This window comes from Rana temporaria, chromosome 1, assembly GCF_905171775.1.
Source record: "Rana temporaria chromosome 1, aRanTem1.1, whole genome shotgun sequence".
NCBI classification, from domain to species: domain Eukaryota; kingdom Metazoa; phylum Chordata; class Amphibia; order Anura; family Ranidae; genus Rana; species Rana temporaria.
Window position 1 is genome coordinate 304,277,189 of NC_053489.1, and position 144,179 is coordinate 304,421,367.

A 144,179-nucleotide genomic window follows, 5' to 3' on the forward strand; every position below is an offset into this window, starting at 1 on the left:
AATCAGGCGGTATTACTAGTAGTAAACTGCCTAGAGTCCCTGGGTTGGATCCTAAACCGGGACAAATCAGCCTTGCAGCCCACAAGAAGGTTGGAATATCTAGGTTTAATTTTGGATACGAGCCAACAAAGGATCTTCCTGCCCCAGTCCAGGGTAGATTCGATAAGGGAGTTGATCCAGATAATTCTAAGCAGCACAAGGCCGTCTATTCGCCTCTGCATGCGCCTATTGGGAAAACTAGTGGCCACCTTCGAAGCAGTGCCCTATGCCCAGATCCATTCTCGGGGGTTACAGAGAGCGATTCTCACGGCCTGGGACAAAAGGCTCCAGGCCTTGGATCTTCCCATTTCTCTTTCCTATGCGGTAAGGCAGAGTCTGTGCTGGTGGTTGGTCCCAAAAAATCTTCTGAAAGGAAGGTCGTTCTGTCCCCCCTCATGGAGGGTAGTAACCACAGATGCCAGCCTATCGGGCTGGGGTGCAGTCCTAGACGGGTTAACCCAACAGGGGAAGTGGTCAAGGGCAGAATCAGCCCTATCCATAAATGTCTTGGAGATCCGGGCGGCTCGGTTGGCTCTTTTGGGCTGGACGGAGATTTTGCAGGGCTCCCCAGTAAGGGTACAATCCGACAATGCCACTGCCGTGGCTTATATAAACCATCAGAGCGGCACCAGGAGTCGGGCAGCCCAAAGGGAGGTAGATCGGATTTTTTTCTTGGGCAGAGACCCATGTCCCCTGCATCTCAGCGATCTTTATCCCCGGGGTGGACAATTGGCAAGCGGATTTCCTCAGCCGCCAACAGATGTCCCCAGGGGAATGGTCCCTCCATCCCAAAGTGTTCCAGGACATCTGCCAGAGGTGGGGAACTCCGGAGGTAGATTTGATGGCGTCCAGGTTCAATGCAAAGGTACCAAAGTTTCTCTCGAACGAGGGATCCATTGGCCTACGGGACGGATGCCTTGGTATGCCCTTGGCATCAGTTTGCGCTAATCTATGCCTTCCCTCCGCTACGGATGCTACCCCGTCTTCTTCACAGAATTCAACAATTCTAGTGGCCCCTGCGTGGCCCTGGTACTCCTTGATAAAAAGGATGGCGGTAGAGGAGCCCTGGGTTCTTCCTCTACAACCGGACCTCCTCTCACAAGGACCGTTCTCCCATCCTGCCTTACAGGCCTTAAATTTAACGGCTTGGCGGCTGAATCCGATTCTCAGAAACAGAGGCCTTTCGGGTCAGGTCATTTCCACTCTTATAAACGCAAGAAAGCCAGTTTCCAGGTTAATATACTATAGGGTGTGGAAGGCCTATATTGCCTGGTGTGAGACCAATGGCATCCCCGCAAATATGCCATTGGTAGAATCCTGGAGTTTTTACAGTTGGGCGTGGAAAAAGGTTTGGCAGTTAGCACAATCAAGGGGCAAGTGTCTGCCTTGTCTGTTTTTTTCCAGAGACCTTTGGCTACCCATTCTCTAATGAAGTCTTTTTTACAGGGGGTTATTCGGGTTAATCCCCCGATTAAAGCTCCCCTGTATCCTTGGGACTTAAATTTGGTTCTGTCTGCCTTGCAAAGGCAGCCCTTTGAGCCCTTGTCTGAGATCCCTTTGGTCCTATTGACTAGGAAACTAGTGTTTCTGGTGGCCATGACATCGGCCAGAAGAGTGTCGGAGTTGGCAGCCTTGTCATGTAAGGCACCTTATTTGTTACTGCATAAGGACAGGGTCGTTTTACGGCCGCTTCCGTCCTTTCTGCCCAAGGTGGTGTCTAATTTTCACCTCAATCAAGATTTGATTCTTCCATCATTTTTTCCAAAACCTTCCTCTAAGGAAGAGAGATTACTACATTCCTTGGATGTGGTTAGAGCTGTAAAGATTTACTTGAAAGCTACAGCTCAGATTCGTAAGACTGACGTCTTATTCATTCTGCCAGAAGGGCCTAAGAGGGGCCAGGCAGCGTCTAAAGCCACTATTTCTAAGTGGATCAGGCAAATAATTATACAGGCCTATGGCCTGAAGGGGAAGACTCCACCCTTGTCAGTTAAGGCTCATTCCACTAGAGCTATGAGTGCCTCTTGGGCAGCGTATCACCAGGTCTCTATGGCTCAGGTCTGCAGGGCAGCGACCTGGTCATCTGTCCACACATTTGCAAAATTTTATCAAATGGACGTTAGGAGGAACGCTGATTCAGCTTTTGGGCAGGCGGTACTCCAGGCCGCAGTTTAATCTCCTCTTGTCTGGTGGCACCTCCTGTTTGTTTTTTTCTGGTTGTCTCCCTCCCCTCATGGAGCATTGCTTGAGGACATCCCATATGTAATGGCTATGCTGCTCTGTGTCCCGTGATGTACGATAAAGAAAAAGGGATTTTTATTAACAGCTTACCTGTAAAATCATTTTCTTGTAGTACATCACGGGACACAGAGCTCCCACCCCTCTTATGGGGAAATTTGGGATGCATATTGCTTGCTACAAAACTGAGGTACTCCCACTATGGGTGGGGGTTATATAGGGAGGGAACTTCCTGTCGGAGAGTGCCAGTGTCCATCACCTGAAGGTACACTATATAACCCATATGTAATGGCTATGCTGCTCTGTGTCCCGTGATGTACTACAAGAAAAGGATTTTACAGGCAAGCGGTTAATAAAAATCACTTTTTTTTATAGCACTTATCGCTGTATAAATGTGAATGGTCCCAAAATTGTGTCAAAAGTGTCCGATATGTCCACCGCAATATCGCAGGCCTGAAAAAACAAAACGCAGATTGCCGCCATTACTAGTAAAAAATTAAAAATAAATCATAAATCTATCCCCTATTTTGTAGGCGCTATAACTTTTGCGCAAACCAATTTTTTTTAAATGGGATATTATAACAAAAAGTAAAAAATTGTTTTTTTTCAAAAATTTGTCTTTCTGTTTATAGCGCAAAAAAAAATAAAATAAAAAAAATCGCAGAGATGATCAAATACCACCAAAAGAAAGCTCTATTTGTAGGGAAAAAATTATAAAAATATAATTTGGGTACAGTGTTGTATGACTGCGCAATTGTCAATCAAAATGAGTCAGCGCTGAAAGCTGGTCTGGACACGAAGGGGGTTTAAGTGCCCAGTAATGAAGTGGTTAACCAAGGGACTTTAGGATAGGAGGAGGTGGTATCCAGGCAGGTCCGATCATCCCTGGAGGGTACCCACGTCCATCCCAAACCGCGGAAAGTGGGGACTGTACTTACCGATCCATGGTGCAGGTGACCCTCCAAACAAAACTCCTTGCCACCAAAGTGGGGGCTGTTGGCCAAGGGACCGCTGCGACTTGGACCAAAGCCCATTTGTATGCGACTCTGCGAGACGTTTATCTCACGGGCCAGCCTCTGTCCATTGAGGCTATGTCGCGGCCGACCCAGCACGTAGCTGCGGTCTGCACTCACTGGCTGGACTGGGGAGACCACTGGATCTAGATATTCAGCCCGGCAGTCGATTGCAGATCTTCCAGGAGAAAATGCATGGAAGAAAGAAACAAAAAAGGTACAAATTTGCTAGGACCAAAAGATCCCAGCAAGGAGCTAGGTCCTGACTAAGGATGAGCTCTGGCGTGTTTGCATAGAACACCTGCAAAGCACGCCAGGAAATGTGCACGCCGCTGTGCTAATCACAGCCAGGGAGACATTGTCCCGATGCTCGGCTGCAGGGATCGTGAAATGTCTCCCTGGCTGTTATTAGCGCAGCTCCATGCACACTTCCTGGCGGGCTCTGCACGTGTTCTATGCGAACACGCCGGAGCTCATCCTTAGTCCTGACTAGACAAACAAAACTGAATACCTAGAGCAGGGAGGATGTTGTATACTGACTGAGGACAGCCCATGGGCATAGCCAGGTGTTTTGTTCTACATAGTCCTACTCTTGCAGAGGCGATATAACCCAATGGTCAAGATTAAAGAGGCGCTGTGTCTGAAAGAGAAAATGTTATGTATTCAGGAAATTAGATGGTCAATTTATGCTCTTCGAAAGCCCAAACGTGCTCCTTGGTTTTTGGGCCCCTAATGCATCTAGGCTAAAAAAAAAAAAAAAAAAAAAAGGCACCACGTGGCATCTCCATACACAGGAAACTCAAAGTCTCCATCATAATAATGTTCTAGCAGTGTGTAATAATCCTTAGGCACCACACTTATGCTCCAAGCCTCATGAGAATAAAAGATATTTTAAGATGTATAAAATGTAAGTCCACATTTAAATATAAACAGTCTTGTTTTATCCACGTTGCTGGCCCATTAGGGGTCCACGATTTGTTTGTCACAGTGGACATACTCAAAAGTTTTCAGGATCTGTAAACAAGAGGTAGACCATGGCCCTGGACAGCATCCTTTAGCCAACTACATCAAGATGAGCATCTAATGCAGGATCTAAAGCCCAAAGGCAAACATTCCAGGCCAGCGCCGCACAGTGGGGTCTGGGGGGGTACTGTCCCAGTAGATCATCAAGGAGTACATATCCATAATCTGCTAGATAGCCCATGGTAAAAAGCAGTCAGATCTTGATAGAAGTGTCAGAGGAAAAGATTTTATTAAACAGGAGACTCGCCGAGTGGTTATAAGAGTGTGCATTAGGGGTGAACTACCACCGTATTCAATCACTTGAAGGTAACCTGCATAAAAAACATATAAATATATGAATATGTGTCCTGTAGGATTACGTTATTTTGTTACTGCACTTTGTGCTGTGCATTGACAAGTTTTATGTGAAATTAAAATGAAAGGCTTCAAAAGCCACTGCAAGCAGGACTGGCAGTGTAGACCTTCAGTCTACACTCCACACGATCTTTAAAAAAAAAAAAAAAAAAAAAAATACACAGAAAGTAAACAAGTAATTTTTCCCCAAGTTTTATTGGAGCCTTCGATACAAAAGCACAACAAATGTCTGGCACGGCATTATATTTACAGAGCAAACTTACTTTGCACAGTATATAACCATAAAAATGTAATAAAAACCAAACTGAAGAAAACACCTTTAACATTGGTTGAAAAAAATAACCTATTCTTGTTTGCACAAACACATGGAATTGAGAACAAGAACAGCATTAGGCAAAGCTTGTCACACAGATTTTGATTTGGATAAGAACAAACGCTTTACCAACTGTGTAGTGTGGAGTCTACCTCAATCTATTAAAATTAGATCCAAATAAGTACATAGACACACACACTATACACAGATGGTAAACTTTGTTGATCTACATCAGGGATCCCCAAACTATGGCCCTCCAGCTGTTGTAGAACTACACATCCCATGAGGCATTGTAACACACTGACATTCACAGACATGACCAGGCATGATGGGAATTGTAGTTCCTGAAAAACTGGAGGGCCGTAGTTTGAAGACCCCTGATCTACATCAAAGTAAACAAAATCTGCCGTTATGTACGGTAGTCAATGTAGGAGTGAATTGTGATCATTCTAAAGGGGGAGTAGTCCTTTTCAAGCAAATTTTCAGCAAAAAGCCACAGTGAATTTAGAAAACCGATTTAAACCTAGACACATTTTGTCCCTGCTCCCATGATCTTCTATGGTGGGCTGCACCTCCATGTGTCCCATAACATGAATGGTTATTATGATACGCAGGTACAGGAGGCTGTGTGGTACTGAGCAGGTCGCACACCAAGATCTCAGTTTAGTGGGACAGGTAGAGAATTCAGCTTGTCAGAGATGCTGGTAAGGACATTGGAGTTAACTTACCCTTTAAAAGACATGCCGTTCTTAACATAGGTTTAAAAATTAAATGGCCAACGTATTGTTCTAGCGTAGCAAAACTAAAATGTTGTGAGAAAATGTGGCTGCTGCATCAGTCCCCCTCAGCCCACCCACCCCTAGCATGTACCTGCAATACAAGAAGAGTGGGGTAGTCTGTAATATGCTGTACATTCTCCTCTAGGAGGCAGCACTTACTGAACACACTATAGCGTATACCAACTGCGTTTCATGGGCAGAAAGGCTGAGCACATTGATGCCTCACTTCTAAGAACACTGCAAGCCAAGTGCAAAGCACCATTTCTTCTAGTGTATGTACTGTACTTCAAACTAGAATATCAAAGCATTAAACTGCCTTACCCCGACAGAAAACCTGTAATGTGACAAATATGGTGGCTGCCATAGTTGACTTTTTAAAATTGTGCACCTTTCAATGAAATCAATACTTTTCTAGGCACTGACTTGGAACAAGTATTCGGATCACGAAAGTAAATCTGGCCACGTACATGATGAATTTCGATGCGTGTGGGCTCCCCTGTCTGACATGAAAATTGTGTGGATGATCAATCTGTGAATGAGCAGCTTTAAAGTGGTTGTTATCCACCCGACCTTTTTTTACATATAGGTAAGCCTATAATAAGGCTCATCTATATGTACTGAAAAGATCTTCTAAACATGTGCCGTTTAGGAGATATTTTATGTACACTGCCCCAATGATGTCATCTGCACATGCGCAGTGAAGAAACGGTCCTCTGATGTTACTTCCCCATCGTGTGCCGTGACTAGGGACGCCGACATGCAAGTGCGGGAGTGACGCCACAGGCTTCCTTTGCAGGTTAGTGCCACATAATGGGCTATATTAGTATGCGATGCATACTGCTAGCCCATTATGCTTTTACTTTGCAGGGGAATAAAGAGCAAGTAAAACCTGTCAAGGTTTACTTTCTCTTTAAGAGGGGCATCACTCCTTAGGTACTGCATACTTGTGCCCGGTCAGCAACTAAAAACGTACAAAAAGTTGTACTTTCAGAAGTCATCAATGGCAGACTCCCATTTTTCCCCTCACAAGCAGTTTACTTTATCAGGTCCACAAATATATAGCAAAATCATATGAAGAAATACTGGCTGTATTGGTTAACAATGACACTGTGTGCTACTTTAAAAGCTAGAAATGATTTTAGAGTACAGCCTTATTTTTTGCATCGATAAATAGTATGGAAAAACTGGTTTATGATATACTAAACAGAGCTATATTGAAAAACTGAATGCACAAAGTGGCACTGCAAAGTAAAAACTTATATTCGAGACTGGCCATTTTTCCCATCGCCTTTTGGTCACTTGTACCCGAATAAAACAAAGCATTACTTTGTTTATGCCCCAAAATGCTTCCACTTTCTTTTCTTATCTGAGTAATGGAGGGGAAAACTGTTTATCGTGGGTTTTTATGAGGATTCAACCTGTCCAGTCCTGTGTGTAAGCCACCTTCCCCCAAATCAACATGATAAACGTATCATCTAGATTTCAGCATAGGGTAATGGTTTCCTGCTTCTGTGCTATCATTTAACTCTGAGAATCCAGCAGGTAATGTTGATGCAAAACGGCCACAAGTATCTCCATCTATCAAGAAGACCAACAGTGCTAAAGTCTAACACTACCTGGACTGTTATATTGCCCATAAAGAATACTGACATTTTTGCTGTCATTTGTTTGTATACCTTTTGCTCATAACATACCTTACCAGAAGCCACGTCCTTTTACTTTTAGAAATGTGAACTTTATTACCAGTTTTCAGTAGCATCTCTGATGAGAGGTTCAGCATTTCCTAACTCTGCTTTGCAAGTACCCCCAAAAAAGGATAATTTTTCCGTTTGTTTTCACGTTTTCAGTACACATTTTGCTTAAGGGTTAGAACCTGTATTTTTGTTTTATTGCTTTCTGTGACCCCATTGGGGAGATTTCCCCACGCTTGCAGACTCTGATAACAGGCCCATAAAGTGACTACTGTCACCAGAGGTAAATACTGAAAATGATACGCACTGCTTGTATTTAGGAAACATTGTTTGACATCAGCTGCTCTGAGATGGGGGTATGAAAGGCCATAAATATATTGACACATAAGCAAAACGCTGAGTTAGTGTATTGAACCATATAAATACACCTTAACTGTCTGCACATAATTACAGGAAGGAAGTTTAACCACAGAGGATATTAACGGACTAAATTGAACAGATGAGGAACTAGGACAGAAATCTAGCTAACACTGAATAACTCCTCGCCAAATAACATGTCTTGCCTCCATAACACAACTGTCACATTCCAAAATGCCAATATATAAAAGTATTTAAAACTCAGCAGTCAAATGGGTTTGTTGCAAGACTAGCAAACTGTTCCTTCAAAAAACCAAGTATTCTTCCCATATTAGTTGTCAGAGGCTGAATCGTCACTTATTTGCTTGTTGGGCTCTGCCGCTTTCGATCCAACCGTCGACCTGTAAAAAAAAAAAAAAAGTTAAAAGCTGAATATGAATTTGTGCATATTTGCTAGAATTTTGTAATTTCTACAAGTTTCAAAGTTAAAAATGTATAATTTTAAGAGACTAAGAAGCATGGTAAATTGGTACAATTGCCATTTATGTAAGTAATGTTAGGGGTGGATAGGATTAGGGGTAGCTAAGCCAAATTGGCTCCCTAGATCAGCCTCTCTCAACTCCAGCCCTCAAGGTGCCCCAACAGGCCATGTTTTCAGGCTTTTCATTATATTGCACAGGTGATTTCATCAGTTTCAATTACCACAGCCGTTACATTAGAGGGAAATCTTGAAAACGACCTGTTGGGGCACTTTGAGGGCTGGAGTTGAGAAACACTGCTCTAGATCATCCTTTCCACACAGATCATCAACACCACAGAAAAAGACCAGTCCCTCTGTTTAACTTGGGGCAACTGGTCATCTCACAACGTCTATATCTGCTGTGGATAGAATCCCAAGCACCCAAAATTTTCACTTGGTGAGATGGATGAGAGTTCTGCTGTGGCCAGGAGGTTTAATTCTGGATTTACCAAGTTAATATGAAAATCTAACCACTTAAGACCCGGACCTTTAGGCAGCTAAAGGACCCGGCCAGTTTTTGCGATTCGGCACTGCGTCGCTTTAACTGACTATTGCGCGGTCGTGTGATGTGGCTCCCAAACAAAATTGGCGTCATTTTTTCCCACAAATAGAGCTTTCGTTTGGTGGTATTTGATCACCTCTGCCATTTTAATTATTTGTGTTACAAACAAAAATAGAGCGACAATTTTGAAAAAAAACACAATATTTTTTACTTTTTGCTATAATAAATATCCCCCAAAAATATATATAAAATGTATTTTTTCCTCAGTTTAGGCCGATACGTATTCTTCTACCCGTTTTTGGTATAAAAAAAAAACGCAATAAGCGTTTATCGGTTGGTTTGCACAAAATTTATAGCGTTTACAAAATAGGGGATAGTTTTTTTGCATTTTTATTTTTTTTACTACTAATGGCGGCGATCAGCGTTTTTTTCGTGACTGCGACATTATGTGGACACTTCGGACAATTTTTGGGACCATTGTCATTTTCACAGCAAAAAATGCATTTAAAATGCATTGTTTACTGTGAAAATGACAATTGCAGTTTGGGAGTTAACCACAAGGGGGCGCTGATGGGGTTATGTGTGACCTCATGTCTGTTTCTAACTGTAGGGGGATGTGGCTGTAGGTGTGACGTCATCGATTGCGATTCCCTATATAAGGGAACACACGATCGATCACGACGCCACAGTGAACGGGGAAGCTGTGTTTACACACAGCTCTCCCCGTTCTTCAGCTCCGGGGACCGATCACGGGACTCCAGCGGCGATCGGGTCCGCGAGTCCTGCGGTCACGGAGCTTCCTAACCGGTCGCGCGCACGGCTTAAAGGGCAACGTACATATACGTTAATGTGCCCAGCTGTGCCATTCTGCCGACGTAAATCAGTGTGAAGGGGTCCTTAAGTGGTTAAATGGAAAAGGTGTCATACTTCTCAAGCAAAAAAAAAAAAAAGAAGCGAGACTAAGGAGATGAAGTGGAACTACATTTATAGTTATTGCCAATGGAGTCCCTAAAATATGTAAGTGGTTGGTGAGAAATTTGACTATCATAGGTGTACTGTCCTTGGGGTGAAGCCAAGCTAAGAAAGTATTACAGGGGATTCACTTTTTAAATAAATAGTTACCCACAATTTTGTTAGTGACCAAAGGGTCAGGTTACATGTAAATAAAGGTGCAATCCTACAAACGCTGCAATTTTTTTGTGTTTCTTGGGTAACTGAAGCCTGACCAATAAAAAAGCAATAGTTCTGACATCACAGCTCAATCACAATCATCAACTAAAAACCTATTCCGCTTTGAACAAATGTGTGACTAATCTAATATTGACAGAACATGCTGTGTGTTAATGCTTTGAATGTGTCAAAGTCTCAAGACACTACAATGCATATACATTCACATACATGCGTTGCAGTGTGCTTAGCACATATATAGCACAGCAACACAAAAGTATAGGTATGAATTCAGCCTAAACCTATTTAGCTGGTATATACCGTTTTGTTGTCTTGTCTTCTTTGCCATCATTTTCCTCACCACTGTCTCTATTCTGTTGTGCTTGGTCCTGTGCTTCCCGGCCACCATTAACCGCTTTAGTATCTGCAAACATATCGAAAACAATACAAATAGGATGATCACCATGTTTCTGCACCAAAATGCATACAATGCCTTGAAAAAGTATTCATACCCCTTGAAATTTTGCACATTTGTCATGTTACAACCAAAAACGTAAATTTTATTGGGATTTTAGGTGATAGATCAACACAAAATTGTTAAAAATTTTGAAAACTATTTACCATTTAGCCATTTTTAGGCTACATTCATATCCTGCATAAATAGATACATTTTTAATGTGTAAAAATTGTCACTTTCTTTTTCTCCATGGTAAACATTTATACGCATGTCAGATGCAGATTTTGTTACAGATCTGAATGCCAAGCAAGTTTACGCACCTGCATAAATGGCTCCATTGAAAACAATGCAGCTGTGTTCACATACAGTGGGTACGTAAAGTATTCAGACCCCCTTAAATTTTTCACTCCGTTATATTGCAGCCATTTGCTAAAATAATTTTCAAGTTCATTTTTTTTCCTCATTAATGTACACACAGCACCCTATTAGGGCTGCACATCTTCACCGGTCTCACGATTTAATTAGGATTATCAAGTCCACGATGCATCACGATTGCAGCGCAAGTGCACATGGCTCTCCCCCCAAAATACTAAAGGAGATGATCAGAGACTGCAGGCATAGTACAGGAGATGATCAGAGACTGCGGACATGCTACAGGAGATGATCAGAGACTGCGGACATGCTACAGGAGATGGTCTATATTTCTCCTCCAGTCCCAGCCCAGTCCCTGCCTGCAGTGACAATGACTTATCACAGGTGACACATCAGATTCCACTAAATGCCCGTACCCCCCCTGTGTCCACGGATCACAGCACCCCCTCCTCCTCTGTACTTACATGCTGTTCTGCGCACAGAGGATGATTGGAGGGAACAATGAGGAAAATACATTTGCCCAATTTTCTTATAGTGTGCACCCTTTTAATAATAAATGTGCCACAAGAAGTTACTGAGCCTGGGCTATCATATAATAGTGATATAATAGGAATAAATGTGTAAAGTATTGTGATAGGTGATCTCAGTGAATGGATCCTGTGCAGGCCAGAAAAAAGCTGGATGTAATGCCCCCCCCGTGGGTGTACACTAGGGTAACAGCAAATGGAGTGAAGTATAGTGATACCTAATGATATATAACAATAAGGCTTATACAAACAAGTGAAAAAAATAATAGGAGTGAAAAAAAAAATCCTCATTCCATAGGGAAAGAAAAATACATAGCAGATCTGGAGACAATTAAGCTGATATGTCCCACAACTCCAAAGTGATCTGATGTATAGACCAGGTGGGTAAAACAAGTGGTCAAAAGTTTGCTGGTGCAATCACAGATACATCTGCATACAAACGATGATGAAGTGATGTGACTCAGTGCCTATCCTACACAATCCAGGAAATAGGGTGACTGTGGTGCACATTACTTGTGTCATTGCAGGCGGTAAGGAGATGGGCGATCTGCCTACTCACCATCCCCCACTCCAGCTCGTCAGCATCAGCCGGGTGTTTGTATTAGCCGCGCTCATGTGACTGACTGCCCGGCCCGCCTCTCTCCATCATGCTCTCACGTCTCTCCTGACGTCAGCCCCTCCCGCCTTTCTACTGATCGTTACAGTCAGTGGGCGGGGCTGACGCCAGGAGAGACGTGAGAGAGGCGGGCCGGACAGTCAGTCACATGAGCGCAGCAAACACAAGGCACAAAGTAAAGTCTGAACGGAGCGCTCTCCCGGGAGGCGCGGGGCCAGACATCGATTGATACGGTCACATGCATCGGTGCCGCATCAGGGACACACGAATCGCGATGCAGCGATTAATTTTGACACCCCTACACCCTATATTGACAGAAAAACACAGAATTTACATTTTTGCAAATTTATTAAAAAAGAAAAAAAAATGAAATATCACATGGTCCTAAGTATTCAGACCCTTTGCTCAGTATTTAGTAGAAGCACCCTTTTGATCTAATACAGCCATCAGTCTTTTTGGGAAAGATGCAAGTTTTTCACACCTGGATTTGGGGATCGATCCTCTGCAATTTCTCCTTGCAGATCCTCTCCAGTTCTATCAGGTTGGATGATAAACATTGGTGGACAGACATTTTTAGGTCTCTCCAGAGATGCTCAATTGGGTTTAAGTCAGGGCTCTGGCTGGGCCATTCAAGAACAGTCACAGAGTTGTCGTGAAGCCACTCCTTCGTTATATTAGCTGTGTGCTTAGGGTCATTGTCTTGTCGGCCCAGTCTGAGGTCTTGAGCACTCTGGAGGTTTTCATCCAGGATATCCCTGTACTTGGCCACATTCATCTTTCCCTCGATTGCAACCAGTCGTCCTGTCCCTGCAGCTGAAAATGCCACCACCATGCTTCACTGTTGGGACTGTATTGGACAGGTGATGAGCAGTGCCTTCTTTTCTCCACACATACTGCTTAGAATTAATGCCAACAATTTCTACCTTGGTCTCATCCGACCAGAGAATCTTATTTATCACCATCTTGGAGTCCTTCATGCGGGCTTTCATGTGTCTTCCACTGAGGAGAGGCTTCTGTCGGGCCACTCTGCCATGAAGCCCCGACTGGTGGAGGGCTGCAGTGATGGTTGACTTTTCTACAACTTTCTCCCATCTCCCGACTGCATCTCTGGAGCTCAGCCACAGTGATCTTTGGGTTATTCCTATCTCTTTCACCAAGGCTCTTCTCCCCTGATAGCTCAGTTTGGCCGGACAGCCAGCTCTAAGAAGGGTTCTGGTCGTCCCAAACGTCTTCCATTTAAGGATTATGGAGGCCACTGTGCTCTTAGGAACCTTAAGTGCAGCATAATTTTTTCTGTAACCTTGGCCAGATCTGTGCCACAATTCTGTCTCTGAGCTCTTCAGGCAGTTCCTTTGACCTCATGATTGTCATTTGCTCTGACATGCACTGTGAGCTGTAAGGTCTTATATGGACAGGTGTGTGGCTTTCCTAATCAAGTCCAATCAGTATAACAAACACAGCTGGACTCAAATGAAGGCGTAGAACCATCTCAAGGATGATCAGAAGAAATGGACAGCACCTGAGATAAATATATGAGTGTCACAGAAAAGGGTCTGAATACTTAGGACCATGTGATATTTCAGTTTTTCTTTTTCAATAAATCTGCCAAAATTTCAACAATTCTGTTTTTTTCTGTCAATATAGGGTGCTGTGTGTACATTGAGAAAAAAAATGATTTTAGCAAATGGCTGCAATATAACAAAGTGAAAAATTTAAGGGGTCTGAAAACTTTCCGTACCCACTGTACATTAATAAAAATGGTTGTATATGATTTTGTTAAATACATGGCTGTTAAAACACTAATCTACACACTGCAGAGCCTGGGTTTGACAATTTAAATATATTGCCTGCTTCAGACTGCTGCATATGGAAACCATTATTGCCAAACTCACCTGAGCTTGGTTCTTTCTCTGGCTTCTTGTGAGGCGCTCTCTTTCCTACATCCTTTGATTTATTGGCTTCCTCCTGCTGTCTCTGTTCTGCTAAAGACTTATTAAGAACCTGAGTTATTACAGAGTCTCCTTCTCCAACAAGGAACATGTTCTTGAACTTGTTGTAAAGCATAGAGGCCTTCTCCATTACAACTTGACTGGCTTTGAACCGACGAATCTATCAAGAAATAAGAAATGTAAAAATAATAAATTTAATATGTTCTGGATTATTTCCTTACTCAACCACTTCTAAAAGAAAAATGTATGAGGGGCATTTATCAAAACTGGAACAGAATCTGGAGCACATGGCAATCAGCTTCTATTTTCAGTTTGTGAAAAATAAGCTAGAAGTCAATTGGTTGTCATGCACAGCTGCTCCAGATTATGGGCTATCCCAGTTTTGATAACGTCCCCTTATACCAAATTACTGCAGTGTAGTAAGGTAGAACTTTAGTCAAAAATTAAGTCCCACTGGATCACTTCAGGCTGGCCCATTTTGCAGATATAGCCATGTAAAACAATAAAAATAACTGCCTATATGGTTTAAAATCCAGTAATACTCTGCACATACTCCAAAAACCCGAGCCATTAGAGCAGGGGTCGGGAACCTTATTCCACTTAAGGGCGGATTCAATGTATGTGAATGCATGGAAGGCCACATTTCACCTACCAATAAATGAAGATAATAATGATCGCATTCATTCCTCCATTCAGTAATAACACTACAGTTTTACCTCACTTTAAAGTGCTTTACTGATACAAAGCCAGTTCACCCTGAAGGAGCATGTGGTTGGGGATTCAGATTTTATTGCCCTCTCCCCCATCCTGGCACCCAAGGGTGGCGGATGCCAGAGCCAGCGTGGTCTTGAGATGGGGGCCCCCGCCCCTAGGGGAGATGGGGGTCCCCAATAGTGTCTCCCCTCCCTCATTGCAGTGGAAAGTACGTTCCTTGGTAAAGAACCTTCATTTTCATCAAGTTATGGGTACAATTCCAATGTAATGTGATTAAATAAGGCTTCTTACATTTTTACATGCTTCCACCTTCATATTCTTATGTTAAATATATATTTATAAAAAAAATTAGATTAGCACTGAACAGATTAGTAACCACCATCTCTCTGTTTAACATAAAACAAAATATCAACCTCCCGCATAGTTCTCAATATTCATCTCCTAGACTTGTAATGTGAAAAGAAGCAGAACAGAGGAGTTTTGAATTACCTGCAAATTACATATCTTAATGTACAGTACTGGACACAGGCAACTTATGCCCACACTATAGGTTTGTACCTTCAGGCGATTGGACACTGGCAAGCTTTTAAGGACACCTCTTCCCTTTAACCATATCCTACCCTGCGAGTCCTCAGTTTTGTAGCCAGCAATGCAGAGTAACAAGAAAAAATTAAGGAGGGTGGTTTGTGTCCTGTACTTCAAGATATAGAATTTAAAGTTAAGACTCCTCTGATCTTAAAACAGAACTAAAAAAGGCAAGGGAGGGTCATAACCCCCTCATTTTTTCCACGTGTCCTATTGTGGATATTTTCCTTCACTTGCAGTCCCAAGGGGATTTTTTTTCCCCTGCTGTAGCAAACTGGAGCATGCTCTGCTGTGTTTTGTTTTTTGTTGCCTTCCTCTGGATCAACTGTGGATATAGAATTGGGTATATGGGATTGTACGATTTTTTTTTTTTATGGTTGAACTAGATGGTCTTATTTTAACCCAACTATGCAACTATGTAAAGCAAAAAATCCCTCCAAAGTCATGGAATATCTGTCCCTACTGAAATATTTCACCTCTATTCCTGTGCTGGGAACAACCCAAAATTTGGGATGATCTTTTACTTTAGAATTTATTGATAAAAAGGTATAGAAGATAAAACAAAAAGAGGGTTAAACTTTATAACAGGGACACAGACAGCAATAAAAGCCTGATACGTGTTCCAATCCCTCTCTGCAAAAAAAAAAGTTTTGCCTTTCATACTTTTATAGTACAGCACAGCACAGAACACAGCCAACTATCCACACCATGAAACGTACCCAAGAGCAGAGCAGGAAAGTATGAAATGTTTTAATATCACTTTAAAGTGGTTGTAAACCCAACCACACAACTTGCACCTACAGGTAAGACTAGATTAAGGCTTATCTGTAGGTGCTAGAAATATCTCCTTAACATACACGGTTAAGGAGATATTTGCTGAAAACATGCTCGCCGTAGACAACGGCGCAGGCGCACTGAGCGTTCCGCCATCAATGATAATGCCAGAAACTTGCGCATGCGCGGGGATCATGTCGCCATCGCTGCTCTGGCCAGTCAGTGGCGATACAAGGAAGACGCTCCAAAGAGACAACATAAGTGCAACATAATGAGCTAGTATGCTATGCATACTAGCTCCATATGCCTTTTTCTTGCAGAGTTTTTTTTTTCCTGGGTTTACTTCCTCTTTAATCCACTGTGCACAGGTGGATTTTGAGGTAGGGTGCCGCAGAAAGAAGCAGAGAATCTGTTTAACAGAAGCAGTAGCTTCTAAGTATACTCTAATGGCTCCAACTACATCCAGGCCATGTAGAGCCTTCCTTTGGATGCTTGGGAGCAGGGTACAAAGATGGCAAAACATCCTCAATGAAATGGAACGCAAACAGAAAACACCAGGCAAACATGCCAACCACTCAAAACAAAATGCTCAGGGGGAAACAAGGAAAAGTAAAGCTGTGTCCAGCAAGAGAAATCGGTCTTGCTCAGATAGGTCACTTGCCTGAAATAGCGATAGAATCAGACCAGCGTTAAAGTGCTTTGCAGGTCATCAGCAGAGCAAATGTTTGCCCAAGTATAGTTAAGCGTGAACTCCTGCGCTGTCTAAAAAGTGAGGGAGGGGGGCGGGTGGGGGAGGGGAAGAAACGAACTAAAAACTAAAAATACTGCTGCAAATATAAAGGTCTACCTCGATAGACTAAAGTGAAGTAAATGTGTCAAATAAAATACTTGCGCTGTAAAATATGAGAGACAGATAATGAAATAGGGTGCTATACTACAAAGTAACTAGTGAAGATAATATTATCTAACATATAAAATAACAATAAATCACAAAACGACGGTCCTCAATAAAGTCCGGCACTCTGAAAAAAGTCCAGATCTGGCACAATTCTGCCGTGTATGGGTGTGTTTCATCAAAAATCAATCCAATCTCCAACAGTGCAAGTGTTGTATAAATAATAATACACAAAATACACACACTTTTAAGGAAAAACGCACGGAAGGTAGTTCTAGAGAAAGTACATATAAGACCCTTGAATCCGGAGTGTGAGTGGGATAGAGTAGTTGAGCCAACACCAAGATTACATGTATACACCTCTGGTGGACCCAGCTGCTCACCTCAAGTTGATCGCAATATGTCCAGATCAACCTGGTCTGGATGTTTATGGTCCACAAATAGAGAGATCTCCGTCCAATGTGTCATATGAGAAAACAAAGTAAAAAGACAACAAAAAGCTGATGGTGAAATAACGTCACAAAGGGGGCTGTTAATTGGGGTCTTGACGAGTGGGAGTGCACTCACATATAGGTGAGAGATCTCAGGCTCGTATCCACGAGCACCGAACTCGTAGGTCCCTCTATATTTCCTCTATTTTTTCCCCGCTAGGTCTTGGAAATCGTGGGCTAACTGTTTGGTCTCCCCGAGGGTTCAGCGTGTGTGGAGATGTCTCAGCTGGTATGGGCTAATGGTGACTCCTATTCCTCTTTCAGTGCCTTAGATGGAGCGCTCACATGGCATGATGGTGGGGAAGAGGTGAAAAGAAATATCCATAGTGTAACCCAGTCAGCGGTACAAACAGTTTTATTAAAAACAGATTAAAAACTCACATAAAAAGCTCAGGAACTCAGCAACAATCCTACGAGTGGCGAACTCGTATGCCTGTTCGTCGGATGCTGGGGTGTGTCCTGCCTGCCAATCCCGACGCGTATCGTCACGGTCACGTGACTTCATCAGGGGATGATGTAGGGGACACATAGACAGACATTTATAGTCTGTATTAATGAGCGCCCGGCGGCCATTTTGTTGAAGCTCATGAGTAATGACAACGCTGCTGGTAATCTACTTGCGCCGTGCTAGATATTGCAAGTGGCGCGTGTAAAATAAAACAAAGAACGGAGGTTCAGAGTATAAAACACATATGGATGGCGTCTTATCTGAGCAGACCAACCGTAAATATCAGGATGGGAGATCCAATTTGAGAGACCTAATGCCAAGAGGGGAGAAGCATATTGGAACGTGGAAAAGACAGAGGGAGGAGGGGAGAGGGGAGAGCCATAAGACCATGTTTTAATGTAGGAATATGCGGTGTGGAACCATAGTGATAGATGTCCGATAGATACATATCTGGACAATAAAAGATCAGAGTATCTATATGACCCAAAAAGCTCCTAGTAGCATAAAAGGGTGTTAGAACTGATCGGGAAGGAGATGATGGGGTAGGACGGGAAGGATGAGGAGGGGAAGGGGCGGGGAGGGGCTGTCATGGAGATATAAATATCTCCAGAAAAGAACTAAATTAATAAAAGTCTATAGGTGCCAGATGCCTAACTAAGGTAGGGAGTGACCATAGGAATAATGACTATAAAAGACCAGGGCAGGGAAGTGTCACACATGTGGGGACTGACGGCCTGATCCCTAGGATCCTAGCCTCATTTATGATAATGGGTGTTTGACCATGCAACACAGATATTCATATAGGTTGATACGCAAGAATGGGTAATGCACATATACTAAGACCCAGTCAGGCGTATACTACACCTCTCTTCCTCAAATTAGGAGAGTGGTGAATTAACATATGGTGCGTGGTATCAATATGGGTGATTGGTACTCACAAAGGAGAGGGGCGTGATACCAGGGGGAGGGAAGTGGGAGAGGCTGTAGAGCAGGGAAGAGAAAACAGAAGAAGAGATTAATAGGGGAAGGGATCTTCAACCTCACTGACACACCACTCACAACTGAAGAAACAGCAGTACTGGACAAAGGCTTGAAGTATGCACCAGTGAGGAATTTGGATAAATTCCAAACTTACATCGGCATACAAAAATATGCTCGTAAACTAAATATAAAGAAGTACATGTTCGAGAAACCCTTTGTGACCCAGACGTGTGATAACCAACAGGTGGTGCATAGTCATTTGAGGAATAGGTCTACCTTTAACCCCAAACTAAAAGATGGGAAACATATTGAGGTCTTCAAACAAATGGTAACTGAAGAAATTAAGAATTTGAGTTTTAAAAAAGTGGAAGAACCTATCTCCATAAAAACTGGCATTAGTAGACTTACGAAAAGAAAGGATCTCGTAATAAGACCTTCGGATAAGGGAGGAGGGATCGTCATCCAAACAACTGAACAATATCACACTGGGATGATGAAACTACTAGAAGACTCCGATACATACAGTGTACTATCCAAAAATCCCATTTTCAAATGGAAAAAGGAGTTAGAACAGGTAGTCCAACTAGGCACTAGGAAGAATATTCTAGACAAAAGGGAGGCTAAATATCTTGTCCCAGAAGCCTGTAGGACCCCTATTATTTACGCACTGCCCAAAATACATAAGGACCTAGTAACTCCACCTTTTCGTCCGATAGTGAACGGGATCGAATCTATTACTGCCAGACTTGGCCAATACATTGATCGATATTTGCAACCAGCCGTGCAGAAAACTTGTGCGTACTTGAAAGATACGAAAGAAATGCTGAGACTCCTGGATGGTATAGATGCCGACGGATCACTCCTGATGGCGACGGCGGACGTATCCTCCTTATACACGATCATCCCCCACCATCTGGCTTGTGATGCTACAAAGTGGGGTCTTCGTAAATACACCAAGCTCCCATGCCTCCAAAGGAAATATTTGATTAAGTGTCTGGACTTCTGTCTGAAACACAGCCACTTTTGGTACGGGAATCAATATTATTCACAACGAACTGGGGTTGCTATGGGGGCTAAGTTTGCACCCAGCGTAGCAGGACTCTTTATGTCCAAATGGGAGGAAGAGGCCGTCTTTTCCGACTCTCCATCAGATCTTCTATTGTACAAGAGGTACATAGACGATATTTTTGTTTTATGGAAAGGTGACCGTCAGTCGCTCATATCGTTTTTTGAGAAACTAAACGATAACTATGTCAATATTGTTTTGACTTGGCAAATTGAAGAAAAGATGATACCATTCTTAGATTTGGAAATCAGCCGGTCGAACAATGTGTTCAGCACGAAAACGTTTTTTAAAAACGTTGACCGCAATAGCTACCTCCCCATCACCAGCTGCCACCACAAGAACTGGCTCTTTAACATACCCAAAGGGCAGCTGGTACGGCTACGGCGGAATTGCACGATCACTGAAGAATTTCAGATTCAAGCCAACAAAATAGGCGATAGGTTTATAGAGAAGGGATATGAAGGAACCTTTATCCAAGACAAAATAAGAGAAGTATCTGAGCTACAAAGAAGCCAACTTCTTGAAACCCGCAGACCTGTCAGCAAGAAAGATCAGGTCCCTATCATTTTAGAATTCAACGTACAACACAGAAAAATAGAGAAGATTATTCTACGCCACTGGCACATTCTAAAGTCAGACCCAGGTCTAAAGGAGATACTACCTGATAAACCAAGGTTTATGTACACACGAGCGCCTACTTTGCGCGACCAATTGGTCAAGAATGTGATTAACCCCCCCAAAAAAGCTTTCTCCTTTACGGGAAAAGGGTTCTACCCCTGTAAGAGATGCTATTCATGCACCCACACTCATAAACCTAATCTGAAAGTAACCAAGTTTCAGTCCAATAGCAATGGGACTCAATATGAGGTCAAAGAATTTATTGGGTGCAATACTGAAGGTGCAGTCTACTGTCTGGAGTGCAGTTGCGGCCTCCAGTACATTGGGCGCACCAAAAGGCTCTTGAGAATTCGCATTAAGGAGCACGTCAAAAACATTGAAAGCGGGTTCCCAAAACACAGTGTATCCCGCCACTTTGCTGAAGTACATCAAAACGACCCCACACATTTAAGGTTCTGGGGGATAGTGCCTTACTCTAGGCCTTGGCGTGGCGGCCACAAAGTTAGAACACTGAGCCAAATTGAGTCTAAGTACATATTCTCCATGGACACTTTTGCACCTAAGGGTTTAAACATAGATTTTGACCTCAATTGTTTTATTAGTGATTTTTGATTTTATTGTGCAAATGCTCCCTCTTACTGTACATATTTATAATCCAGATGGCATCTGGCTGTACGTTGAATGCTGTGGGACATCATGCCTCCTGTGGTTCGGGCTAGCCTACTCCCACTTTTTGAATATAGGTTTTGTCTGTTACCCGACTTCGTCCCTCCATAGTTTCCATTTTAAATTATTCTAAAAGTTTCTCTTTTTTATATATACAGTGTCTTAACTTAGCCACTATTACTACAAGATTAGTGAGCGTTGCCTCATTCCTGATATGTATGGCAATTTGCAACTTACCCACTGGCACATAAGCCCTCTTCCTCACATGCCCTTCATCCCTGCCCCTCCCACTTCCCTCCCCCTGGTATCACGCCCCTCTCCTTTGTGAGTACCAATCACCCATATTGATACCACGCACCATATGTTAATTCACCACTCTCCTAATATAGATATATATATAGATACTCTGATACTCTGATCTTTTATTGTCCAGATATGTATCTATCGGACATCTATCACTATGGTTCCACACCGCATATTCCTACATTAAAACATGGTCTTATGGCCCCCCCCCTCTCCCCTCCTCCCTCTGTCTTTTCCACGTTCCAATATGCTTCTCCCCTCTTGGCATTAGGTCTCTCAAATTGGATCTCCCATCCTGATATTTACGGTTGGTCTGCTCAGATAAGACGCCATCCATATGTGTTTTATACTCTGAACCTCCGTTCTTTGTTTTATTTTACACGCGCCACTTGCAATATCTAGCACGGCGCAAGTAGATTACCAGCAGCGTTGTCATTACTCATGAGCTTCAACAAAATGGCCGCCGGGCGCTCATTAATACAGACTATAAATGTCTGTCTATGTGTCCCCTACATCATCCCCTGATGAAGTCACGTGACCGTGACGATACGCGTCGGGATTGGCAGGCAGGACACACCCCAGCATCCGACGAACAGGCATACGAGTTCGCCACTCGTAGGATTGTTGCTGAGTTCCTGAGCTTTTTATGTGAGTTTTTAATCTGTTTTTAATAAAACTGTTTGTACCGCTGACTGGGTTACACTATGGATATTTCTTTTCACCTCTTCCCCACCATCATGCCATGTGAGCGCTCCATCTAAGGCACTGAAAGAGGAATAGGAGTCACCATTAGCCCATACCAGCTGAGACATCTCCACACACGCTGAACCCTCGGGGAGACCAAACAGTTAGCCCACGATTTCCAAGACCTAGCGGGGAAAAAATAGAGGAAATATAGAGGGACCTACGAGTTCGGTGCTCGTGGATACGAGCCTGAGATCTCTCACCTATATGTGAGTGCACTCCCACTCGTCAAGACCCCAATTAACAGCCCCCTTTGTGACGTTATTTCACCATCAGCTTTTTGTTGTCTTTTTACTTTGTTTTCTCATATGACACATTGGACGGAGATCTCTCTATTTGTGGACCATAAACATCCAGACCAGGTTGATCTGGACATATTGCGATCAACTTGAGGTGAGCAGCTGGGTCCACCAGAGGTGTATACATGTAATCTTGGTGTTGGCTCAACTACTCTATCCCACTCACACTCCGGATTCAAGGGTCTTATATGTACTTTCTCTAGAACTACCTTCCGTGCGTTTTTCCTTAAAAGTGTGTGTATTTTGTGTATTATTATTTATACAACACTTGCACTGTTGGAGATTGGATTGATTTTTGATGAAACACACCCATACACGGCAGAATTGTGCCAGATCTGGACTTTTTTCAGAGTGCCGGACTTTATTGAGGACCGTCGTTTTGTGATTTATTGTTATTTTATATGTTAGATAATATTATCTTCACTAGTTACTTTGTAGTATACCACCCTATTTCATTATCTGTCTCTCATATTTTACAGCGCAAGTATTTTATTTGACACATTTAAATGTTTGCCCAAGTTTTTCCTGTAATTCTTCAGTGCCTGGTCTGGTGTTCAGAGAAGGATACATAAAAGGTGCTCACTGCCCTGTGGTGAAAAAAAGCAGTAGGAATTGCCAGAGTAACTTATTAGGGCTCTGGGTGGAAATTGGTGATGCAATTCTTAGGTGGATGACTAGTTATGTCACACCACAGGTTGCGCCAAGCTCTTATTGGTGGAATTTTACTGCAAAGTTCAACTTTATTCACATATTAAAAGTCATTCAAGACTGCTTGCGGCTTTAATGTAATGTCTGGTCTCTGCAATATGGATGAAAATCATTGAGAAAAATAGCACAGACACAGACAGTACACACACCACGTAGCTTTAGGTGCACACTGCAGAGGACACAGGCAGTACACACACCACGTAGCTTTAGGTGCAAACTGCAGAGGACACAGGCAGTACACACCACGTAGCTTTAGGTGCAAACTGCAGAGGACACAGGCAGTACACCACGTGAGAATACTGCAGCTAGCACAATCACCTGCCTGCCAGTAAATTAGGAAGTGCAGATCTAGCTAAACTATACAGTCTATAAATATATATACACACACAACACCTGGGATGCATATATATCCTCTACACACTGTAGCTTTGACTAGCCTGCCTGCCTGCTCTATCTACTAAAAATGACACTCTCTCTGTCTTCTCTCTTTTAACCACTGCAACACACTACACAAGGTGGACCTGCAGGCGGCTTTTTACAGTGTGGGGCGTGTACTAAACCCCCTGAGCCATAATTGGCCAAAGCCACCCTGGCTTTGGCCAATTAAGGCTCTCTGTTTTTTGCAAGCTGTGATTGGCCAAGCATGCGGGTCATAGTGCATGCTTGGCCAATCATCAGCCAGCAATGCACTGCGATGCCGCAGTGAATTATGGGCCTTGAAACGCAACTTGAATTTGCCGCGAATGGCCCAAAACGTTCGTAATTCGACGATTGAACATGAGTTTGACTCGAATAGAAGCTCATCTCTACTCACGACTACTAGTGTGCTAATCAGCACACTGTTCGTCCATTCACAAGGCCTCCAGCATTCTAACTGAAAGCCTGTATAGAGAGAGGTACAGGCAAGACAGGTGGGAACGTGTATGCAGAAGCCAGACACTACACCTACAATCGCGGGTGAAATGCTGTGCGGGCTCTTGTAGGGAAAATAAATGCACTTTTTTTTCCTGGGAAATAATCACATGAACCTGATAGAAGGCTGACAGGTGGAAGCAATACTCCAGCTCTCCTCCCCTTCTTGCTGACCCGGACAAAATGTGTAAAACATCACTACTGGATTCCATGCCATAATGGCTAGGTAAGAACCGAATGCAGTGTGATCTGATCATTTTTCGGATCAGCAATCTCCCTCCCCCACTGTAATATCCACATCTCCCTTCCCCCCCACTGCAGTGGCATCACTAGGGTTGGTGTCACCCGTCACTTCAGTTGGAACACACCTAGGAAACATAATTAACCTCTTCCTCGCAGCCTAGTGTTAACCCCTTCCCTGCCAGTGGCATTTTTACAGTAATCAATGCATTTTTATAGCACTGATCGCTCTAAAAATGCCAATAGTCCCAAAAAATGTGTCAAAAAGTGTCCGCCATAAGGTCGCAGTACCGATAAAAATCGCTGATCGCCGCCATTACTAGTAAAAAAAAATATATATATTAATAAAAATGCCAAAAACTATCCCCTATTTTGTAGACGCTATAATTTTTGCGCAAACCAAACGCTTACTGGGATTTTTTTTTACGAAAAATGTGTAGAAGAATACGGATCGGTCTTAACTGAGGAAAAAAATAGTTTAATATATTTTTAGGGGATATTCATTACAGCAAAAAATATTCATTTTTTTCAAAATTGTCAGTTAAAGCGACGCACTGCTGAATCGTAAAAAGTGGCCCGGTCATTGACCAACAAAATTGTCCGGGGCTGAAGTAGTTAACCACTTTAATACCAGCATATTTTAATAGGACGTCCACAAGGTGGCTCTTCCATCCTGGGTGGACGTCATATGACGTCCTTGGGCCTCCCGGCCGTTAGGGGTCGCGCCGCTTCCCGCGGGTGCCGATGCGCGTGCCTGGCGGCAGTTACAGAGCCAGGTCCTGACAAAAATTGCAGATAACCGCCAGTACTAGTAAAAAATGAAATAAAAAAATGTCATAAATCTATTGCCCATTCGCTTATTGCACATTTTTTTAACCAAAAATATGTATATTTTTTTTCTAAATCATCAGTCTTTGTTTATAGCGCAAAAAATAAAAACCATAGAGATGATCAAATACCACCAAAAGAAAGCTCTATTTGTGGGGGGGGAAAAAAAGACACCAATTTTGTTTGGGAGCCACGTCGCACAACTGCGCAATGGTCATTCAAAGCATGACAGTGCTGAAAGCTGAAAATTGGCCTGGGCAGGAAGGGTGTGAAAAAGCCCAGTATTGAAGTGGTTAAAGAGGACCTGTCAACAAAAAGTCTATGTAACAAAATAATTATAGTTGGTTACACTCAATCACATAAAATCCCCCCAAAAGGCACATGTCGGGGGCACCTATGCAAGAAAATATTTTTTCGCAATACACGTTACATGTGGCTCTACACACCGGAGCGAGAGCAATAATTCTACCACCAGAGCTCCTGGGTAGCTCTAAACTGATAACTTGTAGGGGCTTTTAAAGTGTTGTCTATGGAATAAATAGGGTACTGAAGTTTTGTCGCCATTTCACAGGCGCATGCAGTTTTAAAGGGTCTAGTCACTCGGCACAACCTCATATTTTATCAAAAAATATGCTAATGTTTTGCATTTGTGTGCCCTAAATTTACCTTTGAACTAACAGTCTAAAATTTGAAACTATTTTTTTTTTTAATATTATAAATGATTAAAAAACACGTTATATATTTTCTAAAAGCAATCTTCAGGTCTAAAATCATTAAAACCCGTGCAAAAACTCTGGCAGCGAAAGGGTTAAAGATCAACTCAGCCTTTAAGTCTCATACTTACAATAGGGCTATAGTAAAAGTCTGATAACAAAGGAACCTGTGTTGCCTTTCAATGCCGCTGGACTCTGTATGGGCCTGGGCGGTGGGCATAGCCCTGGAGTGACTTCAGGGTATAGGAACCACAGGAATGATTTACTGGTCACAGACCCATATAGAATCGAGCAGCTAACTACACATGCTATACCAAGTATTAAGGTGAGCAAACAGGATCCATGTTTATAGGCCATCCCCACAGCAAAGAGTTAACAGAGGTTGTACAGATTCAGATGCACTGCTTCTATTGTTCAATTCAAAGTAAATAAGTACTAGTTGGGAGAGGAGGTCCATCTACAGAACACTAGCAAAAAAACTGGAGACTTAGGTCAGGTACACACAATAAAAAATTCTCGTACGACAGAATAAAAATTCTGAAGTGATGTAATGTATTGTATTTTAGGACAAACTACGGACCAAAATCGTATGACCTGGTATCATAGAAAATTTTTCATGCTTGTACCATTAGATGAACGAACGGTTGTGATCGGCTCTTGAAAGCGGTGTACCAATGATCAGATTACTGTACGATCACTTCAACATTGGTATTTTCCGTCCAATTTTCTGATCGTGTGTACAGGTCAATATGGAGTGGGGTATATGCATTCTTGCTGCACCTTAGTGTGTAAATGCTGTTCAAGGTCTAAAACCAAGCCTGGCCTAACAATGTATTCGGATTACTCTCCAGATAATTATTTAAATACCATTAATGAAGGAAACTTTTCAAACCGAAAACATGAATAAGGCACATACCCTTTTTAGAGTAGTGATCATATCTGTGTGTTTCTGAGCATGTTGCATGGTGATCTGGAGAGAAGCCAGCTCATCCAAAGCGATAATACATCTGTTTACATCCTGGAAAAAGACCAAAAAGAATCAAGCAAAATGAGACACACACATGGCTTAATCAAATAACAGTAGCAATAGTGATAAAACCCTGGACAGACATTTTTTTGTACTGGGGCTCCCGGCATTAAAGTGGATGTAAACCCAAATGCCGCGTACACACCATCACTTTATGTGATGAAAAAAAACGACACTTTCTGTGAAGTAAAAAATGACGTTTTTGAAACTTCAATTTTCTAAGACGAAGTTGCCTACACACCATCGTTTTCTCACAATGATCTTGCAAAGTGAGGTTACGTTCCACCACGTTTTACCATTGAAGCTTGCTTCTGGGCATGCGTGGATGAAAAAACGTCTTAGAAAACGACGTTTTTTGCTACACACGGTCAATTTCTGTGAAGTAAAAAGTGCACTTTTGAAAAACGACACATAAAATTGAAGCATGCTTCAATTTTTTTCTGTCAGTTTTTTACAAGACATAAAACGACGTTTTCCCCCACACACGGTCAATTAAAGTGACGTTTTTAAAAACGTCATTTTTTTTCATCACATAAAGTGATGGTGTGTACGCGGCAAAAGAGTGAAATGTGCGATACACCAAATGGCCTTTTGTAGTTAAAGTGGATGTAAACCCAACATTTTTTTTTTTAATGTCACAATGTAGAGAATAAGATTTCCTATCATCTGTGCCCAGTCTTGCCACACAGAGTTAAACCAGCTCTGAGCAATCCTATTTTATTGTTCAGTGAAAATTAACAGACTTCCAGATAAAAACCTGTCTAAATAAAAAGTCCTTTCTGTCCCCTTGCTTCGAGTGACATACATTACCTCTCACAATGAACTGTGGATCACCCCCCATATTATGATAAACATCCAGGAATGTGCATGTGTCCAAGCTAGTGCACGAGATATGTAAAAACCCTGTCACTCTAAGCAAGGGGACAGAAAGGACTTTTTATTCAGACAGGTTTTTATCTGGAAGTCTTAATTTTCAGTGAACAATAAAAGAGGATTGCTCAGAGCTGGATTAACTATGTGTGGCACAGATGATCGGAAATCGTATTCTCTACATTGGGACATAAAAATAAAAAAATGGGGTTTACATTCACTTTAACTACACCAGGCCATTTGGTGTATCACACATTTCACTCTCTAACTAGCCATTCCAAATACATTCTGACAACATATGATAAAGAAAGTGGTAATCACATTTGCTTACTGTCCTTAGGAGTCCAATAGATATAGCAAAGTCCACAAATGGGAAGAACATTTCTGGTCTATAGCTGACTGATCTTTAGGAACATGTTGCACATTGCAACCATATTTAAGGTGCAACAAGTTCCAGCTCCTTGCCCCCCTCTCTTCCTCTTCCCCAGCTGCTGAAACATTTAAAATCAGCGCAGCAGCCACTTCATTCTTAGCCATTTGTGAATAAATGGCTAAGAATGCTGACCCATTCACCCCTTCCTTCAGCTTACAAACTGCAATGCTTTTCAGGCTTCTTGTGGAAAAATCAATGCACATTTTTTCTTCAAAAATACATGCATGTATTTTTCCTAAAAAAGGAACTTCCTGTTATGTAGAGAATTCAACCTAGTGCTACATTGTGCCCTCCCCTGTACGGCATGTGATGGCTCTGTACGGAATATTGTATATTCCCTCTCCCCTGCAAAACTTGTTTCTTTATGTGCGAGGTGGATTGTTGCAGCAGTTTATTGTTCTCCGAGACTTAACTTCTGATAAATGTGGACTATTGGGCTATAATGTGACCCAAACACATTCCTTCTCCTCTTTAGGGCAACTTCACACAGCGGATTACGGGTATGCACAGAGCTAGGCAAAATCTGACTGTCACATTCTGCCTCCACACTTTAGATATTCGAATAATGCAGCCGAGGATCTGTGCAGTATACAACGTAACTGCAGCTGGTCTCCCGATGAGCTGGAGCGACGTCATCACTGCGCACGTGTGGTTCGTCGGATGCATTATTCGACAGGACACCATTTTACTTCAATAATTATACAATTGGAGCCATCCGGCACGCCACCACAGTGACAGTTTTACATTCCACCAACCCCTCGCTATGTAGTTGCGGTCACTGCAAATGCACAGTGTGTTATACAGACCTCAATGTGTACTGTGTTATGTATAGTACAATGTATAACACACTGTGCTATACATAACATTAAGAGGCATACTGATGGGTATATTTTATGTTAAGGGGCACAAAATGTGCCCATCACAGTGTCCCCTTACATCAGGTATTTGCATGCACAGAGCGAGGAAGAAGATTCCGACACCTTGGCACTCTCCCCGATATGCCTTTCGTCTGATAATGCATCAGATGAACTGCACATGCCCAGCGTAAACGTCTCACCAGCTGATCGCGATATCAGCTCGAGATGTTACGTACTGCGCATGTGCAATTCGTCGGATGCATTATCCGATTGGAGGCATTTTGACAGGGATGCCGTGAGTGTGCTCTGCTTCTGCCTGGAACGCACTCTGCTTCTCCTGTGAGTGCACTTTTCACTCCCCCAGATGCAAGGTTTGTCCTAGAGGCGCTGCCTAGCCAAGGGGAGTGTAGAGGTGGGCGGGGAGTCTTGTGACGTCACAACTCTGCCCACCAAGTGCCGGAAAAATAGGATTTTTGTACTCACCGTGAAATCCATTTCTCTGAGTTCATGGATGGACACAGCAGCATTGACCTTAGGGTTATATATCCTTCCTTTCAGGAGAGACTTAGGCAGAAAAAACAGCACTTCAAGTGTTAAAACACTTTCAGTACAGCACCTCCCAGGGGGCGGTCCCCCAGGTACAACCCACTCTCTGCATCATGCAACCCCAGTTCGTAAACAAGAAGTACAAACAAAGGAGGGGTGGGTGCTGTGTCAATCCATGAACTCAGAAATAGATATTACGGTGAGTACAAAAATCCTATTTTCTCTTCCGTTCATGGACACAGCAGCATTGACCTTAGGGATGTCCCCAAGCAGTGTCAATCTTTTTTTCGAGGAGTGGGAGGAAAAAAAAACAAAAAAAAAAACACAGCAAACCAAGCTTCACCCCAAACAAACCAGAGTTCCTCAATGGAGGAACTTCAACCTTAAACTGCCGCCTGTAAAACATTGCAGCCAATGGAGGCATCCGAAGATGCACTCACATCCACCTTGTAAAATTTTAAAAAGGTGTGGATTGACGACCAGGTCGCTGCCTTACACACCTGTAACACAGACGCTTGATGGCGGAAAGCCCAAGAGGAACCAATCGCCCTGGTCGAATGCGCCGTAACCTGAAAGGGAGGCACCCGCCCCTTTAGGGCATAAGCCTGGAGCACGACCTGTCTGCTCCACCTAGAAATGGTGTCCGACGAGACCGCCAGACATTTTTTAGGACCAGTTACCGACACGAACAGCGAGTCCGACTTCCGAAACGGAGCCGTAGCAGACAAGTACACCCGTAAAGCCCGAACCACGTCCAAGGAATGCAAAGTGGCCTCCTTCGGGTTTTTCCCGAAGGATGGCAAAACAATGTCATTAATGCGAAGGGCCGAAACAACCTTTGGAAGGAATGACGGCTGCGGCCGCAGCACTACCTTATGGATGACCAAGTAAGGAGCCTTGCAAGACGAGGCCGCCAGTTCAGATACCCGTCTGACCGAGGTAATTGCCACCAGAAAAAACACCTTCTGGGACAAAGTCAACAAGGGAATCTTCCGAATGTCCTCAAATGGAGCCTCTCGAAGCACCGAAAGGACTAAATTCAAGTCCCATAGAGGCAGTGGAGGGCGCACAAGAGGGGCCACATGCCGAACCCCCTGCACAAATGTACGCACCAGGTAGTGGGTCGCTGAAAGTAGACAGCTAGAGCCGAAATCTGACTCTTAACCGTACTTAATGCGAGAGCCTGATCCACCCCACGCTGTAAGAACAGCAGAATCCGGGACATCACGTATGTACGGGGGTGCCATTTCATCTCTTCACACAGAGATGTAAGCCTTCCACGTACGATGGTAAATCTTACGTGAAGTAGACTTCCGCGCTCGTAGCATGGTAGAGACCACGGAGCCCGACAGGCCTCGATCCTTCAGCACATGGCTCTCAACAGCCACGCCGTTAAAGCCACCGACTGTAAAGCAGGGTGAACGATCGGACCCCAGCGACAGAAGATCTTCTCTCAGGGGTAGACGCCAAGGGACGTCTGCCACCAAACGCACCAGGTCCGCGTACCAGGAATGGCGCGGCCAATCCGGAGCGATCAGGATTGTTGGTATCCCCTCGGCTTCTATTCTGCGCAGCAGGCGAGGAATAAGCTTCAGAGGAGGGAAGGCGTAAATTAGGCGATAGTGACCCCATGGTGCTACCAACACGTCTGACGCGTCCGCCCACGGATCCCTTGACCTGGCCACGAACCGTGGCACCTTCCGATTGAGACGGGACGCCAGAAGGTCCACGTCTGGAGTGCCCCATCTTTGGCAGACTCTGAAACACCTCCGGGTGTAGCGACCATTCTCCTTGGTCTAGCGTCTTAGGTAGTCGACTTGCCAGTTCAGCACCCCCGGAATGTACACGGCCGACAGAGCCGGAACGTACCTTTCGGCCCACCGGAGGATGTGCACGACTTCCGTCGATGCAGCCGAGCTCCGTGTGTCCACCCTGATGATTGACGTACGGCACGGCCGTGGCGTTGTCGGACTGGATCCTGACCGGTCGGTCCTGTAGACCCAGAGACCACTTGGAGAGACACAACTTGATCGCTCTGACCTCCAGTACCATTGATTGGTAGGCAGGACTCCTCCTGAGTCCAGCGCCCCTGGGCTGACCGGACACACCAGACACCCCCCCCAGCCGGAGAGGCTGGCATCAGTCATGACCACTGTCCAATGACACGGCAGAAATTATTTTCCGGCCCGAAGTACTGGAGATGTCAGCCACCACACTAGGGAGGACTTGACAAGTTGACTCACCCGAATCTGGTAATCCAGAGACGAAGGAAGCTTGTCCCAACGGGACAGAATCTGTTTTTGCAACACTCGAGTGTGAAATTGGGCATACGGCACTGCCTCGAAAGAGGCCACCATCAGACCCAGCACTCTCATGCAAAAGCGAAGCGACGCCCATTTCTGGGTCGTCAACCGCTGCCCCACAGACTGCAGTGTCTGTAGTTTTTCCATTGGGAGGAAAACCCTTGCCTCTGAGGAGTCCAGGACTAACCCCAGGTATTCCAGCCGCTGAGACGGTACCAGTACTGACTTCTGGGTATTCAATAGCCAACCGAATTCTCGGTGGGTCTGACAGGTGATAGACACGTCCTCTTCTAATTCTGAGCTTGAAGAAGCTCTCAGAAGAAGGTCGCCCAGGTATCCTACAATAGCGATCCCGCCCTGCCTCAGCAGGGCCAGAATCGGAGCGAGCACCTTGGTGAAAACCTGTGGTGGCGAAAGCCAGGCCGAACGAGAGGGCCAGAAATCTCTGGTGTTTTGCGCATATGGGGATATGCAGGTACGCATCCTTGATATCCAAGGATGCTAGGAAATCGCCCTGATGGAGCGCTGCTACTACCGAGCGAATCGACTCCATCCTGAATTTTTGCACTTTGACAAAGCAATTGAGGGCCTTGAGGTCCAGAATTGGACGAACCCCTTCTTTCTTGGGAACTACAGACTGGAGTAAAACCCCCGAAACCGTTCCGCTAAGGGAACCGGCACAATCACTCCCCTGACCAGCAGATCCTGGACAGCCCCTGACAGATCCTCCTGGCGAGCCGGAGGTTGGAGGGAAAAAAAAGATTTTTGTACTCACCGTAAAATCCATTTCTCTGAGTTCATAGACGGACACAGCCTTCATTGACCTCAGGGTTATGCTTCTTCCTACCAGGAGATTTAGGCAGAATTCTACAGCACTTAAGGTGTTAAAAACTTTCCTTCATGCCGCTCCTCCCAGGGACTTAGACTTAGAAAAAGTGTGGAACGACGACCAGGTCGCTGCCATACACCCCTGTAACACAGAGGCATGATGCCAGAAAGCCCAAGAGGCCCCGATCGCCCTGGTCGAATGCGCCGTAACCCAAAAGGGAGGCGCCCGCCCCATCAGGGCATAGGCCTGAAGCACAATCCATCGGATCCACCCCGGAAAAAGGTGGCCGACGAGACTACCAGGCCCCCTGGTAGAACCAGCCACCGTGAGTCCGACTTCCGGAACGGAATCGTAGCAGAGAAGTACACTCGTAGGGCCCGAACCACATCCAGAGGATGTAAAGTGGCCTCCTGGCATTTCGGCCGAGGACATAAGGATGGAAGAAAACATCAATGTGAAAAGCCGAAACGACCTTGGGGAGAAAAGACGGCTGCGGCCGCAGCACCACCTCATCCTTATGGATGACCAAGTAGGGAGCCAGTTCAGACAGACACTTGTCTGATCGACGTAATTGCTAGCAGAAAAAAAAAATCACCTTTTGTGACAGTCAATAAAAAAACTCCCGAATGTCCTCAAAGGGAGCATCCTGAAGCACGAAAGGACTAAATTCAAGTCCCTTGGGGGTAGTGGAGGGCGCACCAGAGGGGCCACATGCCAGACCCCCTGACCAAACGTACGCACCAAGGAGTGCGACGCCAAGCGCTGAAAGTAAACAGCCAGAGCAGAAATCGGTCCTTCAGCCCCTGGCTCTCAACAGCCACGCCGCTAAAGCCAGTGGCTGTAAAACAGGGTGGAAGATCGGACCCTGTAACAGAAGATCATCTCCCAGGGGAAGACGCTAGGGGGCGTCTGTCACCAGACGCACCAGGTCTGCGTACCAGGAGCGACGCGGCCAATCTGGGGCAATCAGGATTGATAGAATTCCCTCGGCTTCCACTCTGCGCAGCAGGCAAGGAAGAAGCTTCCGAGGAGGGAAGGTGTAGAATAGGCGATAGTGACCCCAAGGAGCCACCAACAAGCCTGACGCGTCCGCCCACGGGTCTCTTGACCTGGCCACGATCGTGGCACCTTCCGGTTGAGGCGGGACACTAGAAGGTCCACGTCTGGAGTGCCCCACTTTTGGTACAGACCCTGAAACCCCTGCGGGTGGAGAGACCACTCTCCTTGGTCTAGTGCAGTTCGATCTAGGAAGTCGGCTTGCCAATTCCGTACTCCCGGAATGTACAAGGCCGATAGAGCCGGAACGGACCTTTCGGCCCACCGAATGATGTGCGTGACCTCCGTCGCAGCAGAAACTCCGTCTGTCTTCCCGATGATTGACGTACGCCACGGCCGTGGCGTTGTCGGACTGGATCCTAATCGGTCGGCCCTGCAGATCCAGGGACCACCTAGCAAGGCACAGCTTGATTGCTCGGAGCTCCAGAATATTGAGTCCAGCGCCCCTGGGCTGACTGGGTGCCCCAAACGCCCCCCCCCCAACCGGAGAGGCTGGCATCTGTCGTGACCACTGTCCAGTGGCACGGTAGAAAACAACTTCCCGGCCCGAAGCACCGGAGACGCCAGCCACCACACCAGGGGAAACATGACCAGTTGACTCAATGAACCTGGTAATCCAGAGATGACGGAAGCTTGTCCCAACCTGACAGCAGTTCCCTCTGTAGCACCCTGGTGTGGAATTGGGCATACGGAACCGCCTCGAAAGAGGCCACCGTCAGACCCAGAACCCTCATGCAGAAACGCAGAGATGACCACGTCTAGGTCGACAACTGCTGCCCAGAAGATTGCAGAGTCTGAATTTTTTCCGTTCGGAGAAAAAAACTCCCGCCCCGGCGGAATCCAGGACTAGTCCCAGGAATTCCAGTCCCTGAGACGGAATCAACACCGACTTCTGGACAATACAGAAGCCAGCCGAACTCTTGGAGAGTCTGACACGTGATAGACACGGCTCCACTAATTCAGAGCTCGAAGAAGCTCGTAGGAGAATGTCGTCCAGACATCCCACGATAACAAACCCCCGCTGTCACAGCCGGGCCAGTATCGGGACGAGCACCTCGGTGAAAACCTGTGGTGTCGACACCAAGCCGAGCGTGAGGTCCACAAAATGAAAATGGTCCTCCCTGACCACAGAGCCAAGAATCTCTGGTGCTTTGAGCATATGGGGACATGCAGGTACGCGTTCATGACATCCCAGGACGCCAGAAAATCCCCATCCTGAAATTTTGCACTTTGACAAAAACAAACGAGGGCCTTGAGCCCCAGGATTGGACGGACCCCGTCCTCCTTGGGGACTACAAACAGATTGGAGTAATACCCCCGAGACCATTCCATCGAGGGAACTGGCACAATCACTCCCCCGACCAGAAGATCCTGGACAGCCCCTGACAGAGCGAACCGGAGGAAGTGATTTTGCAAAGCCGGTCCCCCACCTGAGACACGGGCGGGGGCAGACCTTCAGGCAGAAGCAGGTATGTCCGCAGGCTTGTTGGGCTTGCGGAACCAGGTGCGCTGCTGCCCCTCAGCACCTTGCAAACCTTCCCCCCACCGCACAGGGTGGGCGAAAAAAAACCGCTTGGGGGTAGTAAAGGAGGGTCCTTGCTTATGATGAGGTCCCTAGCCCTTCCCAGACTTTGCGAACAGCATGCTCTTACCACCCGTGGCATCCATAATGATGCCATTCAGGGAAGTCCCAAAAGGACCGTTCACCCCTAAAAGGCAATCCACCAAGGCATTCTTCGAGGACTGGTCCGCAGACCAGCACTTCAGCCACACAAGGTGGTGCAGTACCACCACATAGGCGAAGCCCTGGAAGCAAGAGCGTAACCAGGACCGACCCACAGAAAAAATATAAGACCCAGAAAAAATTGTTCAGCCAGGTCCTTGCAGGTCTCGGAAGCATCCTGCTCCTGCAGCAAAAAAACGTTGCCCGTACAGTCAGAGTCCGTGGCACCAGAGCTCCGGCCAAAACCGGTCTCACAGCCGACCCCCCTACCGCGAAGATGGAGTGGGCCACAGCCTCCATTCTCTCATCCGCGGGGTCCTCAAAGGCAGGAGCCCCATCCACATGGTGGAACTCAACCCGGACACTGGAGGGTCCACGGACAGAGGAGAGACCCGCTTTACTAAAAGGGTCCTCCACAAAAGGATAACAGGTCGCAAGCAAAAACTGTCTGTGGCGTATCCCATTCCTTGTAAAACAGACTGTCCCAAAAAAGGAACACAAGGAAAAAATTGTCACTGCATGGCGGTTTGCGGGACCCAAAAAGGACCGGCACAGCAGGTGCCCCAGCCCCATCCTCAAGTACTGAGTATCACGCCTGCAGAAAAAAATAGCTCCAACATTTCCCAAACAGTAACCGACCCTGACCAGAGTCGCTCTCACTGTGTGCGTGGGTTAAGCCCGCATCATCGGACAATACAGTGTCAGAGATATCCCCAGAAGCAGGCCAGGGAGGGGGGCCTAATACACCCCCAGGCGGCCACCAGTCGCTTCAAACTGGCCAGAAAAAATGCCACGACATTGCATAGCAGATGTGGCAGGGGGAGGGGCAGCAAGGGTTAACACAGGCATACAGGGGAGAAGTACCTGTCCAGGCCTCCCAATGCCCCCCCCCCCCCGCTGTGTCCCCTAACAGCAAAGCAGAGTCACCCACGGTCACCTCCCGGCCTTACAGAGTATGGGGGCCCCCAGGGAAACTCACCACCTTACCCAGGTGCCGCGCGGTCTGAGAGAAGCCTAAGTGTGCAGAGAAGTCGGCTGTGCTGCGTCTGTCTACCTCTAGGCAGATTCGTTGCATTTCTGCAGTGCTAAAATCGGCCACACGAGGCCAAACGATTTCTAAGATGGCCGCTGAATGTGTAAAAAACAGTCCTGGACCACAAGAAAATGGCCGCCGAGCTATGTAAAACGGGACTCCGACAAAATGGCGGCTGCTGCGCATTTAAAAAGACAGTGACACAGCAAAAAAAAAATACAGCACAAAGTCACCATAGCACACAAAAAGGCCCCTGCAGTGAACACACTCAGCCACCACTATGCACACAAGCCCTAGGTGTATAAGAGACCCCAGAAAGCCCCCCCTCACAGTCGCTACCCAAATGGGAAAGGAGGGAGAGGAAAATAAGGGAGAGAGGAAAGCAGGGCGGACCATCAGTCGACCTCCCCAGGGAAACATTCCAGCCAGACCACTTACCTGAGTAAGGGGCCACTACTTACACGTCCGGAGGTATCCCAGACAGAACCAATGTCCGTAAACGGCATGGCTGTCGGCCAGACACACGGTGACAAAGCCATAGAGACCGGTCATATGTGTGCCCTAGAACCGAAGTTCCCGGGCCGCCCCTGGAGCAACGGGGCCTGTCGTGGACGACCCAAAGCTGAGCTAAGGGCCGGCACACGCTCGATGGCCGAACATGGGGGGACTACAAGAGTCAAGACCCAGCCTGTCACCCAGTCGGTTGTTGATAGAAGAATCACAGGATTCAAAAATGCAGGAACAAAAATAATAAAACACGAGAAAAATCGCAAGAAAAAAACTCCAGAGTACAGGGACTCCAGAAGCGCCTGACTCCTCTCCTGTCGTTAGGCAGAAAAAGACTAATGTCAATGAAGGCTGTGTCCGTCTATGAACGGAAGAGAAATATATATATTTATTTAGACACCTTAGGGAATAAAATGGCGGTCGCTGCAATACTTTATGTCACACACTATTTGCGCAGCAGTCTTAGAAACGCATTTTTTTTTTGGTGATTTTATGGCCTCTGACCGAGACCAATTGCAGGAGGGGGAAATATCCTCCGCGTCCATTTCCAAGATATTAAATTTGCCACTTTGAATACAGGCCCTCCATTCCAAAATGAACTGAAGGCATGAGCGCTTCATATAAGTTAGATGTCGGTTTGGCCAACTGGTCATCCCGCAACAAGGATTCCAGACTCGATTGAAAGAAGCACAGGGTGGGAACCTTACAAAGTAGCAAATGCATGGCAAAGCTAAAGATATCTGAAGAGATGGCGGTTGGCAAGCCCAAACGTCTGCTTGAGAATGTCAAGACAGTAAGGAGCCATCTGTACAGATCTGGTCCAATATTTTGATGCCACAGGATGCCCAAATCACAGGATTAGGTATAGATTGGAGCTCAGAGTAGTGGATAAAGCCACAGAGGGGTATCCGGGGACCCTGTATGGGTATCTTCTTGATGTTTACATACTTGCGTTTGTCAAGTTCCAATTACAGCTTTCATAGAGGACGTAAGAGAAAAGGGAGCCTTGACTTCTCTAAACAAGACATTACTCAATAATTCATATGAGCCAAGATATGCTGCCTCGAGGACCACCAAGGTGTTTGAACGATTAGTTGTCACCCAGTTATGAGCACAAGTGTAAGGCTGCTTAAAAATATTTTTGGAGGTCTGGGCAGGCCAACTCTCCCTGTGTTCAGGCCCTCCGAAGAATAGCCCTGTTGAACCTGGGTGGAGCTACCTCTTTTAAGGAAAGAAGCAATTGCCAAGTCAATTTGTTGAAAAAAGGTTTTGGAGTAACCAGATCGGGAAGTGTATATAAATATAAAAAATTTATATATATAACCCCCAGGGAGAGAGCTTCTCCTAGGGGGTTTACCGATGCAGGGAGGATCCGTTCGGGGGCACTTCGTGCAAAACGAACATCACAGTAGAGGCAAGTAAGATATATTTGTTATTTAAAAAAAAAAAAAAAAAAACACAAGGGTTTTAACTGTGGACAAAGAAATAACCTATAACATGTTTAAAACCTTCCAATACAAACCTGGTGGTCAAGCTTTAAAGACGACTTTATTTCTGCATGTATCCTTTGAAGCCTAGCATCAATGGAGGTTTCTATAAAATTGAAAAACAAAAGAATTTTTTTTTTGAAAAATGTAATAAGTAAATTAATACAAATAAAATTCAAAGCAAAGATACAGCACAAAATTCAGTTATAAAATGTGTTTATAAACTAAAAACAAACCTTTTTTCTTGTCAAATTTCCTAACGTCTGCTTTTTTAGTTTCCTCCTTACAGTGGCTGCAAAATAAATGCAAGCAATGGGTTAGAAATGTTCTTTTTGATTAATGCAAAACCTGATATCTATATACTGATGCAGTTCCTAAAGGGTACCCAGAAGGGTTCTAAGAAGTCTGCACTATGATACTCAGATTTTGGGCATCCCTGCAACAAAAAAAATATTTTTTGGGAGAGGTCAGAAAAAAATCCCAGGGGAAAAAAAAGGAAAAGGGCTATGGAACCATAGGTCCCAACGCCTGACCACTAGGCAAAAGGAGGATTGGATTGCCTAAAGAAAAGAGGATTTAAAGTGGTTCTAAAAGCCTATTTTTATTTATTTTTATATATTTAGGCACCAGCAGCCCCCCCCCCCCCCCCTTACCTGAGCCCTCATTCGACCCAGCACTGTGCACGCCTGGAGCTATTGTCTTCCCTCACTTCAAGGTCTTGCTGGCTTTTCTGGGGCACAAGGAGCCATTGGCCCCATCAGTGCTCATTGGCCCCATCAGTGCTGTTCAAAGCCAGCAACGAGGGAGCGGGGCCAAGTCATGCCGTTTGAGTCAATGGACGCAGCAGAGGGGCTCAGGAGCGAGCACGCATGAGTGCCCCCATGGGAAACAGATGCATGTTTGTATAGACAAGACAATTATTTGCCTGTCATCGTAAAAAAATAATGGAGTGAGGCCTTCAGCTAAATGACCTTGGGCAAGAAAGTAAAACCCAAAGACTTGACTAAATAACAGCAACATGCAAAAAAATTTTTTTAAAAACACAGTCATCATCGTTTCACCTTTCTGCCTCCACAGTATCTTCTAGTTTCTTTTTCTTATCAGCAACTTCCTTTTCTTGCACAGGCTTTGCTGCACGCTTTAGAGCAGCCTGGGGAGGTCTGCCAACCTTGCCTTTCTGCTTGAGTAAAATTCAAAACAAAATAGGAGGAAGAAAATAAAGGACATAAATTGAATGGATTGTTTTAGTCAACCCAAGCATTGCACAGTAACTGGCAAACCTAAAGACCCATTCACACCGGGGCAGTTTGTTGTGATGCATTTAATGTTGAGATAAAGCAGACACTTATTTGATCGTAGGAGTGCATTACGGTCTTGTGGTGACCTGCAAATGGCACCAACGTACTACAGCAATGCAGTGGTGTGGATGGGCCCTAAATGGAATTGTACTTTGAGAACATAGAATGTGTGGCAAGCTTAAGGACTGCCAAAAGTAAATCCAAACTTACCCTTAAGGCCTCATTGCACACTGCCCAGCTCCTTTTGAATGTCTTTTCCGACAGCAGAAAAGCAGCCTGATAAACTTGCATAAAGCTGCATTTTGCTAATGTGTTTAGGCACATCCTGTGTGCATGAGGCCTAAAAAGGATATCCCGAAAGCTGTATAACAGGTTTCCAATAATGGTACTTGCTGGCTTACCGCGCACAATATGCTTTCTCGATCACAACTAAAATGCTATATACAGTGCATACAAAATGTTTTACATACCCCTGTAAAAATACCAGATTTTTGAAATGTAAAAACCACTTAGAATTTTTTCCACCTTAAGGCACACTATAAGCGAAAGAAAAGCCAGAAAAACGCCAATAGCATTTTTGTTCCAGCTTTTAGGGGCAATAGCATTTTATTGCATTTTTTTGCAGTATATGAAGGGGAAAAAAAAAAAGAAAAGAAAAGAAAGCTCAAAAAAGCAGCTAGTAGCATTCTAGGAGCATTCCGCATATTTTTCTGCTGGGAAAAACGCTCCAAACATGACCCCAGACGATGTCTTAGATGAAACGCATGTCGGGTCATATCTACAGCTACTACTGCATGGAATCTGCTCATATACAAGCGCTTGTTTTATCCTCTCAAATGTGAGAGTAAATTTTAAATGCTATCAAATAAATGTTTTTCCTGTTAAACAGATTTACACTATGTGCACACCTTTCCCTTATTTTGGTGAACCTGAATATCTCTGCCACGGAACCCATCGTTAATATTGTGGTTATGCCACTTATTGCCGAGATTAGTGTGACTCTTACTCCGATGTTCACCAGTTCCAGTGCTGAGGTCTTCGTGTTTTTGGTGTAGTGTCACCATACAGCCCTTTTAGACTAATTTTTAACGTATGCCTTGCAAAGTCCATTCAATCCGGTAAGCCTCAGTCCTATCAGTGGTGGTGGCTTTTTTTCCCATCATCACGTTTGTGTTAACTGAAGATCAAAATTTCACTTGTTTGGATTACCACTTCACTTATGCTATTACAGTCATCACAAATGGACTTGAGCAAAAGTAATAATTTTTATACATTTTTTGCATTCAATTTATATGTATATTTACTTACTTATAGGGCGAATGTCATTACTGCTATAAATTGTATGTGTTTAAGACCCTAAACAAATGTTATACTTTTTCCTTCATTGTCCTTGTTTAGGACCCGTTTTTAGCGCTGCGCTTTTTGTATTACTATTTTGTCTAGGCTGTTTGTCATAGGTTGTGCTAGCGGCCGTTTCATGCTCACGGATATCGCCGTATTCATATTTTTTTCAACAAATGCCTAAAGCAGTGTGCATGGACACTATTTGGCTTCTATTTGGCTTCTATTAGCAGCCTCTAGGAGCTTAAAAAAAAGTTTTTTTCTGCTCCTAGAAGCTAAATAGTGTTTTTCCATGTGTCCATACATACTACTTTAGGCTATTGGCATTTACCAAAAAAAATAAAAAATAAAAAAAAATAAAAAGGGTAGAGTTGGAGCGTTTTTCCAGCAGAAAAATAAAAAATGCCGAAAGCTCCTAACTGCTATTAAAATGCTACTAACCACTTGTTTTTGTTCCTCTTTATGCACTGCAAAAGGGCTAATGAAATGCAAATGCTCCTAAAAGCTACTACAAGCTGACGTAAAAATGTCATCAGCATTTTGATGCCAACTTTATTTGAGTTTTTGAAAAACGCTAGTGTGCATGTAGCCCGGTGCCCTTTCTCTTCTCATTGGCTGACAGCAGCGGGAGCCAATGGCGCTGCTGTCTCAGCCAATGAAGGGGGAGTCCCAGGCAGCCGAGCTATTCCTACATCACTGGATCTAGAGAGACCTCAGGTAAGTATTAGGGGGGGGCTGATGCACACAGAGACCTTTTCTTATTAAAGCGGAGGTTCACCCGCACATGACCCTTTTCCCCCTTAGATGGATGCTCGTTTTGTCTAGGGGAATTGGCTAGTTGTTTTAAAATATGATCCGTACTTACCGTTTACGAGATGCATCTTCTCCGTCGCTTCCGGGTATGGGCTGCGGGACTGGGCGTTCCTATTTTGATTGACAGTCTTCCGAGAGGCTTCCGACGGTCGCATCCATCGCGTCACGATTTTCCGAAAGAAGCCGAACGTCGGTGCGCAGGCGCAGTATAGAGCCGCACCGACGTTCGGCTTCTTTCGGCTACTAGTGACGCGATGGATGCGACCGTCGGAAGCCTCTCGGAAGACTGTCAATCAAGAAGGAACACCCGCTCCCGAAGACCCATACCCGGAATCAACGGAGAAGATGCTTCCGGGTAGAGTGATGGCAGCATTATTCTTTTGGTCTTTTTGGTCAAGGTGGAGGGACTTCTGAACAGTTCCAAAAATCTATTTTGCACAAAAAACCTTCAAGCTTCTGCTTAAAATGAAGAAAAAGGAATTTAGCACAACAATCTAAAAAAGAACTCCAAATCAAGAGAATGGAATCATCCAAAGATTAAAGTTTTGGAAAGTCCCAGCCTGAACCCAATTGAAAATCTGTGGGGTGACCTGAAGAACGTCCTCATCTGAAAGATTTGGAGCACTTTTGCAACAAGTGGACAAAAGATTCCCAAGGCAAGATGTGCCACGCCGACTCCCACCCCCAAAATACTGAATGTCATCATAAAATAAAAAGTGCAAAAGAAAAAGTATTAGTAAGTAAAAGCTAGCATTTTTATAGGGTGTGTAGACCTTTAATATCCACTGTATGTGCTAAAACATGAAAGAGACCATTGTTTACACATATGCATGGGAGGAAACGACACTGGACACATAGGAAGCCTGCCCCTTTTAGGTTATTCCCCTCCAACCAGCTCAGTTTCTTCAGGAGAGTTGGACATTCTTACTTTCAGCCCTGCTGTTTTTCTGCACGTTTGCAAGATTTTCTGCCATTAACAGATGCTGGTAGATTTAAAAAAAAAAAAAAAACAAGCGCAGTTTTTTCCCCAGTAGCTTAAACACACTGGTGTTCTCTGCCACAGCCCTAAATTATTTACTCTCTACTCAGCCAAGAAGTACAGATTTTCCAGTTCATTAAAGTGATTGTAAAGCTTTCATTTGTTTTAATTAAAACAATAAACAAGTCATACTTACCTGCTCCGTGGAATGGTTTTGCAAAAAGCAGCCACAATTCTCTTCTGGGGTCTCTCACTGGTGCTCCTGGCTCCACCTGGGCGAGTGCCCCCATAGAAAGCCACTGGGGGCATGCATGTGTTCTTGATCCCAAGCCACCCTGTCTATAGGCAGACAGTGTGGCTCAAGCTCATCCTGTTCTTATTAACAGTGGGAGCCAATGGATCCTGCGGCTATCAATCTGCCCTATGAGAAGGGAAGAGAGCGGTGGGAGCCACATCGCTCGTAAACAGCACTAGATCAAAAATCAGGCCCAGGCAAGTATAAGGGGGGCAGCGGGGATCCTGTATGACAGATTTTTTTTATTTTTTACTTTAATGCATAAAAGCAGCCCCTCAAAGCTATTCTAGTAAAAAAAAAAGGTCACACTGGCTCCTCTAAGTGCAGTTGCAAGCACACGGCTAACCCAAAGCAGGTGGTTTTTAGGAGGCAGTATAGCCACAGTGCCCCATTGATTTCAATAGGCAGGAGCGGTATACACACTGCTCCTTCACCGCTCCAAAGATGCGGCTAGCAGGACTTTTTTTTTTTTACCGTCCTGCTAGCCGCTCTGGCTTTTACACGGAAGACAAAGCAGCGGCTGTTTCAGGTGCGCCTGCAGAACAACTGTGTGAAAGGGGTCTAACTCAGACAAACAATCCTCACAACTGTGGTGAGCATAAAAGAATCTTAGAATGCACATAATGTTAACCACTTGACCTCCAGAAAATTTACACCCCTTTATGACCAGGCCATTTTCTTGCGATATGGCACTGCGTTACTTTAACAATTGCGCGGTCATGCAACGCTGTACCCAAATAAAATTTCATTCAACAATTTTGAAAAACAAATGTTTCTTTCTGCTATAAAACATATCCAATAATTAATAATTTAAGCCAATATGCATTCTGCTACAGGATTTTTTGTAAAAAAAAAAAAACCCCAGTAAGTTTATATTGATTAGTTTACGCAAACATTATAGCATCTACAAACTATGGGATATTTATGGAATTTTTATGTATACTAGTAATGGTGGCGATCAGCGACATAGTTGGACTGCAATATTGTGGTGGACAATTGGACATTGACACTTTGCAGGAACCAATGACCCTAATACAGCGATCCGTGCCAAAAATATGCACTGTAATAATGACTCTGGCTGGGAAGAGGTTAAACACTTAGGGCGGTCCCTTAACTGTGTCTAGCCAGTGTTTTTGTGTGTACAAGGTGGTGCTTTTACTTGGGGAAGAGATGGATTCTAGTCCCTGCTTTGCAGGAACACAGAAACCATTCCTTCTCCCATCTGCCTTGTTTACAGGTGTGTGGTTTACAGACAATCAGCGGGTGCAGGGAAGAATAATCACAGCAGAAGCGGCCTGCCGGAGATGAACACACACTCCCCGCAAGTGCAGGTATAATATATAGCTCCCGCCCTGTAGCAGAAAAACTGCTTGAGTGTAGCCTGGTCTAAAGAAGAGACTCTGGATAACTCTTCTTATAAAAAGTTTTTTTTTTTACCTTTCCCTCTTCCACTTCATCTTCAGATTCTGAATGGGAAGCTGAATCAACTTTTCCAGTAACCTTTTTTTTCGTTTCAACTTCTTTTTTGCTGGTCTCTTTTTGCGGTTTGTCATCATTTTCCTTTGTTGCTTCATCATCCTTTCTAGAAAGTAGCTGTTTTGGTGATTTTTCTAGAGCTTTCTTCTTTACTTGATCTTCTTGATCAGTTCTGCAACCAAAAAAACAACACAACAACTTAAAACGGAGGCGTTACACCCAAAAGTGAAACTTGCACTTGTTTGTGCAAAATTCATATAGGTAGATTCAGGTACATTGGCGTAACTTTGCGGCGGCGCAGCTTAAGGAATTTAAGCTACTCCGCCGTAAGTTAGCGAGGCAAGTACATGATTCACAATGTACTTGCCTGCTAAGTTACGTCGGCGTAGCCTGAATCGGCAGGCGCAAGGGCACCTAATTCAAATGTGTTTGAGTGGGGCGTGTTTTATGTAAATGGCACTTGACCTCACGTTTTTTACGTTTCTATTTTACTGCGCATGCGCCGGGCGCCTACATTTCCCAGTGTGCATTGCGGCAAAGTACGCCGCACGGGCCTATTGATTTTGAGCGGTAGTCAATCACAGGTTGCAATAGTAATCAAGCTGCCATTTATGAATGCCAATAATGACAGCTGTACGGTTGCTTGTAACAGTAAAAAATGTTATATATATATATATATATATATATATATATATATATATATATATATATATATATATATATACACACACACACACACACACACACACACACACACACACCACACTTTTTTCAGATCTCACTATGCCATTACATTGCTGGCCTCGACGATCTCCCTACCTTATTTTGTTTGCAGAGTTTGTCAGGCTGTGGGCGTCCATTATTCAAAAGCCGCGCCTCATGCTGTTCCGTGATAGGCGGACAACTAATTTTCCCAGCAGAACCTCTGTTCAGTGTTCCGCCTATCACAGATGTCCTCGTCTGAGGCCAAAGATGAGAAGGCATCCATGATAGGCAGAACACTGAACAGAGGCTCTGCTGGGAAAATGAGTGTTCTGCCAATCACGGAACAGCCTGAGGAGGCGCGGCTTTTGAATAATTTGATCACCGATTCACGAAATCCCTCGTTGGGATCACATAGCAGGGTCTGTGACACCTATCACCGACTTTCACTGGAGAGTCCCTAGGCTCTCCCTATTGGCGCTACACTTTTTTTTCAGATTTCTGTTCACAAATATCCATTTTGTTGTGTTGGCAGCCTGACTTCTATTCATTCTTTTTTTGTTAGCGCAATATATTATTACACATATTTTTTTGAAAGAGAGAGAGAGAAAGAGAGAAAGAGAGTATACACACACCCTGTGTTTATGTCACTACCATTTCCAATCTGTCAGCGAGTATGTTGTGCTCGCCAACATGCAAAACGATATGTTTTTTGAAATTTGACACTCTTCCACTGATACCACCAACTGGGGAAGGGAGTTCCACATTCAAGTGTAAACAAACCTTTCCCCATTCTTAGTGAGAGTGTCACTGACCGTCTCTTCCCTGTCATAGGGAACAACGATCAGTGACGTCAGGTGCCAAGCCACACCCCCACAGTAAAAATCACTTCCTAGGGAACACTTAACCCCTGCAGCGCCCCCTACAGGTTAACAACTTCACTGCCATTTTCACAGTAAAAAGTGCATTTTTATAGCACTGTTCGCTGTAAAAATGACAATGGTCCAAAATGTGTCCAATGTGTCCGCCATAATGTCGCAGTCACGATAAAAAAAGTTGCGATTTTTTTATAAAAATAGGTAGAAGAATATGTATTGGGTGCAAAAATAAAATAAAAAGTGATTCAGCGCTGGAAGATAAATACAAATTAAACTAAATTGCAAGCCAGCACTGCAGATATAACTCAAAAAATATCTCAAAGTGAATAAATAGAAAATTAGTGCAGCGCAAATAACACATTAAATGAAATAATACATCAATAGATCAATTTTGGTAAAGTCCATAAAGTGCAAAGTGATAAGGTGCTCCAAAAAATCAATGGTGATAAAAAGTGCAATAATCTTCAACAGATCCGTGACCCACAGGAAAGGGTTATCCTCCACCAAGAGTAAAGGGTGGCCTCTCACCTCAATAATTCGACCTGTGGCTAGGTCAAAAGGCAAGAAGCAAAACCTCCAAAGATAGGCAATCAGCTTTACATGGGTTCAATTCCAAAGAATCCACCAAATGGCACCAGCGGGCAATAAGCAAGGCAACACTCTCCCATACAGCATTTAAATGGACCGAGAAAGGAGTAAGAAGGACAATTCTAAGTGCTCACTGCTTAAAACGTTTAATAGAAATAAAAGCATAAAGTATAAAAACTCACATGGTCCTGCACTCATAAACCGAGTGCAGGTATAACAGCAATTACCGGAGCGGAGCGTCCGGATCAATGTACACAGCTTGTTTAGGTCTCTGTGAGGCAAACGCGGGTGACGTCGAAGTAGCTCCTCCCCCTCGTACGCGTTACGTCCCAAAGTGGGCGGGACTTCATCAGCGTGGGGGGGGCCACGCTGATGAAGTCCCGCCCACTTTGGGACGTAACGGGGAGGAGCTACGTCGACGTCACCCGCGTTTGCCTCACAGAGACCTAAACAAGCTGTGTACATTGATCCGGACGCTCCGCTCCGGTAATTGCTGTTATACCTGCACTCGGTTTATGAGTGCAGGACCATGTGAGTTTTTATACTTTATGCTTTTATTTCTATTAAACGTTTTAAGCAGTGAGCACTTAGAATTGTCCTTCTTACTCCTTTCTCGGTCCATTTAAATGCTGTATGGGAGAGTGTTGCCTTGCTTATTGCCCGCTGGTGCCATCTGGTGGATTCTTTGGAATTGAACCCATGTAAAGCTGATTGCCTATCTTTGGAGGTTTTGCTTCTTGCCTTTTGACCTAGCCACAGGTCGAATTATTGAGGTGAGAGGCCACCCTTTACTCTTGGTGGAGGATAACCCTTTCCTGTGGGTCACGGATCTGTTGAAGATTATTGCACTTTTTATCACCATTGATTTTTTGGAGCACCTTATCACTTTGCACTTTATGGACTTTACCAAAATTGATCTATTGATGTATTATTTCATTTAATGTGTTATTTGCGCTGCACTAATTTTCTATTTAGAAGAATACGTATTGGCGTAAATTGAGGAAAACTTTTTTATATATTTTTGGGGATATTTATTAAAACAAAAAAGTAAAAAATGTTGCATTTTCTTCAAAATTGTCACTATTTTGTTTACAGCGCAAAAAATAAAAAACACAGAAGTGATCAAATATCACCAAAAGAAAGCTCTATTTGTGTGTGTGTGTGTGTGGGGGGGGGGGGGGGGGGCTGGAGTACATCAATTCTGTTTGGGAGCCACGGGGGCAAAGTGCAGAAAACATCCGAAAAGGCCCAAGGACACTTCGGCTCAGCTTATGCGCCCCCGTACCTCAGGCCAAATGAGGTACTGCAGGCCTATTTAGCTTGAATTCTTCTCGTCTTGTGAGTCACTCTGCGAGTCACTCGTTGCTCCCAAATCAAAACGCTCTCAAACCTAATTACTCTTAAACCAAGGTACCACTGTATATCAAATGTTTACACATACTAACCCCACCTTGTAAACAATGAAGAAAAACACTCACATTTCACGATCTGGTGAAGTAGGTAGTGGCTTCAGCCTTGGTCTTCCTCTTGGTTTAGGCACTTTGGGTTCTGTGGAAGCTAAAAGTTTTAAAATAAAAGATACATTTTCAAAATTCAGAAAATTAACAAATACCACAAATTAGTCAGTTTTGGAGAGAAGGGACTGGACCTGTATCGGGTGTTTTTTTTCCCTGCGGTTTGTCTATATTCAGTACTATAGCCAGGCAGCACTGATCATTGAATTCTGACAGCAGGGAAGGCTCCCCTCCATCAGAACACAACAGGGAAGTGGGAGTATTCCCCCATTCACATTACATACAACTGTTACTCAGGTGATTCACCAGTTAGACCCCTTTCACACTGGGGCGTTTTTCAGGCGCTTTAGCGATTAAAAAAAAATAGTATTTTTGTACTCACCGTAAAATCCATATCTCCAAGTTCATGGACGGACACAGCAGCAATTGACCTTAGGGTATTATCCTACCTGTTATGAGATTGACTAGGCAGAAAAACCAGCATGTTAAGTGTTAAAACACCCCACACAGTACAGTATCTCCCAGGGGTCGGATCCCCCGGGTACATCCCTCTCTCTGCATCATGCAGCCTCAGTTCGTCAACAAGCAGTACAAATCATGAAGAGAAATGGATTTTACGGCGAGTACAAAAATCCTATTTTCTCTTCCGTTAATGGACGGACACAGCAGCAATTGACCTTAGGGACGTTCAAGCAGTGTCAAAAATCGAGGGATGGGAAAACACAGCAAACCAAACTTCACCCCAAACGGAGGAACTTCAACCTTAAAACAGCCGCCTGCAAAACCTTGCGGCCAAAGGAGGCATCCGAAGATGCACTCACATCCACCTTGTAAAACTTTGAGAGGGTGTGGAACTGACGACCAGGTCGCTGCCTTACACACCTGTAAAACAGACGCTTGATGGCGGAAAGCCCAAGAGGCACCAATCGCCCTGGTCGAATGCGCCGTAACCGAGAGGGGGGGCACCCGCCCCTTTAGGGCATAGGCCTGAAGCACGACCTGTCTGATACACCTAGAGATGGTGGCCGATGAGACCGCCAGACCCTTGTTAGGACCAGTCACCGACACGAACAGTGAATCCTACCTCCGAAACTGAGCTGTAGCAGACAGGTACACCCGTAGGGCCCGAACCACATCCAATGAATGTAACGTGGCCTCCTTTGGGTTCGTCGGCCGAGGACATAAGAATGGAAGAACAATGTCCTCATTAATGTGAAAGGCCGAAACAACCTTAGGAAGGAATGACGGCCGCAGCGCCACCTTATCCTTGTGGATGACCAAGTAAGGGGCCTTGCAAGACAAGGCCGCTAATTCAGAAACCCGTCTGACTGAAGTAATTGCCACCAGAAAGACCACCTTCTGGGAAAGTCAGTAAAGGGATTTTCCTAATGTCCTCAAACGGAGGCTTTTGAAGTAACGAGAGAACTAAATTCAAGTCCCATGGAGGCCGCACAGGAGGGGCCACATGTCGAACCCCCTGCACAAACGTACGCACCAGAGAGTGCACCGACAAGGGTCGCTGAAAGTAAACAGCCAAGGCTGAAATCTGCCCCTTAATCGTACTTAAGGCGAGAGCCTGCACCACTCCACGCTGTAAGAACAGCAGAATCTGGGACAACGCGTATGTACGAGGGTGCCAATTCATCTCCTCACAGAGATGTAAGCCTTCCACGTACGATGGTAAATCTTCTGGGAAGTAGACTTCCGCGCCCGCAGCATGGTAGAGATCACCGAGTCCGACAGGCCTCGATCCTTCAGCACCTGGCTCTCAGCCACGCCATTAAAGCCAATGACTGTAAAGCAGGATGAAAGATAGGGCCCTGCGACAGGAGATCCTCTCGCAGAGGCAGGCGCCAAGGAATGTCTGCCACCAGGCGCACCAGATCTGCGTACCATGGGCGGCGAGGCCAATCCGGAGCGATCAGGATTGTTGGTATCCCCTCAGCTTCCACTCTGCGCAGCAGACGAGGAAGAAGCTTCAGAGGAGGGAAGGCGTAGATTAGGCGATAGTGACCCCACAGCGCCACCAACGCATCTGATGCGTCCGCCCACGGGTCTCTTGACCTGGCCACGAACCGTGACACCTTCCGATTGAGACGGGACGCCAGAAGATCCACGTCTGGAGTGCCCCATTTCAGACACAGATTCTGAAACACATCCGGGTGTAGCGACCATTCTCCTTGGTCTAGCATTTGGCGACTTAAGTAGTCTGCCTGCCAGTTCTGTACCCCCGGAATGTACACGGCCGACAGAGCCCGAACGTAGCTTTCGGCCCACCGGAGGATGTACGCGACTTCTGCCGCTGCAGCCGAGCTCCTGTGCCCCCTTGATGATTGACATACGCCACCGCCGTGTCGTTGTCGGGCTGGTTCCTGACCAGTCGACCCTGCAGACCCAGCGACCACTTGGAGAGGCACAGCCTGATCTCTCGGAGTTCCAGGACATTAATTGGCAGACGGGACTCCTCCCGAGTCAAGCGCCCCTGGGCTGACTGGACACCCCCCCCAGCCAGAGAGACTGGCATCTGTCGTGACCACCTTCCAATGGCACGGCAGGAACAATTTCCTGGCCCGATGTACCGGAGACGTCAGCCACCACACTAGGGAGGACCTGACCAGGCGACGCACCCGGATCTGGTAATCCAGAGACAAAGAGAGCTTGTCCTAACGCGAAATAATTTCTCTCTAACACTCGAGTCTGGAATTGAGCATACGGAACCGCCTCGCTTGAAGAAGCTCTCAGTAGAAGGTCGTCCAGGTATCCTACGATAGCGATCCCACGCTGCCTCAGCAGGGCCAGAATCGGAGCGAGCACCTTGGTGAAAACCCTTGGTGCCGAGGCCAGGCCGAAAGGGAGGGCCACAAATTGAAAGTGGTCCTCTCCGACCGCAAAGTGCAGAAATCTCTGGTGCTTTGTGCATATGGGGATATGCAAATACGCGTCCTTGATATCCAAGGACGCCAGAAAATCCCCTTGATGGAGTGCGGCCACTACCGAGCGAACCGACTCCATCCTGAACTTTTGCACCTTGACAAAGCAATTGAGAGCCTTGAGATCCAGGATTGGACGGCCCCCTTCCTTCTTGGGGACTACAAACAGATTGGAGTAAACCCCCTGAAACCGTTCCAGTAAAAAGGCACCGGCACGATCACTCCCCTGACCAGCAGATCCTGAACAGCCCCAAACAGGGCCTCCCGACAACCCGGAGGAAGCTAGAGGTTGGAAGGAAAAAATCTGTTTGGCGGACAAGAGAGAAACCATCCTGTACCCCAAGGAAACTACTTCGCAAACCCATCGGTCAGAAAGAAGAGACCTCCACCGAGCCGCGAATTTGCGAAGCCGGCCCCCCCACCCGAGATACAGGCGGGGGCAGACATTCATGCGGATGCAGGCTTATCGGGCTTGCGGAACCAGGGTCGCTTCTGCCCTTCAGCGGGCGCCATAGCGCCCTGGAATCGTTTACCTGCCGCACCGGGCGGACGAAAAAAACGATTGGGGGCGGTAAAGGAGGGCCCCTGCTTACGGCGAGGCTCCTTACCTTTACCCGCTTGAGGGAGTAGAGTACTCTTCCCTCCTGTGGCATCTTTAAAGATGTCATCCAGAGACGCCCCGAAAAGCCATTCACCCTTAAAGGGTAAGTCCACCAAGGCCTTTTTTAGAAGACTGGTCCGCAAGACCAACACTTCAGCCACACAAGGCGGCGTAACACTTCCGTGTAGGCGGAAGCGTATCCAGGGCTGACTCAGACAAATTTTAGGCCCTGCACCAACTGGTAGGCCAGCGCCACACAGTCCTGAGGCATTATGCGCCTCCAACTCCTGAAGAAACAACTTTGCCCGTTCAGTAAGTGTCTGACACTAGAGCCCCGGCCAAGACCGGTCTCACCGCGGACCCCACCACTGTTAACATGGAGTGGGCCACAGCCTCAGCTCTCCTATCTGTGGGGTCCTTAAATACGGGAGCCCCTTCCACAGGCAACGTGGTCACCTTGTTCAGTCTGGACACAGGGTGGTCCACTGACTGAGGAGAGGTCCACTTTTTTTTAGGAAGTCCTCCTCAAAAGGATAACTGACCGCAAAGTATTTTGGAACAGAAAAAACTTTCTGCGGCCATCCCACAAGGAAACACTTTTGCAGTGCGGGCCGGCTTGCGGAACCCAAAAGGGACCGGCATCTCTGATGCCTCCGCCAAATCCTCAAGTTTTTGAGTATCCCGCACCGCAGTGACAAGATCTCCAACAAGCGCTCTATCATGCGCTGACCCTGAAGCAGAGTCATCCTCACTGTCCGTGTGGACTAGGCCTGCATCCTCTGACATTACGGAACCAGGGCCCGATTCTGTGTCAGACACATCCCCAGAAGAAGGCGGGGGAGGGGGCGCTTTTTACCCACCCCCCCCCGGCCACTCGCCACTTCGATCCTGACAACAAACGCCTCAAGGACTGCCGTCATAGCATCCACAGAGGCGACAGGAACAGGGGCACTAAGGGTTAACTCCGGCATGTCTAGGGGGGAAGCCTCCGGTTCGGACGCCATGCTGACCCACCCAATTGCCGCCCTTGGACTGCAAGGCAAGACCCACAGGCCACCCTCCCGGTCGCAGCAGAGGACAGGGGACCCCCCCCAGAGGACTCACCACCGACCAAGCTGTATTGCTGCTGCTAACTGCCCAGAGCGCTGTCCGTGCTGTGCCGTCCCCCAGGAAGTGTCGTTCGCGCCGTTATTTTGATCACTAGAGGCAAAAACCCCTTTCAAAATGGCCAACATGCAAAAAACAGCATGCAGGCTACAAGAAAATGGCCGCCGATCATCAAAGGTGCCCGGCACCGGTAATATGGCGGCCGTGACAGTGCAGAACACAGTGAAACACCCAGGACCCCCGGGCAGGCCCCCCCCCGCACACACAGCAACAATAAATTGCACACAGCAACCCTGACAAAACCGCAGCCCACAGCCACAGGACGGAGCCCCCCAGGTGGACCCCCCCATCTCACGGTCGACCACCCAGAATGCGGGGAAGGAGGGAGAGAGGAAAGCCGGGCGGACCCCCGACAGACCTCCCCAGGAACGCACCACCATGCCAGGGGCAAGGGGACTGCTACTTACCCGTTCTGCGACATCCCGGACAGAACCAACGTCCGCGCAGTTACGGCATGGCTGTCGGCCCGGCACACTGACACAGAGCCCGGTCATATGTGTGCCCTGGAGCGTATAGCTCACCGGCCACCCCTGGAGCAACAGGACATTTCGTAGACGGCCCACCGCGTAGCTAAAGGCCGACACATGCTCGATAGCCGAACATGGGGGGACTACAAGGATCGGGGATCCAGCCTGTCACCCAGTCGGCAGTTGATTGTAGATCCCAGGATCCAAAAATGCAGGAAAAAGAGAAAAGCAAGAAAATCGCAAAAAAAAAATCTCCAGAGCACATGGGCCCAGAAGAGCCATGTCATCTCCTTTTGCTAGGCAGAAAAAAAAAACCTGAGGCCCCCTGATAGGTACTGTACTGTGTGGAGTGTTTTAACACTTAACATGCTGGTTTTTCTGCCTAATCAATCTCCTAAAAAGGAATGATAAGGTCTAAGGTCAATTGCTGCCGTGTCCGTCCATGAACGGTAGAGAAAAAGCGCCTGTAAAGCGCTTGAAAGAAGCTGCATCTGCAATCCCAATGTGAAAGCCTGAGTGAGTTCAAACTGAGGCAGGCAGGGTGTCAAAAAAGTCCTGCAAGCAGCTTCTTTGCAGCGCTAAACCGCTCCTAAAGCGCCCCTTCCCATTGAGGTGCTTTTTTTTTGTTTAACGCAAAAGCACCTGATAAAACGCCCCAGTGTGAAAGGGGTCTTACGTGATGGAAGGGTGTCAAAAGAAATCCATTGTTAAACTCTCCTGACATCTTTACTACAGCTTGCTAGAAGGTACAATGGAGACTAGGGATGCACCGATACCATTTTTTTTTCTTAAACACAGAGTACCGATACTTTTTTTGCAGTTACTCGCCGATACCAATTACCGATGCCTAGGAAGAGGGGTGGTTTGGGAGGTGGCGGTAGTTGGGGATGGGGTAAAATAGGGATCGGAAAGTTGGGATGGAAAAGGCTGATCGCTGGGGGGGGGGGGGGGGCGGGAGAGGATGGGGATAGGAGGGTTATTGGGAAACAGGGGGCAGGGGTGACAGCTGGTAGAGGGAAGGAGGAGGCAACAGGCAGAATTTACTGCAGGCATGGTACAAGAGACTGCAGGCAGGGTACAGGTGTCTCTCGCGGGAGAGGAGCTGGCTGGACAGTACACGGAGGAGGGAGAGAGCCCTGCTGCTCAGTACAACAGGATACTGCTGTACAGTGTCTTCATACAGAGCCCCCTGTTCTCTGCCTCAGCATCCAGCCAGGAAAAGTCCGGATCCAGTGCTCTTTGTGGCCGGGAGTCAGAGTTGGAGGGAGGTGTGCAGTGCGGAGACAAGGCTGGTGGGCTGTTAGGACAGGCAGCTTGGCGGGCCTGCACCAAGCGATGCCACTAAGAGGAAGCAGTAGGGATGGCACTATCTGAAGGGGAGGAGGCAGTGCTCTCTCAAGCGAAGTCAATTCCGGTATCTGAGCATTTTCGCGAGTACCGATACTCGCGAAAATTGCTAGTATCGGTGCAGATACCAGTATCGGTGCATTCCTAATGAAGACCACTATTCCTTGACTAATAGCATGAGTAACATTGCAAGAAAAAACAGAACATGTGCCACAATAAGCTGTATGAATAGAGCCCGACCTACAGGATGGCTTGGTAAAATACTGGACAGAACTCCTGGTACCTTAGCAGAAAAAAATATTGCCAGAACCTGGGACACCAAAGTTGAATCGCATCCTCAATGGGGTCTCCTGAATTGGAGGAGCGAATAGGCAGAATCTAGTCTGTGGAGAAGCAATGTGGGAAATGGCAAAATCTGAGAAAAAAAAAAGCATAAGGGGTCAACTAGCCCCCTCTTGTGGATCAAAAATGCCATCTGCCACCAGGGTGGAGTTCAGCAAAGCCTGATCCAAGCACAAAATACTCAGAGCCCACAACCAAACGAAGGAGGTAAAAACCTCTTGCTGACCCCACAGCCTTTTTCTGACATTTGTTGCTTACAAGTTAAAGGCAGTATTTTTTTGCTGGTAAAATTACTTGGAACCCCCAAACTTTTTTCTTTAGCAGAGACCCTAGAGAAAAAAAATGGCAGTTGTTGCAATATTTTATGTCTCACTGTATTTGTGCAGGGGTTTTTCAACGCAATTGTTTTGGGGGGTAAAAAAAAAAAAAAAAAACACACTTCAATGAATTAAAAAAAAAACAATAGTTATCCTAATTTTTTTGTATAATGTGAAAGACTACGTTGGGCCGAGTAAAACAGATACCCAACATCTCATGCTTTGAAATTGAGCACGCTTGTGGAATGGCGACAAACTATAGTACTTCATCTCCATAGGTGCTGCTTTAAAAAAAATGTTTTACATGTCACCCGTTTAGAGTGAGAGGAAGTCTTGCGCTAGAATTATTGCTCTCGCTCTAACGATACCTCATATGTGTGGTTTGAACACAGTTTACATATAAGGGTGTGACTTATGTATGTGTTCGCTTCTGAGCGCGAGCACAGAGGAATGGGATGAGGCACCTAAATATTTTTTTTATAGAGATGACAGGTCCTCTTTATAAAAATCTGGGGTCAAAAAGACCCCAGATCTTTTATTTACCGTTTAAAAATGTAAATAAATATAAAAAAAAATGTATGTATGTATGTCTATATATCTATATATATTAGTCATTTTTTGGCGACACTGTACCCAAATAAAACAGATGTCTTTTTTCCCCCCACATAGCCTGCTTTTGGTAGCATTTGATCACCTCTGCAGTTTTTATTTTTTGCACTATAAACAAAAAAAATGTATCTTCAAATTTTTTTTTTTACAGTAAAAAATACAATTTCTTCACCAGAGGCCATTAGGCCAAAATGTATTCTGCTACATTTAGAAAAAAAATCGCACTAAGCCTATCTTGGTTTGCGCAAAAGTTATTTGTTACTACTCGCAATGGTGGTGATCAGCGATTTTTAGCAGGACTGGAACATTTTGGGAGACACCAAGTTTCACTTATTGGGGACCAGTGACACCAATACAGTGATCAGTGCTTAAAGTGGTTGTAAACCCTCCAATACAACTTAAGCTCTATGAAATCTACATAGCACAGGCGAAAGTTCACTCATTGTTGGTTTCCATAGCAATCTTTCTTGAATCTTGAGCGACGTCAGGCGCGATTGCGCACTAGGTATATTCTTTAAAAAGGGATTGTAAAGGTTTGTTTTTTACATTTTCTAAAATGGGTTCCTTTAAGCTAGTGCATTGTTGGTTCACTTACCTTTTCCTTCCATTTCCCTTCTAAATGTTTTTTTTTCCCCTTTGCCTGAATTTATCACTTTCTGTTCCTCCTCAGTAAGCTGTTCTGGCTGACTAACCCGCAAGCCAGAACGGTGTCTCGTCACATTCGGCCCCCGCGTCACAGATTGCTCCGCAAGTGACGTTCTGTCGCCATCTTGCTACACCCCAGGAGCACAGTAATGATAGAGTGAGAAGGGGGCAAGCAGACATCTTGTTACACCCACCGGAGTTTTAGATTTCACAGTTATTTTCAACACAAAACGGAGCTTATATACAGTATTTGGAAATCCGCATGGACTGTTTAGATGTAACATTTTAAAAGCAGCAGCAAACCTGCTGACCTTACATGCTTGCTAATGTGACAGAACACCTCTGCTTTTCACATTTAACATGTAAACAGTCCGGATTTACAAATACTGTATTTAAGCATATAAGCTCTGCTTGGTGTTGAAAATAACTGAATTCTAAAACTCCGGTAGGTGTAACAAGATGTCCGCTTGCCCCCTTAACACTATCATTACTATGCAGGAGTGTGGGGTGTAGCAAGATGGCGGCGATGAAACTTCACTTCCGGAGCAATCTGCAATGGGAAGCCGAATGTGACGAGAATGGCTCGGATTATGGGGGCAAGCTTACTGAGGAGAAATAGGAAGTGAGAAATTCAGACGGAAAAAAAGGTAAGTGAACCAACAATGCACTAGTTAAAAAGGAACCTATTTAGAAATGAAAAACAAACCTTTATAACCCCTTTAACAGCACACTAGATGTGCCGTTTGTCTCCTCTGCACGTCGGGTCATTAGTATTCAATAGCTTCCTCTCAGAACGGCACAGAGGGAAGTCTCGGTATGCTGCTCTGATCATCTTACCGATTCTCCCCCTTGTGGCTGTATAAGACGTCAGACAGGGGGAGGGAACCAGAGCAGCACAGAGAGCGATTTGCTGTCAGTAAAGGATTAGCTTGGTTGCTGTAGTAACAGCAATTGAGATAGATGCTTGGTTTAGACTTGGACAGGAAATCAAAGTACGGGGCGGAAATGACGTCCACAAAAGATTCAATCAGTATTAAAAATGGCGTGGCCAATACCAGGAATAAATAAATAAATGTGCTCTTAAGGAGTGATTTTTAACTGTGCGGGAGGGTGGGGTGGGGATAATGCTGTGACTGGAGGAAACCAGATGCTTAGCAGCAACAAGATCTTAATTTTCCTTAATTTTCCTCCCTCACAGACTGCCATTCTGCCTTTCCTGATCGTGGGTGGCCAAGACCCATTGCGGCTGTCAGACCCACCGATGCGTGCCCCAGACCTAGTGCCCATAGGAGTACGTGATTTCGCACAGCTGGGCCGCCCTGCCGCAGTATATAAACAGTGGGCAGTCTGGAAGCTGTTAAAGCGGGGGTCTCCAACCCCCGGTCCACTACCGGGCCGTAGCCCATTTGCAGCCGGGCCGTGAAGGCTGCACTTTCGGATGTTCGGCAGGAGCGGGCGAGCAGAGAGATGACATCACCTCTCGCGGCCCGCCCTGCATCACAGCTGTTCCGCCCACACAGCCGGCCAGGTGTGTGAAAGCAGAGAGATGTCACCTCTCACTGCCCGCCCTGCCCCACCACCGTCCAGTCCTCACGATCACTACACTGAAGTAATGAAATCTCTCACTGCCGACCCAAATTGCCGCATGTTTTTTTACAATCCTTGTTGTAGCTCATTGCAGTCCCTCTGCGTCCACTTTCACATGTTTCCACTACAATGATAGAGCCATACCTAAATGAACTCTACCTAAGTATAGCAGCTCCATCCCCACCTGGCAAGTGACAGTGTCCCCATCTGGCAAGTGACAGTGTCCCCATCTGGCAAGTGACACGCTCAGGGTTCCCACTGATTCTGCTTTATGGTGAGTTGAACTATTTCTTTTTTATTACAATGTAATAATAGAAATTATGCGTTTCAATCATCCTGACACCATAACAACCATGGCGTTGTGATGATTGAAGCACAGACACCAGCCATTTCCCCAACAAAAAAACTCACAGTAGTAAAATCAGTCTGTATATGCAGTAAAGCATGCTGGTTATACTCACTGTGGAACCGTAGGGGTTAATCCACATTGTGTAAAAAGACTGTTTGATCCTTTTTATGACTCTTAAAAGGGGTTGTAAAGGTAAAAAAAATTAAATAAAAAAATTCCCGTTTCCTTTACCTTAGTGCAGTCCTCCTTCACTTACCTCATCCTTTGATTTTGCTTTTAAATGTCCTTATTTCTTCTGAGAAATCCTCACTTCCTGTTCTTCTGTCTGTAACTACACACCGTAATGCGAGGCTTTCTCCCTGGTGTGGCGAAAGCCTCTTGAGGGGGGAGGGGGCAAGCAGGAGTGTCAGGACGCCCACTAACACACAGCCTCTTTTCTCTATCTGCAAAGTAGAGAGTGCCCTGATACTCTTGCTTCCCCCTTCCCCTCAAGAGGCTTTCGCCACACCAGGGAGAAAGCCTCGCATTACGGTGTGGAGTTCCAGACAGAACAGGAAGTGAGGATTTCTCAGAAGAAATAAGGACAGAAATAAAAGCAAAATCGAAGGTTAAGGTAAGTGAAGGAGGACTGCACTAAGGTAAAGGAAGCTAATTAGGGGGAATTTTTTTTTTACCTTTACAAACCCTTTAATAATTTCCTGATATAAACTATGGCGTCAGGCTGCACATGCTCAGTTTGGTGCGTTTTTCTCGTTAATTTTTCTTGAGAGCAGGCATGCGATCAGCACTGTTCAGACAGAGGTTCAAGGGTCTTACAGTCCCATAGGTCAGTCCTAAAACTCCTCCTACAAGCTTTAACTAGTGCTTGGCTGGACACTGATAGAAGTGAAAAGACTGCTTTAACTGCTGATGAGAAAAGGTATTTAGCAGTTTATAATTACTAAATTAAACCAACAGGCGCTGTGTACTGTGGGAGACCAGATATTGTGAATGCAGGGTCCAGGGTTTAGTAAAACTTTGAGGGGAAAAAAAGCCTTTATTTATGCCCGAGAACCGAAAGTGACATCAGAGGTTGCTTCGATCCTCCAAGGGGGGCCCATCTTGCCCAGTAAACTACCAATTGACTCTGGTAAGGTAGAAAACGACCGCCGCTGGGTTCACTTATTGGAAAGCTGGCCTAACGAAGGAAAAAAAAAAAGGGGGGGGGGGGAGATGGTTACCCGGGAGTGGTTATGGCATCTAGCTGCAGCCATAACCCTGGTATTAAATGTAAAAAACATGACAAACATTTACAGTTAGGCGGTCGGCAAGTGGTTATACAGACCGTAAACCACTTGAAATGGGTTGCTTTATCCTGATCAGGAGCCCCCATGGGGTGAACAATGTCTTCAAAAAGGTAAAACCGTGCAAAAAGTCCCTGTTGGGCCGAGTTGAAAACATAAGGAACAAGCGATAAAGAGAAAAGGCCTCAATGTATAAATAAGGAATTCGACACAAGACATTAAAACTATATTGTGCAAGTCTACCTGATCTCCAATAAAGTAATAATCCTTACACCAACTACTATACCGAAGAGACAAAAAAGCCTGAGAATAGTTTGTTTTGCAGCTTTGGCGTATTGAACTTGCCCACCTTAGTGTCCTTAAGGTTAAAGCTGAAGGGGGGGGGGGGGGGGCAATCGAATACCTGTCTGCCAATCTCGCACTGTGTAGTGGAATATAAAGAAAACTACAAACACAACCATAACCTCAATATAGAACTGGGGGCCCACATAAAAGTGGTTCCTGTCACAAGGGCAATTTAAATTATGTCTCACAGCATAAGCCCGCTCTGATCCCCCTTTCCGTTTTTCAGGCAGATCCGTGCGGGCCATCCATTGACTCCTATGGGCAGGCGGAGGATGTCAGCCGAGATGTCCGCTGACACAAGTCTGCCATCTGTCTTGGGGGATCGGAGGAGATCTGATAAAATGGACATGCTGTCCGTTTTCACCCGATCTCCTCATAGAAATCAGCGGGGCTCTGATACATCCCTGCTCAGTGAGCAGAGAGGGACCAGACATCCGCTGAGCTGGCAGACGCCGCCTCATCTGGAAGGGGCCTTAGAAGTAAAATTGCATACAGATCACCAACTGTATTAACCAATTAAATTGTTTCTGCATTAGATGTTAGCAATTAGCAGTAGCAGCAAGGAAAGCAGCGGTCAGAAAAGTAACTACTTTTGTCGAGAAAAATAAATAAATCTCCCCCTCTGGGTGATCTATGTACATTACAAGGACTTTAACAAACTTTGTGGCAGATTCCTACCTTGTTATTCTGAAGAAATCCCTGTGCGTTTCTCTGTGCCGAGTGATAATTATGAAACCACTCCCATTAAATTCAATCAGCTGCTGCACTTGCAGGGCTCTAATGAGGAAAAGTGAAGCATCTGCATCCCTTCAGAGCACTTCACGCTCGGGTGGGCGTCGACGCTTTATCATCGTTTATTGCAGCGCTTTTCGGCCACTAGCGGGGCTCTTTTAATCCCCGCTAACAGTCGAAAAAGGGTTCAAGGCGCCCGCAAAGTGATGCTGCAGAGGCGCTTTGGCAGCGATTCGGCAACGCTGCACATTGATTTCAATGGGCAGGGTCGCTTTAGGAGCTCCAGTGTTAAAGCAATTCGGCTTTCACACTGGAGTGAGGGGAGAGGCATTTTGTTCTGTGTACAGAACACCTACAGATAGCCATATTGAATTTTACAGAAAACTACAGAGCTGCAGATTGAAAAGGAAAGGTAACTTTTAAAGAACATTCAAATTGCGAATCAAATCCTATTGTATATGCCATTTTTTTCTGCTTTTTCCCACAAAAGCGGAGTTACTCTTTAATGGTCAGTATCACAGAATACTGCAATACAACCAGGTCAGAGTCCATGCGTGGCCAGATGATGCACTTGCCGATGAAAATTAAGGTAATGTTTTAACTAGCTGTACACTCACACCGATAGTTCGCTCTGAGGCAAGCAAAAATAATGCATTATGGAAGCTATCAGGCAGGGAACAGACTGGACAAGGCTTTAAGTAACTGGCCCTTTAAATGCTGCATTATAAAAACACAGGTGGTGGGATGTTCTACAAGCAGTGAGGTGGATGTGGAAACTGCAACAGAACAATATGACTGAATTTTCATAAAAATTGCTCTGGAGCTGAACTGGTTATTTTCTGCATACATGTAAAAATCTTATATTTTTGGCAATAAAATAAATTAACACACCAGAACATTATATATTTTCTAAAAGCAGAGGCCCGGTAGAATAAAAAGGGGATAGTTGCAAAAAAGAAATTTCAAATGATATTTGCACAACTGTTTATTAAATGCAAACATTTTATAAAAATTAATTTTAGTGCAAAAACCACACCATATAAAATACCAAATTTTGGTTAAAATATATAGAGATGAGGTTGCATCAAGTAAATGGATACCAAACATTCCATGTCTTGCATGCTCCAGCAATATCACCAAAAACGATGGTGCCCAAAAATCCCAATAGGTGATGCATTAAAAGCATTTACAGCTCATCCGCGGTTGTAAACCCGCATATACATTTTTTTTTTTACCTGCAAGGCAAAAGCCATAATGAGCTAGTATGCACCGCATATTAGCTCATTATGAAATACTTACCTCGGAACGAGGAGAAGAGAACTTACCTGGTCCACGCCGAGCGAGATGTCATCTTGACTCGGCGTGTCTTCTGGGTATCGGCGCTCCAGCGCTGTGATTGGCTGGAGCGGCGATGAGGTCACTCCCGCGCATGCGCGGGAGATTTCATTCCGGCAAGGGCCCTTCAGCCTAGGATCCCCCCTGCAATCAGCGGCGCATTGCGAGGGGAATATCTCCTAAACCGTACAGGTTTAGGAGATATTCTTTATACCTACAGGTAAGCCTTATTATAGGCTTACCTGTAGGTAAAAGTAAAAAAGTGGGGTTTACAACCACTTTAAGAGTTAGCTAGCAGCTCCTGTGCTACAATTATTGTTCTCACTGATGTTTCGGCAATATGTCACATGCGTGATGCACAGTGGTTTACAGGCTCACCCTGGGCTCATGTTTGAGTAGGGCTTCGGCAATTTGTTTTAACATACTTGATTATAAAATAAAATTTACACACAATTTTTACTTGATTGCCATCACAAGGGGGTTAACAAACCCCTACAGTGGGGGATTGAAAGTTTGGACACCCCAGGTAAAAAATTTGTATTAATGGAAAGATGGAAAAATCTCCAAAAGGCATTAAATTACAGATTAGACATTCTTATACGTCAAAAAGGTTAATTTTATTTCCATCATTTACACTTTCAAAATTACAGAAAACAAAAAAAATGGCGTCTGCAAAAGTTTGGGCACCCTGCAGAGTTAATATCTTGTACTGCCCCCTTCGGCAAGTATCACAGCTTGTAAACGCTTTTTGTAGCCAGCCAAGAGTCTTTCAATTCTTGTTTGAGGTATCTTTGCCCATTCTTCCTTACAAAAGTCTTCCAGTTTTGAGATTTCTGGGCTGTGTCACGCACTGCTCTTTTAAGGTCTATCCATAGATTTTCAATTATGTTAAGGTCAGGAGATTGTGAAGGCCATGGCAAAACCTTCAGTTTACGCCTCTTGATGTCATTCCCCGTGGATTTTGAGGTGTGTTTAGGATCATTATCCATTTGTAGAAGCCATCCTCTCTTTAACTTCAGCTTTTTCACAGATGGCATCAAGTTACCATCCAAAATTTGCTGAAATTTTATTGAATCCATTTTTCCTTCTACTCGTGAAATGTTCCCTGTGCCACTGGCTGCAATACAACCCCAAAGCATGATTGATCCACCCCCATGCTTAACAGTTGGACAGAGGTTCTTTTTATTAAATTCTGTGCCCTTTCTTCTCCAAACGTACCTTTGCTCATTCCGGTCAAAAAGCTATATTTTAACCTCATCGGTCCACAGAACTTGTTTCCAAAATGCATCAGGCTTGTCTATATGTTCATTTGCAAAGTGCAACCGCTGATTTTTGTGGTGAGGACGTAGAAGAGGTTTTCTTCTGATGACTCTTCCATGAAGACTAGGGAAAACCCAATCACTGGAGTGAATAAAGGTCGGACTTTGAGGCAAAGCGGAAGTATATATAAAAATAATTATTTATTACAAAAATAGAAAAATACGATGTACTCTTACTATGGACAGGAACATTTGAAAACTTACAAACATTTATGCAGCTATTGAGTCGCAATAGCTACAAATGTAAAGTTCATGATGTGTTCAAGCCAATCAGAAATTGCCTTTCTAGACATTCTTATTTAAGTGAACGAGACAGGAATGATTAACCCCTCTTTACCGAAAGGCCACAGCTGGGAATACGATTTTGCACGCTGCGAGCGCCCATCCATCTCCCCTGGTCTGTAGTATACCATACGGGCAATATCTGCGTCTACGACGCAATTGTTCAGATTACAAGAAATTTAAGACGGAAGCAGACCAGCTTTATATTAGACTTGCCAGCAGGGGCTATAGCAGGACATGCCTTAAAAAAAGCCTTTAATAGAGCAATTGGCAAACAGAGTGGAGATACTCTCAAAAGAAAGAAAGAAACCGGTATCTAGTACCACCAGGTTTATTACCACATATTCCGACCAGCACAAACAGATACGGGCCATAATGCACAAACACTGGCACCTTCTAACTATCGATCAGACCTTATCGAAGTATATAGGTAACAATCCGGAGATTACCTATAGACGTGCCATTTCAATTTGCGACCGATTGGTCAAGAGCAAATATTGTAAATCAAGCATGGAGCCAGTTGACACCCAAGGTTTATTTAAATGTGGGTGCTGTAACTTTTGCGATATGATACTAGAAGGTGCCTCTGTTCGGTTGCCAAATGGCCAAACTCATAAGATACGGTATCACATGCCAAACGAAAGGAGTTCTCTACATTATTTTCTGCCAATGTGGCAGTTTTTACCTAGGAAAGACCATTCGTTCCTTTTGGAAGAGAATCAAAGATCATGTGTACTATGCCATGAATGGCCTTTTAAATACTACTATTGGCCACCATGTGGCATTTAGACACAAATATGAACCCTCTCTCTTTAAATTCTCCGCTCTGGAATGCATTCTTGAAGACACAAGGGCGGGGGTGGGGGTGGGGGGGGCAATTTCGATCAAAAAGTGCTCCAATGTGAAGCTAAATGGATCTACCGTCTCCAAGCCAACCACTTCCCAGGCCTTAATGAGGCCATTAAGCTTCAAACCTTTTTTGGAGAGTTAATCAAATAATCCATCCTGCCGATGTCCCTACCTACAAATCCCTCCTTTTACAATCCTCTTACGCCCATTCAAAGAAGCGTGGTGCGACCGATACATCAGTCGCTCAGAATGACCCCCAGTAAGATAATATCATCAGTAACATACCGATTCCAAGTGATCAGGGAACCATAACAATTTTTGGGTGATATATTATCGCCCTTGTATACAAATAATGCTATACCATCACTATATTAGTGTTATACTAATTAGGAAGTATTTTAATTTAGTTTAAGTATCCTTTTATCATCATGTACTATTGTTATGTCTGTATTGTATATGCATGTGACTCGTGCCTTCTGGTACATTGTGGTAAAAGTGTCTCATCCACCCAACAAACGATACCTTTCATTTTGTTTTTTCATTTCCCCACTGTTATTCCCATTTTTAATTTTTGGGAACTCCGCTTCATCTGGTCACCATGTAGAATCTCTTCTCTTTTCCCCTCTCCTTCGTTTTTCTTCTCCTTTTCCCCCATTTCTTTTTCCCCTCTGTTGTCCTTCCTTACTGTTATCCCCCCTTTTGGATATTCCTTCCTTCCTTTTATTTTATTTTTATATTTAACCTTTATTTCACATTTAATTTTTTGCGTAGTTACGGCCCGCTGCGGGGCTACACTGATCTGACCAGCGATGAGATTTTCCAATCTGTGTGCAGCTGTGGTATTTATTCTTTGCCACTTACAGGTGCCGTTCACGCCAGGCCAACAGCGGGCGTTTGATCAGGCTTGGATGCGCTGGCACTCGCTGCCGCGCACCCGTGCTGTTTGCTTGACTGCCCCTTGACCAATAGGAGACACCCAGCCCATTAGCAACATATGCGTCACTACGTCTATCCCTCCGCCTTATTCACTCACCGATTTCTTTATGTTTATGCGCCGCTGTCGATGCAGCGCTTGACATAGACGTCATCACGTCACGTCGATTCCCCAGCATATTTAAACCCAGCTAACAGTACTAGCCGTGTATTCAGCACTGGCTGTTACCCTGGGGCACGCGCGGACCTTATCCAACCACAGTAAGTACTTTAACAATCCATCCATTGATCTTGTTGCTGCTGGGCTATGTTTTCTGACCTATATTTATTTTTGCTCCTTCAGGAGCCTTGGGCTACCTGCACTCTACTGTCCTTTTGTGTTGAGTGCTCAAACTGTTTGGATCTCCACTGCATTTGTGCCTATATCCGACTTGGTGATAATCTGCCCCAGCTTTAATTCCACCACAGGATTGCTTAGGTATATTGCGTTTTCTTGTTATAATTTTTAGGGTTGATATGTTTATTCTGTGCAACCCTTCTGCTGACACATACATGTTTGTTTATGCGAAGTACATTTAATCACTCATTCATTTATTTAGTTACGCAATCCCTATGTGTATTTCTCTACAGAACGGGGTTCTTTCTTTTGCCGATTCCCCGGCAAAACCCCTGCAACCCTGTCTTGGTTTTCCATTTGATTACTCAATCCTTGACATTATGGGATTATCACCATAGATGTAATTAACCTGGACTTTTGGTATGTTAAATCAATTAACTAATTAATTTAATCTACCATTACATTCTTTTCCTCATTGTGCGTTTTATGTAGTCCCTTAACATTGTTTGTTTTTTCCTACCCTCCCCTATCCCCTTCTTTTCCCCCTTTCCTCCTAACTCATTCCCCCCTTGCCCTCCCTCTTCCTCTCTCCCTCCTGCCTCTCTACCTTCTCCACTTCCTCTCTTTCTTCCCCCCCCCCTTCCAAAAAACCCAACCCCCCCCCTTCCGCTCTTTTTTTAAACTACTCCCCCTTTTCATTTTTCTTTTTCTGCTTGGTGTTTCAAAAGTCCTTTTTTCTCTACTCATGGTGAACTCCATATAATAATTTTCGTATATACATCTTTTAATAGATAATCAATTTTTCTGATACCATTGGAAGTGACATTACATCGACTCTGATATCTCGGCATTTTTTTGTGAAATGCCCAGAGTAGTCTAGATGAATACACTGGCCACGGTGTACTAGGTGACATAATCATGCTATGTGTGTATATACATATGTAACTTTGTTTTCTTAATTTGAATTTTATTACAACTGCCCTCTTTCTTTTGTGCAAAACCATTAAATAATGCTTTAATATTGTACTAATTTGGTATATATTGTTCCAGATTATGAAACAATGTCTATATATTGTCAAAAAATCCTGCTCGTCTCGTCCTGAAGAAGCCCAACGACAAAACGCGTAGGCGACTCCAAAGGATTTGTCTATCACTAATAAATTATTAATCTAGATGGTTCTATTTTATTTATTATTTCTTTATTGTTATATTTTTGTATCTCTGTATTTTTCTATTAAATAATTATTTTTATATATACTTCCGCTTTGCCTCAAAGTCCGACCTTTATTCACTCCAGTGATTGGGTTTTCCCTATTCTTACCAAATACGGATGTGGCTAATGTGAGTGCTCTTCCTTGTGGATCGTGTCCCACCCTTCCCTGTGTTTGTTTCTCCTTCCCCCCTTTTTCCCCATCCTTATTTGATTCTTCCATGAAGACCATATTTGTACAAGTATCTCTTTATAGTGGAATAGTGTACCACAACTCCAGTGTCTGCTAGATCTTTCTGGAGGGATCGTGCAGTCAAACGTGGGTTTTGAATTGCTTTTCTCACAATCCTGCGAGCTGTTCTGTCTGATATTTTTCTTGGTCTTCCAGATCTTGCTTTAACTTCCACTGTTCCTGATGACTGCCATTTCTTAATTACATTCCAAACAGAGGATATTGACATCTGAAAACGCTTTGCTATCTTCTTATAGCCTTCTCCAGCTTTGTGAGCGTCAACTGTTTTCAGTTTTCTAGACAACTGCTTAGAAGAACCCATGGTGCCGATTGTTGGGGCGAGGTCAGATGAGTCTGGACATTTAAAACCTTCGAGATTGACATCACCTGGTCTTCCCAGACGATGATTGAGAACAATCCATGACACTGGCAGGTCTCAGCTTTGCAAAGGGGGCAGTGCATGCTTTAAATTCTGCAGGATGCCCAAACTTTTGCAGACGCCATTTTTTGTTTTCTGTAATTTTTAAAGTGTAAATGATGGAAATAAAATCTAACTTTTTTTTACATATTATAAGAATGTCTAATCTGTAATTTGATGCCTTTTGGAGATTTTTCCATCTTTCCTTGGCTTTGTTATGCACATTAATACACATTTTTATCTGGGGTGCCCAAACTTTCGATCCCCACTGTATGTGATAGCATTAGGTAGGTGATAGGTACTCTTTATGAAGACATTAGTGGTGTAATCGACCCCAATGTCTCCATTTACTATAATGTAGCCTCAGCTACACAGATTATAAACCACACCCAGTGGCCGCACATTAGCGACTGAAATTGTTAGTTAAGGCCAGCTTGGCCCGCACAAACGATCTGAACTGAAACTAAAGCTGGAGATCAGCTTTAAGTGATACAGTTATCTAATAGACGCTCAACAAGTTCCAGGTTTAAATCCGGGAACCTGGCCTACTCAGCAAGAGTTTGCTAAAACAGGCCACAAGAGAGCCATCTGGGTTATTTAAAGAGAAACTCTAGTCTCGCATCTGTAGGGAATGTAACTTTCCACGTAACTTTATTGCCACACAGGGAACAAAAGTCCACCACGTGATGGCATAAAACTTGCGACAGGTTCATGGATTATACACCTGGTGTCTTCCCTTGCACTCCACTGGAGCAAATGAAACACAGATCTCGCCTGTGGAAGTGCGTGTAAAAGCTGCTGCTGCCACCAACGTAAGCCTTATGTTGGTGGAAGCAAAAGGGTAAAGGAAAGGATTCACCGACAGCAAAGAGCATCATCTAAGGGATTTTGACCATTCTGTTAAGGTTTGAAAACAATGGTTATAGCCAGAATAGGTTGAAGGGCAAGTATCGCTAGAAAAAATAGAATTTTTAAAAGTTATTCCAATGTGAATCAGAAGGACCCTTGATTGTAGGGACATCCGCCACTGTCGTAGTGGTTCCCTGTGGACCACTGGCACATCTAAAAAAATACAAAATTTCAAAAATGATATCCACCTTTACTATATTTTAAAACCATGTCTGGTGCTAGTTGCAGCAGTTGAACAATTTGTTTGCCATCTTTGACCTATTGGGGAGATTCCCCTTTACTTCCCATCTCAGCCAAAACAGGAAGTGAGGAAATACCTCCAAAGTGAGAGAATACAAGGGTGCCACCAGAACTAGTGTCCCTATTGGAAGATTCACCTTTTCCTCCCCCCGCACCCCACTGCCGTTTTGGTGTCAACCCAGAATTTGGGATTTTCTTCTACCTTCGATAAAAGTAAACAAGACAAATGGAGAGGGTGAATCTCCAAAACGGGGACACAGACAGCAATAAAGGTAGCAGGTGTTCCAAGATTAAAGTTAAGCCTTTAGTTACACTTTAAGCATAAAAATATTTCTCTTAAATTATAAGATATTAAAATTTACCTGGTCTGCCTCTCTTGGGACTTGGCTTTAGTTGATCTATTGCTAAAGGACTTGCATTACGCTCAGCTTCAGCCAAAATATCCACCTGAATGAACAGAAATCACTGAATTAAAAGTCAATCATATTTGCGTTTTTTGCAAACAATTGCATTGTCGATCTGGTTCATGACCTTATGCCTTCATATTTAAAGAAAACGTTAGGCAAGGTATGTAATATGAAGGAGGTATATAGCACCCAGACAACTGTAGTAAGTTTTCTGTGCACGCAATACAAACAGAAATAACCAAGGATAAATGAGAACAACCAGGCCATTGTTTAGAACAGGGGTGGGGAACCTACGGCATGCGGCAGGCAAAATCATTCCACCCGGCCCCCGTCACTTTCTGGATGCTCTGCTTTGTCAGCGGCTGTTTAGAACCCTCTCTGCGCTACACATGAGAGCAGACGAGGGAGAGGGGCAGGGAATCTACACAGACACAAGCTCCACATGAAGCCAGCAGCCTGCACGGACGTCCTGTGTAAGTTATGCTTCTAGTCACAACAGATTTGTGTGACTTCCCTTCCCTGACGATTTCCAGGAGCAGACTGCGACTGTGTGTGGGATCGGCATGGGGGGGACGGACGGACGGACGGACGGACAATGATGGCATTCTAACTGCACCTGCAAGAGCCTGGGAGAAATTACACATGCCACATACTGTGTGTAAATATGGACGGGGGAGTGAGTGTCTGATCTTGGGTGGAGGAGAGAAGAGTTGTGGTTATGCACACTGTCGCTCGCTGATCTAGGGGAGGGGTTGTGGCTGTGCACACTGACTTGCTGATCTGTGTGGGGGGGTTAGGTTGTTTTTGTGCACACTGTGATCACCCAGTATGTCCCCTAACATAATCCCACACCCCAAGTCATTCTGTTCCCCAATACAGTCCTCCCATTTCCCAGGTCAGTCTGTCACCATTATAATCCCCCCATGTCAGTATGTACCCCAGAACGATCCATCTAGGTCAGTCTGACTGACCTTTGTGGATTGTACTGAGGAACAGACTGACATGGGGGGATTATAATGGTGACAGACTGACCTGGGGGCAGTGGCAGAACTAGCATGCCCACGGAGCCCAGGCCCCAGAAGCACCACAGTGCCCAGCAGTCCCCACAAAGCCCATAAGCACCACAGAGCCCAGCTGCACCACCGGAACCACAGAGCCCAGCTGCACCACCGGAACCACAGAGCCCAGCAGCACCACCGGAACCACAGAGCCCAGCAGCACCGGAACCAGGGATTGAGGTGAGGGATTGCATTGTGCTTTTTGGGGGGTGAGGGACTGCAGATTGTGTTTTGGGGATTGGGGGAATCGCATTGTGGGGATTGTGTTTTTGTATCTACCATGACATAAAAACGTATACGTCTGGCATGCATTTTTTGACCAAATGTTTGACCAAATATAACAGGCTAATTTTTAAGTTGATCATTTTGTACGGCCCCCAAATGATGTTACAAAAATCCAAATGGCCCATGGCAGAAAAAAGGTTCCCCACCCCTGGTTTAGAAGATAAACAGTAAGAAAGTGGCCTAGAAATAACAGATGAAATCTAAGAAAAAGACATGCAAAAATCTGTATACTCATATTAAAGCAATGAAGAAAAAAAATAAAAAAAAAAATAAAAGAAGGGGGGTGGTGGGCACAGGAATCAATTCATAGACCATGAGTTATATGCTGCCAGCAAGCAATAAAGATCACAGAGGAGAGGGGGAGAGACCTGTGTCCTGTACTGCACTCAGATACAGAATTCTATGCATTAGGGTGAAAATGCTTCTGTAGTGCTACCTTTTTTTTTACTTACCTGAACGCTGTCATCTTCCGGCCGGGAACAAGCACACCAGCTCTAGCTGGTGTCTCGTGTCCAGATTGGATAGATAGCAGCGCAGCCACTGGCTTCCGCTGCGGTCAATCAAATCCAATGATGCAGGAGCGAGTCCTGCATTCTGTGTGAATGGACACAGATGCAGACTCGGGAGTGCACCCGCACGGGTGTCCACCTTAGGAGAGTATTCAATGTGGCACTTTGTGCAAAACAAACTGCACAGTGGAGGCAAGTATGACATGTTTGTTATTAAAAAAAACAAAAAAAACAAACAAGGGTTTACAACCCTTTAAAAGGAGAAGTACAGCCAAAGATGACATTTACCAGCATTCTGTTCAGGGAGCAGAGAGCCGAGCGATTAGAAGTGTTTAATCGCTCAGTTCTCAGCTTTAGAGCCCAAGGGGTCTGATGCTGCATCCACTTTGGCAAGTATGACTGATCGAAAAAAAAAAAAAAAAAATCCCATAAGAGCCCTTTCACACTGAAGCGTTTTAGTGTTAAAAATAGCGCTATTAAAACGCTCTCCATGCATCTCAATGGACCCTTCACACTGAGTCCTGCAAGCAGCATCTTTAGAACAGCTTTTGGGCGCTGAAAAAAAAAAACGCTCGAAAAACGCCCCTCTGTCATGAAATGAATTGAAAGCGCTTGTCTTTCCTCTTTTCAAACAAACTCTTTGAACGGGGACACCCTTTCATGACTGACAAATTATCTCTCCTTGAAATGAGACATTAGCACACAAATTGGTTAGTACTGATTAGTTATGAGATGCTACATTGTTGTTTAAACTTGTTACTTGCATGCTGTGGTTTGCTGGGGCTTTCCTTCCCTCCCCATGTACTTTAATACTGCACTATGGGCATTGAGAGCATTGGTGAGGGAATTTTTGTGTTTTTATATCTTATGACTACTATTTTTGGTTTCTTATTTGCATTTTTCCTTTTGGATATCTTTAGATTATGCTGCCAACACAAGTTGCATCACCCCTCCCCTGAAAAAGAGGCCATACAAAATAAAGAAGCCTCGAAACGTTGGAATATCTGTCTCCACTGTATAGACAGTTTCTCTGGTTTTGTAATCCAAAAAATAATTTGCTGTTGTTTATGTCTTATCATTTCTGATTGAATAACTTTGCTGCCTAACTAGTGTATTTCCCATGTTTTTTCCCCTTGGTCACCTGGATGCCGTCTTTCATGTCAAGTCCTGGCCGTCATTTAATCAATACATTTATACTATTTTGATACCTCTTTTGACCTATTTGTTGTCACTAAACAAACCCAGTCTTCCAATTCAAAGTCCCATTGGAGGAAAACACACCACTTGTGGTGTACCCAGGATAGTTTTAATATAGGGATGTGGAAAGACTGAGGTGTTTTTCTTACAAATTTTTGACACCTTAACGTTTCTTTCTTTCTGCCGCACTTGGCGGGTGAAAAAAACGCTTGGGGGTAGTAAAGGAGGGCCCTTGCTTCCGGCGAGGCTCCTTTCCCTTTCCAGATTGCGGGAGCAGAGTGCTCTTATCGCCTGTGGCATCCTTTATATGATGTCATCCAGGATGCCCCAAAAAGCCATTCACCCTTAACCACTGCCGCATGTACATATACGTCGGCAGAATGGCACATCAACGTATCTGTACGTGCCTGCCTTGACGTAGGTCCGATCGGGAACCCCCCCCGTACATGCGGCGGTTCCGTTGGCTCGGAGTGATCCGGGATGAGGGGCCACCCCCTCGCGATCGCTCCCAGCCAGTCATCTTCTTCCTCTGCCCGTGTAACTGTAAACACAGGAAGAGGAAGTGATGTCATCCCTCCTCGTGTCTGTCTTTTCGTCCGACGCTGAGGAGAGAAGACATCTCACAGTGAGTTGCACCTAACAGTACACTGACACCAGGTACAAATAGGCACATAACCCCCCCCCAGTCCCCTTGTCACAGTGTCACTGATTGCAGTGATCATTTATTTTCTGATCACTGCATTTAGTATCATTTGTGACAGAAAAAACTGTTAGGGACATTAGCCTTAGGCCCCTTTAGGTCCAGGGTAACCCCCTACCCCCCCTAATAAAGGTTTAACCCCTTGATCACCGCCCTAGTTAACCCTTTCACCCCCTATTGCCAGTGTCACTAAGCGATTGGTTTTCTGATTGCTGCATTTGTGTCGCTGGTGCCGCTAGGTATTTTTTGAGGTTCGCCGCCAGGTTTTTATAGCGTTGGGTACCCCCATAAATTTTCTAAATAAAGGTTTTAACCCCTGATTGCCCCTAGAGTTAACCCTTTCACCAGTGATTACCGTATAAGTGTCACTGGTGACACTGGTTAGCCAGTTAGTTATTTAGGTTCACCGCCAGGTTTTTAGAAAGCGTCAGGTACCCCCATATATTACCTAATAAAGGTTTTAACCCCCTGATTGCCCCCTAGTTAACCCTTTCACCAGTGATCGCCGTATAAGTTTTTTACGGTTGACGCTGGTTAGTTTGCCATTTATAGCATCAGGGCACCCGCCGTATATAACCCAATAAAGGTTTAACCCCTTGATCTCCCGGCGGGTGATATCAATTAAATTTTAGCGTCAGTCAGGGTCTGCGTCGCCCCAGGCAGCGTTAGGTTAGTGCCAGTAACGCTTACACCCACGCGCAAAGCATACACCCTCTTAGTGGTATAGTATCTGAACGGATCGATACCTGATCTGATCAGATCTATACTAGCGTACCCAGCAGTTTAGGGTACCCAAAAACCCAAGGTTAGCGAAATCAGCCCAGATACCCGCTAGCACCTGCGTTTTGCCCCTCCGCCCAGCCCAACCCACCCAAGTGCAGTATCGATCACTGTCAACACAACACAACACACATAACTGCAGCGTTCGCAGAGACAGGCCTGATCCCTGCAATCGCTATTTTTTTTTGGAAGCGTTTTCTACGTTTGCTGACAGTCAGGTGCTTTTTTTTACCTGTGAATCTTACTAGTGTGCCACTAAATTTAGAGCCCAAAATGGCAAAGCGAATGTACACTGGTGAAGAGGCCTACAGGATTCTGAGCCTGACAGATAGTGAAGGAGGTCACACATCTGTCAGATTCTGGCTCAGAATACGATCCTGTATATGACAGCGGCTCCATGCCAGATAGCTCTGACGACGAAGTTGTGGTCCCTGCTAAGGCCAGGCGTACCCGACCCCATTCTGATGTTGTTGAGCAGCAAGAACCGCAGGACCCTTGTATGGAGCAGAGAAGTACTAGCACCGCTATTCCTTCTGGTTAACTGGCAAGCACCAGCGGCCTAGTACACCCTGGTCGTTCATCCAGCACTGCAGTATCACGTGGTGACGTGGCGAGTCCCATAAGTGCAGTTCAAGCTGGCGAGGTGGCAAGCACAAGTAGTGTCCCGCTGCCACAGAGAAAAGACAAAGACAGGCCCGTCATGCCCTTCCTGCAGAATTCGCCTATCGTGATTGGGTCCCCACCACTTCTGCAGAACCCGTACTTCCCCCATTCACTGGCCAACCCGGTATTCAGGTGGATACAGCTGATTTTACGTCACTTGATATTTATTCCCTGTATTTCACGGAAGATCTCTATAGATCTATTGTGGACCAGAGTAATTTATATGCTGGTACTTACATCGCCGCTAATCCCCAGTCCGTCCTTGCCAGAGAATGGAAACCACTTACGGTTTCCGAATTTAAGACCTTTCTGGGCCTTACCCTCAACATGGGTATACACCAATTTCCGAAGTTGCGGATGTATTGGTCCACAAGTCCACACCACCATATGCCCATATTCTCTGCTTGCATGGCCAGGAAACGATACGAGGCCATCCTGCGGTTCTTGCATTTCAGTGACAATGCACTTTGTCGTCCGGGTGGAGACCCTGAATTTGACCGGCTCTACAAAATTCGGCCCCTCAAACCATTTCAACGAACGTTATGCAGCCTTGTTTAATCCCCAGCAAGTTGTCTGCGTTGATGAGTCCCTGATTACATTTTCTGGCCGCTTGTCTTTCAAGCAGTACCTTCCCAGCAAGCGTGCCAGATACGGGGTCAAGCTCTATAAGCTTTGTGACAGGGCAACGGGCTACACATGGAGCTTTAGGGTTTAGGAGGGCAAAGATAGTGAGGTAGAGCCGGAGGGTTGCCCAAATTACATGGGGAGCGCTGGCAAGATCATGTGGGACTTGGTGTCACCCTTATTCGGAAAGGGGTACCACTTATTCGTGGACAATTATTACACCAGCGTGCCACTTGTTTGATCATCAGATTAAAGCATGTGGCACCGTGCGACCTAATCGCCGGGGCTTTCCCCAGCGGCTTGTAGATTCCAGTCTTAGGCTGGGGGCGGGAGCCTGCTGCAGGTGTAATAATTTGCTTGCTGTGAAGTGGCGGGACAATAAGAATGTTTTCGTTCTTACCACCCTTCACGCAGACACGACAGTACAAATTCGTACGGCGGCTGGTCTTGGAGAAACCCCTCTGTGTCCACGAATATAACCAAAATGTGGGACGGGGTAGGCCTCAACGACCGGTTGATGGTGCCGTATCATATTGCCCGTAAGGCGAGACGCTGGTACAAAAAAGTGTCTATATTTCAATTGACTTTACTGAATGCTTATGTCTTATACAAAGCTTCAGGACGGAATGGATCCTTCCTTACATTCCAGGATGAGATCTTAGAACTCCTGTATCCAGACGGTTCTGCACCTCACCATCCCCTATCAAATGCAGTAAGCAGACTGCATGAGAGGCATTTTTCGCATTGTCCTCGAGAGTACCCCTACCCAACGAGCCCCCCAAAGAAGATGTCGCGTCTGTAGCAAGCGCGGATCTAGGCGTGACACCCGTTATTTTTGTCCCCGCTGTACTGCCAATCATGGTCTTTGTATTGGTGAATGTTTTGCACGCTTCCACACACGAGTGAAGTATTAGCGTAGGGTAAAGCATTTCACAGGGCACCCTGCAGAGTTAATATCTTGTACTGCCCCCTTTGGCAAGTATCACAGCTTGTAAACGCTTTTTGTAGCCAGCCAATAGTCTTTCAATTCTTGTTTGAGGTATCTTTGCCCATTCTTTCTTACAAAAGTCTTCCAGTTCTTTGAGATTTCTGGGCTCTGTCACGCACTGCTCTTTTAAGGTCTATCCATAGATTTTCAATTATGTTGAGGTCAGGAGATTGTGAAGGCCATGGCAAAACCTTCAGTTTACGCCTCTTGATGTAATCCCCCGTGGATTTTTTGAGGTGTGTTTAGGATCATTATCCATTTGTAGAAGCCATCCTCTCTTTAACTTCAGCTTTTTCACAGATGGCATCAAGTTACCATGCAGAATTTGCTGAAATTTAATTGAATCCATTTTTCTTTCTACTCGTGAAATGTTCCCTGTGCCACTGGCTGCAATACAACCCCAAAGCATGATTGATCCACCCCCATACAGTTGGACATGGGTTCTTTTCATTAAATTCTGTGCCCTTTCTTCTCCAAACGTACCTTTGCTCATTTCGGCCAAAAGGTTAAATTTTAACCTCATCGGTCCACAGAACTGGTTTCCAAAATGCATCAGGCTTGTCTACATGATCATTTGCAAAGTTCAAACGCTGATTTTTGTGGTGAGGACGTAGAACAGGTTTTCTTCTGATGACTCTTCCATGAAGACCATATTTGTACAAGTATCTCTTTATAGTGGAATAGTGTACCACAACTCCAGTGTCTGCCAGATCTCTCTGGAGTGATCGTGCAGTCAAAACGTGGGTTTTCTCACAATCCTGCAAGCTATTCCGTCTGATATTTTTCTTGGTCTTCCAGATCTTGCTTTAACTTCCACTGTTCCTGATGACTACCATTTCTTAATTACTATGGTTGTCCTGATACTGATACTAGTAACGGGACCGATACTAAGCATTTCCCCGAGTACTTGTACTCGGGGAAAATGCTCCGATACTTCACCCGATACCTGACTTTCCCTGTATCCTCCTCCAGTTCCCCCTATCCGTTCTGCTCTCCCCCTCCATGCCACTGCTATCCTCCTGGGTTCTGCTCTCCCCCATCATGCTCTGTGTCCCCCCTTCTGTACCGCTGCTATCCTCCTTGGCTCTGCGCTTCCCCTCCATGCTCCATGTCCCCCCTCCGTGCCGCTGCTCTCCCCATCCGTGACGTGCCGCAGCTGTCCCCCTCCGTGCCGCAGCTGTCCCCCCTCTGTGGTGTCATTCTCCATGTCCTCCTCCTCCACCCCCTCTGTCAGGATGGAGAGCGGCGGTAGGAGCCGCTGAACCCGGCTCCTACCTTTTCCGAATGAACAGAGTCAGTGATCACTAACTGTTCATTCATACAACTGAAACATCGTAACCTGTGTTTACAATGTTTCAGTTTATGAATGGATAGGAGCCTCTGTCTTCTCTCCATTCATTTTCAGTGCAGCTGAGAAAGGGACTGTCCTTAGTCCCTTTCTCTGCATCAAAGGGGAGATATCAGAGGTCTGTTAAGACCCCTGATATCTCACCAAAGCCCCCCCCCCCCAACTGGGCTAAAAAAAAAAAAAAAAAAAAAAAAAAAAAGATTGCAATAAATAATTAAAATGTAAATAATAATAAAAAAAAAAAAAAAAAAAAAAAAAAAGATTGCAATAAATAATTAAAATGTAAATAATAATAAAAAAAAAAAAAAAAAAAAAAAAAAAAAGAAAAAAAAAAGGAGTATTTGTATTCGGTATCGGCGAGTACTTGAAAAAAAGTATCGGTACTTGTACACGGTCTCAAAAAAGTGGTATCGGGACAACCCTATTAATTACATTCCGAACAGAGGATATTGACATCTGAAAATGCTTTGCTATCTTATAGCCTTCTCCAGGTTTGGGAGCGTCAACTATTTTCAGTTTGTTTTCTAGACAACTGCTTAGAAGAACCCATGGTGCTGATTGTTGGGGCAAGGCCAGATGAGTCTGGGCATTTAAAACCTTTGAGATTGACATCACCTGGTCTTCCCAGACGATGATTGAGAACAATTCATGACACTGGCAGGTCTCAGCTTTGCAAAGGGGGCAGTGCATGCTATAAATTCTGCAGGGTGCCCAAACTTTTGCAGTCGCCATTTTTGTTTTCTGTCATTTTGAAAGTGTACATGATGGAAATAAAATCAAACTTTTTTTTGACATATTATAAGAATGTCTAATTTGTAATTTGATGCCTTTTGGAGATTTTTTCATCTTTCCTTGGCTTCGTTATGCACATTAATACACATTTTTACCTGGGGTGCCCAAACTTTCGATCCCCACTGTATTTATTTTGACAGTAACAGCGTTTGCTCCCACGATATATAAAGCCGCGACTCCAACGCTGTAGGAGGTGATTTCACCACCACAGTTAAAAAAGAGCATATATGCCGAAGCATGGGGGCATTAGGGGCGGAGGAGCGATTTTGCTCCTAATGCCGCGTACATACGGTCGACATTCCTACGGAGGCTTTCCCCATGGAAAAGTCCGACCGTGTGTACGTGGCATAACTTTTTTGCGGGAGGATGCCCCCATGCTTCGGCATATATAAATGGTGCATGTATGCCCATCATTAGAAGTGGGTGGATGAAGGGAGGTATTCTAATGGTGGGCATACCATCTTTTTTTCATTCAACCAACAGGCTACATGAAAAAAAAAAAAAAAAAAAAAAAAAAAAAAACATTACAATACATGTCCAACAAGAACCATCAAAGTACTGGTATGTTGCTGGACTTTGAATGGTTATACCAGAATGATGCCTGCAGGTTTTGGTATCATCTTGGTATCATTCTTTTCAGCCAGCGGTCGGCTTTCATGTAAAAGCAGTCCTAGCAGCTAATTGGCCTCTAGACTGCCTTTACATTCAGTGGGAGGGAATGACCCCCCCCCCCCCCGGACATAAACAGCGCCATTAGGAAATCATTTTATCACACCGATCTTGGTGTGGTCAGATGCTTTGAGGGCAGGAGGAAAGATCTAGGGTCTAATAGACCCCATTTAAAAAAAAAAAAAAAGAAGAAGGAGTACCTGTCACTAACTATTGCTATCATAAGGGATATTTACATTCCCTGAGATAACAATAAAAAAAAAGGTAAACAAAGAAATAAAATGGAAGGAACAGTTTATAAATAAAAAAAGCTAAAAAAAAAAAAAAAAAAAAAAAAAAAAAAAAAAAGCATCCCTGTCCCCCCCTGCTCTTGCGCAAAGGCGAACGCAAGCGTCGGTCTGGAGTCATATGTAAACAGCAATTGTACCATGCATGTGAGGTATCACCGCGAAGGGCAGTCATTTTAGCAGAAGACCTCCTCTGTAAATGTGGTAACCTGTAAAGGCTTTTAAAAATGTATGTAGTCTGTCGCCACTGCGCGTTTGTGTGCAATTTTAAAGTATGTCGTGTTTGGCATTCATGTACTCAGCCTAAGATCATCTTTTTTATTTCATCAATAATTTGGGCAATATAGTGTGTTTTAGAAAAAAAAAAAAAAAGTGTATTTTTTCCCCAAAAATTGCGTTTGAAAAATCGCTGCGCAAATACTGTGTGAAAAAAAATGCAACACCCACCATTTTAATCTGTAGGGCCTTTGCTTTAAAAAAAAAAAAAGATATGTTTGGGGGTTCAACTTAACTTTCGTGCAAAAAAAAATATGTTTTTATGTAAACAAACAGTGTCAGAAAGGGCTTTGTCTTCAAGTGGTTAGAAGAGTGGGTGATGTGTGACAAAAGCTTCTAAATGTTGTGCATAAAATGCCAGGATAATTCAAACCCCCCCCCCCCCCCCCCCAAATGACCCCATTTTGGAAAGTAGACACCCCAAGCTATTTGCAGAGAGGCATCTCGAGTCAATGGAATATTTTATATTTTGACACAAGTTGCGGGAAAAAATAAATATATATATATTTTTTTTTTGCGCAAAGTTGTCACTAAATGATATATTGCTCAAACATGCCATGGGCATATGTGGAATTACACCCCAAAATACATTCTGCTGCTTCTCCTGAGTACGGGGATACCACATGTATGAGACTTTTTGGAAGCCTAGCCGCGTACGGGACCCCAAAAACCAATCACCACCGCTTTCTAAGGGTGTACATTTTTTATTTTACTCCTCACTACCTATCACAATTTCGGAGGCCATGGGATGCCCAGATGGCACAAACCCCCCCCCCCCAAATGGAAAGTAGACACCCCAAGCTATTTGCTGAGAGGTATGGTGAGTATTTTGCAGATCTCGCTTTTTGTCACAAAGTTTTGAAAATTTAAAAAAAAAAAGAACATTTTTTTTTTTTCTTTCTTAATTTCAAAAACAAATGAGAGCTGTAAAATACTCACTATGCCTCTCAGCAAATAGCTTGGGGTGTCTACTTTCCAAAATGGGGTCAATTGGAGGGGGGGGGGGGTTATGCTATTTTGGCATTTTATGGCCTTCAAAACCGTGATAAGTAGTGAGGAGTGAAATCAAAAATGTATGCCCTTAGAAATCTTGAAGGCAGTGCTTGGTTTTCGGGGTCCCGTATGCAGCTAGACTCCCAAAAAGTCCCACACATCTGGTATCCCCGTACTCGGGAGAAGCAGCAGCAGAATGTATTTTGGGGTGTAATTCCACATATGCCTATGGCATATGTGAGCAATATATCATTTAGTGACAACGTTTTGTAAAATTTTATTTTTTTTGGTCATTATTAAATCACTTGGGGCAAAAAAAAGAAAATATTCATTGGGCTCAAAATGCCTCTCAGCAAATAGCTTGGGGTGTCTTCTTTCCAAAATGGGGTCATTTGGGGGGGGGCTGTGTGCCATCTTGGCATTTTATGGCCTTCAAAACTGTGATAGGTAGCGATATGTAGTGAGGAGTGTAGTGAGGAGTGAAATGAAAAATGTATGCCCTTCGAAATCTTGAAGGCGGTGCTTGGTTTCAGGGTCCCGTACACGGCTAGGCTTCTCAAAAAGTCCCACACATGTGGTATCCCTGTACTCAGGAGAAGCAGCAGAATGTATTTGGGGGTGCAATTCCACATATAACCATGGCATGTGTAATCAATATATATAATTTAGTGACAACTTTGTGCAAAAAAAAAAAAAAAAAATCAGTTTGTCATATTCCCGCAACTTGTGTCAAAATATAAAATATTCCATGGACTCGACATGCCTCAGCAAATAGCTTGGGGTGTCTTACTTTCCAAAATGGGGTCATTTTGGGGGGGTTTTGTGCCATTTTGGCATTTTATGGTCTTCGAAACTGTGATAGGTAGTGAGGAGTGAAATCAAAAATTTGCGCCCTTAGAAATGCTGAAGGCGGTGCTTGGTTTTTGGGGTCCCGTACGCGGCTAGGCTCCCAAAAAGTCCCAAACATGTGGTATCCCCGTACTCAGGAGAAGCAGCAGAATGTATTTTGGGGTGCAATTCCACATATAACCATGGCATGTGTGAGCAATATATAATTTAGTGACAACTTTTTGTAAAAAAAAAGTCATTATTCAATCACTTGGGACAAAAAAAAAAAAAAAAAAAAAAAAAATTTTTTTACGGACTCAACATGCCATTCAGCAGTTTCCTTGGGTCTCAGACATTCTGCGCCTCCAGCTCCTGCAGCAAGGACTTTGCCCGTTCTGTAAGTGTCTGCGACACCAGAGCCCCGGACAAAACTGGTCTCACCGCCGACCCCACCACTGTAAACACGGAGCGGGCCTCAGTTCCATCTGCGGGGTCCTTAAAAGCGGGAGCCCCTTCCACAGATAACGTGGTAGCCTTGTTCAGTCTGGACACAGGGGGGTCCACTGACGGAGGAGATACCCACTTTTTTTTTAGGAAATCCTCCTCAAACGGGTAACGGACCGCAAAGTATTTTGGAACAGCAAAAACTTTCTGCACCCGATCCCATTCCTTGTACATCAATTTGTCCAGATATGGAACACATAAGCCACCCCGCACTGCGGGGTGGCTTGCGGAACCCAAAAGGGACCGGCATGTCCGATGCCTCCGCCAAATCCTCAAGTTTATGGGTATCCCGCACCGCAGTGATAAGAGCTCCAACAAATTCCTTATCATGCTTTGACCCTAAAGCAAAGTCATCCTCACTGTCCGTGTGGGCTAAGCCTGCATCATCTGACATGACGGAACCAGGGCCAGACGCAGAAGCAGGGCCTGATTCCGTGTCAGCGACATCCCCAGAAGAAGGCAGAGGGAGGGGGAACTTTTTACCTCCCTTCTGGCCACTTACCGCTTTAATCCTGGCAACAAACACCTCAAGGACTGCCGTCATAGCATCCACTGAGGCCGCAGGAACAGGGGCACTAATGGTTAACTCTGGAATGCTTGGGGTAGAAGCTTCCGGTTCGGACGCCATGCTGACCCACCGCATATGCCGCCCTTGGTGGTATTAAATCACCACTGGGTTTTTTATTTTTTGCACCGTCAATGAAAATACTGAAAATGGTTAATTTTTTCTTCTTCGTTTTGGTTATAAAATGTAGCTTTATACATTTTGCCCAAAAGTTACACTGCTACATATCTTTGGTAAAAATAACCTAAATAAGTGTGTATATTACCGTATATACTCGAGTAGAAGTCGAGTTTTTAAGCACTTTTTGTGCTGAAAATGCCCCCCTCTACTTATACTCGAGTCACCTTTTTGCACCTGATCTCCCGGACTTTGGGGACCCGGTACCGGTCTATATAGCCCCACTCTTCCTCTATAAGTGTGCAAAGACTGTTGTCCGGGGGACCTACGGCTGGGGAGCACCGATTTTTTCAAAGTCGGCACCCCTTCCAAAGACTCCCATGTTAAACAGTAATTTCTCCTGTAGATTTGGGGACCCGGTACCGGCCGGCTGTAGGTCACCAGGACCCGAAACCTGGCACACATATATCCCCAGTTCTCCTCTACAAGAGTGCCAAGTTTGCTGTCTGGGGGACCTACGACCGAGGAGCACTGATTTTTCAAAGCCGGGCACCCCAAATTCGGGTCAGCTTATACTCGAGTATATACGGTACATTGTTTGAGAAAGTTGGAGTCGACAAGTTATCGTGGCAAGCCTTGAAAATTGATCACACCTGATGTACTGACAGCCTCTCATTTCTTCAGACACTTTAACCGCCCGCCGCACGACTATTTACGTCCACAGAATGGCACGTACAGGCAGATGGGCGTATATATACGTCCCTGCCTTCTAGCGGGTCGGGGGTCCGATCGGGACCCCCTCCGCTGCGTGCGGCTTACCTCCGGGAGCGATCCGACTCGAGGGGGCGGCTGTTCGTTTCTGTCTGCCCCCTCGTGACCGCTCCCAGCCAATCCCGCGAGCCTCCGCCGTGTCACTTCCTCTGCCTGTAAAATGTAAACATAGGCAGAGGAAGTGATGCAGCTCTCATCTCGGCGGTATTTTCAAACCGCCGAGATGAGAAGACTCACACAGTAAATCGCACCAACACTACACTGACACCACACACACATAGGCACACTTAACCCCTTCCGATCACCCCCCCCCCCCCACCCCCCTGTCACACTGTCACTGAATGCAGTGATCCTATATGTACTGATCACTGCATTTAGTGTCAGTGTGACAGCCAGTTAGTGTTAGGTCCAGGGTAGCCCCGTACCCCCCCTAATAAAGTTTTAACCCCTTGATCGCCGTCCTAGTTAACCCTTTCACTCCCCTTTGCCAGTGTCACTAAGCGATCATTTTTTTGATCGCTGTATTAGTGTCACTGTTACCGCTAGGAAGCCAATTTTTTTTTTTATTGGGATTTTTTTTTTACTTTTTTGTGGCTAAATAAATTTTGGCCTAAATGTTTGACTAAAATTTAGTTTATTAAATTTTTAACAAAAAGTAAAAAATAGAGCGACATTTTTGAAAAAAAAAAAACTATTTTTGTTTATAGCGCAAAAAATAAAAATTGCAGAGGCAATCAAATACCATAAAAAAAAGCTCTATTTGTGGGAAGAAAAGGACGCAAATTTTGTTTGGGAGCCACGTCGCACGACCGCGCAATTGTCTGTTAAAGCGACGCAGTGCCGAATTGTAAAAACGCCTCTGAGCATTTAGCAGCATATTGGTCCGGGGCTTAAGTGGTTAAACGCGATCAGATCATTCGTCCGTTTTCTGTTGCATGCTAGTGTCATGTCGAAAGTGAAGAGGTTACTTACTAAACAAAAAATTATCGCGCAACAGAACACAATTTCAGAAGTGATGTAATGTGTTGACTAGTTTTGTATGCATTCATTCATTTCTAAACATGCATAGTCTTGCGCTTAGTTTTTTCGTACGAAAACCATGCTAATTGACCCTTTTACTGCCAGGACCATTCAGACCTACAAAAGTGCCTGCAGATAGCCAAGTCTATACGTACCTCATTTCTCCCTCTGCTATAAGCTCATGGTCACTTCAATTACAATAAAATTATAGCAGAATTGTTCAGCACACTGCTGATTAACGGATTACAACCTGCTGATCAGAGTTCCTAACCCCTATTGTGACCCCCCCCCCCCCCCCCCCAATGCCGCTGCTTCCCTGTCCCTTGCCTCTCCACCTCCGACCACAAACTTCCACCTAAAAACTTCTCCCCCACTCTCCGTTCCTAGCCCCTTCACCCAACTTCTTTCCCCCAGCACAAATTTAACCTCCCCACACCCAATGCGACCCCCCCAGCCAACCGCATTCCCTGCAGCCATCATTAGCTGGCATCCCTCTACCACTGGCTTCAGGTGCTGCTTGGGGGGGGGGGGATTTCGAAGTGTCCCCCTCATCATTCAGATCACCCCCTCTGTACTGCCTCCCCGATTCATGGACGCTCCAAGTGGCATCCCTTCTTCCCCTCCCACTGCCTGCAGCTTCTCCCTGCATTGATCTCCGTGATCTGTCAGGCTTGAGGGCATGCTAGTGTGGGTGGTAATGAAGTTGAGGCTCGATAAAAAGGTGTTTACCAAGCTTCCCCCTGTAGTAGAGACCTGACACTGACAGCTGATACATAGCAGCAATCATGGTTACTATATATCAGACTTTTATTTTTATGAATGAGGAATCTCTATACAAATTCCCTATTCATTCAAGTGCTGTAGAGACCGTCTCAAAAAAAAAAAAAAAAAATTATATGGGAGTCCGATTAGATCTCCGATACTTCAAAGGCGCAATGTAAAAATTACAATTTGTTATTAACTTCATACCAGGTTAAAGCTTTTATATTCAGTAGAGATTTAGCAGGAATTTTGTAAAATTAGCTGTTTTTTTTATCTGCCAATAATGGTTTTAGTGTATTTTTTGCGAGTATATTTGTTTGACGAAACATTTGCGCAAATACCGCGGGGTCTAAAAAATCTGTAGCACCTTTTTATTCTAGAGGTCATATGGTTTTGGGGGGGATTTCACAATATTTTAAAGCTGTAAGGGAAAAATGAACACCTTTACATTTTTAGAGAGATTTGGATATTTACACTTTTGCGTCTGTTACCAACGATCCGTAAATGTTACGTCCGCTTTTCATATATCGCGTGTACGGGCCTTAACAAGCCAGGAAAGTACAAATAGCCCTCAAATGACCTTTTTGGAAAGTAGACCCCCCAATATTTAGTAGGTGGCATGATGAGTTTTTTTTCCCCACAATTCAAAAAAGTTATTTCTCACACACTGTATAGGCATACTTGCAGCTACACCCCAAAACACATTCTGCTACTCCTGAGTATGGGGATACCACATGTGAGACTTACACAGCCTGGCCACATAGAGAGACCCAACACGCAGGGAGCACCATCAGGCGTTTTAGGAGCATAAAATTACACATATAATTTCCTGACAACCTATTATACTTTTTAAGGCTCTGGAGCACCAGGACTATTAAAACGCCCACAAAATTACCCCATTTTGGAAAGCAAACACCCCAACATACATTCTATGGGGCATTGAGTCTTTTGAACATGGCATTTTTTTCCCCACAAGTTTTTGGAAAACTTGGAAAGAATTTTTTTTTTCCCCACACAAAGTTGTCCATTTACAAGATATTTCTAACACATAGCATACGCATACCACAAATAACACCCCAAAATACATTCTGCTACTCCAGAGTATGGCGCTTCTACATTTGCAAGACTTTTGGCTACATCCCTGTTCAGCTCTCGCCTCAGCTACTGCAACTCCCTAATCATTGGATTACCTCTACATAGGCTACCGCCCCTTCAATCCATCATGAATGCGGCCGCCAGACTCATCCACCTTACCAATCGCTCTGTCTGCTACTTCTTTGTCAATCCCTCCACTGGCTTCAGCTCACCCAACAAATGTAATTCAAAATTTCAATTTAGTCCTTAGCTACATCACTAGCCTAGTCTCAAAATGCCAGCCAACCATATCGTTCTCTTCGTTCCTCTCAAGACCTCCTGCTCTCTGTCTCGTCATCACCTCCTTTGCTTGCCTCCAGGACTTTTCCAGAGCCTCTCCAATCCTATAGAACTCTGTACCCTAACCTGTCCAATTATCTCCTACTCTTTTAGCTTTTTGACGATCCCTTAAAACCCTCCTCTTCAGAGAAGCCTATCCTACCCACACCTAACAACTGTACTTTGATTTTTTTTCACCATGAGTTCATCCCCCACAGTTATTAGCTTTTGTTTCACTAGATAGTAAGCTCTAATCGAGCAGGACCCTCCGATTCCCCTGTATTAAATTGCAACTGTCTGCCCTCATGTTAAGCGTGGCACAAACTCGCTATATAAAGTAAATCCTGAATAAAAATAATAAAATAATAAACTACAGAGGACCAACAGGGACATAAAATTAGAAATCAAAGGCATGGATAAGTACTGCTGCAGTCTCCCTCTTCTGCTGTACCGATCAGTGTGTACAACGTGCGAGGAGAGAGCTGAACTGGAAATGCGCTGTTTGTTGACAAGTGATCGCGCTGTCATTGAGTGGAGCGATCACGTGGTAAAGGGCCGATGTCATTGGCCCTTTACCCCGACGACCACATACATTGCCGGGGGGCACACAGGAAGCTCTGGGAGGATGTCATCGTACACTCTCCCAGAATAAGGCGACCGCACTATAGCTGTCATTCGGCCATGGCATTTTTGGGCACACTACTCTTCTCGGTCACAGGAGTGTACTTTTGCTCTCCTGTGACCCAGACTCAGCGGACGGTGGAATAAAGCATGCTGTCGGCAGACATCAGCAGATCCAGGCTCTGGAAGGATACCAAAACCACTGTGATCAACCCATATGCCTCCCCGGCAACTGGCTTAGCCACTCAGTGCACTGCAGAGAGGCTGAACCAGACGTTCTCGTCCGCTCCAGAGCCTGGCACTCCAGTGAGTCACCACTTTCTGCTAAGAGGACCGAGAAATTAGCGGTCATTGGTCATGTGATCTCTCAGTTCTCAGTCTTAGAGCCAGGGAGAGACAGCAGCCAAAGAGTTATGAATTTAGATTTTTTTTCTTAATTCCAGAGTTCTCATTTAAATGTAATGCTTTCACAAAAGAATTACACATATAAAAAATAAAAAAAAATAAAAAGTGTAGGGGACATTAATACTACATGCATCCTTTTGTAAGTACAGTCTAGACTGCAGTGCAAACAGTAATGCAATATTCCCCTCACCTTCTTCTTTCGGCCTCGCTTGTTTTTAACAGGTGAATTAGTTGGTCCATCCTGAAAAGGAGTCAAACACTATGCTTCATTACATATTGTCAAAATTTGGTGTTCTGGCATTAATAAGTAAATTTGAGCATAAAATAGTGAACAAAACAAGTGTAGTGCAAAATGCATGAATATTTTCCAGGAAACTAGGAACTACCTCTTCCCATAGAGACAGTATATCTTGCCAAACCATTGAAACAGGTAATCACCTCTTGTTGTTACTAAATCTTATAAAATGCATATAATACCTTTGGCAACCAGTTTGCTAAATTGCAATCTGCATATAAAATTACAGCCCCAGTGATGCTTGCTTTTAATTATGAACTGGAGCAACTTAGTCTTAAAATGTCTAATTACACAACATGTACCAAAAGTTTATGCGATTGGTTAGAGCAACAGGTTTACTTTAAAATGGTAATATGCTATACATGTGATAAATTGCAGAAAGAATAGAAAAACATGCACCATCACTGAGAAAGCACTGATTGGTTAGGTCGCTAAAAGAAGAAAAATGATAAAGGCCTAGTGAAATCAGGAACAAAAACAGCACCAAGTACAACTTAAAGGGTCACTAAAGGAAAAACATTTTTTGCCTAAAATTAATGTCTGCAAGGTAGACAGACAGAATAGTGTAATGATTCTGTTAAAAAACGAGTAAATTCCTATTAAATTCCTTCATCTATATCACCTCCGGCATTCTAGTTTCTGTTCTCTCATTCACTTCCTGGTTTGCATCGTTTGTTCATGCAAGAACTACATTTCCTAGTATGCATTGCGGCACGCCCAGTAATTCACACCTCCTTGAAGTCTCTAACACGTAGAGAGCGTCCTGCCGCACAGATGTAGTTCCCAGGAGGGGGTGAGCACGTCACTGACCACCGCAGTAAACCCTCCCATCACGGTGGTGAGTAACAATCAGACAAGCAGGAAGTGAACAGAACAGAGAAGAAATAGAGCAACTTATGAGCAAAAACGAACAATGAGGAAGTGAAAAGAGGAATGTCTGCAGGTAAAGGATGCTTATTATGAAAAAATTGTTTTTCCTTTACAACCCCTTTAAGTGAAAAATAGATGGAATGGTCTAAGTATTCCTAAGCAAGAGCAATGAAGCAACATGACAGTAAAACCAAAACCACACTAAGACATCACGAAAAGCAAATCATTTTCCTAATTTGGGAAGAGACAAGGTTGGTAATTTTGCATTTGGTAAAAACTCACTTCACTGCCAAGTTGGTCACTACTGTCCTCCTTTGAAGTATTGAGATCTTTTTCTGGTGACCCAAGACCACTGGAGTCAGAATGTTTGCTGGAAGTCTAATTTAAAAAAAAAAGAGTTGTTAATAAAAATGAACCGGGCAATAGGAAATGTGTGTATGTATATATATATATATATATATATATATATATATATATATATATATATATATATATACACATATATACATACATACATACATACATATATACACACACACACACACACACACATATATATATATATATATATAAAAAAAGAAGAAAAAAAAAAAAAAAAAGTATGCTATTGGCCTTCTCAGAATTTTTTTTCAAGGATTTGCAACTCTGCCAAAAAGCACAGAAAGGTCCTCTACTTCTACACCACAGCTTGATAAAGAACGTCCTGCTAGTTTGCAGAACAGACAATGAAGTATCAGAGGCAATCCCTCTGCTCACTCACAAACTGCAGCCGAACCCAAGCTGCCTTAGGCCTGTTTCAGATGGGCGGACTTCCGCCAGCAGATCCAACTGCTCAGCAGGGAATCTGTCCGCTAAGTGGGCAGGTAGGCAAGTGTCCACTCTGCTTATGTAGAGCGAACACAGCCACAGCCTGCTTTCCTCTATGTGCAGCCAGATGAGACCGGACCACCTGTCCGTTTCCATCCAACCGACAGATGGGGAACGGATTCCCCAACCATCTGTTTTTGGCCGACCGGATCACATGTCAGGTGTCATTGGACCATTGCTCCATAGAGACGTTCCGATCGGGCCAGCCTAAAAAACACTGAGAAAAAGGGCCTTAGAGCCCTGGCCTTGCCTCTCCCAGCCAGGCCTCTGCTGTGCAGAAGATTACAGGTTGCCAATATTAAAACAATTCAGGCATTTACTGAATTTCTATTTAAAATGCAATTGAGGTTTTAATTCATAACTGCATTACTTTTTTTTGTCAGAAATTTTGATTTTTTTGTTAATGAGCTGGCCAACACCGTGGGGTAGGAATCTGTCAGGTCTTGCCGCCAGACACCAGTGACAGATTTCCTTTCTACAAATTGTGTCAATAGGTCAAGTCGTAAAGGAAATTTCCCTAGCAAGCAAAAATCACCACAGTCAGAATATTAGGCCTACATTTTTGGATTACAGCCCACCACAAAAGATTTGCATCTGTCCAGATATTGAGAGAGTAGGATGTAAAACCCTGTCATAGTCAAAGTATGCAATCAGCATACAATCCCTTGAATTGCTTTACCATGTTACCACAGAGTTAGACCCACCTTTGATGTTAAAATCTTCCGTTTTTTTTGGAGGTGACTGCTCCCCAGGTTCTTCTAAAATTTCCTGTGCATCTTCTTCATCCCCTTCAACAGCATCGGCAAGAGACAAAATATTCTATAAAGAAAAAAAAAAAAAAAAAAAAGGGTATTTAAAAAAGTGATGGACTAGCAGAGATGAGTGATCAGATTTTTTTTGAATCACAAGAGAACCATTTTAGGTGGCGAAGCCCTTAAAAATGGAATGAAAATTTTGGCGAGTTTGGCATAGGAGAACTAAAAATTTAAACATTAGATAAAAATGTGACAGAGCTAGGCATTTCCAACAATTTTAAAGAGGTTGTAAACCCTTACACGACACTTTTACATACGGGGAAGCCTATAATAAATGCCAATGAATCAATATGTGCAATAATGGTGCATTTAATAAAGATATGCCAGTGGATGCCTTGTAAAGAGGAAAAATGTCAGGTGGAGCATAACCTGTGACGCTATCACGCTGAACAGCCAGCTGATCTGATCCACAGCATGTTTTGTTTGCGGAGTGCTTCTTTGGATGCGTGTGAAAAATAAACCTTTGTTTTGGAAAATACTACACCGTGAAGCCTTCCTCTGTTCTGTATTGATCAAGGTGTTTTAGACACTTTTTAACCAAGGAGAGATTTTGGATACAAGGCCTCTTGGAGTGGTCTGCTTTGATAGCCAGGAACACATTGCCTCTCATTAGAAGACTGCAGGTGGATGCCTCATGCTGGTAGGCTGATGCACAAGCGCTTATGTTCTCTACCTCAGGCCTCGACAAAATCCCGGGGGCAGGTCGTAAATGCGACAAGAAATTGTGACCTGGCGCCTGGGGAAGCTTAACCCTGCAGAAGGCCACAAAGCCCTGGCCTCAATTACCGGCCAGCGTGGGGCACGATTGCGGCGGGCCTGCGCCGGCCAGTAATTGAGGCCGGGGCTTCCTTTTGTTATCTGGCGCCATCTTGTGGTGGCCGTTGGCATTACAGGTTACATCACATTAACATTACAATTAGCAAAACAGCAGTTCTGTGTTTTTCACTGCCATCTCCGTCCCTCTAATTAGAACCCCCAAACATTATATATATTTTTAATTCCAACACCCTAGAGTATAAAATGCTGGTCGTTGCAATACTTTTCGTTGCATCGTATTTGTGCAGTGGTCTTACAAGCGCACTTTTTTTGGTGGGAAAAAAATACACTTTTTTTAATTAAAAAATAAGACAGTAAAGTTGGCCCAATTTTTTTTTATATTGTGAAAGATAATGTTACGCCAGGTAAATTGATACCCAACATGTCAAGCTTCAAAATTGTGACAAACTTTTACCCTTTAAAATCTCCATAGGCGACGTTTAAAAAATTCTACAGGTCGCATGTTTTGAGTTACAGAGGAGGTCTAGGGCTAGAATGATTGCCCTCTCTACCAATCGCAGCGATACCTCACGTGTGGTTTGAATACCGTTTACATATGCGGGCGCTACTCACATATGCGTTCGCTTTTGCGCGCAAGCTTGGCGGGACAGGGTGCGTTTTTTGTTTTCTAACTTTTTTAGCTGGCTCCTAGATTCCAAGCAAACTTGTCAAACCCTGCTCTACCTAATGAGATCCTACAAATTTGGTAAGCTGTTTGTTATACTATAAGCTGGAGCATTTTGTGATGCTATATGCTGGAACATCTCATTGATTGAAGATCCTGTGTGCTTTTTGAAAGCTGAATACTCCACTACTCACACATTTGGACTTTTTTTTTTTTTTTTTTTAAATATTACAGATATTTGTTCACTGAATTTATTTGAATGATATATTCTTTACTGGGTACACTTTTGCACATACTTTTTATTTTAGGAAGTTGAATACTTCATGGATTTACACATGGACAATTTTTAAATTGATATTTTAGAATATATCTTTATTGAATGCACCATTATTGCACATATTTATTCATTGGCATTTTTGGGTGTAGTTTAACTTGGTGTATGCGCGCTCTTCTCCCCTTTTAAATTTATCTTGAACTTTAGTATTTAAGTTTTCAGAGCTGCAGCACACATCTTTTTTTAGTTAGCGCAAATTCATCCCCTTTTTTGTAAGCCTATAAGGCTTACCTGTAGGTACTGGAAAAATCTCCTAAACCTGCACAGCTTGGGAGATATTTGCCAAATACGCTTGTGCCGTCATCTGTGCATGCGCACTAAAGAGAGGGCACGACCGTGCCGTTTCAACAGGGCCCATGCCGTGACGGTCTGCTCCTGCGCGACTCCGGCTAGTCACAGAGCCGGAGCCCCGGAAGGAAGAGGGGTGAAGATGGACATGGTCACCAGCGGGGACATTGCGAACTTCGTTTGCCGGTAAGTGCAACATAATGGGCTAGTATGCGATGCAAGTTTTTGTAGTTAATTATGCTTAGTTGACAGCAGCCATTTTGGTGTGGTCACTTTGACTTTGTGATATTTACACAACTCTATGGGAAGGTCTATACACCACTAATTGTTGCAGATATGAAAACTATGATCTTGGTATATGGTGGTCTTTTGGATTACATACTGGTTACTGCTGATCTGTGATTTACATAGGAACCTCTATATCAAGGGTCTCAAACTGGTGGCCCTCCAGCTGTTGTAAAACTACAAGTCCCATCATGCCTCTGCCTGTGGGAGTCATGCTGGTAACTGTCATTCTTGCAATGCCTCATTGGACTTGTAGTTTTGCAACAGCTGGAGGGTCGCCAGTTTGAGACACCTGCTCTATATGGAATTGCTTCTGCACTCTGGTGTTCATTCTGAATATTGTTTTTAGGAGTAAGTGTGGGTACACTGTGGAATCATAGCAGACTGCTTTCCCTCAGATTAAGAAACATTTGCATATTTTGTGGGTGTACTATACCTACTGCCCCCTTCCTGTGGACCACTTATGGGGCCAGGGACCCCTCCTTCCCTGGGTATAGAAATGTATTACCTCGACAGGCTGATCACAACGTATGACACAGGTTATACTGCGGCATAGGATGCATGAAGGTGAAAAAAACGAACCTTTACAATCCCTTTAAAACGCCTCCGGCGCCGCAGGTGCCCAAAGGGTGTCCCCGGAGCTCATGAGATTGCTCGTTACAGAACGAGAACGGGGATGTGTGTGTGTGTGTCACACACACATACATACATACATTCTCTCAGGGGCGAGGAGACTGATCGTGTGTTGATACAATGTATGAACAATGATCAATCTCTTCCCTTAGTCAGTCCCATCTCCCCTACAGTTTGAACACAATGGGGAACAGTCACCCCCTAGTGTTAACCCCTTCCCTGCCAGTGAAGTTTTACAGTAATCTGCATTTTTATAGCACTGATCGCTGTATAAATGCCAATGGTCCCAAAAATGTCTCAAAAGTGTCCGATGTGTCCACCATGTCGCAGTCCCGGGGGAGAAAAAAAAAAAACAAACACCCACACAGATCGCTGCCAATACTAGCAAATAAATAAAAATGACAGAAAACTACCCACTATTTTGTAGACGCTATAACTTTTGCGCAAACCAACATACGCTTATTGCGATTTTTTACCAAAAATATGTACAATACATATTGGCCTAAACTTTTTCAAAATTGTCGCTCTTATTTATAGCGCAAAAAATAAAAGCCGCAGAGAAAGCTATTTGTAGGGAAAAAAAGGAAATCAATTTTGTTTGGGTCCAGCATCGCATGACTGCACAATTGTCAGTTAAAGCAACGCAGTGCCATATCGCAAAAAAATGGCCTGGTCATTGAGCAGCCAAATCTTCTGGGGCTGAAGTGGTTAACGTTCTGCGTTTGTTATAACATTTTGTAAATAAGCAAGATTTCTCCTTTACTAATGGGCACCGATTGGCATCCCTGGTGGTCCTGGACGCCCATGTCAGGAGAGCTGCCGATTGGCTCTCCTCTACTCACACCTGTCAGACTCGAGTGAGGAAAAGCCGATACACGGCTTTTCCCGTTTACACTGATCAGCCATGATTGGACATGGCTGATCACGTAGTAAAGAAACTTAGTCAGAGGCTCTTTACCTAGATCAGTGATGCATTGTTTCAGACTAACACCACAGACCTCTGCACTGTGCGCAGGCCCACGATTGCGGATTATTCTGCTGGACGTCACATGACGGACAGTCAGGATAACTGAACCACCACCCAGCTGTCATTTTGCTATAGACCGGGGCGGGAAGTGGTTAATCATACTGATTGATTGATTATAAATGCAATCTTCCCCCATCAAGCACATTGCAAAATGTGTGAAACTTCTTACCAACATTTGTCAGGATAATGCACTTTTTTGCATTTACCTGTCATTAGACACACTAGACTTTCACATATGATACATGCTGTAATAAAAGTATTTTTTCCCCCCCATACATGCATGTGTGGATATTGTTGGTACCTTGAAAAAAACTCAAGGATAGAAAAAACATTTTAGGACTTCAAAATGGTACAGATCATCCGCAAGCTGGAGTTAGGGAACATTTTGTAGAACTGCTGTGGACTAATTTTTTTGGTCAGCGAGTGCATCAAAACAGTAGATCAAATATAAAAATGTTCACGCCTAAATTTCATGTACCTGAGGAGTTGAGAATTTAACTTTGGGATTGTTATCTATCTCCCATAAACCTTCATTGAATCCCTTTCGTTTGTTGGGTTTGCCATACTTCTCTTTATTTTCTTCATATGGAAACATGTCCTTTGGTCCCAAAAAAGCTCTTCAAAATGAAAGAAAACAAATTAAAATTTGCAGCACACATATTAACAAAAACAAACCAATTTATTTATTTTATTTTTTTCCTTTTAGTGAGTTGACTACCAATTAACAACTGACAAACTTTTAGTCATTAGTTTACCAAGAATTCATTAGAGCAATGCTTTGTGTTCAACTCACACATCTAACATAGTTTGGAGTTCCATTTAATGCAAAGTCCAGTGTCTGACAGTTACGAATTAGAAAAACTGTGCCAGGAGCACAGTAATTGGTTGCAGTGTGTTACTGTTTGCATTGACCACTTCAGCCCCGGACCATTTGGCTGGCCAAAGACCAGAGCACTTTTTGCGATTCGGAACTGCGTCGCTTTAACAATTGCGGTCGTGCGACGTGGCACCCAATCAAAATTGACCTCGACAAATAGAGCTTTCTTTTGGTGGTATTTGATCACCTCTGCGTTTTTTTTTTTGCACTATAAAACAAAAATATAGCGACAATTTTGAAAAAAAACTAGATTTTTTACTATAATAAAATGTGTGTGTGTATATATATATATATATATATATATATATATATATATATAATCACGAGTACAAAAATCCTAAAATTTATATATATATATATATATATATATATATATATATATATATATAATATTTATTTTATATATATATATATATATATATATATATATATATAATATTTATTTTATATTATATATATATATATATATATATATATATATATATATATATATATATATATATATATATATATATATATATATATATATATATATATAATTAGGATTCTTGTACTCTCTGTAAAATCCCTTTCTCTTTCGTTCATAGACGGACACAGCGTCAATGTTGACAAAGTGGGTATTCAGCCTTCAATCAGGAGAGGACTAGGCAGAAACAGGTTAAATGTTTAACACCTCAAAAACCTGTAAAGTACCGCCCCAGGGGTGGTCCCTCTAGGTACAACCCCTCTCCCTGCCTCATGCAGCTCAGTTCATCAAAAAACAACACAAACAGGAAAAAAAAAAGAGGGGTGGGTGCTGTGTTCGTCCGTAAACTCAGAGAAAAGGATTTTACGGCGAGTACAAAAATCCTATGTTCTCTTTCATTCATGAACGGACACCGCATCAATCTTGACAAAGTGAGACGTCCCAAAGCAGTGTCAAAAAACGAAGTGTGGGAACAGCATTAAAAACAAAACTTCACCCCAAAGCAAAACAGAACTCCTAATGGAGCAGTTGCAACTTTTAAACAGCCGCCTGCAAAACCCTGCGGCTGAAGGAAGCATCCAAAGATGCACTCGCATCAACCTTGTAAAATTCAGCAAAAGTGTGAACGGACGACCAGGTCGTCGCCTTATACGCCTGGAAAACAGACGCTCGACTTCGGAAGGCCCAAGAGGCACCCATTGCCCTGGTCAAATGCGACGTGACAAGAAAAGGGGGGGGGGGGGGGCCCGACCCTTCATGGTGTAAGCCTGAACCACGATCCGTCGGATCCACCTAGAGATGGTGGCCGACGAGACCGCCAGGCACTTCCTAGGACCAGCCACCGAAACAAAGTGAGTCTGAGCTCTCAGAGCTCGGACAACAGCCAAGGAATTCCATTCCGCCCCTTTAAGACGCGTCAGGCGAGGACACAGGGATGGAAACACAATGTCCCTATTGAAAAGAAAAGTCGAAACGACCTTAAGAAGAAGAAAAGAAGGCTGTGGACGCAGCACTACCATAACTCTGTGGAAGACCAGATATGGAGCCTTACAAGACAAGGCTGCCAGCTCAGAAACACGTCTAACTGAAGTAATAGCCACCAGGAAGACCACTCCGTGGCCGACGGACCACAGGGGCCACACGTCAAACCCCCCTGTACAAATGTACTCAGAGAGAGTGATCCACCAAGGGTCTTTGAAGACAGGCAAAGCAGAAAATATGCCCCTAAATGTACTTAAGGCAAGCTTCTGGTCCACCCCACGCTGTAAGAACAGCAGGACTCTGGCAACCGAATAAGTACGCGGACGCCACTTCATCTCATCACACAGATGTGAGCCTTCCAGGTGCGACGGTAAATCGGCCGAGAGGACGACATTCGTGCCCTCAACATGGTAGCAATCACCGAAAAACAGACAGGCCTCGGCCCCAGAAAACCAGGCTTGCAACAGCCATGCCATTAAAACCCAGCGACTGCAAAGCAGGAAGAAGTACGGGACCTTGCGATAGAAGGCCCCCTCATAGTGGCAGACGTCAGAGGACGTCTGTCACCAGACGCACTAGGTCAGCGCACCAGGGACGCCAAGGCCAATTCGGAGCAATCAGGATCATCGGGATCCCTTCTTCCTCCATTCTGCGAGCAGACGGAAAAAGCTTTAGAATAGGAAAGGCATAGGTCAGCCAATACTGACCCCACGGTGTCACCAAGACGTCTTTTGCGTCTGCCTAGGAGTCCTTGACCTGGCCACAAACCTCAATACTTTCCGATTGAGGCGAGAAGCCATGACGTCCATGTCTGTCATGTCCCATCTCCGGTGAATGAGATGAAAACACAACCGGTTGTAGAGACACAATTCTCCTTGGTCCAGCATCTGGCGACTCAGGTAGTCCATTTGTCAGTTTTCCAAGCCTGGAATGTATACGGACGGAAGTGCCAGTGATGCCAGCCACCAAACCAGGGAGGTCCTGACTAGGTGGCTCACCCGGAGTTGACAAACCAGGGACGATGGACACTTGTCCTATCTGGACAGAATTCTCCCCTGCAACACTCGAGTGTGAAATTGAGCCTACGGTACCGCCTCGAAGGAGGCTACCACGAGATCCAGGACTCGCAAGCAAAGGCGGAATGACAACCAACGTTGGGATGCCAGCTGCCGCACCACAGCCCGATGAGACTGCAACACCCAAAACCACCCCCCCCTCCCAAGAAGATTTTTTTTTGCCTCTGAGGACACCAGAGTTGGAGGGCCTTGAGGCTCAGGAAGGACAGACCCCATCCTTAGGCACTACGAACAGATCCAAGTAAAAACCCCTGAAACCGTTCCTGCAACGGAACAGGTATGATTACCCCGCAAGTTCAGCAGATCCCGAATGGCCCAAAACAGGCCGACTGAAGCTGGGAGGGAAAAAAAAAATCTGTTTGGTGGACAAGAGAAAAACTCTATCTTGGCAAGTCCATCAGGGCCGTCCTGGAAGACTGGTCCACAGACCAACACTCGCATAGACCTAAGCTCCGGACAGCAAGCCTGACTCGCAGACAAACGTAAGGCCCTGCATCAGCAGGTTGATGCCCCAGTTGAAGTCCTTTAGGACGAAACGTGTAGGCCTTGGTTTGCGCCACTCCCCATATTGCCTTTTTTATCATTTGTGATCACTTTTAAGGTTTCATTTTGTGGTTTTATTACAATAAAACCTTTATACTTTTGATCTGCACCATTGGGGCTGTTTTTTCTTTTCTCCCCACATGTTTTTTGGAGCTTTTCAGTTTCGTTGTGCCTTATGCCCTTAAGGGGCCACATTACCATCTCCTCCATTCGTTGGATTTGGGGTGGACATTTTGGGAGATCCGGTTCACCGTTCCAGGATATCGTTTATCTATGGTCCTCTATTGAAATTCCTGGGTTTTCCTATATCCAGTTCATGGTTCCCACTTTCCAGTGAAGCCGAGCTGATTCCCCCCCGTGATTTCTCATGTCTACATGATCTGCTGTCGCTGACAGGTAGATCCACTGGTTCTGGTAAGCACATTCGCATCTATATTTAGTTGGAAGGAATGACTGTTTGCCTCTGAGGATCTGCGTGGTCATACGTTTATCTTCTTCATCATTCATCATTCATTCATGGACTCAATATTGTCACGTCTTGTTTTGTTTGTGGACTTCACCCACATATATATTCACCTAATATTGGTTGTTGTCACCATCATCACTGTTTTTAGTATAGTGACTATACATTTATACACTCATTTAATTAATGAGAAACTATTGTTTCTTTTGTACCACTACCCCCCCGCCCAATTTTTTTCTTTACACCTGTACCAATTGGTCAGCCAGAGCCACCCCGTCGGGTGGAGCCCGACATGCCTATGGAGGAGCATTTTTCCCCACTCAGTAAGGGTCCAAGACACCAAGGCCCCAGCCACCGCTGGACTCCCCGCTGAGCCCACCACCGTGTACAGGTAGCGGGCGATTGTCTCAGCCTTCATGTCCGCAGGATCCTTGAAAGTAGGGTCACCCACCATCGGAATTGTGGTCACAACATTAAGTCTGGACACAGGAGGGTCCACCATAGGGGAAGAGGTCCAATTCTTCAGGAAACTCTCCCAAAAGAGGCAACGGACAACCAAGTTCTTTGGGGCCGAAGAAAAAAAAAACCTTCAATGGGTTTTCCTAAATCCTTGTACAGAAGCTTATCCAGATAAACTACACATGGAAACACCTGGCAGTGCGGGCCGACTTACGGAACCCGAAAGGGGCCGATATCCCCGCCGCATCCGCAGAATCCTCCATCAGTAGCGTATCACGTACTGCCGGGATCAGATCACTTACCAGAGCCTATTTGGGTGCTGACCCGGACCCGGGGACATTCCTAATGTCCTACCGGTAGTGGTCCTCATCCCCCGACGCATCAGAACCAGGGCCCACTAGAAGGAGCTGGTCATATATCCGCCTCAGGGCTATCCGCGGAAGATGGCGGGGGGCGTTTATTACCCCTAGTTTGCCCACGCGCTGCTTCCACCTTGGTAACAAGGCCTCCAGGACCGCTGATAGAACGCCTACTGACAGCAGGTGCAGGGGCACCCGCTGCCAACTCCGGTGGACTGGGGAGGAGGCGTGCGTTTCCGACGCCATGCTGACCCATGTGCCTGACACGCCCGGGGATGTAATGGCAAGGTGCACACCCACCTAGTAGCTGCAGAAAGAATGAGGGGGCCCCCCCCCAGAGGACTCACCACCAGAATGGTACCTCCCAGCTGCCGTCTGACTCCCGCCAGAGGTGCTTCTTCCACCGCTGCCCGTGACACACTGTCTCACTATAGCACGGATGCGCCGTATACAGACACCAGAGGCAAAAGTACTCCATCAAAATGGCCTCCGAGCGGCCACAAGAAATGGCTGCCAAAGAAACTAGAGCACAAAGCGGCGCCAGGCCGCATGTAAGAAAACAGCCACGCAGCAAGGCCGCAAGCACCCTGGGCCTCCGCACACTAATGGCAGTCGAAACAACTTCCCAGGAGGCCGGAGCAGCAGCGCAGAACCAGCCAACAGATGAAGCCCCCCCCCCCCGGGCGGACCCCCAGCACATGCAGCCATCCTAGTCCAGGGACCCAGGTAGGAGGGGAGGGGAGGGTAGGGCCCCGCCCCCCCCCCCCAGGAATGTCCAGCCAAGTCCGCCCGCCAAAGCAGGGGAGCTACTACTCACCCATCCTGTGTGTGTATACGCTGGAAGGCATTCCTGACAGGTCCATCTCCCACGCAGTTACGGGGGTGGCTGTCAGCCCGACACACTGATTCAGGCACAGATCCTGGTCATATGTGTGCCTTGGAGCGTGCAGCTCGCTGGCCGCCCCTGGAGTAACGGGGCATGTTGTGGACAACCCAGCGCGTAGCTAGAGGTCAGCACGCGCTCGATGGCCGAACAGGGGGACTACAAGGATCTGGGATCCAGCCTGTCGCCCAGTCGGCAGTTGATAGTAGATTCTCAGGAACAAAAAAAGAGAAAAATTGAAAAAAATTCAGCCGTACCATGGGCCCGAACGGAACCATGTCCATCTCCTACACTAGGCAGAAAAAAACTGAGCTGCATGAGGCAGGAAAAGGGATTGTACCTAGACGGACCGCCCCAGGGGCGGTATTGTACAGTTTTTTTGATGTGTTTAAACATTTAACCCGTTTCTGCCTAGTCTTCTCCTGATTGATGCTGTGTCCGTCCATGAACGAAAGAGAAAAAATATTCCTTCCTTCAGTTTAGGCCGATACATATTTTTCTGGGGGAAAAAATAAATAAAATCGCAATAAGCGTTTGGATTGGTTTGCGCAAAAGTTTTAGCGTCTACAAAAATAGGGGATAGTTTTATGGCATTTTTATTAATAATTTTTTTTTTTACTAGTAATGGGAGCTGTGATCGGTGTCCTGTCACTAGGAAGAATGGGGAAATGCTTGTTTACATTAGCATTTCCCCCTTCTTCCTCTCCGGGAGAGGGTTAGCTGTAGCGGGGAGGAGCCGAGACAGCCGCCGTGGGACCCCAGAACAGCAGGATCAGGGCCACTCTGCAAAACGAACTGCACAGTGGAGGCAAGCATAACCTAATCTAACCTTTAATACCCCTTTAACTTTTCCACACAAGCGTGTGTACCTACTTGCACACATAGAAACACTAAACAACCTCTACTACAATCCCTAAAAAAGAGTTACAGGGGATATAAACCCTCACTGAAGTTTGCTAAAAACAGTACTGTGCATCAGAAATCCATTTACATAATTTTTTTTCCCCCATTCCTTATGCTTTATTGCCTCCAACTGCTGTTGATCTTCATGCAGCCACTTCCTATTGACATGAACTCTCCAACAATAGCATTTCTCAGTGCAGGTTTCCTATTGGTGACCATGTCTGTGCAATGCGTGTCAGCACTGCTGCCTGTAGTCAGGAGAGATATGTGATGTGACAAGGTGAAAACACAAGAAAGCAATTGGGAGACAGGGACAAAGCATTGTCACCCTATAACAGCAGGTCTTTCATGGGAGGACCATCATTTTTATTTATTTTTTAAATGGAAGGACGCAGGATTAAATATATTTGAAAAAACACTGAAAATTAGAACGGCAGTGCAGAATCTGCACGATTTATGCACTACAAATGTAGCTCATCAAAAAGGTGCCCCATCTACTCTATAATGGCAAAAAAAAAAAAAAAACAAAAAAAAAACACAGTAATCTTGCTATCCTGTCTCCCCCTCCTGTCCATGTCCTCAATGCAGTTGGGGATTTTGCAGAACAGTGTTGGCAGCTAGTGCACATGCTCAGTTTTCACTGTATATACCCTGAGTATTTCCTCCCCATCACATCTGAGCAGCCCATGTGAACATAGAGGCACACATGTGGACTTATACACAATGGTAAATGACAGCCCACTCCCTTCTCCTTAAAAGGGGTGTTCCAGGCATTTTTAATGTTTATTAAAAGTCAGCAGCTACAAAGAGTGTAGCTGCTGGCTTTTAACAAACATGCACTCACCTGCTCCACGTTCCAGCAACGCGCGCCGGCCGGAGGTCCGCTCCTCTCCGGCCGGCGTCCTCATTGTTACTGTGGGCACCCGGCCGTGACAGCTTTCGGCTGCACGGCCGGGCACTCACTGCGCATGCGCGAGTGGCGCTGCGCTGATTGGACAGGCGATCACCTACAGGGAGGGGCCCACCAAAAGGTAATATGATGTATCGCCTTAGCAGCCCCTCGGCGGAAGTGGGACAGGATGTCCCACTCCACCCCCCAAAAAAATTACATGCCAAATGTGGCATGTAAGGGGGAGAGGAGTGGATTAAGCGGAAGTTCCACTTTTGGGTGGAACTCCGCTTTAATGCCCACTAACCAGATAAACACAATGGGGGCAGGATATAACATCTACATTGATTGAGGCTTCACCTCCCTGTTTTTCAAAGGCACAGGCTGGAGGGGCATGACACAACCTGTGATTGGCAGATATCCACCCACAAAGTTATTGCCAAAAATTAGGATTAGATTTCAAATACACTGTATATTTTTTTGACAATTTTAACCACTTCCTGTCCAAGGTACGTCTATGGACATCCTTGAATTTGAGCGGGGATAACTGATGGATGCCTGCAGCTACAGGCATCATTCAGATATCGTCTTTTAGACCCGGCTATTCTGTGCACTGCAAGAACGATCATAGCGGCTGTTCCACCGTTTGATCGTTCTTACAGGCGGCGAGAGGGGATGTGCCCACGCCCCCCCCTTTGGTACTTCTACCGACTCACTGCTGCGATTGGTTAGTCTGAGAACAGATCCGCCGGGCCCGGACGCCTACCATAGAGATTTCCGGCAGACCAGATGGTCGCCGGAGTCTCTATGATCAATCGGAGGTGGGCACAATGTTATGACGTTACGCTCAGCCTTTGCATTCAAAAAAACGCCACTGCCTCGGCTGGGATATTTTTTTTTACTTTTTGGGGGATTTCAGGCTTCCCAGCCTAGAGGTGAGATGTGGGGTCTCAGATCTCACTGTAAAAAGGACGGCTGCTGCCATAACCGAGGTATCGGTCTTTTCAGCAGGCGGTCCAGTTTACGATAATGGTGGTCTCTGCGGCGGCATCGCCCCCCCCTCCGGCTGCTCTCCCACTTAACAGAGGCAAGATTTGATGGTAGTCAAAGCCAAGGACATCTCCAGACCAGATTGGAGAAAAAAAAAAAGCTAGAATCTGCCCCACAACATACTGTTAAAGATGGAACTTACCAATTTCACACCAAGTGAAAGGTAGACTTTCTAGCCTTGAGGAGTGTAGGAATCGGTCTGATAAAAAAAAGTTGGCCTGTACTGGAAATGAAATACCTTCGATACTCTTAATCCCCAAAACTGCAACTTTCTACCAAAAGGGGGTTATAATACAATATTAAAAAAGAAAGCCTGACAAACCATTACTTAGAAATTTCTTTTAGAACAGCAGAGAAGAAAAAAAAAAATACATTAAACTTACGTTTCATGGGTTCCAAAAAAGAAAATAGGCATTTTACTTGACGGAGGCTTAACTGCGCCATCAGGAAGTTCATCGACCTGTGAAAGAAATGTAAAACAGTTTGTCAATAAAAAAAATAGTTAATGTTTATGTCAGAAAGTACAATCCCACTGTCGGCCTAGGTTTACACTGATGCAATACTGGAAACGCAGCACATCCTGTGCGTTTCCTGTACCACATTGAAATCGCACGTTTCATGAGATCTGCTGCGGGTGTCCATGTTAAGTTAATGACACTCTAAAAACAGCTCGCAAAACGCAGTGCAATTGCCAGAACTTTGGTGCGGATGCAATGCGATTTTAGCCATACAAAATGAATGCAGTGCGATGCCTGTGCGGATTTGTATGCAGTGTCCCGCACTGCGCAAGTGTGAACCCAGGCTAAAAAAAAAATATTTGAACTGATGAAAAACAGCCTTGCTCGTTTTAAATAAAGACATACAAAAAAGGTGAAACTATCATGGCACACTCATTTCATTAAGTAGGGTCTTTCCAGTAATAATAATAAAAAATAAAAGATTTAGAGACAAGGTATTGCTTTACAGTCATTTTCCGAATAAGACAATTAAACCCCCCCGATTTTTGTACTCATCGTAAAATCAATTTCTCTGTGTTCATAGACGGACACAGCCTTCTTTGACATTAGGGTTATGCTTCTTCCTACCAGGAGATTTAGGCAGCACTTAAGGTGTTAAAACCTTTCCTTCATGCCGCTCCTCCCAGGGGGCGTGGCTCCCCCAGGAATAACACACACCCTGCTTTAGCAGCCTCAGTTCGTAACAAGCAGTACAAACAAAGGAGGGGTGGGTGCTGTGTCCGTCTATGAACGCAGAGAAATGGATTTTACGGTGAGTACAAAAATCCTATTTTCTCTTTCGTTCATAGACGGACACAGCCTTCTTTGACATTAGGGACGTCCCTAAGCAGTGTCAAAAAATTTCGAGGGGTGGGAAAAACAGCAAACCAGGTTACACCCCAAACAAAACCGGAGTTACTCAACGGAGGAACTCCAACCTTAAACTGCCGCCTGCAACACCCTGCGGCCGAAGGAGGCATCAGAAGATGCACTCACATCCACCTTCTAAAACTTTGAAAAGTGTGGACCGGCGACCAGGTCGCTGCCTTACACACCTGTAACACAGAGGCTTGATGTCGGAAAGCCCAAGAGGCCCCGATCGCCCTGGTCCAATGCGCCGTGACCCGAAAAGGAGGCACCCGCCCCTTCAGGGCATAGGCCTGAAGCACAACCTGTCGGATCCACCTAGAAATGGTGGTCGACGAGACTGCCAGGCCCTTACTGGGACCGGACACGGACAAACAGTGAGTCCGACTTCCGGAACGGAGCCGTCGCCGACAAGTAAACTCGAAGGGCCCGAACCACATCCAGGGAATGTAAAATGACCTCCTTCGGCTGAGCACATAAGGATGGAAGAACAATGTCCTCGTTAATGTGAAAGGCCGAAACGACCTTTGGAAGAAAAGAGGGCTGCGTGCGCAGCACCGCCTTATCCTGATGGATGACCAAGTAGGGGGCGGCCAGTTCAGACACCCGTCTGATAGAGGTAATAGCTACCAGAAAGACCACCTTCTGTGACAGAGTCAGCAAAGGGATCTTCCGAATGTCCTCAAAGGGGGCACGCTGAAGCGCCGAGAGGAGCAAATTCAAGTCCCATGAGGGCAGTGGAGGGCGCACCGGAGGGGCCACATGGCGGATCCCCTGCACAAACGTGCGAATCAAGGAGTGAGCCGCCAAGGGACGCGGAAAGTAAACAGCCAGAGCAGAAATCTGACTCTTGATCGTGCTCAAGGCAAGAGCCTGGTCCACTCCCCGCTGCAGGAACAGCAGGATCCGGTACACCACGTATGTACGGGGGTGCCACTTCATCTCCTCACACAGAGATGTATGCCTTCCATGTACGATGGTAAATCTTCCGAGAAGTGGACTTCCGTGCACGCAGCATGGTAGAGATCACCGGGCCCGACAGGCCCCGGTCCTTCAGTACCTGGCTCTCAACAGCCATGCCATTAAAGCCAGTGACTGTAAGGCAGGATGGAAGATCGGACCCTGAGACAGGAGATCTTTTCTCAGTGGAAAACGCCAGGGGGCGTCTGCCACCAGATGTACCAGGTCCACGTACCAAGAGCGACGCGGCCAGTTCGGGACGATCAGGATTGTCGGAATTCCTTCGGCTTCCACCCTGCGCAGCAGGCGAGGGAGGAGCTTCAGAGGAGGGAAGGCGTAAATCAGGGGATAGTGACCTCAGGGAGCCACCAACGCGTCTGCTCACGGGTCCTTTGACCTGGCCACGAACCGTGGCACCTTCCGATTGAGACGGGACGCCAGAAGGTCCACGTATAGAGTGCCCCATTTTTGGCACAGGTTCTGAAACACCTCCGGGTGGAGAGACCACTCCCCTTGATCCAGAGTTGTGCGACTTAGGAAGTCGGCTTGCCAATTCTGAACTCCCGGAATGTACACGGCCGACAGAGCCGGAACGGACCTTTTGGCCCACCGAAGGATGTGTGCGACCTCTGTCGCTGCAGCCGAGCTCCTCGTGCCGCCATGATGATTGACGTATGCCACGGCCGTGGCGTTGTCGGACTGGATCCTGACCGGACGGTCCTGCAGCTCCAGGGACCACCTGGCAAGGCACAGCTTGATTGTTCGGAGCTCCAGAACATTGATCGGCAGGCGGGACTCCTCCCGAGTCCAGCGCCCCTGGGTGCCCCAAACGCCCCCCCAGCCGGAGAGGCTGGCATCCGTCGTTACCACTGTCCAGCGGCACGGAAGAAAAGACTTCCCGGACCAAAGCACCGGAGATGTCAGCCACCACGCCAGGGAAGACTTGGCCAGATGGCTCAACCGAATCTGGTAATCCAGAGAAGATGGGACCTTGTCCCAACGTGACAGAATCTCTTTCTGTAGTACCCTGGTGTGGAATTGGGCATATGGAACCACCTCGAAGGACTCTCATGCAGAAGCGAAGGGATGACCACTTTCGGGTCGACAACTGTCTTACCGCAGATTGCAGGGTCTTTAGTCTTTCCGATGGGAGGAACACTCTCGCCTCCACCGAATCCAAGACTAGACCCAGGTGTTCCAGTCGCTGGAACGGAACCAACACTGACTTTCGGAGATTCAGAAGCCAGCCAAACTCTTGGAGAGTCTGACACGTGATAGCCACGTCCTCTAACTCTGAGGAACCTCTCAGGAGAAGGTCGTCCAGATATCCCACGATAGCGATCCCTCGCTGCCTTAGCAGGGCTAGTATCGGGGCGAGCACCTTGGTGAAAACCTGCGGTGCCGAAGCCAAGCCGAACGGGAGGGCCACAAATTGAAAGTGATCCTCTCAGATCGCAAAGCGCAGAAACCTCTGGTGCTTTGTGCATATGGGAACATGTAGGTATGCGTCCATGATATCCAAGGACGCCATGAAGTCCCCCTGATGGAGTGCCGCTATCACCGAGCTGATCGACTCCATCCTGAATTTTTGTACCTTGACAAAGCAATTGAGGGCCTTGAGGTCCAGGACAGGGTGGACCCCTTCCTTCTTGGGGACCACTAACAGATTGGAGGAAAACCACTGAAACCGTTCCTGCGAGGGAACCGGCACGATCACCCCCCTGTCCAGTAGATCCTGGACAGCCCCTGACAGGGCCTGCCGGCAAACCGGAGGAAGTTGGAAGGAAAAAATCTGTTTGGGGGACAAGGGAGAAACTATCTTGTACCCCGAGGCAACCACTTCACAAACCCACCGGTGGGCGGGGGCCTTAGCACCTTGCGGACCTTTTCCCGCCGGGCACACGAAAAAAACCGCTTTGGGGTAGTAAAGGAGGGTCCTTGCTTGCGGCGAGGCTCCTTACCCTTCCCAGACTGTGGGAGCAGGGTGCTCTTACCACCCCGTGGCATCCTTAATGATGTCATCCAGGGATGCCCCAAAAAGCCGTTCACCCTTAAAGGGCAAATCCACCAAAGCTTTCTTAGAGGACTGGTCTGCCGACCAGCATTTCAGCCACAAAAGGCAGCGCAATACCACCGCATAGACGGAAGCTCTGGAAAGCAAGGGGATCGTGTCCATGGCCGACACCGACAAACTTTAGACCCTGAACCAATTGTTCAGCCAGGTCCTTACAGTCCTCGGAAGCATCCCGTTCCTCCAGCTCCTGCTGCAGGAGCTTCGCCCTTTCAGTCAGAGTCTGCGACACCAGAGTCCTGGCCAGAAACGGCCTCACCGCCGAACCCACAACAGTGATTAGGGAGCGGGCCACAGCCACCACTCTATCAGCAGGGTCCTTAAATGCAGGAGCCCCTTCTACAGGCAACGTGGTGGCCTTGCTCAGTCTGGACACGGGAGGGTCCACTGACGGAGGAGAGACCAACTTTTTCAAAAAGTCCTCCTCAAGGGGGTAACGGGTTGCAAAGTTTTTTGGAACAGTAAAATCTTTTTGCTGCGTATCCCATTCCTTGTACAACATACTGTCCAAATAAGGAACACAAAGAAACACTTTAGCGTGGCGGTTTGCGGAACCCAAAAGGGACTGGCACGTCAGGTGCCTCCGCCACCTCTTCAAGTTTCAGAGTATCATGCACCGCAGAAATAAGAACTCCAACAAATTCCTTGTCAGCAACTGACCCTGAAGCAGAGTCATCCTCACTGTCCGCGTGGGTTAAACCCGCAGCCTCTGACACTACAGAACCATATGCAGCAATAGCATGGTCCGACTCTGCGTCAGAGACATCCCCAGAAGCAGGCTCAGGGAGGGGGCGCTTTTTACCCCCCTTCTGGGCACTAGCCGCTTCAAACCTGGCGAGAAAAGACTCCAGGACAGCCGACATTGCCTCAACAGATGTGGCAGGGGGAGGGGCGTCAAGGGTTAACTCAGGCATTGCTGGGGAAGAAGTACCTGGTTCAGGCTCCATAATGCCCCAGTGCTGTGTCACCCTCACTGCAAGGCAGAAAAAAAAAAAACACGACACCTCCTTGCTGCTATTACAGAGTATGGGGGCCCCTGGGACTCACCACCCCTCCCGGTGCAGCGCGGTCTGAGAGAAGGACAAGGTGTGTTGAAAAGCCGGCTGTGCTGCGCCTGTCTCCCTCAGGCAGATTTGCGGTCCTTTTGCAGCGCTAAAACGGTCACACGAGGCCAAACGAATTTCCAAGATGGCCGCCGAATGAAAAAAACAGCACAGGACCACAAGAAAATGGCCGGCGAGCTATATAGAGCGCGACTCCGGCAAAATGGCGGCCGTTGCGCATTTAAAAAGACCGTGACAGCAAAAAACAGCACAGCACAAAATCACACCATAGCACCTGTAGTGAACACACACAGCTCCCTGCAGTGAACACACACAGCCCCCCGCTCCGCACACAGGCCCAGGAGTATAAAAGAGACCCCAGAAAAGCCTCCTCTCACAGCCGATAACCCCATGGGAAAGGAGGGAGAGGAAATAAGGGAGAGAGGAAAGCAGGGCAAGCCCTCCGTCGACCTCCCAGGGGAAAATTCCAGCCAGACCACTTACCTGAGCAAGGGCCACTACTTACCCGTCCTGCGACCACCGGCTGGAGGTATCCCAGACAGATCCAACGTCTGCTAAACGGCATGGCTGTCGGCCAGACACACTGTGACAAAGCCATAAAAGACCGGTCATATGTGTGCCCTAGAACAAGATGTTCCCCGGCCACCCCTGGAGCAATGGGGCCAGTCGTGGACGTCCCAAAGCTGAGCTAAGGGCCGGCACACGCTCGATGGCCGAACATGGGGGGACTACAAGAGTCAAGACCCAGCCTGTCACCCAGTTGGCTGTTGATAGAAGAATCACGAGAAAAATCGCAAGAAAAAAATCTCCAGAGTACAGGGACTCTAAAAGTGCCTGACCTCTCCTGTCGTTGGGCAGAAAAAAACTAAGGCTGCTAGAGCAGGGTGTGGGTTATGCCCGGGGAGCCACGCCCCCTGGGAGGAGCGGCACTAGGGAAAGGTTGTTAACGCTTTAAGTGCTGTAAATTCTGCCTAAACTCTCCTGGAAGGAAGGTGCATAACCCTACTGTCAAAGGATGCTGTGTCCGTCCATGAACGAAAGAGAAAGGAAGGATACCAATACTTAACCTTGGGGTACACCACTAATAACCTTAGACTATTCATAGTATGAATCCATTATTGTACAGGATTGATATAGAACCAATAGTTTGCACAGCACTTCACAATGTAAGGAAGACCGTACAGTTACAATACAAGAGAATTTTGTACTTCTTAACTGCTTAGCAACCGCCCCACACACATACTGCAGCAGCTCTGTGTCAGATCACGTACCAAGTACGTGATCTCACACTTCCAGGTACTGCTCATGAGACCTTACAATCGTTGTTTCCCTTGAGCATCAATTCAGGGTTCTGTGCCTAGTCTTAAGGGGTATTGTTCATTTCCACATATTTAGCTAGATTCAAGTATGAGAGCCTAACGTTAGGCAGGCGTAGCGTATCGCATATATGCTACGCCGCCGTAAGTTAGAGAGGCAAGTGCTGTATTCACAAAGCACTTGCGTCCTATGTTACGGCGGCGTAGCGTAAATGTGCCGGCCTAAGCGTGCCTAATTTAAATTGTGAAGAGGTGGGCGTGTTTTATGCTAATGAATCGTGACCCGACGTAATTGACGTGTTTTACGAACGGCACATGCGCCGTCCGTGGACATATCCCAGTGCGCATGCTCCAAATTACGCTGCAAAGACTTATTGGTTTTGACGTGAACGTAAAATGACGCCCAGCCCCATTCACGGACTTGCGCAAACGTAGTAAAAATTTCAAAATTCGACGCAGGACCGACGTCCATACTTAACATTGGCTAGGCCAGCTTTTTGTTGGACTAACTTTACGCCTGAAAACGCCTTACGTAAACGGCGTATCTTTACTGCGACGGGCAAGCGTACGTTCGTGAATAGGCCTATCTCGACGATTTACGCATTCTAGGCGTAAATCAGCGTACGCGCCCCTAGCGGCCGGCCTAAATAGACAGCTAAGATACGACGGCGCCCGCTGTCGTATCTTAGCTTGATTGAAGTGTATCTCAATTTGAGAATACACTTACATTTTGAACGGTGCAGATTCAGAGTTACGGCGGCGTATCTATTGATACGCCGGCGTAAACCTCTGAATCTGGCTAATTGACTGCAGACCGGCACATATATTCAACGCTTTTTGAAAATTCTCATGTACTGAAAAACACTGGGTCATCCCCAATGAAGAATCCTTGCGATCACTGAATATTTTTGATATTGGATGATTGACTTTCATTGGTGTAAGGACTTTAAAAAAAGATGAGGATTTTCAATGGTTTATGGACTTTTTCTATGTATTGTAATATACACTATGGTGCATATGTGATGATATACACTTAAATTGAATATCTTTAGATTTGTTTTGTTTTCAAATATTGATTTTTTTCACATCCACACACCAGTGCAACACAGTTTCATTAAATACAATCTAATAAAAGGACAAGTGGTATAAAAGATAAATGTTTGCCGTCTATTGCTTTAAATATTGTTTTCTAGTAAAAAAACTTACTTGTATGTGGTATTTTAATTACTCAAATATCTCCCCAACTGTAGAAATTAACTAATCTTATGCATTAAAACAGTAAAGTTAGCACAATTTTTTTACATTATGTGAAAGATGTTATGCAGAGTAAATGTAAACCCAACATGTCACGCTTTGAAATTACGCTAAACTTTGTTACCTAAAAAAATCCCCATAGGTGACACTTTAATTTTAATTTTTTTACAGGTTACCCATTTAGAGTTAGAGTTACAGAGGATATCTAGCCCTAGAATATTGCTCTTGCTCCAACGTTCGCGGCAATACCTCATGTATAGTTTGAATGTTTACATATGTGGGCACAACCTATGTATGCATTCACATCTGCGCGCGAGAATGTGCTTATTTTACTTTTATTTTGACTTTTTTTATCACTTTTATTTCTATTACAGGGAATGTAAACATGCCTTGCAATAGGAATAGTGCGTGACAGGTCCTCTTTACAACGAGATCTGGTGTCAATAATACTAATACCCCAGATCTTGCCTCTAGGCTGGGAAGCCTGAAAAAAAAAAACCCACACACACAAATTAGGTTTGCCAGCCAAGGCGGCGGCATTTTTTCAAATGCAGAGGCCAGGCGTGACATCATAACATTGCGCCCGGTCTCTGAAAGGGGGGGGGGGGGTTGTCATATGGTTTGCTGGATTCTCCATGGTAAACTTCCAGCATGGACCAATTTCTTCTCCATCTCGTCAATCGTACAGGCAAGCCGCTGTGATTGTTCTTACGAAGAAGGAATCGTCATCTCTAAAACATATCTGAATGATGCCTGTAGCTGAAGTCATCAAATCGGATATCCCCACTCAAAGTCTCTGGGCCATTGGGGTTCTTTTGGAGCAAAGCCAATACTATCCCTATTATGGACTTATGCTTCCCCCTTTTCTTTTGAATTCACAGAGCTGAAGAAGACATTTAATAAGTTCGCCTTCTCTTTGAACCCAGTCACAGATTCTAAACTATCCCGTAAAGAACTACATCAGGGGTTGACAATATCCGGGTGCCAGGTCGCAATTGCGATAATAAAATTGTGACCTGGCGCCCGCCGTTAATTGAGGCCGCGGCCTCAATTACCAGCCGCCGCGGGCCCACCGCGATCACGCAGTGGGGGAGCACGGAGGCACAGGATCCTGTGTCTCCGTGCGCCCCCACCTCCCCCGCCGCGCGATCGCGGCGGCCGGTAAGTGAGGCCGCGGCTTTGTGAAGTCCCAAGCTCTTACTTCTGTCAGCTGGCGCCATCTGGTGGTGGCCGTTGGAATTACCAGTTAAACAGCAATTCTAATATGTAATTTTTCACTATTCTCACTGCCATCTCATTCCCTCTAATTAGAACCCCCAAACATATTTTATATATATATATATATATATATATATATATATATATATATATATATATATATATATATATATATATATATATATATATATATATATATATATATATATATATATATATATATATATATATATATATATATATATATATATATATTTTTTTTTTTTTTATTCTAACACCCTAGAGAATAAAATTGCGATCGTTGCAATACTTTGTCTCGCCGTATTTGCGCAGCGGTCTTACAAGCGCACTTTTTTGGGAAAAAATTACTTTTAAATTAAAAAAACAGTAAAGTTATCCCAATTTTTTTTTAATACTATGAAAGATAATATTTTACGCCGAGTAAATTGATACCCAACATGTCACGCTTCAAAATTGCGTCTGCTCATGGAATGCCGACAAACTTTTACCCTTTAAAATCTCCATAGGCGACGTTTAAATTTTTTTTACAGGTTACATGAGTTACAGAGGAGGTCTAGGGCTAGAATTATTGCTCTCGCTCCAACGATCTTGGCGGTAACTCACATGTGTGGTTTGAAATACCGTTTACATATGCGGGCGCTACTCACGTATGTGTTCGCTTCTGCGTGCGAGCTCGTCTGGACGAGGCGCGTTTTCTGGCTCCTAGATTCCAAGCAAACCCTGGCCTACATGATCAGACCAGACCTTTTTACCATTTGTAAAGTGAAAATCTCATGTATGCAACAGTGGGGGGGAAAAAACCCTGCCAAAAGTTTTACCTCTAACCAGTTTTCCGATTCACATTGGGCATCTAGGAACTGGTACTATATGGCCATAACCAGACAAAAATTTTGCTTAACCACTTAAGCCCCGGACCTTTAGGCAGCTTAATGCCCAGGCCAGGTTTTGCGATTCGGCACTGCGTCGCTTTAACAGACAACTGCACGGTCGTGCGACGTGGCTCCCTAACACAATTGGCGTCCTTTTTTTTCCCCACAAATAGAGCTTTCTTTTGGTGATATTTGATCACCTCTGCGGTTTTTATTTTTTGCGCTATAAACAAAAAAAAAGCGTCAATTTTGAAAAAATGCAATATTTTTTACTTTTTGTTATAATAAATACATATATATAAAAAAAAAATTCCCTCAGTTTAGGCCGATACGTATTCTTCGACCTATTTTTAGTAAAAAAAAAAAAAAATCGCAATAAGCGTTTATCGATTGGTTTGCGCAAAATTTATAGCGTTTACAAAATAGGGGATAGTTTTATTGCATTTTTATAATTTTTTTTTTTTACTACTAATGGCGGCGATCAGCGATTTTTTTCATGACTGCGACATTATGGCGGACACTTCGGACAATTTTGACACATTTTTGGGACCATTGTCATTTTCACAGCAAAAAATGCATGTAAATTGCATTGTTTATTGTGAAAATGACAGTTGCAGTTTGGGAGTTAACCACAGGGGGCGCTGTAGGAGTTAGGGTACACCTAGTGTGTGTTTACAACTGTAGGGGGGTGTGGCTGTAGGACTGACGTCATCGATCGAGTCTCCCTTATATAAGGGATCACTCGATCGATACGCCGCCACAGTGAAGCACGGGGAAGCCGTGTTTACACCCGGCTCTCCCCGTTCTTCAGCTCCGGGGAGCGATCGCGACGGAGCGGCTATAAACAAATAGCCGTGCCGTCGTCCCGGATCGCTCCCCAAGGGAACCCGACCGCCGCATGTAGAGGGGGGGGGGGGTGTCCCGACTGGACCCCCGACCCACGGAAAGGCAAGGACGTACATGTACGCCCATTTGCCTGTACGTGCCATATTGTGGACGTACATATACATGCGACCGTCGGGAAGTGGTTAAAGTGGTTCTAAAGTCAAAACACAAAATACAGGTGTTTTTGTGCATTAAAGTAAATGTTTTTCAGCTTTGTCTTCCTCAACCACCCTATAGACTTACTGTGTGTGTGGACTGCGGATTAAAAAAGACAAACACAGCTTGGAAGGGAGCGTGCTCTGTGTGCTCCCATTGTAAGTGGCTTGCTATGGGGGCACATGGAAAAGAGGAGGAGCCAAGATAACTGATGGGGGACCCCAGAAGAGGGGTTCAGGGCTGCTTTGTGCAATACAGGCGAGTACATGTTATTTTAATACAATACTTCTAGTAACTCTTGAAGCAGTTATGTATGAAAAATAAGAACTACAGCAGATTATCACATCAATTCTAAATGTTTATGAAAAAAAAAAAAAAAAAAACTCACCCTTGCAGGCCAGTGAGGATAACCTTTCATCTTGGCAAAAATTAGGTCCCCAGGCTTGTAATCTCGTGTCATTTTGTCTTCACACAAAGCACAAACAAAAAAACAAAAAAAGATAAAATTACCAAATACTCTTAAACAAGACAAACAATGTTTTACCTTTACAGGTGGGAATAATGACCAACACAGATTCAAGCCACAAAACTCACCAGGATAAAAAGGTTCTTTTTTATTAGACCAATATACTTGAAAATGTCAGTCCCATGGCAAAATAAAGCTCACAAAAATATTTTTTAAATGGTAACTGCAGTCATTCAACACTGTACCCATAATACATTGTTCTCCATTTTTTTTCCTGCAAATAGTTTACTTTTGGTGGTATTCACCACTGGGTTTATTTTTTTGCGGGAAAATAAATAAATAAAAATATGTATGTATGTATGTATGTATGTATGTATATATATAGTTTGTTGTTTTTTCCTTCGCTGATGGGCACGGATGAGGATGCACTGACAAGGATCAACTAATATGTGGCACTGACAGGCACTTATTTATATCGGTGATTGGCACCTCCGATGGGGGCTGCGCTGATAATTAATGCGGCATTTAATGCGCTCCCCGTCAGGAGAGCCGCCGGTTGGCTCTCCTCTGCTCATGCCTCGTCACCACAAACTGAGGAAAGCTGATTACCGCCACTTCCCGATGATCACACTTCCTGGTCATCATAGGCTTTTTACCAAGGTCGGCGATAACGGTGTGTCAGAGCGACACACTGCACCACTAAATCGCCTTGCTGCGTCCCCCTGGGGGCGCGCACAAGCAGCTTATCCTGCTGGACATCATATGATGCCCAGTCAGGATAACAGCCACCTTGCGGGCGTCATTCCGCAATAGGCCGGTAGGGAAGTGGATAGATACCCCTCCAATCTTAAAGAGTTAGGCTTCATGTACACGGGATGTTTTTACAACCTCTCCTGAACGATTTAACAAGACAGATAGTAACATGACGTTGAAAAAGTCAATTTTGCCACGTTTACATGCTGTGTTTAGGGGCGTTTTGCCACATTTGCGTTTAGAAAAAAAAGCCTGTAAAAAGGAAACGCAGCTAAAACGCGTGTTTACAAGCGGTAACAGGCATTTGGAATTTCAAATGCCTCTGAACATCTGTCCTGAACACATTTCAAAAACTGCTTCTAAACTTAACTGCCTAGAAACAACTATAAATGACCCTGTGTACATGTACTGATAAAATAACAGAGGAGTGTAAGGCCCCTTTCACACTGAAGCGGTGCGCTAGCAGGAACGCTCCAAAAGTCCTGCTAGCCGCATCTTTACCGCGGTATAGGAGCGGTGTGTTCACCGCTCCTATACCGTGCCTTCCCGTTGAAATCAATGGGAAAGCGCGGTAATACCGCGGTATTAACCCTTTTTCGGCCGCTAGCGGGGGTTAAAACCAGGGCTGTGGAGTCGGTAGATAAATGTTCCGACTCCTCAGTTTTATGTACTTCCGACTCCGACTCCTCTGTATTAATATGCAAATGTATTTTATACATTCCTTGAGGGAAAGAAACGCAACCTACCACAGGACTACTGGCTGGGAAGCCAACAGTCTACTGTATTGCACAGTTTAAGCAAAAGACAAACACAATGAAAACAATCAAGTGGCTGGATAGTAGCAGCAGGCATAAACATCAGGAACAGGATTTTTACCAGTTCAAAAATACAAACCACATTATTTGGTTGTTTTAGAACAAAAACAAAGCTTATCTATAATGAACCAAAAACAAAATCTGCAAAACCTAGAAATGGTTTATATTAATCTTGAAATGTAGGTATAGGCTTAGCAAATGCAAATCAATTCAATGTAGAGTTCTAAGGAAGAGAATTGCCTCTGCCAGATCCTCTTTCATAGAGGCTCTTAAGTCAGACTTTATTATTTTTAGGGCTGAAAATAATCTTTCGACGACTTGGGTGGGTGGCATTGCAGTAACTATTCTGGCCACATCACTAACGATCTCTGGATAAACAAGGATGGCTTCTTCAACAGTAAGTTTTGATGAGCGATCATACTTTTCAACTTCTTTTAGTGCTTTATAAAACTCCTGTTGGAATTTTTTTATTTGGACACTTACTGGTTCTCTAACATGCGTTCCCTGTAAAAGCAGAACACAACACTATGGAAAGTATAAGTATTGCAGCTCCTAATTGTGTGTTGCGTGCCATATAGTGAAGCACATGAAAAGCATGCTTCTTCACGGTCACTTAACGTGTTCGTTTTGCGGTTACGTGAGGCACTGCATGCATTGGTCTTTATTCTTACAGTTGAGAAGTCATTAATTATAACTTTTTGTGAATTGGGACATTTAAACTTGCTTTTTTTTTTTTATTCCAATTCCAATCTAAATTTAGTAGGAGTCGGAGCATTGTTTGCCGACTCCAGGTACCCAAAATTTCCCCCGACTCCGACTCCACAGCCCTGGTTAAAACCTCACCGCTAGCGCCCGAATATGGCGGTAAACACGATGGTATAGCTACGCTACAAATAGCGCGGCTATACCGTCACCGCGGCTCGACGCTGCAATGTGAAAGCAGCCTTAAGGGGCAGCTGAAAAAAAAAAGCCCAACTGCTCCTAAACTAGGGCCGAAACAACTAATCAAATAATCGACAACTAATCGATTTCATAATCTATTACAATGTTCATAATCGATCGGCCAGTAACATAATGGGGTTAAAAAAAAAACTAAAATTAGCCCTTTATAGTACAAAAAAGCAAATCACTACTGTAAATATTACTTTCACTGTCACGCAGTAAAAAAAATTAACCCCTTACAGTAGCCATTTTCTCTTTTTGTACTTATTTTTGTTTTTTCTAACCCCATTATGTTACTAAACATCTCAGGCCTGGGTTCACACCTCTTTTTTGGTGCTTTTTGCAGAAACACACTATAGTTAATTTACATGTTTTCCTATGGGACACGTTGACATCCATGATTTTTTTTCAGCTGCCCAACAACAAATTGGCCCAAAAAAAAAAAAAAAAAAAGTTAAAAAATGCTCTCTTTTTTTTTTAAGGCTATTATCCGATCGAAACAATAATCGGCCAACTAATAGATTATGAAAATAATAGTTAGTTGCAGCCTTATCCTAAACGTCTGTTTACCAGCAGCAGTGTACATGAGGCCCAACTCTTGTTGAGGGGGGGGGGGGGATAAAAAAAATTTTTTTATAAAAAATAAAAATCCCCTTTGGGTAAATCAAAGTACATTTCAAGGATGTGGATGCGCAGAGTAAATCTGAAAGAGTGACTTTTTCATTTTCAGCTGATATACCAACAGTGTTATGAGGAAAATTGCAGGGTTTGAATCCTTTTGGAAGTGACTTAAAGGGGTGGTTCACCCTAAAAACTACTTTTTTTTATTACAATGGCCCCCCACATTACAATACGATTAAGGCCATTATTTTTTTGAAGCTGTACATACCTTTGTACAGCATATTCACCCGTTGCGAGTCCCGCGGGAGTGGGCGTTCCTCACATGTCTGCGATTGACATTTTGACCAAAAACGAGTTCCCCCCCGTCACGATTGGCGAAAGGAGACGAACGGCGATGCGCAGTATAGCGCCGACTCGCCGTTCGGCTCCTTTCGCCAACAGTGACGCGGCTTACGCGACGGGGGGAGCTCGTTTTTGGTCAAAATGTCAATCACAGACATGTGAGGAACGCCCACTCCCGCGGGACTCGCAACGGGTGAATATGCTGTACAAAGGTATGTACAGCTTCAAAAAAATAATAATAGCCTTAACCGTATTGTAATGTGGGGGGCCATTGTAATAAAAAAAAAAAAGTAGTTTTTAGGGTGAACCACCCCTTTAAGTATCTCACCGGATCCCTCAAATCTGACCATCTTAAGCTGGCCATAAATAGATGGCAACTCAGTCACTTTAGCAGGGATCAGACAAATTTCAATCCATGCATGGGCAGCACTCTGATCAGTAGATCGACTTCTGTACAACTGTTTTCCCCCCCAATCAATCAGTGCCACCAGCCGGCAGCACTGTACTGCAACACAGAGGGAAGATTTTATTTTTTTTCCCTTCAAAAATAAATGGTCTTTGTGCATAAAAAAAAAAAAAATCAGTGAGCCAATCACACAAGCAGGAAACTACATTTCTGGTAGAATTTTGAACAGAATACAATGATTTGCAAATCTTCTAAACCCATATTTTATTTACAATAGAAAACGTCTAGACTGGGGTGTCAAACTCAATTTCATTCAGCATTATGATTAGGGCTGCAACTAACGATTATTTTCATAATCGATTAGTTGGCCGATTATTGTTTCGATTAATCGGATAATAGCCTTTAAAAAAAAAAAATTGCATTAAAAAAAAAAAAAATTGGGGCCAATTTGTTGTTGGGCAGATTACAAAACACAAATTGGAGCAAAAACACATTACACGCTTTTCTGCAGCTTCTCCATTGAAGTATATTGAACCAAAAAAAACAAAATAGGACTCTTTGCGTTAAAAAGTCCTCGCCCTTTCCAAATACGCAGCAGCTGAAAAAAAATCATGGATGTGAACGTGTGCCATAGGAAAACATGTAAATGGACTGTAGTTTGTTTCTGCAAAAAGCACCAAAAAAAACAGAGGTGTGACCCCGGCCTGAGATGTTTAGTAACATAATGGGGTTAAAAAACAAAAAAAAAGTACAAGAAGAGCAAATAATCGCTACTGTAAGGGGTTATTTTTTTTTTTTTACTGTGGGACAGTGAAAGTGATATTCACAGTAGCAATGCTTTTTTTGTACTAATAAGGGGCCAATTTTAGTTGTTTTAACCCCATTATGTTACTGGCCGATTATGAAAATTGTAATCGATTAATTTCATAATCGATTAGTTGTTTCGGCCCTAACTATGATTGCCCTCAAAAGGGCCAGTTGTATCTGTAAGATTAGATGTCCAGCATACATTTCCTCTCCCCCCCATTAGATGTCAAGAGCCACCCCACCATCAGAAGTTGAGTCCCCCACTCTCCATAACATCACAGTGCACCCCCCCCCCCCTTTCCTTATGCTGCTGCTGGAAAGAAGCTGGATGCATTGCTTGAAAGCAGAAAAGTAAGGGTCTGGAGCTCAGTAGAGGTGCGAGGGCCACATTACCATTCAACTTATTTCAAACTCTTCTCTCCGTTTTTTCCCCCCACGAAAAAAAAAAAAAAGAAATCCCCCCCCCCCCCTCCTTCAACCATGCCCCCGATCCCCCTCCCCCTGCCGTCTACCGCCACTTTCCTTCACTCAACAACTCTCGTCTCTTCTCTATACGTCATGTAGGAAGCCATGTCTTCCGGTACCTACTGTCTTGGTCCTTCATTGCCAAAGTAAGATTCTCCATTTGTTGGATTTCTGCAATCCTCAAACCATTGATCTATTGATGGAGGGCTTTCATTTTTTCCATAGGACAGGGATGCTCTCGCTGCCACCAGCAAATGTCTCAGCAGAGATTTTTTTATATTTTCCTGCTGAAATAGGAATGTCAAAACAATAGAAACGCAGCCGGGTTTTCTCCTAACCGCATTCCTATTATTAATTCAATAGTTTCAGCTACTGTTCTCAAAAACTCTTTAATTTTCTCACATTCCCAGAAAATGTGCATTATATTTCCTTCTGCTTCCTTACATCTCCAGCAAAGTTCTGATACTTGGGGGGTATATCGATGTAATTTCATTGGTGTTCTGTACCATCTGGTGAGTATTTTGTATCCCCCTTCTTGGCATCTACTCGCTACTGATGCCTTTTGATTACATGTCAAAATCCTATTTATCTGTGTCTGCGAGAATGTTACACCCAGGTCTATCTCCCATTCTGTAGAAAACTTCCTGTGGGGCTTCCATTTCAGTTAGTTTAGCATAGAAGTATGATAGTGAGTGTTTTATTGATTCTCCCTTTAAGCATATCTCCTCAAACCCCGTTAGTGGTTTTTATACCCAATCATGTTACCGACCTGTTGTAATTTACCCCAATTAGTTGCAAAAAGGTTCTTGCAGCACATTCTTGTTACTGCCACTAGGGGTGTCGAATTTAATCGGTGCATCGCGATTCGGGTGTCCCCGATGCGATTCTGATGCAGGCGATCGTAATAATCGATGCCTAGCCCCGCCCCCTCCCGGGAGAGCGCTCCGTGCAGCCTATAGCTAATTTCCTACTGTTTCCTACTGCTGTGTGACTTCCCGACCCGCCTCTCTCCTTTTTGCTCTGAGCTCTCACGTCCCTCCAGCCCCGCCCACTGACTGTAGCTATCGAGCTCAGAGGAGAGGCGGGAGGGGCTGAAGCCAGGAGAGATGTGAGACGTGAGAGATGATAGGAGAGAGAGAACGTCCACATTAAACAGATCAGGGGGCAGAGCCGAGTGTTTAACTATCAATCTGCTGGCTTCTTCCTGTATCCCGGGACAAGCCAAGAACAGAGCTGCATTTCAGCTACCTGCTCTCTCACTCCTCTCAGCTTTATGGCCACGTTCAGGCAGCATGAAAAAAGAAGAAAGAAAATATTGCTGCGTGTTTTGGTAGAAGCAAGAGCTAAGTTTTCAAGGTAATGAAAACGTTTAAAATAACATGTGGTAGGAATCACAGACCCAGGGAAAGTTTCTTCTACTGCAGTTTTTACTCAGAGACAAACTGTTTTTTTTAATGTCACTACAGACAAAATAGAATGAAAATGATATTAAATATTTCATACATTCACTGTTGTGTAACACTTTCTGCTCCCCATGCTGTCTCCCAGCTCCACCATTAATAGAGTAACCATAGCCAAAGCAGACCATGCAATAGGGTTGGAGCTCAAAAGAACAGGGGTCCCAGTACTGTCTGGCTACACAGTGGTTTAAGTGGGTAGAAAAAACATTCTAATATGGACAAATTTTATATATATATATATATATATATATATTAGGGGTGCCGAATTGGCGGGCCGTTCTGGGCAGTCACATGAGCGTGGCATATACAAACACTGAGATCATCTCCTGTACTATGTCTGCACTTTCTGACCATCTCCTGTACTATGTCTGCACTTTCTGACCATCTCCTGTACTATGTCTGCAGTCTCTGACCATCTCCTGTACTATGTCTGCAGTCTCTGACCATCTCCTCTACTATGTCTGCAGTCTCTGACCATCTCCTCTACTATGTCTGCAGTCTCTGACCATCTCCTCTACTATGTCTGCAGTCTCTGACCATCTCCTCTACTATGTCTGCAGTCTCTGACCATCTCCTCTACTATGTCTGCAGTCTCTGACCATCTCCTCTACTATGTCTGCAGTCTCTGACCATCTCCTCTACTATGTCTGCAGTCTCTGACCATCTCCTCTACTATGTCTGCAGTCTCTGACCATCTCCTCTACTATGTCTGCAGTCTCTGACCATCTCCTGTATCATGTTTGCAGTCTCTGATCATCTCCTGTATTATATCTGCAGTCTCTGACCATCTCCTGTACTATGTCTGCAGTCTCTGATCATCTCCTGTACTATGTCTGCAGTCTCTGATCATCTCCTGTACTATGTCTGCAGTCTTTGATCATCTCATTTAGTATTTTGGGGGGAGAGCCATGCACACTTGCGCTGCAATCGTGATGCATCGTGATGCATCGCGGAATCAAATCAAATCGTGGACTTGATAATCGTAATCGCATCGAATCGTGAGACCGGTGAAGATGCGCAGCCCTAAGCACCCCCTTTTTTTGGACCAGTCCTAACATTGAGATGTGTTGCTGGCAATTACAAAATTAAGTTGTTTTCTTAAAATTGTACATTGCCCCAGATTAAAGTGGAGGTTCACCCGAAAAGTTCATTTTTAACCTTAGATTGATGCTCATTTTGTCAAGGGGAATCGGGTAGTTTTTTTTTAAATCGAAGCCGTACTTACCGTTTTAGAGAGCGATCTTCTCCGCCGCTTCCGGGTATGGGCTGCGGGACTGGGCGTTCCTATTTGATTGACAGGCTTCCAACGGTCGCATCTATCGCGTCATGATTTTCCGAAAGTAGCCGAACGTCGGTGCGCAGGCGCCGTATGGAGCCGCACCGACATTCAGCTTCTTTCGGCTACTCGTGCCGCGATGTATGCGACCGTCGGAAGCCTGTCAAATAGGAACGCCCAGTCCCGCAGCCCATACCCGGAAGCGGCGGAGAAGATCGCTCTCTAAAACGGTAAGTACTGCTTCGATTTAAAAAAAACTACCCGATTCCCCTTGACAAAATGAGCATCAATCGAAGGTTAAAAAATGTTTTTCAGGTGAACTCCCGCTTTAAGCACTTGATATACAGTACTTTGTTTTCTACTGTGGTTAACATATGCGTGTATGAAATTTGCAAATTGTGGTGTTCTGTTTTTATGTAGATTTTACACAGTATCCCAACTTTTTGGGAATTGGGGCTATGAATGGCACCATTAAATAATTTCATGCATATGGGTTTAGAAATTTCCTCTAAATACATATAAACAAATGTTTGACACTGCCAGCGTAAATCAGGCCCTACTTTATCCAAAAAAATGTTTCTTGTAGCTCTACTTTAAAAGAAGAAATCCAGACAAAATCGACAAGCTAAAGCAAACAGTAAAAGGGTTGTAAAGGTACAATTTTCTTTCCCTAAATAGCTTCCTTTACCTTAGTGCAGTCCTCCTTCAATTAGCTCATCCTTCGACTTTGCTTTTAAATGTCTTTATTTCTTATGAGAAATCCTCACTTCCTGTTGTTCTGTCTGTAACTCCACACCGTAATACAAGGCTTTCTCCCTGGTGTGGAGTGTCGTGCTCACCCCCTCCCTTGGAGTACAGGAGAGTCAGGACGCCCACTAACACACAGCTCAATTCTCTGCAACGTAGAGAGCGTCCTGACTCTACTGTAGTCCAAGGGAGGGGCAAGCATGACACTCCACACCAGGGAGAAAGCCTTGCATTACTGTGTGGAGTTACAGACAGAAGAACAGGAAGTGAGGATTTCTCATAAGAAATAAAGACATTTAAAAGCAAAATGGAAGGATGAGCTAATTGAAGGAGGACTGCACTAAGGTAAAAGGAAGCTATTTGGGGGGGGGGGGATAAATAAAAAAAAAACTGTACCTTTACAACCCCTTTAATGCTTAAAATGTATCTAAACCCAAAACCAAAAGGTCAATATATTATGTAGCTCATTAGTCCTGCTCCATTTTCATCTGGCTATCCAGCAAATAATCATTCCTGTCCCCATGTAGCTACCCCTCACTCCTCCAGCGTATCTATGGAGAAAGTAATTGTGACCCTAGGCTATTCTCCTGATACGGACTACAGACATGTCTATCTCTTCATCTCTATTGCAAAAGAGGGCAAACCAATTGGTAAATTATAGAAGATATTAAGAGGTGCACCAAAATAAAAATGTTGATGCCAAACCCAAAAATTCAGCATGCAGGTGGCCAAAACTGAAAAGGAGTTCATACATTTTTTTTTATATAATGTATTATTTTCGACCTAACATTTATTTAAATGAATATGAATTTGTCGGCCATTATCAGCACCTTTAGGGAAAGGAAAAGCCATCCCTTTACACTGGTCCGTTGCACTTCTGTTGTGGTTTTAAAAATCTTGCAACTGCATTTTTGCTCAGTTAAAGCGGAGGTTCACCCTAAAAAACTACTTTCTACCATGCAGCATACTAGCGTCAGCTACAGTATGCCTTTATTTATTATTTTTTGCGCTGTACTCACAGTGTTATCCAATAGTTTCGCTTTAGACACCCGCGGGGAATAGGCGTTCCTACCGTGTTTCCCCAAAAATAAGACGTACTCCTAAAATAAGCCGTAGCAGGATTTCCAAGCATTTCCCAAATATAAGCCATACCCCCAAAAATAAGACATAGTGATGGGCGTGACTATGCGCAGCGGTAAACAAGACGCGATAGGCGTATGTACCGTAGTGTACTGGTGCGGAGCTGTAAAGAAGTCGTGCAGCCCTTCTCATCTGCTCCATCGTGACAGCTGCTACGGTATCTCTAGGTGACCGGAGAGGTGTCGGCAGCACCATCAATAAGGTCGGCTCCCCCTGTCAGGTCCCGCTGAAAGTGAAAGTAAAAAGTCTCCTCAGTGAAGTGAGGAGCAGGACGCTCTGTCCTCAGGGGAAGAAGTAAAGCTGCTCCCCAGCACTGACCAGCAACAGTCTCTCACCCCACACAAACACCAGGGGATAGGGGGAAAAGCTTCAGCAAACAGTCTGCTACTGAGCCCAAAGAGATCACCCCAGCTCCACTGTGCTCCACATCAGAAGAAGTAAAGCTGCTCCCCAGCACTGACCAGCAACAGTCTCTCACCCCACACAAACACCAGGGGATAGGGGGAAAAGCTTCAAACAGTCTGCTACTGAACCCAAAGAGATCACCCCAGCTCCACATCAGAAGTAAAGCTGCTCCCCAGCACTGACCAGCAACAGTCTCTCACCCCACACAAACACCAGGGGATAGGGGGAAAAGCTTCAGCAAACAGTCTGCTACTGTATTTGACTAAATGTAGATTGTTGTGCCTGCTTCCCCTGAAAATAAGCCATAGTGCGTTTTCTTGAGGAAAAATAAATATAAGACGGTGTCTTATTTTCGGGGAAACACCGTATCAAGAGGGGAACATGATTGACGGCCGGCTATGGCGCGTCACGCTTCCCGAAAATAGCCGGAGTAGGTCTTGGCTCTTCACGGCGCCTGCGCACAGACTAGGAGCTGACTGCGCAGGCGCCGTGAAGAGCCAAGTCCTATTTCCGGGAAGCGTGATGCGCCATAGCTGGCCGCCAATCATGTTCTCCTCTTGATAGGAACGCCTACTCCCCGAGGGAGTCTGAAACGGATTAAACAGTGAGTACAGCGGAACAAAATAAAATAAATGCATACTGTAGCGGACGCTAGTATGCTGCATGGCATGATCGACAAAAAAATTTTTTTTTTTAGGGTGAACACCCGCTTTTAACCAACCCCCCCCCCCCCCACAGAAAAACAGTAAGAATGCATCAACACACCCAAGTTTCTTATTTTGATGCGGTTGAGTCATGTGACCTATGAAATACCATAAGCACAGTAAAATCACAGCAAAATGTATGCGTTTGCAGTGCCAATAACACTTTTTCCTCTATCTGCAAAATGCTGATAACCCCATTTTCAGCAGCCGAAATTTCGATGCATCTCTAGAAGATATCTAGGAAGGAAAATATTCTTCTGTGCACATCACAGGAAGTGACAAGGACACCGCATTTCTCTCAAGGAAATCAGGCATTTGTTCTCTGCTGAAAATTTGCTAGGCTTGAATTAAGAATCTCTCTGCAACTCGCTACAGTGGATTCAGCATGCACACCAGGGTTTTTTTTTTTTTTCACCCACCATTGCCTTTCAGTGCAGTTACCTGGATTTTTGACAGCTCTACCCGTTCACAGCATCAAGCTAGCAGCTCACTCAGTTTAGCAGTCAGTACTTTTACTGAACATTTGAACAGGAGACTGGGATTCTCTACTCCCTATAAGTGAATTGTTTCACCAACATTCTATGCTGCATAATAATCTTTGGTACCAGACACACGCCATACCGTTAGCTTGATTTAAGGCCCTACACCAAGTTTTAATGAAGTTTAAATAATTAATTTGGACCAAGCTGGCTCAAAAACTATTTACTTCCCTAACGGATGAAGCAACTGTGTGCACTGTATTTAACTGTATGCAGCCTCAGCTTCATACAGCATTGTGTTCCAGCAGCAGGATGAGGACCTTCCCGTCCTGCTCCCAGAACAAATTCAAGACAGGCTGAGAGTTGCTCAGCTATTTGTAGGTACCTTTGTATTTTCTGAATGAATACAAAGCTTCCTATGATTGGTTGAGGTGTACCGGTGGGCAGGTGACAATCTCTGCTTCAGCCAGAGGAAGCTTTGTATTCATTCATAGAATACAAAGCATCCTGGGAATGGTTGAGCAACTCTTCACAATTTTTTATTTTGTTATAGGAGTGGGATGGGAAGCTCCTTTATACCTACTGGAAAATATTGCTGTATAGAGAGTATGTAGCAGAGGCTAAATACAGCTTGTACAGATTGTTTATCTGCTAGGGATGTAACCATTTAAACTTCACTAAAACCTGGAGTTATGCTTTAGGGCTGGTTCCCACCACAAAAATGCACTCCGGATGCATTCCCATTTACAAATCACACTGCAAAAACTCACTCTGGATGCATTTCTGTATGCATATTTTTTGTGCTTTCAGTACTGCAGTAAGGTAAAGGAAGCTATTTAGCTAAAAAAAAAAAATTCCTTTAGTGACCCTTTAATGCGTTTTCCCCCCCTCTCTCCATTTCGCTTTCTATTAGCATGCTTCTGCTGAGCAGATTCCTAGTGCTGTTTCTGTCTCACTGTAGCCTGGCAACATCCTGATACTAGTTTACATTCAGGTTCCTACACTGCTTGCATTTCAAAGGTTTGATTATGCAACTTATGTTTAAAAATAAATACATTTGGATTGTGTAATATAGCATTCTATGCATTAAGGTTAACAAACCTTCTATGCTGCATTTGCTTTCCTTTTTCGGCCACCAGAAAGCACTGCACGGTGGGGGGGCCCCCCAATACGTGTGGCCAGCGGGCATGATCATGAGTGTGCTAGCACAGGGATGTGTGTGTGTAAATCCCTGTGGTGTCAAGGAAAATGAGCCATATCGTTTGCTACCAAGAAGAAAAATATGTCTCCTAGTCAATCCTATACCCATAAAGTTAGAACACACAATTAACCCCTTGATCGCCCCCTCAATTAACCTCTTTCCTGCCAGAGACATTTACACAGTAATCAGTGCATTTTTATAGCACTGATTGCTGTATAAATGCCAAAAAGTTTCCTAGTACCGCAAAAAAAAAAAAAAAAAAAAAAAAAAAAAAAAATCGCAGATCACCAATATTAGTAAGAAAATTAATTAATACAAAAAAAAAAAAATATATAAAAATAATCTTTCCCAAAGTTTGTAAACACTAACTTTTTCACTTTTTTTTATGGCACACAAAAAAAACCCTGCAGAGGTGATCAAATATAACCAAAAGAAAGCTCTATTGTGGGGGAAAAAAGACGCACATTTCGTTTGGGTACAGTGAATGACTGCAATTGTCAGTAAAAGCGACGCAGTGCCAAATTGTAAAAAGTGCTCTGGTCAGGAAGGGGGTAAAATCTTCTGGGGCTGAAGTAGTTAAATTGAAAAAATTAAGCATCACTGTTACTTTAAAATATTCTCTCATTTTCACCTGGTGATCTGGCCAGAAACAATCATGTAATGTCCCCCTGTGAAAATAATGCAGCTATATACCCGTTTAGAGCACAGATTGGCGCTCATGTGACCCGATGACCTTCTACTCTCTCGGCCTGTACCGCACGTGGATCCCCTGCTAACATCAGTCAGGAGAAGAGGAGAGAGGCGACCCCACACACTGCAGCTGTCATGAGAGAGAGAGTAGCGGGTCACGTGAACGCGTGTCTGCGCTCTGTAAACCGGTATATAGCTGCAATATATATATATATATATATATATATATATATATATATATATATATATATATATATATATATATATATATATATATATATATATATATATATATATATATATATATATATAGCAGTTGGGGGGGCATTATATCAATCAACCAAGAGGATAATGTAAATTTAAGCATAATTTGAGCGGCAGGAGGGGAGGGGGGTGGGAACGGACATAGAGCTGACAGGTAGAGAAGGGGGGGGGGGGAGAAAGGACGGAGGAGAGCACAGGAGACACAGCAGATGACAGAGGCACGTAAACTGACCAGTGTCAAGGCTCAGCTGCCATGATATACTGTGGTCAGTTTACAATTGGGAGGGCAGAAACGGGCAGGATCAGACAGATATTTTAGGTGATAGAAAGGACCAAATTACAGAGCACAAGCACTGTATAACATGATTTAAAAGGCAGGGTGGATATAAATCAATGATTTTTTTTTTTTTTTAAGATGTTTGATTTTTAGCAAATTTATTTTAATAAAATAATTTGAGTAAAAACCTAGCTAAAAGATAGTTTTCTATTTAAGATACATTCATAATTTTGTTTATTCAGCATGAAATGGAGCTTAGTTATGTAGCATAAGGCTGTATACCAGGCATGTCCAAAGTCCGGCCCGGGGGCCAATCGCAACCCGCCGGATTATTTAGGCATATATATCTTTTGTGGCCCCCGACAATCTCCCAGCACTGGGGCCACAAAAGATGTATATGCCTTGGAACGGGAGGAGGCAGGACGAGCGCCGCCGCTGTACACACACAGGAGTATTTCCTGTTTACGGGCGGCATCTGTAATAGGAAGTCCTGCGCTGCCATTGGATGACTGTTCTGTCCACCAAAGGAGGCTGGACTTTCTAGTAAAGAGGCCGCTGTGTAAACAGGAGATTCTCCTGTAATTAATTTTCGGGACCGTTCGGCTGGTGACTGGGGATGAGACTGAAGGAAAAATCTCCTTCGCCCGTCCCCATAGCTCTGCTGGGCGGAAGTGATGTCAAAACGTCAGTCCCGCCCAGCCTCTTAAAGAGACAATTTTTTTTTTGCCATTTGAAAAAATGACAGTTTCATTTTATTTTTTTTCTTGCATTTTAGTCTAATTATGAGATCTGAGGTCTTTTTGACCCCAGATCTCATATTTAAGAGGACCTGTCATGCTTTTTTCTATTATGTTTACATTCCTTATAATAGGAATAAAAGTGATCAAATTTTTTTTTTTCAGTGTAAAAAGTAATAAAATAAAAATAAATAAGAAAACAAAACAAAAATTTTTTTTTAAAGCGCCCCGTCGAGCTTGCGCGCAGAAGCGAACGCATACGCGAGTAGCACCCGCATATGAAAACAGTGTTCAAATCACACAAGTGAGGTATCGCCGCGATCGTTAGAGCGAAAGCAATAATTCTAGCCCTAGAGCTACTCTGTAGCTCAAAAAATGCAACCTGTAGAATTTTTTAAACGTCGCCTATCAAGATTTTTAAGGGTAAAAGTTTGATGCCATGCCACGAGCGGGCGCAATTTTTAAGCGTGACATGTTGGGTATCATTTTACTCGGCGTAACATTATCTTTCACAATATGTAAAAAAATTGGGCCACATTTATTGGTCTTATTTTTTTAATTCAAAAAAGTGAATTTTTTCCAAAAAAAGTGCGCTTGTAAGACCGCTGCGCAAATACGGTGTGACAAAAAGTATTGCAATGACCACTATTTTATTCTCTGGGGTGTTAGAAAAAAATATATAATGTTTGGGGGTTTTAAGTAATTTTCTAGCAGAAAAAACTGTTTTAGTCTTACAAACGCCAAATCGGAAAAACACCCAAGGTCTGGAAGTAGTTAACCAGTTACTAACCGCCCTATAGACGATATACGTCTACAAGGCGAGAGATCACGGTAAATCGCCGATAGCGGCGGTTTACCACGTGATCGCTCCAGCCAATGACGGAGCGATCACTTGTAAACAAACCGGCGTCATGTGAGGACGCCGGTTCCTCCCTCCCCTCTCTGTACCGAACGGTACAGTGTGAGAGGAGAGGGGGGGGGGGGAGAGCGGATGCAGCACGAGTGCTGTGGGCTGGATCTGTGACAAATGCAGCCATACCTGCCCCATACTGTGCAATACTCCATACCCATACTGTGCACTACTCTGCAATACCCCACACTACCCTGCAACGTTGCCTATGGGGATTTTTAAGTAGCGAAGTTTGGCGCCATTCCACGAGCGTGTGCGATTTTGAAGGGTGACATGTTGGGTATCTATTTATTCGGCGTAACTTCATCTTTCACATTTATGCAAAATAATGGAAAAAAAAAGCTAAATTTTATGACAGAAACAAAGAAAAATTTTTTTTATTTTTTTACAGAATTTTCAGTCTTTTTTCTCTTATAGCGCAAAAAATAAAAAACCCAACAGTGATTAAATACCACCAAAAGAAAGCTCTATTTGTGTGAAAAAAAAAGGACGAAAATTTAATTTGGGTACAATGTTGTATGACAAAGTAATTGGCATTCAAATTGTGAGAGCACCGAAAGCTGAAAATTGGTCTGGTTATTAAAGCGGGGGTTCACCCTATCGCCGAAAAAAAAAATTTTTTTTTTCTTTTACCATAAAATCAGGCATTGTAGCGCGAGCTACAGTATGCCTGTCCCGAATTTTTTACCCCCGTACTCACCTTGTACGCGTAGATCGAAGATACCGGGGAATGGGCGTGCCTATGGAGACGGAGGATGATTGACGGCCGGCTCTGGCGCGTCACGCTTCTCCGGAAATAGCCGAAATAGGCTTGGTCTTCACGACGCGTGCGCATAGCCTGTGCGCAGGCGCCGTGAAGAGCCGAGACCTACTCCGGCTGTCTTCGGGGAGAGTGACGTGCCAGGGCCGGCCGTCAATCATCCTCCCTCTCCATAGGCACGCCCATTCCCCGCGGGAGCCGAAAAATACGATCTCCGATTACAAGGTGAGTCCGGGGTTAAAAAAAAATCGGGACAGGCATACTGTAGCTCGCGCTACAATGCCTGTCTCGATGGTAAAATCGTGTCGGGGGGGGGGTGAACTACCGCTTTAAGTGGGTTTACGTGCCCAGTGGTTAAAGTGAAGGCGTGTGTTATACGCCAACAAACACGGTATATCCAAATAATACACCCGAGCTCATCTCTTCACCACACACAGCCACAAAGGCAAGAGAATTCTTGTTGGGCAGTGTATTTGCTCGGAGGAACACACTTAGACAGAATTTTAATGGTTCAAAGAATGCCAGGCAAAATGGTCGGCCCTCACTTCATCAAATCTGGCTCTCCTTGAAAAGTTTGGACACCCCTGCTGTATACTCTGCAATATTTAAATTTTTGTTAAATTCATTCAATTAATCCAAGCTCTGCAAACTGACATAACATGCACTGCATTGATGCATTCACACAATTACACAGTAACCTTAAAAAACCAAAGGTCATGAATATTCCTTTATCCCATTGTTTTGCAAATCTATGTACACTTCAAAACTGTATGATTGAAATGGTTCCGATATCGCCGTTTTACTAACCTGGCAGCTTATTAATCTAAATAGGAAACCTTCATTTTGTTTGCAAATATTAAAAGATTCTAACTACCGTTAACAATGAGCCCTTACATTTAAAGAGCACCTGTCACTTCAGATCCATCATGGCAGTGCCTGTTAAGCGAACATCCACTCACCTGCTGCCACGTCCCTCACCTTGTTGTGTCACTGCCTCATCACCTGTCGTCCTATTAAAGTGAATGGGACTGTCGGTGAGTCAACAGCGTGTCAGAGGAGCTGCTGGGGAACAGAGATGACAGTTGCTCTTTAAAAATTATAATTTAAATCAGGTTGAATTAAAGCGGATGTCCGCTGAAAAAAAAATATTAAAAGCCAGCAGCTACAAATACTGCAGCTGCTGACTTTTAATATTAGGACACTTAACTGTCCTGGAGTCCAGCGCCGTCCGCAGCAGAGAACGAGTGATCGTTCGTCACTCTGCTGCCCCCACCGCCATCCTCGGTGAGGGAACCAGGAAGTGAAGCGCTCCGGCTTCACTGACCGGTTCCCTACGGCGCATTCGCGAGTCGCGCTACGCCTGCCGATTGGCTCCCGATGTGTTCTGGGAGCCGAGTGTTCCCAGAACACAACGGGGTGGGGGACGGGAGGTGACGTCATGCCCGCAGTTTACCTGAGACTGTGTGGCCGGAAGTGGGTGCAAATACCTGTCTTTAGACAGGTATCTGCACCCCCCTCCCCCCTGAAAGGTGTCAAATGTGACACCGGAGGGGGGGAGGGTTCCGATCAGCAGGAGTTCCACTTTAGGGTGGAGCTCCGCTTTAAAGCAGAGTTCCACCCAAAAGTGGAACTACTGCTCGTTGTGCTCTCCTAACCCCCCGTTGCCACATTTTGCACCTTTGAGCAGGACAGGATTCCTGTCTTTCACAGGTATCCTGTTAACACTTCCGGGAGCCTCAGGTGCGGGTATTGAAGTCACCGCCTGGACTCCCTCCTCCTCCGGACCAGTAGGAGAGAGGAGTGGAGCCTTGCGCATGCGCAGTAGGGTTCCCTTACTCACAATGGAAGCGGCATGCACCAGACAGCTGATGGAAACTTCAGCTGCGGTGCAGACATCACTGGACTCCAGGACAGACAGGCAAGTGTGATTATTAAAAGTCCATCAGTGCCTGCTCATCAGTGTCACCTATCTGTGCCCACCAGTGCCACCTCATCAGCGTACATCAGTGAAGGAGAAAAAGTTTTTTTTTTTACAAAATGTACCAGCAAACTAAGAAAAACCTTTATTTTTTAGTAAAAAAAATAAATAAAAAAAAAAAAACACAGCAGTGACTAAAGACCACCAAAAGAAAGCTCTATTTGTTTGAAGAAAATTATAAATTCACATGTGTACAATGTTGCATGACCGCACAAGTGCAACAGTGCCAAGAGCTGAAAGTTGGCCCGGGCAGGAAGGGGGTGAAAGTGCCCACTATTGAAGTGCTTAAACCGGACCTCCAGTAATTTTTTCAACTTTCCATGTATTAAAGATTTTTATATCATACTTGGCTCCACTGTACAGTTAGTTTTGCACAGCGGCCCAGATTGTCTTCTTCTGGGGTCCCACGGCGGCTCTTCCCTGCATTAGATAACCCCCTCTGGAAAGCTCTCGAGGGGGATGCCTTGTGGGGGCGCACCTGTGTCATACACTCGGCATCGTTCGACACCGAGTGTATGACTCGGCCGCATCATTGGGATTGACAGCAGCGGGAGCCAATGGCTGCGCTATCAATATATCCAATGAAGAGCCGAGAAGCCATGGAGAGAGCAACGCAGGATCGCGCCCATGGAAATTCAGGGTTCAGGTAAGTAAAACGGAAGGCAGGGGACACTGCAAGGTGCTCAAACTACGGCCCTCCAGTTGTTAAGGAACTACAATGCCCATCATGCCTAGTCATGTCTGTATATGTCAGTGTGTTACAATGCCTCATGGGATGTGTAGTTCTACAACAGCTGGAGGGCCGTAGTTTGAGGATCCCTGCCTTAATGCATAGGATGCAACCCCTTTAAATCGTCTGCCCTTGTTTTAAACTTTGGATAGTAAAACATTTTTTTTCCTGACAGTAAATACCTCATACAGCCCGCTTCCTGTTTTTTGACTGGAAATAAGCCTAGGCTTATGACATCGTGCACAGCTCTCTCACTCTCGTGAGTTTGCCAAAAAGGGGGGGGATGAGTCATAAGAGGGCCAATGAGGGGTGCCTCTGTGTCTGTAAATCCAGGTAAAGCTTCAGCTGCCCACAGTTAAAATGGTTGCAGCCAGAATCAGCAGAGGAAGATTTCTGTAGCATATTTGGCAAGTACAGAATCACAGTATATATAAAATATGCAAAGTGGTTGGAGGGAAGCTTCAGATTGGCAAAGATGTTTTATTACAAATTATGAGAGCAGACTGCAGTTCCTCTTTAAGGCTGCTTTCACACTGGGACGTGGGCGTTGGCAAAGCGCGGCTATTTTTAGCATCACTTTACCGTTGTTTTTGTGGAGGTATTTGGCCGCTGGCGGGACGCTTTTACCTCCCAATAGCTGCCGAAAAAGGCCAAAACCGCCCGCAAAGCGCTGCTGCAGTGGCGCTTTGCTGGCGATTCGGCTGTGCTGCCCAATCATTTCAATGTGGAGGAGCAGTGTATACACCGCTTCAAAGATGCTGCTTGCAGAAGTTTTTTTAAACGTCCTGCCAGTGCATCGCCTCAGTGTGAAAGCACTCAGGCTTTCACACAGACTGCAGGGGAGAAATTTTTTCAGGTGCTTTACAGGCGCTATGTTTAGCCCAAAAGCGCCTGAAAAACACCCCAGTGTGAAAGGGGTCTGAAGAAGTTTGTGTCATCGTGTAAGTGCAAGAGAGCTTTTTTTTGTTAAAAAAAAAAATCACCAGATGAAAATAGAAAGAGAATGCCATCACAAATAAAAAAAATCCCCTGTAATGCAAAATGTCATAATGTGCATTGTATACTAGCACATTATAAGAGACTTACCTTAGAATGAAGCCCTCCAGCGCCACACTGTCACCGCTGAGAGGGCTGATATCTTTCCCCGATCTTCCCTACATGTTCACGTTATCTAGCTATGAGTGGCTGGGTGTGCGATGATGTCACTCCCCTTTTTCTGGCACGGGCTTTGAAGGCACTTTATGCCAGCCAATGAGAGTGCATGCGCTGTGGTATCATCAATGGCTGCATGCACTCCGAATATATCGCTTAAATGTGCAAGTTTAGGAGATGTTCACAGTACCTACAGGTAAGCCTTACTATAGGATTGCCTGTAGGTACAAGTGGTAGTACAGAGTTTATTAGCACTTTAAAGGGGGTTGTAAACCCTTGTGGTTTTTTACCTCAAGGCATGGAGGTGAAAAAAACTCTTGTAGTCGACCAGCCCCGCCCCCCTTAACTTACCCAAGCCTGTTCGTTCTGGGGACAAGCACACCTCTCCAGCGGGGTGTCTCGGGTCCCAATTGGATAAATTGATAGCAGCGCAGCCATTGGATCCCGCTGCTGTCAATCAAATCCAATGATGCGGGTGCCAAGTACTGCTGTCTGTGTCAATGGATGCAGCAGGACACGGAAGCACGCCCCGAGGGAGAGCGCTTCTTGGATGGGGGCACTCAAGAAAGAGCCAGGAGCTTCCCCCAGATGGAGGAGGATTGGGGTTAGTCTGTGCAAAAGCAACTGCACAGGAGGCAAGCAAGACTTTTTTTTTTTTTTTAACTAAACCTTTAGTTATGTGCACGTGATCCTTACATGGAAAGTGAAAATGAAGCAGAAGAACGTGGCCATGTTATGCCATGCATAGCTTATGTGTTGCTGTACAGAGCATGGGCTGAAGGAAACAAAACACACTAGACAACGCGGAAATGTTCTGCTTGCCGTTAGGAGCCTTCAGGCAGGTCTGCAATGTTTAAATGCCTCCCACTCCCCCTTCTATCTCACTCACACAAAAACATGGAGCGAGGAGGCTGCAGAGAGGCGGTGCGTTCTCACACAACACAACGATTCCATCCCCCTCACACGACCAGCAAAAGGAAACACACACACTCCGCGTCCAACGGGAACATGGCTCGTCACATTTATCACCAGACTCGTTGTGCGGAGAAAACATGATGCGTAGGAGGACACAACAAATACTGTGTGATGTCAGCCACCGCCTGCATGCACCGCACACATTCTACAGTACCCCCTGAGCACCTAATATACACGCTTCTTACCTGCTCGTCTTATTACTGCAACCTACACGGAGCACACAGCCTACTGCTCCTTCTCCCGCCAGCAGCCAACCAAGCTCCACCCTCTACAGATCCCTCACAAACTGGACGGGCGGAGCTACAACGGAGTTGTTGAGAGGCGGGAAATGACGTTAGGTGAAGGGGTGTAGGCGGGAAGTTGAGCTGGGGAATGAGGCTATGGGCAACCCTGGACATTATACAGGGATCTAGTACAGTATAATAATAAAGTGCGTCATGCAAAACAAGGTTCTTACAACATGCTGGTGGACACATGAATGTTGGGTTAACTATACACCTAAAGCAACCTCATATATGCAGTCTAAGCTGCAGGTGTATCAATGAATCAGGAACCCCTTCTTTTCCCCCAAGCAAGGTGCATCTATCCATGTCTGCTGTTGCTTTTTTTTCATCCACTTTTTAGTCTGTGTTTTCACATGAAAATGCCTAATTTTTATAGACATAGGTGTCCGTTTATCAGGCAGCGAAAAATAACCTCTGAGTTTTCCAACATTCTCCAAGGAGATTGCTCTCTTAGACCCCGTACACACGACCGAGTTTCTCGTCAGAATTCAGCCAAAAACTCGATCGGAGCTGGATTCTGCCGAGAAACTCGGTCGTGTGTACACTTTTCAGCGAGGAAGCCGACGAGGAACTCGTCGGGCCAAATAGAGAACATGTTCTCTATTTTCTCGTTGTTCAATTAGGAATGTCGGCCCGCCGAGAACCTCGGCGGCTTCAACACTGAACTCGACGAGGAACTCGATGTTTTGGCACGTCGAGTTCCTCGGACGTGTGTATGGGGCCTTAAGGATGAGCTCAGGCCTGTTCTTAACCTGCACGTGCAGAGCCCGCTAGGAAGTTGGCACTGCACAGTGCTAATTGCAGGCAGTGAAACATTTTCCCGATCCACGACTGCAGAGATCGAGAAATGTCTCGCTGCCTGTGATTAGCGCTGTGCAGTGCCGACTTCATAGCGGGCTCTGCATGTGCAGCTTGCGAACACGAATGAGCTCATCCTTATGGCCCGTAGACACGATCATAATATCGTACGAAAAATGTCGTCCGAGGAAGAGTCGCGTGATAATCGGATCGTTAGTACAGAGCTTTTGAGAGCCAATCATCACTGTTCATCTGATATTATTTTATCGGACATGCACGAAAATTTTTCTCGTACAGTACCAGGTTGTACGATTTTCGTTTAGTCAGTACAGTTGTCGTCCAAACATACAATACAAATACATTACAACACATGACATCACTTCCGATTTATTTTTATTTTTTTATGTTGTACGAGAATTTTCGTGACTTTAATAACCTATTTAATTTCTACTTGCGACTAGTAAACGAAAAAAAGTTGTACGATATTCGGAACGTGTGTACGAGGCATTACTCTTCTCTGAGTGCCTGTTTATGAAGCAGTGTAGATTGCTTCTCCTTTTGAGGAGAAAGTAAGGTGACCAGATTTTTAAAATGAAATCCGGGGATATATTTTCTCCCTTGTCTTCCAGGACAGCACGCTGAGAGAGTAGACTGGTCCACCTGACAGGAAACACAATCAAAAACGAGGTTAAAAGGCCCCACCCCTCCTGTGTGCCTCAGTTCTTGATTGTGTTTCCCCTACAGCGAAACGTTTTTTATTCCAACAGAGCAGGTTTCTGCCCAAGATAGGATGTATTTAGGTTTAATAAAACCCCAATCTAAGACTATTCCCTTACATCAATCCCTCAAGAATATTATCCTGAAGGAGTGGGCTGAGCCAGAAAAAAGGCTTCCCAAGTACAATACCTGGAAGCGCCGCTGTCCCTTTAAGGATGATGTGGAGGATACCTTTTTCAAAGTACCTCGTCATGACGCCTCCTTAGCCTATGTCTCCAGGCTGTTCGACCTCTCCTTTGAGGATGCAGGGAGTCTGAGGGACGCCATGGATAGGCGTGCTGATACCTCCCTCCGTAGAGCCTGGGAAGCCAATGCAGCCGCCTTAGGTCCTGCGTTAGCATCAGTGTGCATTGCAAGGAATGCTGCCGCTTGGACTTCTAGGCTGTTAGATCATCTCTCCAGTTCCTCCAAGACTAGGGAAATTCGAGATTCCCTCCAGGTTATTGGCAGTGCAGTGGCCTATTTGGCAGACGCAGCTATCGAAACAGTTTGCGCTACAGCCAAGACTGGAGCACTTATTAATTCCTCTAGGAGAGCTGTATGGTTAAAAACCTGGAGGGGCTATCTCACCTCTAAAAACCGCTTGTGCGCTATTCCCTTTGAAGGTTCCCTCCTGTTTGGTACAGCGTTAGACCAGGCCCTGTCTAGATCCTCAGAGAAGGGAAATACATTTCCCTCCAGACCTAGATCTAATAGGAGGAGGTTTTTTCGTCCCAATCAGAGAAAGAACCCTCCATCGGAGAAGAAACTGGCTCCCAACAGGCGCTGGGGTTTTGGGAAGGATAGACCCAAGGGGGGGATCGTTTTTCCAGCCCAAAACCCAGCGGAAAAGATCCCAAGTGACGGGAGGGTAGGGGGCAGGCTCTCCAGGTTCCTTTCCGTTTGGGAGGGCATAACCCAGAGCCCCCATGTCCTCCAAATAATCATGGAGGGCTACAGATTAGAATTTCGCCAGTTTCCCCCCCCCCCCCGACCTTTCTCCTTACATACTTACCCAGGGACCCCCTCAAGGCCGCAGGCCTCTCTCAGAACGTTGCGAATCCGGCGCAACAGGGGGTCATAGTCCCGGTCCCACCAGATCAAGAGGGTCAGGGAGTGTACTCCCACATTTTTGTAGTTCCCAAACCAGCCGGGAAGTTCAGGTTGATCATCAACCTAAGACCCCTGAATGTCCATCTTCTCTACAAAAAATTTCGTATGGAAAATGTCTACAGCCTCAGGGGTCTCTTACAAGAGGGCGTGTTCATGGTGACGATAGACCTAAGGGACGCCTACCTTCACGTCCCAATTTTTCCAGATCACCAGAGGTTCCTCAGATTCGCCCTCGCCTCCGTCCAGGGAATTCAGCACTGGCAGTTCTCAGCCCTCCCCTTCGGACTGGCCTGCAGTCCGAGGGTGTTTACGAAGGTCCTGGCCGAGGTGATGGCTTTTCTGCATCTAAAGGGGATCTCCCTCGTCCCTTATTTAGACGACCTGTTGCTCTTCAACCCGAGTCGGGATCAGCTCCTCGCGGACCTGGCCACTGTCATGACCACTCTGGAATCCCTTGGTTGGATATTGAACAAGGAAAAATCTTCCCTTCTTCCAGAACAAAGGAAGATGTACCTGGGGTTTCTCATAGACTCCCTAGAAAAGAAGCTTGTCTTAACCAGTGCTTTAAGTGGGCCAAAAGAGGTGCCGGTACTCTATTAGGCGCCGGTGCTCCCCCCCCCCCCCCCAATTCTGAACATGAAAATATATATATTTTACAAACCCTCTCTTAGACGAAACCTAACATTTGATTTTGCTGCTAAAATTACATAAACCAGCTCATGATGTCAGAAACTAAAAAAAAGAGAAGATAAAATGGGCACAAAGCATGACAAGGGACAGACACCACATAAAATAGATAGGAGAAGTATAGAATATACATATCAGTCTGTGAGCAGCCATAGCAACAAAACATCACTCACCATTAGTACAGAATCTGTACTTCAGATCCAAAGCAAAGTCCGATGACTGATTTTTCACTTTGCTGCACCGTCCTAGGAGGGCCAGTCACCCGCTCACATCCACCACGCCGCACTGATCGCTCCTCACAGGCGCGCAGAAAGGAGTTGACATCATCTAACGTGAGGTCAACTCCCTGCCTGCGCCTGCACGTACGGCTCAAGCCGTACTCTGCACACGGCCCGCCCCCCTCCACTAGCTGATGGCCGGCCCAGCCAATGACTATTATGGAGGAGACGGTGCGCAATGTAATTCGCCCAGCGGCCAGCCACTACAATGCTGTAGCTAGCTCTCCGCCCGGGGGCCGGATTAAAAGGTCCGTCGGGCCGTATCATCATATTCCTGGCCTGGGGCTGCGTTCCGGTACGGGAAACCCACGTACTGGGCGCAGGGAGAGGTGCTGGTACTCTCCAGGGCCATTTTTGGAAGTGGCGGTACTGAGTACCGCCGCGTTCCGGCCCAGTTAAAGCACTGGTCTTAACCCAAGACAAAGCCCAGAGGCTTGTGGCAGCGGTCAGGTCCCTAGTGGGTGCGGTAAATTTCTCTTTCAGAGAGATTATGAGCTTGTTGGGTTGGATGACTTTGTGCATCCCTGCAGTCCCTTGGGCCCAACTTCATTCAAGACCTCTGCAGGTCTTCCTTCTCTCCTCTTGGGATGGAAGGGAACCCGATCAAAGTCACCACAGACGCCAGCTCCTGGGGGTGGGGAGCCCATACGGAGGAACTTCGAGCCCAGGGTTCTTGGAATCACCAGCAAAGGCGGGCTTCTTCCAACTACCGGGAGTTATTGGCGGTTGGGGAGGCTCTGGAAGCGTTCGAGGTGAGAATTTGGGGCCGAGAGGTCCTAGTTCTCTCCGACAATGTGACTATGGTCGCCTTTCTCAACCGGCAAGGAGGCACCAGGTCTCACTCTCTCCTAGCCCTCTCCCTGAGGATCCTGGGTTGGGTAGAACAGAGGGTACCCTCTCTTCTGGCAGTCCATATAAGAGGGGCCCTCAATCTGGAGGCCGACTTTCTGAGCCGCCAGCCCATCCTTCAGGGGGAATGGGAATTGTGCCCAGAGACCTTCAGCTGGGTTTGCCAGCAGTTCGGGCGTCCAGAAATAGACCTCTTTGCTTGCAAAGGGAACAAGAAGGTGAACAGGTTCTTTTCCCTCACCCGGGAGCAGGGTTCACAGGGGGTGGATGCGTTGGCTCAGTCCTGGAAGTTCCGGTTGGCCTACGCCTTCCCTCCCTTGAATCTCATTCCAAGGGTCCTGCAAAAGTTGAACACCTCAGATACCAACCTGATTTTGATTGCACCCTGGTGGCCCAAGAGGACCTGGTTTCCCACCCTAAAGCACTGGTCTCTAGCTCCCCCTCTTCCCCTCCCTCTCCAGGTGGGTCTTCTGCGGCAGGGGCCGGTCTCTCATCCAAATCCAGAGTTCTTCAGCCTGACGGTATGGCTCTTGAGAGGTGGAACCTGCAGCAGAGGGGCTGTTCTGACAGAGTGATAGACACCTTGTTGGCTAGCCGCAAGAGGGTCACCAGACACATCTACGCGAGAATCTGGGGGGTCTTTTCACATTGGTGCTCCGCGAAACAGATCTCTTGCCCCAGGACCTCCACCATCCTGGATTTCCTCCAGGATGGGGTGGACCTAGGCTTAGCCACTAGGACCTTAAGGGTCCAAGTCGCGGCCTTGTCCTACTTTCTGGACAAGAGCCTTTCAGGGGACCCTCTTATCAAGAGGTTTCTAACAGCTAGGGACAGCTGTTTTTTCGAGTGTTTGAAGACAGGGTGGTACTGAGTCAGGATCCTCTGTATCTTCCCAAAGTGGCAACTAAGTTCCACAGATCCCAGGAGGTAGTCCTCCCTTCCTTTTCATTGCTTGGATGTAAGACGTTGCCTTTTGATTTACTTAGAGAGGGTAAGTGAGTTTAGGAATTCCCCTCATCTTTTAGTTAATTTTTCAGGTCAGAAAAAGGGTTAGCAGGCAACGAAAGCTTCAATATCCAGATGGATTAGACAGGCTATTTCTTTATCCTAGACTCAAGCGGGTAGGTCAGTTCCTATTATCAAGGCCCATTCCACAAGATCACTGGCAGCCTCCTGGGCAGAGAGGGCAGGAGCTTCCATAGAACAAATTTGTAGAGCGGCGACCTGATCAAGCCAGAATACCTTCCTCAGACATTACAGATTCAAACTGCTGTCACCGCAAGACTTGATGTTTGGTAGGAAGGTCCTACAGATGGTGGTCCCGCCCTAAGGTAGACCTGAAATTACTTGCTGTTCTCTCAGCGTGCCGTCCTGGAAGACAAGGGAGAAATTACCAGTTACCAAAATTACCAGAGTCGCTGATTGCTGCCATTTCTAGTAAAAAAAAAAAATTACCAGTTACACTTACCGGTAGCTGGATTTCTACGAAGTCTTACAGGACGGCAGGCCTACTTCCCTCCCTTTTACTGCTATCCAGATTTATTTTCTTGGTCTCCTAGGCCGTGTTCTAATAGCGGTTACTTATCTCAAACTGAGGCACACGGGAGGGGTGGGGCCTTTTAACCTCATTTTTGATTGTGTTTCCTGTCAGGTGGACCAGTCTACTCTCTCACGAGCCGTCCTGTAAGACTTTGTAGAAATTCAGCTACCGGTAAGTGTAACTGGTAATTTTTTTTTTTACTAGAAATGGCTGCAATCAGCGACTCTCTGCCCATCGGCACACCCGCCCGCCTCACAGAATGTCAAATCTTACTCTCAGGGCCCCGGCTACTACAGGTTGAGAAGCAAAGGAAGATCACTCCGCCAGGGAAGGCAAGGAGATAAACAGGCAAGCGGCTGCCCGGGATTTGAGCCAAGGCAGAAGAACATGCGAGCGGAGATGAATAGGCATGCACCCGAAACTAAATAAATATTCCTTCCGCTCTGACCAGCACATGATCATCAGAAAGGGGCACAGATAATAGAAAATACACCTCCCTAAGCTAGTAGGAGCATTGGAGCGGGGTGTGTAATTCAGAATTTCTTTTTTTTTATTCTGCACTGACTGTCTTTGAAATTGCCCCAGCCCCTGTTCAAATCCAATCCAGGGACAAGGACAAAACCGGGGACAGACTTGGTCCGGGGACAGTGTTCTTAATCCGGGGACTGTCCACAGAAACTGGGGATGTCTGGTCACCCTAGAGTAAAGCAATCTACAAACGCTTCGAAACTGTGGTGAACGCCTCCTGGCTCAGTAATCTTGTGAGACATAGCGAGATTAAAGTACCAGAAATTCAGTGAAATACGTTGGTGTTCCATTTATTAAGCAACAGGGAATTACCACTGCAGGGTATTTTCAGAGGAGACCGCCCACGGCCCACCTCATGTTAATAAAATAATTAGTCCCCCTACACAAAATGTATGTAGCGGTACCCCCCTTAGTGATGTGTCCCACTTGTCACCCTGCCCAGCCTGGCATTCACTTCTCAGACACTCCGAGACAATGAACTTTGCTTTGTTTTTGTTATTTTTATTGAGGGAATTTAACTTGAAAATATGCGATGGCCAGTGAAATAATAGCAAAGTTGCTAGGGACAACTATGTACACTCTTTGTACACTTCTCCAGACTTCTCCAGCACAACTCTTCACTTCCTATCTTGTGATTCCAGGAACAGCTAGCACTTGGTGGTTAGGCCTGACACTGGCTCAGCCAGGCCTTAGCAATAGCCTTTTTGCAGGCAGGGACTGCGGGCCCCTATAATGTAGCAGAAATATGGAAAGTCTCTTTAGTGCTAGCTGTCTTACTGGTTTACTTCTGCTCCCAGTCAGTCCTCGTCAGGCCCTGTCAGCCCTCCTGGCTGCAGCTGCCTGACTTCACTGCTCTTGATATTGAAATCCTCCCTACTGGCTCCACACCCAGCTCTGTTTCCTCTCTGGCATGCCTCTCCAGTCCTTCTGACTGCACGTCACTCACCAGCCCTCCTGGCTGCAACCGGTGGTTCCCTCCTGAAGACTTGCCCAACATTACTAGCTCCTGCTGTTTTCTCTGACTCCTCTGTTGCCTCC

The 144,179-nt window shown here is 45.1% G+C and overlaps 1 protein-coding gene across 1 annotated transcript; it reads right to left on the minus strand.

Moving 5' to 3' along the window:
- Nucleotides 1-6,019: 6,019 nt before the first annotated feature.
- PSIP1 (PC4 and SFRS1 interacting protein 1) lies at nt 6,020-115,271 on the minus strand. Its single transcript, XM_040358544.1, is given in 17 exon segments — nt 6,020-8,208; nt 10,318-10,420; nt 13,861-14,077; nt 26,819-26,920; nt 38,609-38,679; nt 38,810-38,865; nt 39,635-39,753; nt 44,737-44,947; nt 48,422-48,500; nt 69,605-69,689; nt 88,015-88,065; nt 89,272-89,367; nt 90,561-90,593; nt 90,595-90,675; nt 95,158-95,296; nt 104,012-104,088; nt 115,195-115,271. Coding segments are annotated over 17 exon segments (1,662 nt in total). The 5' UTR covers nt 115,267-115,271; the 3' UTR covers nt 6,020-8,138.
- Between the last annotated feature and the right edge of the window lie 28,908 nt (nt 115,272-144,179).